Source organism: Manacus candei, unplaced genomic scaffold (genome assembly GCF_025592945.1).
Source record: "Manacus candei isolate 608988 ecotype Guabito, Panama unplaced genomic scaffold, ASM2559294v1 h1tg000005l, whole genome shotgun sequence".
Taxonomy (NCBI): Eukaryota; Metazoa; Chordata; class Aves; order Passeriformes; family Pipridae; genus Manacus; species Manacus candei.
The window spans coordinates 19,261,881-19,406,059 of NW_026138053.1; the positions used below are offsets into that span (position 1 = coordinate 19,261,881).

The 144,179-nt window shown below is 39.3% G+C and overlaps 2 protein-coding genes and 1 long non-coding RNA gene across 6 annotated transcripts; 2 read left to right on the forward strand and 1 right to left on the reverse strand.

Moving 5' to 3' along the window:
• Positions 1–4,783: 4,783 nt before the first annotated feature.
• Positions 4,784–97,061, reverse strand: PTPRC (protein tyrosine phosphatase receptor type C). 4 transcript variants are annotated; one of them, XM_051804287.1, is made up of 31 exons: positions 95,372–97,061; positions 65,323–65,440; positions 32,545–32,571; positions 31,965–32,102; positions 31,114–31,200; positions 29,721–29,750; positions 28,664–28,879; positions 28,057–28,158; positions 27,068–27,235; positions 26,078–26,209; positions 24,584–24,745; positions 21,611–21,810; positions 19,719–19,779; positions 18,846–18,954; positions 17,629–17,660; positions 16,353–16,468; positions 15,734–15,824; positions 15,562–15,638; positions 15,300–15,336; positions 14,771–14,868; positions 13,709–13,834; positions 12,138–12,295; positions 11,531–11,666; positions 10,785–10,934; positions 10,252–10,342; positions 9,803–9,936; positions 8,803–8,937; positions 8,358–8,480; positions 7,612–7,790; positions 6,810–6,945; positions 4,784–6,075 (listed from the first exon to the last, which is right to left on the reverse strand). In XM_051804287.1, the coding sequence occupies exons 2-31, from the start codon at positions 65,387–65,389 to the stop codon at positions 5,803–5,805; spliced, it is 3,591 nt and encodes a 1,196-aa protein (XP_051660247.1). In that variant the 5' UTR covers positions 65,390–65,440; positions 95,372–97,061; the 3' UTR covers positions 4,784–5,802. The 4 variants fall into 4 exon arrangements, with proteins under 4 accessions (XP_051660247.1, XP_051660236.1, XP_051660258.1 ...); XM_051804276.1 differs by lacking the exon at positions 95,372–97,061 and adding an exon at positions 65,526–65,814; XM_051804298.1 differs by lacking the exons at positions 31,114–31,200; positions 95,372–97,061 and adding an exon at positions 65,526–65,813.
• Positions 83,533–100,794, forward strand: ATP6V1G3 (ATPase H+ transporting V1 subunit G3). The gene is made up of 5 exons (XM_051797699.1): positions 83,533–83,640; positions 88,556–88,644; positions 89,437–89,735; positions 97,073–97,173; positions 100,371–100,794. The coding sequence occupies exons 1-5, from the start codon at positions 83,533–83,535 to the stop codon at positions 100,542–100,544; spliced, it is 771 nt and encodes a 256-aa protein (XP_051653659.1). The 3' UTR covers positions 100,545–100,794.
• Positions 100,795–119,188: 18,394 nt separating this feature from the next.
• Positions 119,189–140,820, forward strand: LOC127478635 (uncharacterized). The gene is made up of 3 exons (XR_007907287.1): positions 119,189–119,966; positions 125,273–125,407; positions 140,603–140,820. It is a non-coding gene; the product is annotated as an uncharacterized LOC127478635 (long non-coding RNA).
• Positions 140,821–144,179: the final 3,359 nt, after the last annotated feature.

Consider the following 144,179-nt stretch of genomic DNA (forward strand, 5'->3'; position numbering starts at 1 on the left):
GTGAGCCTTGTCTGCCCTGCACTGTGACTGGACCAGGGCGAGGCCTTATTTGATAGTGGAAATGCCTTGCTCTCTCTGGAAGGAGACATAACTCTTTAAGGAATAATTTATTAATGCCATTTAAGAAATTGAATTCCTGTTCTGTGAGAATTTTATTTATGCTAAATCAATATATGAAGTCAGAATTTCATTTTATTGTTGAATAGAAATTATATTAAGAAAGCAGTATAGAGAAAGGAAACACTTAACGATACTGAACTGTTTTAGTCTCAAAGTGGTTTCAACGACACAATGATATATTAAAAATAATAAGTATTAAGTATTTCAGAAAATAGCAAGAGCAAAAGAAACTACAGTGCTAAACTTAGAGACAGATACTTTTATTCTCAAAATGACATATTAACATTAGTAAAATAGGATTAAAATGATTCATCATTCTTTTCCTCAAGAAAAAAAAAATCAAAATTGACACTTCTTGCCAAATGTCTGCATTTGGCAAAAACATCATTTTCCAGTGGTAACTTTCTATTGTCATTTTTTTACCATTTTTCTCTGCAGTTGAAGAGCATGCACATTGACTTCTATTGCAACATCAGGAGAGCTGACAAATACTTATTTAGTAGCCACTGATGCCAGCAGTGATTTAGTCTGTGACAACATGAGCACTGTGAAGGCATGCAGTCTCCTGTACCTCACCTGTGGCTTATTTTTTGCAAATTCATTTCTGAAAACCACTATTATAAAGCCCATCGGCTGCACTGCCCCACAAAAAAAAGTTAGTACAGGCCCACCATGTCAACCCTATTTTTCTTTCTTGAAGACGAGCAGCTGCCAAATCAACAGCTCATCGGTTTCTGGCTCGGGACATAATCTCCCACTCAGGGCTCTGAACGATGCGTGCGCACACCCACGGAGGCACGTACACACTCTGACTCTGAGCTAGCGCTTGGTCTTGGACAGGCACAATCTCTGCAGTGCTGCATAAACAAATGCCATCTTCATTACCTCAAATGGCTCCATGTTACTGAAAATGGAGCAAGCTGGATGCACTGCAGGAGGCTTGGAAGAGAGTAAAAGGCATTTGAAGAGTTTCAGCACAGCCTGCTGGGAAGCTCTGAAAATACAAATGGTCTGCCCCAAGTATTGATATGTGTGAGCTCTGGCTCTCAGCTAACTGCCAGGCAAGGTCAGGCTATCATGAGGGTTCATCTCCAAAACCAAAAATTTGATTCTGAGTGCTAAAATTGATCCAAAATAAAGTTCCTTTTATTTTTTCCTCTGTATGTCAGACAGTTGCATTTACGACTACATTAGCACTGCCAGCCATGGCACTGTGCAGATGTGGGATTCAAGGGACAGCCCACCTGTAAATAATTATCCACCTATTCCTCTGAAAAAGGTTTGTTATGTTAATTTTAAAAAAATCAGTAACATTATACACTGCTGATGCTGGCAATCCTGAGTCTGAGGACATAATTATTTAAGGTTAAAACAATGAGATTAATATTTTACAATAACTTGTACTAGGTATCCTTCCCAAATAACTTTTTCATACCTAGAAAGATCTCTGAGCATCCACTTGCTCAGTACTTTTGTAGTCATCACCTTTCTTTCACATTGAAAAGACAGATTGACTTAGAAAGCATTGTATAAATTGTTGCTGCACCTTTCAAATGACTGGATTCTATTCTTCAGAAGACTGAAGTTTTTTCTGAAGTAGAGCTGGTGTATAGAGATATGTGCTGTATCCTATAACTGATTTTTTTTCTTCTGTTTTAGTTTTCCCTAGTCTAAAACACAGCATGTTGGTTCTTGGCAAGCAGTTGCTTTACGTATGGAAAAATAACTGTGGTACATCTGTGTAGAGCCCTCAGGGAATTTCTGATATACTTTTAGAGGCAATCTGCAGAATGCACAATGTCAAGAAACCCCTGGGCCTTTGTAAAAGCAAGACATCTTGTCAAAGAGATAAGCATTGCTACTGGAGAGTTTTTCTGAGGAGTGTTAAATAAAGGACACAACTTCCAGCTTAATGAAACACTTGTCTGGAGCCACTACTCTCTACTTTCTGAACTATCTCACACAAACAAACAGCTCATGATGGTAGTATTTTGCTTCCCTTTTTAACTCCTGTCTTCAAAACTGCACGTGGCTCAGACTTGCTATCCAGCTCGGCTTGTGCCTCTCGTCCAAGCTTTAACCCAGGTTTCCCGGTTTGCAGCAGAGCTCAGAACTCACTGCCTGCTTCACTGCAGCAGTGATGTCCTCAGGGTAACAGTGGGAGGTGGGGACCCTCCAGGCCTGGTCCAGCCCCTCGGGCTCCTTCGTGTGGCCACGAGCTCCTCCCCTGCCCATCAGTTCAGAGCAAGGGGACAATGCTCTCCCTTCCCCAGGGGAGGGAGCTCAGTGCCGCTGGAGCTCTCTGCTCCAGCCGGCTGAGAAGTGGGACAGCGAGTTCATGGACACTGCCTGCACGAACGGGTGGGAAAAGGAGCAGGCACAAACATACCCCACGGGACCCTAAATGCAGCAGTGGAAGCTGAGGTGTGGGAAGGCAGCAGGGCTTTTACCACTTCTGGAAGGGCATCCCTGACAAGTAGTGCTCTGTGTGCTGGCCCTGTTTTGTGTTGCATCGTAATGTACACTCTGAAAAAGTTTTAAACTTTAATCTCTTGCTCATTATAGAGCACAAGAAGCAGAAAAACCTAAACAAAACCTAAACTAAACAGAAGCAAACACACACAGTCCTTTTCCAGTGCAGTTATCTGACCGAGCAGAATCTTTTGTAGACATCTTCCCACACCGGACTCCACCGTCACTTTTCCATGCCCTCTTTTATGTCAGCTTCTACCCAGAAAACTGTGGGAGAAATCCAGCCCCTTTGGTCACATAAACACTTGATTACCTTAATTTGTTTCTTAAACTCCTCTCCCAGCTCATCAGCTGCTTAGTTATTTTTATCCTGGATTTCAGATTACAAACTACTCTCCAACAGCAGCTCACTCAGCTTGAGGCAGTGGTTAGCAGTCTTTGTGCGGCTTAGCTCTACTCAGCTCTACTCGAGGAAACCAGTATTTTTCATCTTACTTTGAGTGTTCATTTCTCAGCTTTTAGGCTATGTCATTTCTCCAGTGCGCTACAAAAGTGTTCTTGCCCTGACAGAGCCAGAGCAATTCCTAGCAAAACTTATTAGCTTGGGCTTGATGACTCACCTGTAAAATGCTTCACTGTGTTCCTGGGGAACCTGAAATTAAGCCTAGTGACTATGGAGCATCCAGCACAAGGACCACCTTCTACAAGCTCTGTGTCACCACCTCGTGGATTTTTGGAATCCAAAGGACAATAGCGAAGGCAAAAAAATCATCCCTGACACATACAGAGAGTTCCTAGAAGCAATGAGAACTTCTAAGCTGTGTTAAGACAGGCTCCCTCAGTTGTCACACTGAGATTTAATGAGATTGAATTGCACAAAGTGTTCTTTAATTTGAAAATAATTAAAAGCCAAGAGCTCAGTTTATCTCCTTCTGACTGTAAAGAACTTTACTGCAAAAGTGGTTCACATTAGGCATATTTGAGCACAGTATAAAGCTCTGTTTCTCTGATTAGACTATAATGAAGATAAGCATGAAGCAAAATTTAAGATATTTCAGGACTTTTCTTTCAAAATACCTGCACAAATCAGGAGTTAACTTGGCATTCTTTTTTTTTTTTTTTTTAAATATGCCATCAAAAGAACATCAAAATCATTCTAGAAAGTAATTTAAGAAAACAAAATTCCCAAAATTTTTACAGTCAGGTGGTTCAGGAGCTTAAAAACCACAAGAACCAATTTCTAAGGAATTGAGGTGTATGAGTGCCTCAGATTTAACACAAAATGAAAATTTTGGTTTAATTTTTGGTTTGGGAAACATTTCAGTTATTCCTAAAAGTGTGACTAGTCTCTGTTTCCACACATTTACCATAGGAAGCAGCACTTGCCTCTTTATTTTTCTACCTCAGCTAGCTAGAGAGGTTTTACAGTGGCCAAATCTTAAAAGAAGGAAAATAAATTAATTGTTCTGTGTCATGCAATAAATGCCAGTGAGCCAATCTGCTTCCAAGGCTCTCTATCCATTTGATCTTCAAGTAATGCTAAATTTGCAATTTTGACATGTTCTTCTAAAACTAGCCAACAGATTTTGGGCCTACAATACTTTTCAGATTTTCTTCCCATTTAGTCCACAGATGACCCCCTCAGCTTTGTTGGTTTATCACCTAACACAACTCCAGCTGAAAAGACAGTTCAGCTGACAGCCAAGGGGAATCCCACTGCCTCTGTGTCTGCTTGCTGCCAGTTATTCAAGCAAGACTGCCAGGAAGCACTTGTCTGAGCTCATAATTGTGAATGAAATATTTGATCTAGAGTAACAACACAATTCAATTAGTGTTTTAACCAAGTGTGACTGTACATGTTGTTTAGGCAACTCTCTGAGTATTTTCAATTATGTTTTGTAATGAGAAATTAGGAACAAGCAGTGATAAACTAGGAGCACTGAATTTTTTGCATGACTGTTCCTTTAATGGCTTCAAGCAAAAGGAAAAATAAAGTTTCTTTCCTCTGTTCTGAGAGAGTCATGACACTTACCTGGGCATACACACAGTTTTATAAGAATTAAATGGTGTGTTTTCTTACTGAAATTTGTAAATTTTATCCCTGTATGGGACAGCACAAGATTTTGTGCATTTAGAAGCAAATGATCAGTTTGCAGATATCTAGAGAACAAAATAATTTCCATCTTGTCAAATGTTAACTTTTTTATTTGTTCTAAAAACAGTAGGCTAAAATTCAGCAAGAAATAGTAAAAATATCACAACTATAACATACAAAATCTCATTATGAAAAAAAAAATCCTGTACCAATTAAAATCTACAAAGTTTTGAGGAAAAGTATCAAAGCATTTTCCAATTCCGCAAAGAGTTTGGATGCATACACGAGAGTAGTCTCTTTAAATAAAAGTAAGCATAAGAAATAGATGTGCAAGCACGCAGTATTTTAAGCTCTAGGAGCAAACAGAATGTGCTTTCTATCAGAACTGTTGCAATGATTCAAATGCTGATCCCCAAGCTCTTATAGGAGTCTAACATTGGGATTTCAGATTAATAAAATGTGGAGCAACAAGGACACCTTGAGGACAGTTAGAAAAATGCAAAAATTTCTCTTCTGCATTGATATGGGAGGATTTAGATTCCTTGTAGGTCTAAATTCCTTGGAATTGCCACATGATGTAAACTATAAGCTTCTAAAAGTCTTTGGCAAAGTCCTACAAGTCCCACAAGTCCCACAGAGTATTATTAATGCAGAGCTTGGTCAGCACTCCTGAGATGCTTGAATATATGCTTACCAAGTAGGTTAACTTACTTGCTAAGAGTTTTGAGGACAGACGTGTTCTTGCAACACACTAATCTTGCTGTTCTGAGTTGCTTTTCTCCTTGTTACAGAAGTAAAAAAATTTCCTTCCCGCTGCTCAGCATAGTATTACACTGTACATATTTTTAAAAAGAAAAGTATAAAAATCGTAAAAAGGTTTCTGAGGAAGCATTAAATGAAAATCTACACACAAATTAAACTTCCACAGTTCTTTGTCCCTCTCTACAAGTTTCAAGTATTCCTTTAAATCTGTACCTTTAAAAAAATTATATAACTAAACATTTTCAAATTAAAAAAAAAAAGGTGGGAAGAGGAAGAAATCTTATACTTCTTATTTTGCTTAAGAATTTTTGCACTTGAAAAAGCATTTTTTCTTTTTTTTTTTAAGTATAACTCTAAGTTAGAACTGGAGTTGTGGGGCCATTTGTAGAGCTTTCTGTTCCCTTAGTGCTATCTGCAGCTTTAGAATCATCATGTATTTCAGGTGGCTCATTTTCCTCTGGTGTTGGTGGAGTAAGATCAATAGTGATCAAATCAGTTTCCTGATGTGTTTTTCCTACTTCACTGCAAAATTCAACTTTATCTTCCTGTCGACTGTTCTTCTTTATTTGTCCATTCTGTGCAGGGTAGGTACTGGCAATGGTGTCATACAGAAACTGGTAATGGTCCTTAAAGATAAAGCAAAGAAAGTTAGTGTGAATGGAATGCTCAGAGTCCAAGAATAAACCCATTCTTTCTCTGTTTTCTTGAATTTTAGAAATGTAGCATGTAGTTGGACATGCTAGACTGCATATGAAGCAGCCTACACAGTTTTTGGCATGCAGAGTGTTGCTCCTATGGTTTGTTCCGATTTCATGTGTATGTAACGTCTCTGAAACTACCTGCATTGGACATTCCAAGTTGTCACTCAGTAACCTCCTGGTTGATAAAGCACCAAAAAAATGTTTTTTAGAGTACCTAAGTTGTAAACAACACATATTGTAAGGAATTTAGGAAAGTCACCTAATAAGGTGCCCCATATTAGGTCTGGTTTTTTAGTAAATGCACAGTGTGTGCCACAGAGCCAGTTCCTCTGAAGTGGCTGAAAGAAAACAGTCAGTGCAATGGAGTGAGCCCCCTAACTGCAGAACTCCAGGGACACTGCATGTACATCCCTGAAGCAACTGCAGGAACAGCAATTTATGCAATTTACAATTTCATACTATGGAAACTTTCCCAAAGTTGTTACAGAATTGCAGCTCTGGACATCTCACAGACTCATTCATTCCCATCATTCCCCTGTGAATGCTCTGGTTAGAGTAAGTGTTCTGTATACAGCAATTATGCATGAGGTTGTGAGAACATTCGTGACCATGATAAGTAATCTCATAATTTTTTCTGTTAATTTGTAAGATTTACTTACAAAGGTGGGGACCATTCCCAGCCTGGTGCGACGAAGAGCTTTTACTACTTGGAAAACATCTATTACTTCTTCTGTTTCTGCACTTTCCAGGAGGGTCATTAAAGCACAAAATACACCAGTCTGCTGTGATCCATCACTAGAAGACAATGCAAAATGTACATGTAAATTTACAACATAAAATCAGCAAGTCTTCTGACTTAATATTAGATATATTTCAAAGCCTTCATAAAGAATTACTTTTCCAAGGCATTTTTTACTGGACTGAAATTGTCTCAATTAAGTGTAAGTGTGGGACTTGCACAAGACACAGTTTATCTAGAGGCTACTTGGATCTCAAATGCCACTTAAGGGGAAGACCGAAATTCAAATTTCAGATTTATAGTCTCAACTATTGTTAGCAGGATTATCTTTTGGTTTAGATGTTATGCAACTCTACTCCTGGAAATGGTCCTAAAAAAGCAGACATATATTGGAGCAAGAAATGAACCTAAGAACTCTACTGGATCTTCCTTAGTGTATGCTACAAGTGCACTCTGACATAACATTTCACCAGAAAATAGCAGTGCCAGCCAAGAGCAGCCAGCTCTTAACACCTATTCTGCACCCATGGGAAGTGCGCTTGCTTTTCACCACTATAATCCAAAAGGTCAAACTCGAGCAATTCAAGGAATCTTCTAGGGAGAGCTGAATCTCCAGACACATGGAAAGGCTTGGGGAAAAAGGTAGGCATCCTGGAATTATGGTTACTATGTCTATGCAGAACTTAGAGCTAGTTGAACACGTGTGCTGAATTTAGACCCACCGGCAGTGGACGACGAGTGGGACACTGCGGGTTCTCCTGTTGTCCTCAGTGACTTGTCTGGATGGAATTTTTTGTTTAACTTTCTCAATCATGCTGACTAAATCTTTGGGGGTTTCTGGAACATCAAAGCCACTCCACTTATGATACTGATACTGATACACCTTCTGTGTTTCTTTTGTCTGAAAAACAGCAGTGGAGATGTTGTCAATGTTCAGGTTAAAATAAAGATTCACATAGTACCACTATTGCTGCTGATTTACGAAAGAAGAATTATATTCCTGAGGAACTGCAGAATGATGTGAGTTCTACCTCATGAATATGAGGTAGGTAGACATCCAGGCAGGCTTTGCTCAAAATACAAAACACAGTCTTTAGACTCCACTACCACCATCTCAGCAACTCACTAAATAGGAAACTTGAGCTAATTTATCATTATTAACTTCTGGTCTGGAAGAGAAACTTGAGATTAGCTCAGCTGGTTAGAGCATGGTGCTAATAATGCCAAGGTTGTGGCTTTGATCCCTGTAAGGGCCATTCCTTTAAAAGTTGGACTTGATGATTCTTGTGGGTCCCTTCCAACTCAGAAGATTCTGTGATTCTGTGAAAAATATTTCCATTTCTTAGAGCAGGAGGTAACTGTAGTGGGAACTGCCCCTTCTCTTTCTTTAGGCTAAGTTTGTAAATTTGTTTTCAAATTGAAAAATTCCTTTAAAACTTCCTTTTGGAATTTGCAAAGAAACTCCTACCTTCAGATGTGTAACATCAAATGCCCGTATGGTATAGCTTGGGCAACGGTTGACATCTGTCATTTGAACTTCTATGCCATCATGTGTTTGTTTTTCTTCTCCCCAGTACTGTGCACAGAGTTCCTAAAATGGATAAAAGTACAAGTCAGTGATTACCATTCAGATCTGCTTTTATTTTGCCTTCCACATTCACTTACAGAATGTACTGACTTTAAAGCAGTGGGAGTTTCATTGTATTTTAAAATATTCAAAATATATTTAAAATATAGCATCACGGACTCTTACCTCATTAGAATGTAAACTAAGTAGGTAAATAATAGAAAAAATTATATTGGAAATACAAATTCCTCATCCTATGAAACATGCTTAACTGCAGCAAGGGAATGAGAGAGTGCAGTGCAGTGTTTTCTTTGCATATATGTCAGTGTGCAGACGATGCCCCCACCTGATCTCCTTCTTTCAGCTCTGTCAGCATAACAATGACTTTGACTTTTCTTTGGAACACCATTTGCCAGAAGTCAGAAATAGTTTCCTGCAGTGGTCCCTGTGTTGCAATCATGGCTTTTGAACCCCAGTAACCCTAAAAAAGAATTTTTTTCTCTTGAATTCATTTGAAATGTAATTGTCAAATAATAGAACTTATTGTCATTTAAGGAATACACAGTGAAATAAACTAATGAACCATTTTGTTTAGAGGGAAAATACACCTATCACAGTACACAGTGGTCTTACAGGAATTCTACTGTTCAACTGACATTAAACTCAATCCTCCTAACAAGAATATCACTTCCAGACTGACAACAAGATATATTGATGCTGCAGTGGGTGAGACCTCACCCTGCCATTTTCTGCAAAGCATATTTTTAAGGGCTAAAACATTCAATTCTACACAGCCATTTAATTTTGCCACTAAGATATTGTATTTATACCACACAAAGTTGGTGCACCAGTCAGTTCACTCTGAGCAACCTAAAAATAAAGATACATTTACCCTGAATAGGGATCCTAACTGTGCAGAATTTCAAAGTATTCAGACAAATGGAACTAAGCTAGTAATTCTATTAAAATCCATTACTTCAATAGTGACTGATATCTGCTCTCCTTCTTTGGATGTATAATGATACCAAAAAACTGATGGCTATAATTTTAACTAATAGCATTTTTGGTATATGTGAATAACTATACTCATATTTCACTAGCAGGGAAAATATTAATATGGTTCAACTTGTTGGCAGATGCCCACTAATAGAAATACATGTTATCATGAGGCCAGTCTGAAGACTAGTGGTTTTGAACATAGATGGATTTGCCAATCAGATCTTTCTCCCTTATTCAAGTAATTCCTATTCTATTTTGAAACCAACAAGAGAGTAGGAGCTCAAGCTAGAATATAGTTTTAGCTGAAAGCTTGTGAAATACTTATAGTGGATCCTCTAAATACATACAGTTATGAAGGAAGCATTGATGTATTTGCTTGATTCCTCACAGTCGCTGTCCTCATCTGAGGAATCATCTGAATCATGTTCACCCTCCTTATTGCATTCGTCTTCGTGCCTGATCGGCACTCGGTTAAAGTCATCTGCATGAGACAAAGTGTCACCCTCACAGCACACAGCCCCTCAGGTATGGCATTAGTGGGGCGGGGAAGGCGGGGGGGGGGGGGAAAGGAAAAGGCCAGTCCTTTCACAACAGACTGCAGAACAAAGGCTGCCTTGTTTGAAATAAACACTCCAAATAATTCACAGGTCAAAAACTCGTCTCTCCTTTTTTAAAACACTATGAGAAGTTTCTAATTTTACAGTTTGAGGAAACTAATCAAATACCACAGTGTAAGGTAATTTGTTCTTATAGAAGAAAACAGTTAAAATAAGGAAAGGTTCATGGATATACTTACATGGAATTATGTTGGCATTCCTATTTTTGCTTCTATTTTCCTCACGATTCCCAGTGTTCTGTGTCCGCCACCCCTTATAGGAAGGTAATCGCTAAAAAAAGAGTATGTTTGGTATTATGCTTGAATAAAATAGTTCCTGAGATCATTGCCTCCCCTTGACACTCACACCCTGCCTTCACCTCACAGTGCCTCACTCCTTACTTTGACTCTTTAAACTTTGGTCACATCTCAACCACAGTTTAAAAATACCTGCTACACCGTGTACTATAGCACAGGGCATCATGCACACAGACACAAGTAATCATTCTGTGATCTCCAACTTTGTTAAAAATATCAACACCAAAAGTAGAAATAAAATATTCTTAATGTACAGCTTTTTTTCATGGAGGTAAAGAAACTCTTTCTGTGCTAGAGAAATAAAATAGCACTGAAGTGATCTATTACATACAGTATCTCGATCTCATGACTATTGTGCAAGGTGCCTTCTGACATAAGTGGGAAGTAAGGGCAACTCGAGTGTAATGCTTATTTACCTGAAATTCTGCCTCCAGCAGAGAAGGATCACTCGGATGGTCTTTCCTTTTCAGATTGTTAAGGTAGGAATGCAGCTCTGAGAGACTGACCTCTGTTTCTCCATACTGATTGTATTCCACGAGTGCTTGATGAATAAGGATGTACTGCGACTGGTGTTTCCCATTTGCAGAGTTTAAACATGAAGTTATTAAAGAGTAAAAAAAAAATCAGATCACTTTTTAAAACCACTCTAAGGAACTATTACTCCCATGGTATCATTAGTGTTAATAATATTAAGCACTAACATTAAATAGGCATTAAATTCAAGTATTAAATACAGGTATTAAAACTGCAAAATACTTAAATAAGTAAAAAACATACTTTGCATCAGACCACAACTTCTGGTGTACTCTCAACTCAACTGAAAATTGCACTTAGGCAGACAGTTTTTAGAATTTGAAAATTAAGTCTGATCCTGCAATCCCAATTTTGTGTTTGTGAATTCCATGCCAAAAGAGGGATTATCAAATCTAAGTTGGTTTAGGTGCTCTTTTCTAGACTCTAAACTTTAAAAGTTGAAGTTTCCAAAACTGAAAAGTTATCTTGGAATCTTTTCTCTCTATTAATATTTTCCGTAGCTACATTTTCTACGAACAGCTTCAACTGAACTGTAGCAGCACCCAAGACTGAGCAGCGCACTTCTGAGAAATACTGATGAAGCCCTAGCAATGGAGAGTTCTAAGTGACAGGAATTTTAGTGACATACCTCTACTTGAACCATGAGGCATCGCTGCCGACGCAGCTTCACAACGTAGCCGTAAACATCCACTCTGCCTTCTGCATCCAGCCCCTCCAGCATGGCATCGATTCCTATATATGTCCCAGTGCGCCCAACACCAGCACTGCAAAGCACAAAGGGATCTGTTTATTGAGAGGGAACGGCACCCCCGGTCCCACTCTGAGGGCAGCAGTCCTTGAGAGAGGGAAAGTGAAAAAGTGTAACAACAGAATTCAACCCAACTGAACAACAGTTCTTGCTGTAAATTAACTGGCAACACAAACAGCGATGAGTTTGTATTTCTAGTATCTTTTAATGAAAACAAGGCAAATATTGCCAAATGTGATGCTTATAGCCAGAGCAGCCCAACACTGGCTGTTTTCCAAAAGTCTGTGTATCCTCACGTTTTACCAACCTGAATATCTTTAATATCCTTCAGAAACCAGGCCTCCTTGTGACTCTCTGGCTGCCTCATTTTCAAGTATTCAAACCACAAAATTTGGGATCAGACACTTTTGCCACCTCCCTTTTTTAAATAGCTTCATTTCATTTTTATCTAACATAAAAATTTTTTTAAAGAATAATATGTATTTACCTGCAGTGAACTACTATTGGGCCACTAAAAAAGTTGCTGAGAGCATTAACTCTGCGTCGGAGTTTGAGAAGGAGATGTGGATCCTCAGGGACTCCATGGTCTGGCCAGCTTGTGAACTGAATATGAGTGACATCTCTTCCAGCTGTCCTTTCTCTTCCCTAGAAAAAGTGAAGTGTGGGGGTTTAACATCTCTCTCTATATACATATGTGTGTACATAAATCCAAGTCACTAGAGTAAAGCTTAAAGCGTGTGAAGTCTTGAGTCCTGCTTTGATATGTCACTGCTAGACTAAAAGAGGACATAGATTTTGATAAACATGATTATAAAACAAAATGAGAAAAACATCTCAGTGACATTTTTTTACTGGCTAAGATTTAGTATGGCTATATGAGCATTTCCCCGGTAATGAACCTCCAAATTCTTATTCAAAGTTGAATTACCCAGTTGTGGCAGAGTTATTCATACAATTATTTGCCATTGTTTCAGTAATTATACATCACTATTCTACCAGAACTGCAGAAGTCTCCACTTTCTTGCCAGGTACCACTCTTAAATTCCACAGCAAATATTCATTTTCTCTATATAAATATGATGTCAGTGGAACAAAGGGCAGACAGCTCTAAAAATATCAGCCCTCAACCTGCTGCAGTCTCTCATTTCTAACGTCAGATTGCTCAAGTGATGGAGCAATGTCCTTGTTAATAGTTAATTCTTAACATCCTGATATTCTCACTGACTTCACACTATGTTACAACTTTCTTTCAATCAGACCGCTTCCTGAGTAAATTTCAAAGCAACATGAGACAGCAGAATAGGAATTTCCAGCTGTAATCATGGATAAAGATGGGTGGACTCTGTTCCCTTTGCTGAAGATCTGTCAGCAGATTTACTCTTTGAATCTTAATGCTTTTAGCTATGACTTATGCTCCATTTATCCTCATTGAAACAGTTTTCAAAGGGCCTAAGATTGAGCATTTGGCCTCAGATGGTAAATTTTGTTCTCAATTACACATAGAGCAACTAACATGATTTCAGCTGTATAAAAGGTAGAAATTAACCAGCCTTAATGATTCTACACAGAGATAAATGGTAATTTTAAAATACTTATGCTCATAAATGCACTTGGGAATTTGTGATTGTCCCCCTGTGCAATTATCATGAGGGTAGATAATGGTGATCTGTGAGTCAAATTGATTTTAGTTGCAGAGGGTTATGCTGAGATACACACAAACCAGCAAAATTTCTGTGTTACAGAACAAACTAACGTCTAAGGAAACCACAGTGTGCATATTAATTTTTTTACTACTTCGCATATTAGTAGTTTCATCTTAAATGTAGATTGTAGAAAATTAAGGAAAATACATTTTGAAGTTGGGAAATACATATCTAACTCATATTTCTTGCAAGGAAGGACACTAAGTTTTCTAAGAAGTTTTCTTGGAAGCTATATGTTGCTTGGGAAAATACAGCAGAGTGTCTTCCATAGATATCTGACTCTTGTCTCTTAAAAGTACAAACTCCAAACCGACACTCCAGTTCCAGTCAGTCTCACACTTTTGAATCAACTTACATTTGTGATGTGTAGTTTCTGAATGACATAGTCTGGACATGTTTTACTTTCATTGATCTTCACAATGATGTCCCCAAATGTTGCAGATCCATTCTCCATTGATGGCCAGTACTGGGCACACTTGTTCTATGAAGATATGAAGTTACGTGAGCAGCATGACAGCAAAGCGGCAGAGAGCTGAGAGCTAGAAAAAAGTCTGATTTAAAATAGATGGCAGCTCAGTATAGTTTTTCCAACTTCTCACAGGTCTTGTCCTCTCCTGAAAAGGCTGGCACTGCTTAGGTAAATAATTCCAAATATCCAGCAATTTAGGTCTCTGACCTGAAGTTTATGGTCATTTTGAATTTAATTTCAGATGTAAAGTAGGGAAAAATACATCCTGTACACTAGTTGAAAAAGTGAACAGCAACTGCTGCTGGTGCCTGAAGGCTGTAGAAACATTTTTGCAGCTATTTCCACGGCTTCTTTTTCAGTCTTCAGTCAGGGATGTTGCTCTTGCCTGCCTATAACATCAACTTGGGTGTGCTGTAAATCTGCATGCTGCCAACATCTTTAAAAGCAGTTAAAACAGCAGATCCCCTTCTTCCTGCTGTACCTGGAATAAGGAACAAAAGCAAGCCAGAAGCACCCAACCTTCCAGTTAAATAAGGGGCAAAGACAACAGGTGAAAAATATTCTATTTAGGATTTACGGAGGACATTGCCAGGATGTCAGAATAGACAGAAGAAAAATACTAACCACACCTTTTATGACAGTTCTGTGAGGAGCTAGAGTTCTACCCTGAGCCCTTTTCTGGATTAATTAATTGTAATTTGGAGGCTCACCCTCTGCTACTTACAGATGTGACTAAAGTGATATTTTCTGATAAGACAGGTAATTCATAAGGCAACACTGTTTTGTCATGCTTTCCAATACAGGTTCTGCCACAACAGAACAGCAAAGAATGAAAACAAAGTACTAAGAAGAAAATGTAATTCAGCACAGCACAGCAACCCACTCTGTTTTCAGACAAAAGAAGGACAGAAAGATAGACAGAAGGATAGAAGGATGAATGTTTCTCACCCTCTTTCCTTCCTCACAGCGAGTCACCATGACAATAATTGTTGCCTTCTGTTCCCAGATCATTCTCCAGAAATCATCTGTGGTTTCATCCTTGGGGCCTAGCAGGAGATATTTTACGGGACTTTTTCAGAGTGCAGCCCCATGAAAACACACTTGCCTTCTTGACATGCTTAGCCATGCATTCTGAAAAGCTAAGCAATCACACAAATAAGAGCCACACACTTGATTTCATTATGGCTGCTGCCATGTGGCTACAACACTTTAAACGTCTCATATGTATCTTTAGTGCATAGCTACGAAATTTGAAAACTTTTGGTGTTAAATTATACAATATGAGAAATCTGCCTGTGAAGTAAAATTTATTAATCTTCACAAAATTCCCTAAGCAAAAACTCATTGACAACTATTTCATATCAAATTTCAAAATTTCAGATTTTCATTTTTTCCTTTAAATTTACAAATAGGCTTTTAGTACTCTAAAAGAAATGGGTGAATAAAGAAAGCATATTCTTTTAAGGTTAAAAATTACCTTGTGCAGCAATGTATTTTCTTGGTTCTTTGAAGCCCTAAAAAAGTACATTGTTATCAACCTTTAGAAAGCAAGCATGAACAGTCAGAGATTTTCAACTTTAAAAAACAAATTCAATATACAACAGTTCAATAATACTGAATATATTACAAAGTTGGAAACAAGTCAAATGGAAATCCTTAAAGGTGTTGATGCATTAAATGTACAGACTATAGGATTTCTTCAATAGCGTCTAAAATTTTTTTCAGTAAAAGTCACTCACATCAATATAACTTGCATTGATATAGTCCGATCCTGGATCTCCTGGGATCTCTGAGAGCTCAACACGGTTATGGTCATCTGTTTAAATAATTAAAAAAAATAAATTATATTATCTCAAGGCAGTGAGGAATCAAATATTTATAAAATGCACAAAAATTATAGCAAATACTCACATGGAAGAATATCAATGTAACGGTTTTTGTTCTGATTATGGCTCTTTTTGGCCTCCTTTATAGAAAATTTACTGAAAACTCTAGGAATACTCTGTAAAATACAATTTTTCTTTTATTAAATAAGTGTATATTTTAAATAGCTTCTACTTACAGTCAAATGCATATGGAAATAAGTTGGTATTACTGAATCTGGAAGATAACATTCTACTTTATACAATATTACTTCATATATTTCTTATATCTGAAGTAGAAAAAATTTCTTTCCCTCAATATAGATAATATATATCTCCACAATTATATATTATTTATATCCCCATGGCTATGCAGTAAGAGTATAAAACATATGCATTAAAAGGTACTTTAAAATGAGAAGTATTTAGACTGCTTATTTTATATTTTTGCTGAAAAACACTTTCAGGAAAAAAAAAGTACTGTCATCTTACAATGAGGAGAGATTGGTAGCAAAATTAACTGAGGCCTATTTGACCTTAGATGAGAGTTTGCTCAATTTTCTAGATTATTTATTTATTTCTAACTAGTACTTCAAACACGCTCCCAAATGGAATTTTTCCAACCACCTGGCTAAAAATCTGTGGTATGTTTTGAGCCAAGGACAAACCTGAAATTCATCCAAGAAAAGCCTTCCTTCATCTGCAATCTTCCTCTTGTATGTGTCCAGCAATTGCTCTGAAGGTATTGGTTCTATGTTGAGAAGTTGCCTCTCGTCATCTTTAACTGTGTCAACAAGTTGAACATTTATTGTTACTGATGTTGAAGATGTACATCACATTACTGAAACGTGATTCTTGCATTGTCAGGTGAATTAACAGAAGGACAAGTTTCTTTGTTTTAACGGCGTGTTTATTTTTTTAAAAACTGGTGTTGCCTGAGCCAGCTGTGAGAAGACAGGCCATGGGAATAACAGAACTTTTCCAGCTCTGCTGCCTGACTGGAGACACCTCCGGAGGAGGCCTCATGCAGGGACACTGCACCAACAGTGCTTTTGTACCAAGTGTCAACTGCCACATTCAGGTCACACACACAGCCCCAAGGCCACAGGAGTTACACAGCCTTGCCTTCTACTTCAGTTCTGATCAGTTATTGCCAGTGGTACAGGGAAATACTGTGCAAACAACCTACAAATGCAATGCATTGCCTAATTTTCCAAGTTTCCTCCAATTTATTCTCTGAGTAGCAATTATCTGTTATATCCTCTCAAATGACAAAGTAACAATTGAACAAGTTTTAACACCTCCTATTAGACACTTACAAATTTTTTATTTACATTGAAAAGTTGTATTTTTTAGTAACCGTGTATCTAAGCTAATGGATTTGAATCTCAACACAGTATGTAATATAGTTAGTTTCTGTGCGTTTAAGTGTTCTAAATAGTTTTTTTCTTTAAACTTTCTGGTATTGACTGATCCTGTCTTTCTTTACAGGCTTTGAAATCTTGTGCAAAAAGTTGCATAAAACGTTTGGTTTCACATTTGGGATATGAAAGCCTTCAAAATTTTTCAGTAAAAAACAACTGGCTAATGTTTAATTTCTTGTTTTGAAAAAGGCACACAGAAAAGGGAAATTCTGGTTGAAGCTCTATTTGATTCTGGGCTTAGTCTCAGTGTTAAAAATACCACAAACATTGTCTGGGATAATAAAACTGGGTTTGTAATTAAATACTAACTAAGAATTTTTCAAATACCGACAAACTTCCAGTTCATTAAGGTATAAATACTTGTCCTACAAATTTACTGAAGTATTTTTTCCTCTGTATAAGGTGTTATCATGTTGATATCTGTAATCTACGTATACAACCCGGAATGTCAACAGTCCAAAGGTGGCAGCAAGACCTGAAACTAATTTTATTTCCACTTGTTAAATATATAAAGACTCACCTGCAACAAGGTTCACATCTTCAGAAGAATTGCTGTAAGAAGCAAAAGCATCTGTAAACACTTTGACCAGTAAGACATATATATGATAATGAGTTAAATAAAATCAATTTTGTATGTGAACATCAAGGCTGTTCTTAGCCACCAAACTGCATTACAAGCTCTCTGTGAAACAAGTGCAACAACTGTGACTATGCAGAGTTGTTTAAGATCCTTGTCTTCCTACCCTGAGCACTATTGAGGGGGAGAAACGAGGGGACAATATCAAAAAGCTTTGCCCCTTGCATAATTTTGTCCATATCACCTACTGCAAACTTATCTTTAATTTCTTCACTGGAGTGGCTGCCCACACCATCCTTATTTCTCTTGTTTGCGATAGAAAACCAACTCATGCATAAAACATGATGAAGTTTAAATGCTAAGCAGCCAAAACCAAGTCAGTCTCTTTGGAGCTGTACAAGCAAAAGCAGTTTTGCTTCCCTAAGCATAGAAATTTGCATCTGAGCAAGAGCAGCTCCCTATCCCACTAAGGGGAAGGGCAGGGAAGGGAAAGGGGCTGAAGAGATGAGACACCAAGTTCTGTTGTTGCCAGAGGGCTGAAAGGTTTCAGAAGAAGTTGCCCAAACTCTTCTGTCTCTACCAGCAGCAAATGCCCCCTCACACATTGCACCACCTCCCCTCACAGCAATAGCAGAAGTCAGCCTGGCTCGCCAGGACTCTGGCACAGGCACTGGGGAAGGCAATGGCCACTCCTCCATCACCATGCACTGTCCTACAGAACTGCTGAGTCTCCTGGAGACTACTGTAATAAACGAAGTCTCCCTCAGATATTGTCTGGGGCCAACAAGTGTTTGAAAGAATTCCATGGAAGTGTGTATTATTTTCATTGCTTTTGATTTAAATCATGAAGGAAATATTTTCCAGGTATTTCTGAATATTTTTTCACAAAACTAGGGACAAGACATTTTGTTCTAACAGATCAGTCCTTCTGTGCCTTGAACAAGGGTATAGCAGAAAGATTCTATATCTATTTCATTGTGTTGTCAGACAAACAAAAAAATGAGCTTCTTTTGAAACAATTAAAAGGCAAAAGGATATCTTTTCCCAGTATTAATAAAACATCAAACTTGCAACATTTTTCCACTATCCACTGAGAAATCTTGTGGAAAAAAAACCAGAAAGCTCCTCCCCCACATTTTTGAAAGAAACATGAACCTTACCTAAGCTTTTTTTGGTGAAGATCATAGATTTTGTACAGAACCAGTAGTAAAGCAATTGATGTCACAATGATCAAGAATGCCAAGAATATAATCAGGGCTTTAGAATTGTCTGGCAACAGAAAAAGAATATATTTTTATTATTTTAATTCCTTTTTTTTTATCTGTATACTTCCTAGAACCAGGGCTCATTGATTTTTTTTTTTTTTTGGTTTGGTTTGGTTTGGTTTGGTTTTGATTTTATTTTGAGAAAGGAACTAAACAATTATTTCTATGTGTTTGGTTTAAGTTTACTATTCCAAAATAGAGAAGGGAATTTTATTTCTTCATTTCTTCATTTTATTTCTTCATTAAATTTCTGTTACAATTAAGCCTCTTCATTCTTTATTTCCCTTTAAACTCCCCATGTCCACCTGTTAAAATGCTACAACTCACTAGTTCATTGTTACCACACTTGTCTCCTGCTCTGTGTGACCTGTACACCCGAGTATTGGAGCTCTCACTTGCTCTTGACCTGAACATTGGGAATCTCTGCCAAGCCACAGATGTTCAGCTCTTGAAATGCAGGATCTGAACACGGGAAAGTAATCCTAAACTGAATAATTTAAGCTGGAGAAATTAATTTCTACTTGCATTTGAATGTTTCCTGAAGAAACCACAGCTGCGTAATAATTCTGAATTATGATCAATGACTTGACAACATGATCTGTTATATTAATACTTAATTAAGATAATATTTTTAAATGCAGATCAACTATGAACTATAAAACAGGCAGTTTGGATTTTTAATTATGAGCAATTTAATGGACTTCACAATTTACATTATTTATATTATGCTAAAGTCTAAAGGTAAAAAGGCTGTACACATTTACTTACATCTGGTTTTTATGCTCCCCCGTACTGCCTCCCCTCTATGTACATTGTTAAACACTGAGATCTGTATGCAGTGGGTGAGAATAATAGAGATGTTAAGATACAAAAAGCAAAAATTTCTGCATACAATTTATTTTGAAAATAAAGCACAATGGATATTGAAATTCATCCATCTATTTTCAATTAATCAATCTCATTGACAGCAGCATCTGCTATATCTCTGTATAGCCACTTATAGTGCAGCTCAGGTTTCTACCCAAGTTACAGCAAGATCTAGATCCAAAAATATGGAGATGACAGGAAAAAAAATTAGCAAAACAGGGAACACATCTTACAAAATCAAAATCAGATGCACCTCAAGGAAAAATCAACTTTATCTCTTATCAAGTCTCTCAAATCTAAAAAATAACCATGCAATATATAAAAAACCACTCATTTACTTCAACAGTACATATACAAATAGTCAACTGAATTTGATATTTTTAATACAAATTTCTGTATAGGAAATAATTAATAGAAGTTTAATTCAATAAGCTGGTTTCTTGCATCATTAAATTTGGCTACTTTAATTGGTGTTAAAATACTAACTATGTTTTGCTGGGTTTATGTTTTGTCATATACTTAACATTTATTCAATCTTTTAAATTTCCTTAATAGAAATTCCTATCAGATCTAAAAGGCACTTTGTAGTTTGTACGTCAAATATTTCATGTTGTTTTTTTTTCTTGAGTCTTCTATAACTTGACCCAGGGTCCTTTCCTTACCAGCAAAGGTCATAAGGTTTTCTTTGTTTTTCCAGTAAGAATTGGGCAAAACAAGTGCAAAGCAAAAGCCAGAGTTTAGAGACAGAGAAGCAAATTCCTTCTGTAAGGAACACTGCTCACTGCCTGTGATGTACAGGAAGCTTACAAGAATGCAGAGGTCTTGTGATATTGGGTCAATGCAAGGATCTCTTGCTCCTATGGGACCTCATCTTTATTTTCCAAATATAAAGCTCTCCTAGCAGAATCTGTCAGGAAACTGCTGACAAAATCTTGGAATAAAACCGAGAGTATTCAAGTTCTCTGATACTGCATTTCTTCAGGTAAAAACAGAGACAAGAGGGAAAGATTGTGGGAAATGAGTGAAACTGATTCCTAAGAGTAATAAAACTCCATCATTCTTACTGCTTATTTTCTTGCCTAAACTTTTCTGAGAGGAGCTATCAGGATATAAAAAATATTCCTACTGGACACAATAAGGGAATCACACAAGATCATTGATTTTGCAAGCAACAAACCCCAAAAGAGTGAAATGTCTGACAGAAGAGGAAATAGAAGGAGGCCTTCAGGAAAGCAAAGGGTTTGACACATTTTTGACGTATTTTGTATGGAAACAAGGACTGGCTTGTAAGAGGATGATGTAAGAACATAGGAAACAATCTGGACTGTTTTATGTCAAAAATCTTCACAATGAAAAAATCTGAACAGTTTACTTCTGAGCAATTATCTCAAGACTTAAATCCCACATTTATACTCTGATTGAAATGACAGTCACATATTCATTAAATGAAATATGTTTTAAACACTATGATATCAGTCATACTGAAGAAACTATTTTAAACCTTTAGAAACCTAAAATTTCTCTCTTTTGCAAGTACAAACAATCTATTCAGCTTGTATTTTTCTTGTTGTCAGAACCTATGTGGAATAGCACACAAGGAATTGCTTGATAGGTTAGGCAAACATGCATTTTATTTCCAAAATAATAGCTATTTCTTTACATCTGTAGCCTACAGATCCATAGATTAACTCCTCTAGCACTATATTTGCCTTTTTTTCCTAAAATGAAGTATATGCTTCAACAATGAAAATGCTGCAATATTTTATATATTTTAATATAATAAGCCTACTTACCTTAAATGTATAATTTGTCAAGTATGAAAGATCTCCTATTGTAAACTCACAATTCTCGCTGCTCTTATGGGTTTCTCCATCATTCTCCCAAGTCAATTCAAATATTGTTTGTGGTCCATACACTTTTTGATGTTTGCACTTTATTTGGACAGCATTATCAGCTGTCAACTTTGCTTCAACAGCAGTCACTTTCTCTGGAACTGTACACAAACGAAGTGTTACTGGTACTATTCTCATCATTTCAAACACAACATTTCACACTGTATGTGCTCACATCTGTTTATCTTCTCTCTTAATATAAATGTAATACATTTTCTTCCTTAAAAAATTCAGTCCAAATTTAACAAGATAAGTAAAATCAGTTTTGACTTAACCATAGGCTTATCTGAGCTGGAAAAGGTGTGAAGTGGAACTGAAAAGGCTGGGAAGATCAGAAGCCTACTGACAGTCAGGCTGCAAACACAGTATGATGGCAAATCTCTCTCTTACACCTGACATCACTTTCTCATTTGAAGAACATGGGATGACAGACAAAACAGGAGGACAAAAAGTTTTCCATGTGAGTATTCATTTCAAAACTTCTATAAATGAAATTTCCTGCCAGGAGTTACTGGTGTGTTAAAGCTGGCCTAAAACCACAACAACTTTTTACTTTTTAATGATACAGAATCCGTTAAGTCTAATCTGTGTTTTCTAACTCTAATTTTGTATTTTGCAGCAAACATGTTTCAGACTGAGGGGCACAGCCCAAGGAACCTTTCACTGAGAGCTTATAAAACCTTTCAGAAAGTAAATAACCCTCTCCATAAGGCAGGCCCATTGGCTACATTTCAGGAGAACATCACCATGGAAATTTTCTTCAAAATAACTTCAACTTGCAAACTACTTGCAGCTACTTTTTTCTTCATATAAAGAGCTAAGAGGTGCATGGCTTTACAAGCAGATCAAATATCTCATGTGGGTATTTTACTTGGCTGAGTGTGAGGTTACGACGTATCTGCTCGTTTTTATCCGCAGGGCAGATCTGTTATTCCTGTTATTCCACATACTACTGAGAGAGCTGTGACAAGGAGAAAGTGAACTCTTTTGTAGGTAATGTGTTTGTTGAAGATGAAAACACATTTTATAAAATGTAGGGGTTTCCTGCTTCCAAGGAATTTTGCTCTACTGATACATTGTGCTGTTCAAGAAGCCATAAAACTCTCCCACTATCTGCTTGACCATGTCATAACAGTTGGAGAAGGTCTAATCAATACTATTGATTCATGAAGGAAGCAACTTGTTATTTTCTCAAAAAAAAGAAGGGATATGAGGTTGTTTTGAGACCCATAAACTTATACTGTACACTGTAATCTTCCTGAGTTACTAAAATGTAAGTGGAACCCCAGAAAGTGGGGGCTTCAAAATATACTATGCTCAAACAAGATTTTCATAGAGAAAAGAATCGTGATCATGCTCAAACTAGGGCTGCCTAAAAATTAAAGCCATTTTTAAATAAGTCTCAGATCAAACTGTTTACCTTTATCAATTAATTAATTTATCCGATTTTTATTTTTGTGGAGCTTCAGTTGACAATTTTGATCCCTATATACTTCAAACCATAAACTAAAATTTGTTAGCTCAGTGACCCAGAGAAATCAGGGGATTCTAATCTTTACATGGATTGTCTATAAAACTGGCTGCAAAAGCTCTGCATATTCCACAGAGGGATAGGATTCAAATTCAAAACAATAGTCTGCCAGAAGCCCCTGTATTTCCCAAAGCTCTACAGAAGCACATTTAATAAAAACAGCAGTCAGGTTTAATGTTCTTATATATCCATTTCTACAGACTTTCCAGGAGTGCTAAAAGCAACAAAAGACTTAATTATTCCTGTTATTAGGGGAAAAAAGCAACCGCTACTTTAAACTATCATTATATCACTATCACAAAGATAATATTTTATTTTTCACTAAAAAAAAAATCTTTTGCTTATTCAATGAAATTAAAGGAAATATTAATTTAGTATCTTACAAGGTATAAGCCATCATAGTTTTCCTTTAGCTGTATATCTATATTAGCTAAATCTGGAGGTGGTGCAGCTAGAGCTAAAAAAGTACTGGAAGAAACTAGATAAATATGAGGGTTTGGGTATGTTTGGATTTTGTTTTATTGCTTTTTCCTCAAAGCAGGAACTAAAATAGTATGAGGCTCTTCATCTGAAGATTAAAAGGGGGAAAAACCCCAACAAAGTAAAAAGGACTGCATCCCTATTACGCCTTTTCTGCATCAGGAGAATATCTGTGAAGTCTGTTGGTTTGGGGTTTTTCTAGCTTCTCATCTAGATTTATCAATTGAACATGTATGGCAAACAGAGAACCGGGACCACAGGGCTAAGCTTTTGAAAGCAGAGCCCCAAAAATGTGCACAGACCTTTCTGTCAGCATAAGGGCTGGCACACATTTGTCTTTAACCTAATGTTGAAAGGCAACTGTGTACGGGTACACCCAAACTGATCGACACCCAGTACAGACATCAGTGCTGCTGTAGCCTGGGCAATGCAGGTCTGCCTCAAGCAAACAGGTAACTACAGAGCAGAAGGTACAGTCTGCACAGCTTTGTAGCTTGCAAGCCACAAAATAAAACAAAAATGTTTTTCATTCTATTTTTGTTTAATTTGAATCTTTTCTTTAGATTGGGACATAATGCTTTCTAAAATCTTGACAAAAATTGCAAATGAATGAAGAATTTTTTTTTTTTTGAATCTTATATAAGTAAGAACAATACTAATACCAAGTGCACAATTAAAAATAGATTAACATAAAAAAATTAAAGAAGAGACACTGATGAGTGTCAATACAATTATTTAAATGTTAATCAGTTTCTTGGTTAATAGCAATACCATGTATAAAATATAATGAACTACAAGAGAAGAGTACGTATTCTTTGTGTTATTATCAGCCTCATTCATAATAGTTAGCAAACGAGACTTACCTCCTTCTTGTGTTGTAAAGTTATGCTTTTTGGGTTGACTCTTAAGTTTTCTGTTTTGTTTGGAGTTTGTATATGCAGTCACCCATACAGAAACATTGCTATAGGGTTCAGGTATGTTGAAAGTCCAGTTAGTTGTGTTGATTTCCGTCTCCTTACAAAAAACTGAAAAATTAAATTAATTAATGAAATTAATGAAATCTATTTTATAAGCGTAGGAGCTCTTACACTTTATCAGAGCTACCTAAAACCACTGTCATGTGTATTTCTATATTAATTGCCTTTTACTTGGTTGCTTTGCCTTGCTTACTAATACTAAGTGAAGGCTCAGGAAGAGGAGGAAATATAAAACCACATTCTGCATTCAGCCTGGGAAGGGGTTAGTAGAAAGGTGTCACTGCACACTGAGCAAGTCTGTACTGGTGTGGTGTGAGAGATGTGTGCTTTCAGTGGTGGCAAGCAGGAGAGAAAGGAATTGTAGGAGAAGCAACTTGGGCAAAGCTATTAACCCACACTGCAAATGGGGCTTTGGTGGCCTGGGAAACTGGGGAGCAACAGCCTTCCCATGTTTCCTTCTGGCTGATTCGGATGTGACCTCCCTGCGCCCCCACATTACTACCTCGGTCTCCCACACTGGCCAAGCCAAATCAATCACAGAAACTGGTTCATGGGGCTGCCACCCCTTTGGGTAGTGGTCAAATTCAAGGCATGGAGAATGGGAGAGATTATTTGTATCTGGGGAACACAGGACCACGACAGCCTTTGGCTCCTGTGGCAGTCCAGGTTTACATAACCTGCAGTATGCGAATAGAAAGGATGAATTAAGCCAGAGCTAGCTTAAACCTAACGCATATTTATTATTATCAGGCTCTTCAATTTAAAAACCTCATTTTCCAGTCCTTGTTTTGAAGAGAAGCTCACATCTGGAAAATGTTATCCCAGTGTAATGACTACAAAATTAACCATTTAAATGTAAGATGGCCTAGACCAGCATCTCTGAAAGAGTGGTCATTTAGTAGAAGACAATCCTCTAGCTATACCTGTCTAAACATGTTTATACTAACTGCCATACTCAGGATCCCTTACTTTTACATACATTCTTGTTACTCAGAAGGCAGGTCCTGGTCTTCTCAGAGAATATATTGACCAGCTATAGCAGCATTTTCTGAGACAGAGAGCACCATTCTGCAAACTGATCAGGCAACTGTCAGAACTAATACTTAATACAAGAAAAATGAGAACTGAAGGTGACAGGGTTGTGTCCTGGTGTGGGAAACTGAATAATCTTAACTGAAGGTTCAACTGGAACAACCTCAAAGGAAAGAAATGTAAACGTTTGTTAAAAAAAAAAAAAAAAGGCAGTTTTAAGAGATTCCGATACGGTTTGACAGTGCATCATGCTTGGTGCTCTGTAATTATGTACATGCAATGAAGTATTTAACATACTTTTTAATATTTAAATACTTAAAATACTTTTTAAGTATTTAATATACTTACCTTGGCCATACACAAAGCATTGCACAAGGTAGCCATGTATGGGACCCTTTGAAGTGTCGCTAGGTTTCTTCCATGTAACTTTTACATTTGTCTCATTAAATTTTACATCAAGGTTTTCTGGTGCTTCTGGAGCTGTTGGAAAAGAAAAAGAACAATAATTAGCAACAAATGAAAATGCAAATATTCTTCTTTTTACCTACTTTGATAAGTTAAATTTCATCAGATACTAAAGCAAGATACCAAACAATGTGAAATATTTATTGTACTCTATTTCATTCCAAGAAATGATACATAAGTATAAACTGAGTATATGTAAAAGCATCATATTACAGCAATTTCATAAATTTAATTAATTCTGGATAAGGTGAATACAACAATGTCATATATTACTATAATTGTCCAACATTTCCAAATATTAACCATTGGTTTTGTTCTCTTATAATTTTAACAAACCATGTGTTTGGCCTGCATTTTTACCTGCAGGTTACCTGATATAGGTTGTTTTCTTTTATAATTCAGAAAAATAAAGCTAAGCTATTTCCAAGGACAATGCTTTGTAAAAATGTATCATTTTATATGGAGATATTCTTTGCAATTCTTCTATTATGCCTTTCTTCAAATCAAGAATTTAAGACCTGTTTCTGACTAGGCCTGTACTTTTCCTTATATTTGGCCATGTTCTCAACCTCCAAAACAATAACAACAACAAAAAAAAATCACAATTTCTGATAGGAAGAGAGAAAGGCATCAGACTGGAAGACTGAGACTGGGCCTGGAGAGGGAAATGAAGTCTGTGACTGCAATCACAGAACAAACACAAGGGGAGGAGACCAGGAGGGAGGAGCTGGAGGAGAACTTGAGCGTGGTGGAGCATGTTTCTCAAAATATACCTTCAACCGCAGGAAACACAGACCGCAGGAAACACAGGATTCATTGTAGGGGTTCCCAGAAATGTGTGGAATGTAAAGCAAAAATAAGCATTACACTTACCACCATAATCTGTAGTTATGGAGAAGCTTTGGTTGGCAACCACATTTTTATGAAAATACATGGTTCCATAGCAGTTGTACACACGGTTGGGTGATAAATGGCTCAGACTTTTACATGTCTTTTGATTTGGAGGTATGCAGTCTGGTGAATCTGTAGAGCTTACTGGATCTGTAGACACAAAAAGAGGTTGATCAATATTTTTTCCACAATTCCAAAAGTGCATGGCCCCATTTTAACTGGGATTTTCTCTACCATATTTATTCAGTGCAATTTGCAATAAACTGTCACAATATTCCAAACAGAAAAACATACGGCCTGATCCAATGTACAATCCAGTCCAAGTTTTAGGTTCTTTTGAAAGCTCTTATGATTTGACTTTTTTAGAAAACAGGTTTCCCAGAGAAATCATAATATGTCATCAGAGTCTGGCAGAACCCTGGAATGGCTTCCTATCTCTTCAGTTCCCTGAAAGAGGAAATTTCCAGCCCCAGACATTCATCAGACATTTTCCTGGGACACTTGAGGACAGTCAGCATCCATATCTTCCCTATCACACCAGTTGCCTTTGAGCCAGCATCTCCTCATGCTGGCTGGCTCCAGGAGCAGAGAGCCTGGACTCCGACCATCCAGGAGCCTGCACAGCCAGTTGCCCAGGCAGCCTGCAAGGGATCAGCTCACAGCAGACTCACCAACTGCAGGATTTCCAAAATATTCAGCTCTCCATCAGGCCTCCAAGCAGGACCTCAAAATCTCCAGAAGCCTCCAATCTGTGAAGCTGGTAAACTCAGCAAAAGATCTGTCTGGGTTTGAACTTTCCCCAGATCTGCAGTGCGTGGGGATGGTAGTTCCCAAACTGGTGATACTGGAAATTCTAAACTACACTTCCCTCAAACTGGCACAATTAATTTAAATCTGCCAAAAGACTAAATCTGTCATCAAAATACAACATCAGCATTGCTTTTAAAAATGAATGAATAAAAGTGACTTACCTGTGCAGACAGGAGTCACATCAGCACAGGCGAGTGAGCTACTCCAACATAACAATGCACATGTGCTGTTTTCTTTCTCAACTACAAAAGGTTCACTGTTGACTGAAACAGAATTAATATTATACATCACTGTGACATTGGCTATATTGAGTCTTTAAATAAGTTTACTCTTTATATTTTTTTACTTGTTCTGCAATATAAAGAAACAATTGGCATAGGGTAATATACAAAGAATTTAACTTCCAGTGTAAATAGCAGCTTTGAAGTGGTGGCTGGTTTTGCTATTGCTTACTACACTGCATATGGTCAGGGAAGTTAAAGTTCCCTTTTCCCTTAAAAATGAAAAAATTACATTTTTTATATTATACTTTACGAAAATACTAAGGGGTTTTAATGTGCAACTTCAAAATATCTTGCAAATCAAGCACAAAGTATGAAAACCTTCTGTCTGATTCTCTGAAAAGAGACAAAAATAGATGCTGAAACCCAGGGAAGCTGAATGACTACATATAAAAAAAAACCCACCAAAATGACAAAAAAACCCCACAAAACAAAACCAACTAAAAACACCACCAAAAAACCCCTGCTAAATCCCTTGTATATCTACCTGGTGGAACAGTAAGATAATTGTCTGGACAGGATTTAACTTGAACTGTGTATCTCATGCATTTCTGAAGATTTACTGTATAGGTGGTGGAATCCGCAGTTATTCTTTTGTTTTCCTCCACAATTAAATATTCTCTGGATATTGTGAGATTTCTCAGCTCAACGTCAGCCGTGTTATTGCTGTATTCTTCAATTATGCTGCTATCAATACCATCACCTAAAAGAAAAATAGCAAACAATGATTTTATGACAATTTTTAAAAAAGCATTAAATGTTTTATGGCACTCCCATGTGTTTTAAGAATCAGAAAATACTGAAAATTAGCTGCTCCTCATTCTTTATTTTTGTTTTTTATTTATCTTTTACTTAAGAAAAATGTTTAGTAAAAACAGAAAATTTCCTTAATAAAATATTCTTTCCAATAATTCTCTAGTTAAGAAAACTAAAAATTAAAAATATGTACATTCCAGAAATAGATTTACTTTCATTTAAAATGTTAGATCAAAGTGAAATACTTTGTTTTGAAATGTTAGATCATTTGTTTTTGAAACATTGTTTCATTTGACAGATATTTCACATTTTCCTATTCAAAGCATTTCAGAACCATCTAGTAAATAATGGCTATAGTCTATTCTTGAAAATTAGAGAGGCCTGTAATTCTGAAGAGAGATAAATCAATGCCTAAACTTTAGTTCTACATGACTTACGAATTGCAGTTTGCACCATGTGATTATCACATGATGGGGAAAAACTAGAGAGGGCCTAGTGGGATGAAGTAGATCAATTCTGCAGCCCTGATATAAACAGCTTAATGCAGGGCAATTCGACAGAACTGTAAGTGGAAGTGAGAAGACTAGAACTGTTAATAACTTTATTCCTACTTCTTCCAGAACTGGAAGACATTTTATAAAATAACCCGAGATGCTAACTGATTAGTTTTTTGTTTTCTTTGCCTTTTTTTTTTTTACTGCTTTATCAGCTTTACCAATTTTCTGCATTTGACTTTACTATTTGGTCACATTTCAAGACTGAGGGAGAATAAGAAGTTTGATTCTTACCACAAGGTAATGAAGTTGTCACTGTGGTTCCTATAAGAAAAGAAAACAAAATGAAGGTCTATCTTACCAGGTTTGTTTTTTTCCACAGAGCACTGGAAAAGGGTGACCAATACTGTCCCAAACTCTTCATTAAATATATTCAATGCAAGCAAACTTATTTAGCACTCCTCTCGCATTTGAAATAGGGAAGAGATTGTCAGCTATACATAACCCCATTTTTTAACTAGTTATTTTAGAGATCATGTGTCTTTCACAATTTTCCAATGACATCACCGAACTAGAAATCAAACTGTTTTTATTAATATTTCTGAATACAAAGTTACACATGAATATTCCAAAATCACACATTCTCATAGCAGTATGATAAGTTATAGCAGTTTTCCAGGATATGTATGGTATGGAATAGGTAACTGAACAGTATAAAATGTCACTAAAGAACCAAAATTTGCCTTCTTTTTGCACTGCCACTCTTGCCTTTGGAAAGAAATTTATACAACAGTACAGATCATTTTACAATAATTGTTACACTAAGGTATCCAAAAGAAATGATGAGCTTTATGGTATTTAGAAAACCTGTACAGAATATCTTCATCCTGAAAACAGTGGTTTAAAATATCCTAAGGTATAAATATTACCAAAAGAGACTGATATCTAATTTTTTTTTGTAGAAGATAGGCCCTATATTTGCCTCCCCCAGGCTGGGACTCACCTGGCTGAATAGTGACCCTCATGAGAGGGCAAACTGAGAGGATCCATTGTAGACTTACCAAGATTGTTAGGGGCAGAACACCCACAAATAAAAGCTAAGCTCAGTTTGTGAAAGAGCAGACAGCAGCCTACAGCTGCTCGAAGGGCAGTTAAATGTGATGGTAAGAGTCCAACTCCTGGATGTACTTTCCTCAAGAACACACACATATTTTACTGACCTGAGTAATTCCTTACAGCCCAAATGCAATTATAATGGGTGTAAGTGCTTGCATCATTAGATCCCAAGAAAATACTACTGCTGTGTGAAACAAAAGGGAAGCCACCAGAAAACAGAAGCACAGAGATCTTGGATGTATTCACACTTTTTTGCTGCTTGGGCAAATTTCTGTGAATAACAAGAGGAGTACTGACACAGTAATTGACAGATTTACCCCCCTACTACGTGCCACTGTGTGTAAATGATTTCTATTTTGCACTCGCTTGACAAGTAGCAAATCTGATATCTTTAATATTACTCATTAACTATTAATAAGATTCCTAAAAACACCCTTAAGTTTAATGCAGCTGTATGCCTAATTTATATGTTTAGGTTTGATAACAGAAATCCAAAATGAATTGCCTCATTCTAGCACATTTTCTGTGCTTCAAGCATCATAGTTGTGGTAACTGTGTGCAAGTTTGTCACCTATTGTGTGAGTGGGGGTGATTCCAGTGTTTGCTGGCGTGCTGACTGGTGAGGTGGTGCTGTGCAAGGATGTTGAATTGTAATCATCTGTAAGGAAATAAACAACATATCAGCATCAAAAGTGAAATGCATTCTTTCATATGGCTATGTCATCAGAAATGTCTTATACCACAGCCCTTCCCCGCTTTTTTTCATAGGGAATTTTTGTAACTTGGAGAAGAGTCTGAAAGAAAAGTGACGTTAGCATAGCAAATAAAACAGAAAATGAGTATTTTAAAAGGAAGCAAATTTTTAGGAGTATACCACTTACAAATGAATTTTCTGATGTACAAGAACCATTTTTGTTTTTTCATTATTTAGTCATAATCCAGGATGGAGTCAACATAAAAAATGGTGTTACAATTTGTCAACTGGGAAAAACTAAAACATTTTGCTATATTCTTATAGTAAAACACATTATGAATAGTGCTTGTGTTCTTTCAGAAACAAGAACCTTTCGCCAGATCATACATCTTGCTCACTATATTACTTACTATATTTCAATATTTATCCCCCTGCTTATAAACCAGACACAGGTTTCTGTATTCTTTTTCAGGTCCATTCCTATTGCTCTTGCATTGGCAGCAGCCTTCTTGACAGCAGCTGGCATTTTGATACTGCTGTGATGACTGCAAGACTTGGCCCTCAGATACCAGATCCTGGAAATAATCCTGGTATTGTCACTGTGCCAAATGGCAGACATCTTTTCTATCTGCTGAACCGTAAGCTGAAAAAGGCTACCTTGATGTTGAACTAAGTTTTCCCCTACAATTCTGAGAGCAGGGAGTGGCATCTAAAGGAAGACGGCAAACCTGATGAAGGACTCTCGGAGGCAATGGGAGTGCGTGTGGTGAGGGCAGCAGTGCTGTCGTGTGGTGGATTGCTGAGTTCCGTGGCAGGGGTGGAGCCTGCATGCGTGGACAAGTATGTGCTGTCTGCAGGAGAGACACCTGTGGTGAGAGGGACAGCAGTTTCGTTAATGCTTCGAGTCTGCCCGGCCAAGGAGGAACACAAAGCTGTCCACGACACAGGGCACAGTGCTGGAGCACTCGCACACTGGGAATTTGTTAATAAGCAAAGGCACACTGAACACTCAAAGTGTTAAGGGGTCCAACAGGTGTCAGATGAACATCCAGTGAGTACAACCCTTTTTGGCGCTGACTGTACCTCCTTCATGCGAAATGCTGTGTTTTAAAATATATTCAAATGCATTACTCAAAACCAGACTTATCTGTTATTCTTGCCTATGCAGACCGCATATTTCATCTCATGAAGTGAATGAAAATGCGTTATATGCCCTGTGAAGTAACCATGTGTGGGCAAAGGAATGAAGAAATTATCAGAAAAAAAAAAAATCAATGCAGTTCTGTCCATGTAAATAAGGTTTCTTACCAGGTGTGGTCATTGTTGTGTCTTCTCCTGAAAAAGAGAAAAAGAGAGAGAAAGTGTAAATTAAACTTTCAAGGAATTAAACATAGTCATATGCCAAAAATATGAAAAGACACATTCCTTCCTCCCAACTATCAGCTGATCTTTCCCTAGGGAATTACGCATTCTTAAGTAATATTTATTGGATGTAGCAACAACCAGACCCCCTAAAATATCAAGCATATGGTCATAGAATCACAGAATGGCCTGGGCTGGAAGAGATCTCAAAGATCACTTAGTTCAAACACCCCTGCCATGGGCAGAGATGCCACACAGTAGATCAGGTTGCTCAGGGTCCCATCCAACCTGTTCTTGAGCAATTCCAGGGACAGGGCATCCACAACTTCTCTGGGCAACCTGTTCCAGTGCCTCAGCACCCTCATAGTAAAGAATTTCCTCCTAACATCTAATCTAAATCCTTCATCTTTTAGTTTGAAACCATTCTCCCTTGTCCTATCACTATCTGTCCACACAATAAATCATTCTCCCTCTTTTTTATAAGACCCCTTTAAGTACTGGAAGGCTACAGTCTTTTACTAATTTTGGGGATTATAAAATTCCACTTTGACACAAGAATCCTGAAATCCATCCCCAAAGTTCCCTCCAGACATATCCCTTTAAAACAGCCTGCTGTGCTTTCAGCAAGGAACAAACCCACTTGTTCATACACTCCTTGCTAGGACTGTTCCATAAACTTTCAGCCACCTGTTTGTCTCTTCCTTTCTCCTCTCTTTTTCTACTAGTTCTTTCCCACTATATTCGTATCTTGGATTTTTTTTTTTTTTTGTGGCACGTGTTTTTCAGATTGTGCACTCTGTGTGGACAGTTCAGAAGATCAACAACAGCCACTAAAAAATCCCACAACCATGGGACAAAGTCACCTGCCAACAGTCAGCGATTTCTTTGTGCTCAGAACTGTCATGAAGCGTGTATAAGCCATGATATGAGTATGAATGTAAACAAAACCTAATGTCTTGTAAATATTTTTCTAGTGAGCAGTTGAATTTCCTGTGGACTGCATGTTATTCAGGACCTCTTACTACAAGTTAAAATTTGGAAAAAGCTGGTAGCCTGATATCCTACAGAAAAAGTAGCAACAGAAGTCAAATGAAGCTCAGCTAAAAACAGTGATGAAGAGCCAGCTATTTCTTTCTTTACAGAAGTGGGGAGAGGTGTTGCCTAAAATTTGATCCATGACATGAGGACATGGTCTGCCTACATTTTGCCTGGAATCATATGAAACTGTCAAAATAAAATTGCTCTTAATTGTAAGAGTATAATATCTAAAGAAGCAGTAGACAGACAACAGACTGAATAACGTCGGTTTAGAAGCCACTGTATTAGCAGGTCTAGTATGTAAATTCATTCTCCATATATTCTCCATTGAAACACAGACCACACATACTTTTTAAAGCTACAGAATGTTAGCAGATCTCCTAACATGAGAGATGTTACAGATAAGAAACAAAAACATAGTTGATCTTTTGAACTATCAATGTACCTTCAGCATTTGAAATCCCCCGTCTGGAACATTTCTTTACAACAATTGCATAATCTAACTATATATATTAAAATGCCAAGGAACCTTGTAAAAGCTAGCATTTATATAAACTCATATTTGTTCTGGGCAATTAATTTTCAATGCATTTTCACTTTTTTTTCTAAAATTCAGTGTTTGAAAACTGGCAGTTTTTCACTCTAAATTCCATAATGAGTCTGTTTTCAAAGTTGAAGAATCAATTATTCCCCCTCCTTCCCAAATCTTATTCTGGTTCAGCACATCAAATATACCTCAAACCAAAACTTAACTTTCTGTGAGCATCTACATAGATCAACTTTCACTTTAAAAACTTTTCCAGGAACAGAATACAAGAAGTTTCAGAAAAAGTCCTAAATTAAACTCTGCTCAGAGATTAGTGAAACATTCAGAAATACTTTTCGAGCTATTTGCTGATCTCTGATGCAAACATAATGGAAACAAAAATACCCATACATCAAAGTTCCCTCTTCCAAGTAGTGGGCTCATAAGCTTGTCACAGTGTTGTTTCTGGATGCCTCATTCACTTCCTTAAGATTTCCGTGAAAGTAATTCTCCCCATCCTCTCCCTTGTAAAGTTAAGATTAATGCTACTAGCTTAAATTTAGTCACTCACAGTGACAGATGCTAAATGTTATACATAATCATGGAACTCGAGGTTAGAAGTGACCTCGAGATTGTTTAGTCCACCTGCCTTGGTCAGACCAGGGTCTTAAAACAGTTTGGAACAGTCCTAGATTACCCTTTTCCCTCCTCCAACTAAGCACTGGTGTTTTTAGCAGAATTTCATGGCAGTTTTACATCCATCTAAGCATTTTAAGTGTCTCCCGCTCATCTGTGATTCTATTCTCTGACATGCTTTATTATAGCAATGGAATAGGATGCAGTTGAAAAGAATTCAATAGGTGGCACCAGAACACTAAAAAATCCTCTCAAGCAGCAAAGCAGATACATTTCTCTGTGTAACCTTATTGAGACATACTGGGTAAAATGAAGGAAAATAAAGAAGGATCCCAATACAGCAGACTCTGCTACTCCAAGATTAGAAGGTATATTGCTACAATTAATTTATTTTTTAAAAAATGTCCCACAGCACAGACAAATATGTCTGAGCTAAAAAAGTTAAACTCGAAGACAAAACCGTCTGCTCATGTTTATGTTCTAAAACATAACTCTGGAAGACTGAAGGCTGCAATCTAAAAATATCTTTTTAAATTTAATAATAATATCCAACCCTGCAAAAAACATGCTGTGCACTATGAAAGCCTGATGATTACCAAACTAATGAAGTTTGTATGAGTTTAAACAGGATGCTTTTCTCAAAATTTAAACTGCATCCAGCCATAAGACCTTTTGAAAATAATATGTGTAGATAATCCAAGGGGAAGAATTAGAGCATATACAAAGTTCCTACTACTGAAGGAACTTTTCTAAACTTCCCTTTCCCTCCTCCTGATTTGGCCACTGGTTGGTTCCTGCTGACTTGACTGAAAGATTTGCAACCCATCAGTAACGTTTGAGCAGATCTGGCCGTAAGCAGGTGCCCTGGAAAAAGATATAATCAGAATATCCCACAGGCAGATGGGAACGAGGCTAATGGCTTTCATTCCCTTTCCTCTCTGGCTACCAGTTGGCAGACAGAATGCAGCTGCTGGAAGAAAGAGAGGTTTTAGATGGAATGACAGGCTGCCAGCAAAATACACCTAAAAATGAATGAGCTGACCACTCTCCGCTGAAAGCTCAAAGACACACAGGCCCTGTGAGAGAAACATGGGACTACTGCATTATGAAGAAACCTTTCAATGTTCAACAAGAACAGAAAATGGAAAAACTGTGAAAGGAACCAGGCCACCAAAAAAAAAAAAAAAAGTCTATCACTTCAAAGCCCTGGGACAGCAGGCTGTCTGGGTCATATTTGGGAGTACAGGAGCTGCTACATCACCTCTGCAGTATTGACTGCACCCACTGCACTGAACTTATGTGTGGTCACACATAAGTCCAATCATATAAAGAGACAACCTGTTGCTGCCCTCTCAGGAAAATGCTTTCCACTTGGCAGGACCAAGCAACTCAGCAGGATACAACTCAGCCCTAGAATGTGTTAAAAGACACTGTATTTCAAGTAAGTCCAGGGTCTGATCTTCTCAAGGAGAAGGAAATGCCAGCACACATTTCCTGTGTGTGATGTTATTAATAACTCAAACTCCAGCTGATAAAATGGAAATACTGTTGAATTGGCATTAAGAGCCTAAAAATGTTATCATGTTTATAGGTGCAAAAATACATTAGCTGATGACAGGAAACATGCCTTTTAATTCCATTCTGCTGCTTAATTTGCACAGTGAGTAAAATGGACCCAGTTTTGTATTTCCTGCTGGGCTGGGCAGGGGACTGCGCTCGCATGATGATAGCTCAGGCTGTCCCCTCTGAGCACAGGATTGCTTCAGGATTGCATTCCTTGGTACACACAGCATAGAGAAGTCTGGAACGGAGGATGCCTCTTCTAATAGTGCATTTGGTGTTTTATCTAGTGTGGTACCATACCAGCTGGCTCTTCACATCCAGCTGTACTCCTCATGTCTTTGCCAGAGCTGGGAGGGGGCAGAGGAAGTAATCCTTCCTCTCAGCCTCCTGTCTGTAAAACAGTTGGCAGCTGGGTTTTGCTGCCAGAAAAAATGCTTAGTGATTCTGCAGAGCTGCTTCCCTTTTCCCAGGATCTCTCCAGCCTTTGGCATATTGGACAGACCCCAGCAACCCCCACCAGGCAGCATTTTGCACCAACAGCTTGTGTAGGTCCAGATTCTGTCTTCCCTCTTTTTACAGCTGAACAGCGCTGTTTCAGCGGGGTCAGGGCTCTTCACATCTGCACAGAACGCAACAGGATGTGGTCTACTTGTTCAGATGGAGTAAAGCTCTTTGAGGGGGTCTTCTAGCAAACAGCATAGACATTGCAGCTCCACTGCAAGCCAACACTAAATCGCAAAAAAAGAACAGTTCCTGGTGGGAGGTGAAGGGGTGAGTAAGGCAAGGAGCCTTACAAACTGCTGCCAGCTGCCCTTCTTTGATTTATTTTTAAACTTCAAGTGGGATAGGATGTAATTCACACCTACTTTAAGGCTCCCTTGCGTTGCCAGAACCAGCTAAAGAGACGTTAAAGTAAATGAGCATCAGGGCCAGAAATGTTACTGCTTCTTTTTGCTGCAAACACAGAATAAAGGGATCCATTGCTACTTTATAAACAAATCTAGGCAGACCTAAGAATAGATTAGCAAACACTTAAACATCTGAGTAATTCTACACCACAGAGGACCCCTCAAATTTTATACGTGGGATCATGTGTGCTGAAGTGCTTTCATAATCACAGACTGCAGAATTACACTTTATTCTTTATCACTGTCTCAGGGCAGCAGGGGTGGGGGGAACCCAAATCTGTTCCCAGTTTCTGGACAAAATGCTGCTTCTTGAAAATCGATTTTAAAAATGCCATATAAAATTCATATTAAAAATATGTGAAATTTTGCATGCTCTGAGTCAAAAAAATAAACTACTCATTTGAGTTTACGGGGTAGAATTTTCTCATGTAACTGGGAGAGCCCTAAAAAAAACCCCACTCTTGTGGTCATTGAAGCTGCAGCCATCAAATCACTTCAAAGTTATCCATAATCTAATTGGTAAAAGTCTTCATAGCCCTGCAGTAATCATAGGAATTAGAACTAAATAAATATTATAATATCTTTCCCACAGGCAATATTTACAATATTTATTTTCACCAGAAATTAAGGATATAATCTTGGAACAGTAAATTTTAATTTAACAAAACTCAGAAATGATCTGATTGAGAAATGCCAATTGTTTCCTTTTGGCACCAGGATGTAACATCCATTCTGACTCTTCACAATGATAATTAAAATAGTTTCCATTTGATTTCTCAAAATATTTCCTTTTGTACAAGTTCATTAATAATTGCCTCCCATAGCAACTCCTTAACACAACTGTCCTGTTGCCTCAGAGCCTGATCCTGACATTCTTTCCTACCACCTTTAATCTTTGGTTAAAACATGTGTCTGGGGAGTCAAAGGCCTTATTGTTCCCAAGACACGTGCCAGGGCTCAGACCTGATTTGCACTGAGGAAGCCTTGGCTCATCCTGCAGAGCACAGCTCAGGAATAGGTGCAGGCCTACACTACAGCTAATGTGATATTACGGTTTTGTGAAAACTGACTTCCGAAATTCATGCTTGCTCTATGACCCTCTCCTTGCTGCCCACCTTCCAGGACTGGAATTATCTCTATCCTTCTCTATTTCAGAGTCGCCTATAAGCACTAATCAGCATTTACAGCAGTGGAGAAGGTGAAAAATTCAAATTAACCAGCAATCAAGTACAAGGGCAGCAGCCAGAAGAAAGAGATGGAATTAAGAATTTATAGCTGACAGATACAAGGAGGAACATAACACTACAAGCTCAGGAGAGAGGAGGAAATACAAACATCAAAGTTTGTCAGCATTCATCAGCTAAAACAAATTAATACCAGGTATAACTTCTGCTAACATACTGAGCCTGTCTTAAGAAAAGGGTGACGAAAAAAGCACAAGAAAAATCCTGAAATAATATTTTTTCTCAATTAAACTGAAATCAAATGAAATATTTCTAGTCACTTACAAAAAGTAATTTTCTGGTTCTGATTATGCCAAATAAACAGAAGAGTTTAATTTTTCCAAAGAAAAATAAAAACACAGACCAAAACAGACATTTCCATCAAGAAATATTTACTTCATGGAAACAACAGTTGTTACCAACGATACGTAGAATTTCTCAAAACCATAAACCTGAAGTAGAATAAACCCCAAAAGCAGCAAATCAAGTCCTTTCTCTCATGTACACAGTTCTTGCAAACCTAAAATAAACATGCAGGAATATTGTGTACTTAGCAGGTAGAAGGAAGGCTTTCCTATCAATTGCACTATACTTTAAATGACATCCTTAGTCTTCATAGGACGACTTTAACTGCAGTAATCCACTTGTAGAACTATAGCTAACGACACCTTTGCTACTCTGTGGTTTCTCTCATGCTGCTTTACTTCTGCCTTTCTTATACAGAACCCTACTCAAAAGGAAGAGGGTGCAGCTTACTGCGGTTTAGAGCTTAAGTGCTTCCAAATGGTGAAACTGAGTTACCATAGCACCCACATGCTCAAGCAATCAGACCTATGTTAGGGCTAAACCACTTCTCTAGTGCACTCATGAAATTTCCCTATTAACCTCCTTTTCACCACATTTGCATGTGTAATTATTTTTAGTTGTACAAGTTCATTAATATGACGCGAGGGGGGGGGGGGGGGGGGCAGAATCTTTGGGATAAAGTCCAGGCTGCTTTGCAGGGAATACTTGTCACCATGCAAATTATCTGCAAGAAAGGAGAATATCAAACCCTGATGCAACAATTACTTCCACTATGAAACACTGGCTACTATCCCCAGTCATTAAGAAACACCTGTACATGAGGAATGTGATATTTGCTTGGCAATTTTGTGCTACTCACAAAAGAATATATAAATGTGTTAATATTTGCTTTGCCCTTTATATATTTTTAGTATTTGTGCACACACAAAGTCATGAACCAGATGCACATTGTTACCATGCTAAATTGTCTGCTCCCCAGTTCCTAATTTTAGTCATGATTTTTCTAGCTCTGTTGTACCTTTCTTGATCTTCCTTTCCCACATCTACCATGAGCAGAAAGAAACACTTGCTCCACAGTGTTCTTCTTAGTTATACAGACAGGCTGCTTCTAGATTTGCTGAATGGATATTGTTTATGGCAAGCAGAAGGAGGAAAGATCTTACAACTATTACATTGTCCTCGCAATTCCTGCTCCCATGTTTTTGCAATTACCAACTCTATTAGTCCTGGGGAGCTATGGAGGACAGCTGAAGGCAGCTCAGTTCTCAAGAGTTTTGATCAGAAAAAGAGGCTACAGCTGAGAAATGACTGTGATAAAGTGAGTGTGAGGTAGGGTTAAACTACTTCATCTCAGAATTTTTCATTGCACCATGGCTTATTTAAATATCTGACTTGCTTCTCTGCATCTCAGAGGCAGATATCTCTGAGCTCTTTCAAGATTAAAGCATTATCTGATTTCGTAGATCTTCCTGATTGCATATTGCTTTTTATGTAATTTTGCCAGCAATAGAAAATGGGTCCCTTGCTCTAAAAAACAGAAACAACTTGAAAATATCTCTCTAAATTACCTTTAATCAGCTCAAACTTCAAACCATGAACAGTTTAGTACCATATCAAGAGTGAGGGATGGAACTAGATGATCTTTAAGGTTCCTTCCAACCCAAGCCTTTCGATGAGTCTATGATTCTAGGATCAACATTTCAGCCACTGACAACATAAAGCCTGTTGAAACCAGAAATATCTTCTGTTTGCTAGAGACCTATTAGCATGAAGTCTTTGCTTCAACAGCTCTGTGCTTACTGGGAGCATTATGTCAGTGAGGACTCTAATCAGTGATTTTCAAAAAGATTCAGCCAGTGCTTTTTAAAAAGAAAAGAACATTTCTTTCAAGAAATGACATCTGCCTGTGAGTTATTCCTTTTTGTAACAGTATTTTTCTCTGATCCTCTGCTATGTTTAAAAACCCAAACAAAAATAGCTAACTGGCCTGGAGGAGCTGAGGGAGGAGGGTAAACAGTTGATATTCAGCTGCTCTGAACATCTTTATCTCCAGTTGACAATACCTGGATTTGCAAATACTTAGCTGTCCTACAAAATGGGATCAAAACACAATCAAAAATGGAAAGAAAACACATAGACGACTGAAAAGACACCTTAATGATTCATTTAAGCTTTTTTTTTTTTTTCTGGTAACCTTAGATACACATTGCATTCTGAGCCAGTAAAAATTTTAGATGAAAGTCTGAATTTCAAGGTCAGGTTGCTTATATTCATTTCATATTATTTATAATGAAAAATTATCAGTATTCTTCAATGTTTGAGTCAGAAAAAGTAGAAAAAAGGGAAAAGAAACATTTCCAATGCTACAAAATAAAGATTAAAACAAAAACAACCAAGCAAAAATTCTTAGAGAAAGCCTAAGGATCCAAACAGGATCCTCAAACAACATTCTAGTGCTGTGCAAATTCATAAATCCATCCTTTTAATAGCCTCTAAAACCTTCTTTGATTGCTATGTATTGCATATTTTTTAACGATAAAGGACATATGAAGCAGTGCCATGGCTTCACCTTGGCCGAGGGCTGAGGGCAGGGCAAGCAGGGCTGAGTGCTGGCAAACAGTCTCATTCCAGCAGCACCAGAGTGTGATGAACGATGGAGCAACAACCCACCAGAGAGCAACACTCAGTGTTGCTGCAAAGCCATAGTGGGGTCTTCCTGAGGGCTGCTCTGACAGCCCCTGACTATCAAGACCCTCAGCAGGGCACTGTTCCCACAGTTGTTCTGCTCACAAAGGTGAAGCTCCCAGTAATTCAGCACTGCTGCAAAAATTATGCTTTTCAGACAGCGCTGTGAATATAAAATTCCTGATACTCCTAGAAGACGGCAAATGGCTCAAAGGAGTGTTGCTCTGAGGACTGCAGTGACATTTGGTGCTACTGAGCCAAATGCTGGGGCTGGAGTCAGCTGCTGTCTTTGATGAGAACAGGTTCAAATGAGAATGCTGGAGTCAGAGTTAAGATCTGAGTGAGGATCTGACTTTTTCTACTCACAAATTTAAGTTTTAATTGCATTCTCTGATGATTGTTCAGTTCAGGGTTAAAGAAAACTAGCTGCTTTATTCCACAGCAGAGTAATGCATGTGCCATTGCTCTGTACCTCCAGTGCACAGTGCTGGGTTCTACTGTGCTCAGTTACTCTGCCTGCACAGCCCCAGCCTTTGAAAGATTCTTAACTGCCACAGAAAGGCACAAATCAGAATAAAGATATGGCACAAAAATTTCCTTTTCCAGTGATCTGTCATTTTTATTTCTACAACTTCTTGCTCCGAGCTTAACAGGACCCTCAGCAGTCCCTTTGCTCCCTGAGCTGAAGTCCCAGCCTCACATCTCCAAGCAGCAATGCTCTAAACTATCCTGCTAGTCTCAGTCATCTCCTATGACCCAGATTTCTTCCAGCATGAAGAGAAGATCCTAACCAGCACTGGCTGATAGACAACTAGCTTCTGTTTCTTGAAAGGATAGAGTACAGAGGGAAAAAAATCACGCAGCTCAGTGGAGAACTGTTCCTATACCAACTCTGCCTGCTGGGCAGCTTCCTCGCCCTCCCGGGGCTGCCAGCTGCACCCAGCAAACTCTCTTTGTTTCAAGGGAGAGTGATTTTACTTGGCTACTATCCCCACTTTTTTTATTTTCCTCCAGACATTCAGGCCAAACATGATCAGAACCGAATGTCCTTCATCAAATATGCTACTGAAAAACATTTTTGTTATTCATAAAATATTGTGACAAACAGTATTCACTGACCAACAGCTAAATCAACTGCATGCTTGTTAGGGTACAATTTAAAATGTGGTAATATATACGTACAAAATGTTGACGGGAAGCATCACATAAGAGTCAGATTCTACCACCATTACTAATTCAAAAATCATATGAAAAGTAAATCATTCAGTGAAGCATCTTTTAGAAAACTGCCTGTTAAAATTTATCAATAATTTTTTATTGAAAATCAGAAATTACCACTATTTAATTAAAATTTCTTGTTCTCAGCCAGAATGAGAAAAGGTGGGACTGTGACCAAGTCCTTCTCAGGGATTCCACTTTTTAGTTACATACTGCATGAGTGGTTGGATGTACCCTTCATTTCTGTGCCTGTGTAACATCCCATGCAAAGTGGAGATAGTGGCATATTGCAATTAGAAATCCATTTAAAATTATGAAGTTTGCAGACAAGGGATCTGAAAGTGACATAAAGAAATATGCTCACATCTGTCTGATTGCATAAAAAGGAACAGTCATAGGGCTACAGCGAGAGAAACTCCTAGAACTGGAGCTCCCCAGAGGGCCGTGCACACACAAACCAAAGCCTCCCACTATCTCCAAATCTTTGCAAAACCTGAGCTCTGTCCCTTCAGGGAAGTTGAGCCAGCACTATCAAGAAGGGGCCTGTACTTCATGTCACATCAGAAGCAATGATGAACAGATTTCAGAAGAGAGCTGAGTACACACAACTTCTCCTGAATTCAATAAAAAATGTTAAGTGAAAGTGATTTCTTGAACCCCATTCCTTTTTTATTTTTCTTTTGAAATCAGATCAGCAATTTTGGTGCCCAACTCTGGGCTGTTCACTGCGTTTTAAATACGTGCTTTTTTTCTCTTTCTCTATTTGCTATTTTCATTATAACAAATGTGAGGTGTGAGCTCCAGCTTTAACTAACAAACCATCTGATAATCATAAGCAAAAAGAGGTGAAAATAGTTCATCTGATTTTGCTTTAAATCCTGTGTTGACTGTCCTTTCCTAAAAGATAGAGTATGCTGAATGTTTCAGGAAATGAAAATAAAGGCTTGGAATGGAAGGATTCTGCTCTGTTCACAGGGATTGTGGTGCCCCATATTCCAGCAAAGAACCTGTGAAATCTAAAGCTCATGTTTCTTGGGATTTGAACAAGACTAATTTCTGTACCACTTAAAATAATTCAAGGCAAAAGGAACATAAACATTCTATGCTTCCATCTTTTGTATGTGGCAAGCAATTTTCATTAGCATTTCATAGTTTCCTTTTTTCATTATAATTTTTTATTTTAAAAATATTAAGTGATGGTCTGGGAAAGAAAAGTAAAATCAAAGACACTAGATAAAGATGCGAGATAAGAATTTATGTAGGAAAAGGATTTTATGGACCTTTCAATGTATAGGGACCCAGGGAAAGCCCTGAGGCCAAAGTTAAGAGAACATTGAATTTCATGCTCCAAATAATTTTACACTCTTTATGTAGGCACAGCTATGCACAAGCAGGAAATTCCACAGACCTGTAAACATTTCTGATGTCTAATAATAGGAAATATGTATATAGTAGCATTACACATCTTATGACAATAACAAGAACAACTACTACTTGGAAGTGGGAGGTCAGAAACCCAATTTGATCTGTAAAACAAGTATCAGTTTGTACACACACATACACATAGATGGAGCAGTTTGGAAGTAGCATGTGTACTGTCTTCTGGGAGGACAGATGGAAAAGCTGAAGCAGAGCGACACAGAATGTGCAAAATGTGGGTAAGATTTGTCTCTCTCAAAGCCTACATTTTACAGCATTTGGTTGAAATCCTGATGAGTATATGACCAAACGACCTCATAAAATTAACTGCTCTTTCATTTTTAACTAAGGAAATATGTACAAAATTTCTCAGTTGTGTGGATTAAGGCACTTGAAGACATTATTTATCACGTATTTAGCATTTCAAAAGTATGCCCCACAAATTTGCTAATATGAAAAAACTACAAAAGAGAAAAAGTTTTGGTAGTTGTTCAAGAAAGTACTTCTGCACACAAATTCATCGTTGACTTAAGTAAGAATTAAGCCCACAGTTTGAATAAAGATGACGTGAATATAGACTGCTACAGAGTCTGGCATGTTAGCAGATAACGCATAAGCACATAAGAACTCCAATAACCCCCCAGCAACAAACACAAATAGGAAGTGGGGACTGACAGTGCTTAATTCAACCTTCAGCTCTGCTGGCTCAGGAAGGCAGAGAGCTTTTTCTGTACCTTCATTTGGGGCACATAGACCAACTCCAGTATGGAATTACCTGGATTTCCACGGGCTCCTCTGAACCAGTGTGTATACTGTTAGTACTTGGATAAACTGAACTATGATCAAAACCCTGCACAGTCTACAGAACCCACACCCAAACTCTTTGTCAATTTGTCTGTTTTGGTAATACTTGATGCCGCAAACTGAAACTTTCAAGGCAGTTTAATTCATGTCAAAATTATGAAAGACAATTTATAATGGTGCCCAACAGTGCCCAAGGCAATTGAAACTACAATACTGAAAGACAAACGAGCTGCAACATTTTAGTTAGGATTATCAAGAATATCCTCACATCTAGAAACTCTGAAAAATCTATAAAAAAGTAAAATTCTTAGCTCCTGGATTTCCATTTTTCTGCACAAGATTGTTTTGTAGGAAATTGTGGGAAAATCCAAGGTCAAGAATGCATGATGCTCTGCCCATAATGTCTGCTGCAAACCCAATCAATTCTGCATTGTTAACACAATAGGATCTTTCTTTCCTTTTGGAAATAAATTATATTCTTTATGTACACTTACATAGCCAAGACCCAAAGAAATTAAGGACAGACCAATGGCATCTGCAGTGATGACAGGATAAAGTCTTCTTTAGGTTGACGAGGACAAAGAAAATATTTACAAATATTATTAAACTTCCAAGAAAATAAGGAATGCAGTGATCAGAGATGAATAGCCAATCCTCCAGGGCCACAGCAGATAATGTAAAAGAAAATTGAATTAAAGGCTGTCAACATATTTTGGCACATATATGGGGCAGACAGCTACCCCAGAGGAACACAGTTCTCTGATGAATGGAAATGGAACTTTTGAGGTGAGTGGCTGATGGCTGAGTGGGATCCCACTGTGCTTGGTATCACAGGTATCAAATTAGAACAGTTGCAATATATTTGACCTGTGAACAAGAGTCTACATTACATGAGGAATGTGGGCCTCTTGCCAGAGCATTTGCTCTCTAGCCAGGAGTGCAGGTGCTTTTACTTGTGCAAAGGTACACAATGCTAAAATGGCTTAATTGCCAAACTTGATTTGTCTTTCAGTTTTAACTTACTGGCAGTTGCTAATGAAAGTTATCTTGTACCACATCAACATTAATGAGCTTTGGCACTACACTCCCAAATGTGATTGTAAAAATCCTGCTTCTGCCACTTGTTGTGTTACTGCTTGTTCAGGGGCCTCTCTGTCTTGCTTTGCTGTACCATGTAGTCATGTCCTTTTTGACTATGAGTCATTACAGTTAGTCAGGCATTTGGTCAAACTCCCATTTCAGTTTAAATCAACTTCAGTTTAGATTTGAGTAGCTTCATCATGGGAGGGTTCCCATTATCTTGTTAAATTTCTGACTTCAGATCTTAGGGGACAAAGCTGAGAGATCAACACTGGTGTTTACCCATTAGTCAGCTTGAAGTTTTGCTCACTCTTCATACGCAGGTTTGGCAGAGATATAGAGACACCACACAAAGAAGATAAAACCCACTGCAATCCTCCACCTCACTAGGGGGAGGCAAAAGAATTATTTGAACACTTAAAAGTAAAAAAAACTGCTAAATGTGTTTGGTCTCTAGCAGTAAGTTTGATCAACAAAATGTCTTCATGTGTTCCTTTCCCAGGCTCTGTGTTAATGCTGACACTGACAACAGCTTGTGATGAATGGGCTCGGAGGGGGGATTGGGGATAGCTGCAGGTCCTGCAGGGCTCCTCTGCCCTCTGTACATCCACTACCCAACAACGCTATACTCTTTGCTGGGAAGCCTAAAATTGCAAAAGCCATCTGTGATTGGCTACTTTTTGGGTTCGATTTTTTTGCCTCCTGCCCCCTCTACCATCCAATGCTTAGAAGCTCCTGATTCCCTCCTTCTGAAGCAGCTTCCACAGATTACCTCTAAACTGGAGTGGTCTTGTGTTCAGGGGGCTGGTCCTTTCCTGCCTGACCCTTCATTATCTCACCATCGTGCACCTGCTTATGTCACACTCCAGGAAACTGGCCCACGACTACGGTGATGCCTCCACATCACAAATATCTCCATGTAAAAGATGTGTTCAGTCTTCACAGCCTAAACAGTGACCTGTTCTTACACCAGGGTTTCACTAGGAACTTAGAGCTGCTTCAGAATTGTCATCTAGATTGCCTGTTTAGGGATGCCTTGACAGCTTGCTATGGCTCTGCTAACTTGATCAGAAATTCTGAAATTCAGAGGAGATAAGATCAAAAGATCAGTGCAGTCTACTACAGAGACAGTAATTTAGGTTTGCTTGCCCAGCAAGCCTGTGACATATAACCATGGCACTAAGTTTATCTTCCTAGTCTTGACCAGATTTCAATGGGATAGTAATGTTTGACTTCAGGTAAACTAGAAAGCTTAATTAAAATCTATGTTTCTCTTCAGATGATAACATATTCATTTCCAAATGAGTACTTCGAAAACCCCGTCAGCCCTGTTTAAGTTTATGGCTAAAGAGAAATAAAATTTAAGTTCCTAACATTATAAAATAATAAAAATAAAACGTCAATTTCCCCAGTCTATAATTTCATCTGAAATGTATAGGTATTTCAAAAATAAAATACATTTGAATTTTTCAATAATTTTAAGCTGTGTATTTAACATGTTTTGTGCAAGGATAAAAACAGACATGGGAACTGACAGCAAATAATGATTACAGATGTGCAAGAAAAGTTGCATTAGCTACAAATTATGGGAATGTACTCATGTTCACCTGCAAACCTGATATGGCTGACAAGTAGCCAGAGCTGGTTTTGCTCCTTCTCTGACGCCACCAGGAAGAGACTGGTGGTGTCAGAGACCCAGCAGAAGGTCTAGCTCACAGGGCTCGCTTTCACCTCCACACAGTATAAGGGAAATCAAGCCCTTTGCTGCTTTAACAGTGTTTGGAGCTAATGGACTTCTTTCAATTTCCTGGTAAATGGCAGCCTGCAAGAACTATATGGTGTGACAGGATGTGGGTGCCTTAGTTTTATCTCCATTTTGCAGAGCACTGGTCTATAAGTAGCAAAAACAGCTCTCAGCTTGCATTGTGAGCAAGCACCTTCCCAGTCCCAGGAAGGCTGCCTATCAACCCGCAAATGAGTGAACTTCCTCACTAAGGTGAACTGCAGCAATGTACAAAAACATTAACACTTCAGCCTACATTGTTAGAAGACACAGAATTTTGCAAAAGTGAAGTACCAGAAAGTGTAGCTGCCCTAATGACTCATTTTTCATTTTTAGCGTGCTGTTTTAACTACAAAGCACTACACAGGCAACCACCACAATGGCACAAACCTCACGGTGCATTACACTATGAGACAGCTAATATCTAAGAAATAAGACTGTAGTTTACCTTCTATGAGCATTACACAGAATATCCAGTGACTGTCCTGGACTAGGATGATCCAACTTGCCTAGCACAAACATCCAAAGTACTTTTTCCTTTTATGATTCTGCTATGACTATTTCAAGTATTCTTTAATTACTGAAGTTTCATTGATCTAAGGTCCAAAGATGACTTCTATAGTACACTGAGTACCTCCACCATAGCAACTGATCCTTAGGCAGCTGTTTTTTATTTCTATTGAAAGTTCATATTCATAAGTCCTTCAAGAAACGTTGTGTGAATTGCACAACATTCAGCTCTGAAGCTTACTTTATAAGGACAACACTTATAAGCTTTATGAAGAGTTCTTTCCTAAAAGAAATCTTATGTTAGCATCACTTCAGGTGGATTTCCAGCTTCAGAATACCTCTGGTTCCTGTACAACTCATAACCCAGCTTTTTTTTTCTTCTGCCTTTACTGCTCCCTCTTCATTTGGGCTCAGGCACACACTTGCACAGTGTGTTGTCACAATGTCCTTGCAGGTTCTAGGAGTTCAGTTTATGTTTGCATATTTTCTTCCCAGACATTCTAAAATCCCTTCTCCTAGAGCTAACTTTTAAACACTTGTCCAAGAGAAGACTAGTGCTGATATTCCACAGAAATAGCTCTGGGGATTTCAGAAATGTAACTTATACTGCTTAAATTATACCCAGAAGATAGCATATATATTTGAAATACATCACATTTATGCAACATACTTGCATCTTTCATTCTCTAATACCAAGTGTGCATATATTTTTATAAGACTGGTTTCAAGTACCTATTTTTAAGGTAAAGCTCTTCATGGTACATCTCTGCCAAGGTCTTAAACTGTGCAAGAAGTCCTTTTGTTAGGTATACTGGGAGCTTGATACTACTGAATAAATTAACTCTGTTTCTTTGCATGCCCTTTTTCCAGTCTAACTTAATGGTATTTGCAGAGAGATTCTACATATGTGTTTCTTTTCTACCTTATAATTCTTATGAATTTTTTTATTTCATAGTTTGCACTATTAAGCTTTTGAAAAATATTCCTATTAATACAATTTCTCTAATTTACATAAAAATCCCAAATAATTCTTTCTGTCTGATTAACAGAATTACAAAAATTTAAAAAGAGCAAAAAAAATTAGCTGACTTCAGTAAAGTTGGCCTGATAGACAGATAGTAAATGACATTTAAAAGAAATACAGAAAAGTAATTCTGTTTAATGATTAATCTGCTGACAGTACAAAGGTAGTGCAATGGACCTGGACATGTCCTTGAAATGCCTCTGGCCTTTGTAAGTCAAGAAAGTGGTCACAATTGGTTTTTGCAGAAGGTGAACAAGCCCTGCATGTCCAGAGAATCCTTTGAACCCCCAGACCTGGAGAATCTGTCCTGTATGATGTTTAAAACTTTTTTTTTTTCTGTAACATGCAGATGACAACTGTCTGAGTTGAGAAACTAAGGAATCTTTTCAACTTCCTCTATTTTCCTCATAGCAAGGTTTCACCTACAAAGAAGGCACAAGTTGGGATAGTGCTCACCAATTGGGTCATTACATTAATAAATTCATCAAAAGTAATATTAAAAATATGCACCAGTAAGATTGCAAACACTGGACGCTTAAATAATATAAAATCTAATTATTTTTAGCAAAGAGTCATCAAATGAAAGGCAAATGTTCCATAAAGATAGTGAGCAGAGAGACCAAGACAGGATCTGTTTGAAATCAAACTGGTTTCTCCTCCAGCAACTGCATTGTGAAGCATCTAGATGGAATCTGTGGTCAAGAAACATTCAACATTTCAAATACTCAGCATCACACACTGTCAGTCATTCCCAGCTTTCCTTATTACAAGTGAAATCTCCTGTCCCTGTATGAAAAGGAGTCACAGGGATTTGGTTTTGAGCTAAAAGCTTTGAAGCACTGTTTGTTCTGAAATGTGGCATCACAATGAATTTTGTGACAGATCATTTCCCTAATGATAACATTTCCTATAGTGAGACTTCTCATCTGCCTTTATGACTGCACCAACACTGCAACCACATGCACTCTGCAACACCTTCCACCTCTGGTGAAAACACTATTGTATGTCCACAGATTGAAACAGGACTGTGTCACTCTGACCTAAGACATGGGGTTAGGACTTTGCACCACCAGCACAGCTGATCTGTTTTGATTTGGGGGTTGTATTTCTTTTACAAAAGTTACAGATGGTAACTTTTATAACAATCTGCCTCACTAAAACCTATCATGATGATCATGTTAATTCTCATTTGCATTTGCCTCCTGCAAGTGCCACAATAATTCCAGATCATAAAATTAAATGCAGCTGTTAAACATACTGAGCCCTGTTGCAAAATTATTAGTGCATTATTGTAATTTCTCTGTTCTTGATTTACTCTTGCTTATGCTCCAGAGCATTTGAAAAGTGCCACCCTCTGATCTGACCCAGCTCTCCAAGAAATCCTTTTTATCTGTGCTTCAATTTGATATCCCTGCCAGGAAGTAGGCAGAAAGTATCTTTTGAAGCTGACAGCAATCCTCTCCCAGGAAGAAGGGTTAATGCCCTTGAGTCTTCCTGCAATAGTCTTTGCTGAATAGATTAAGTTCTTGTGTCCATCCTTTGGTTGGATGACAAATACTTTATGCAGAATGTTAGCCCAGGATTTCTGCAACTAGCTCAGGTGATATACAGGCCTCCTACTGCTTTGCTAATTGACTAACAAGGTTCATTAAATGAATACTTTATTATGTACAATAATCAACATTATACTCTTGGGTTGGGTTGTTCAGTATGACTTTTTGCTGAGTTTGCTACGAAGTATGTGACTTCCTTTATGAAATAACAGTCACAACCAACCAACTTAAATGGTTCTCCTTCTTTTGTCTTCATTTCCCCTCCTTTTTTTGCTTCTTACTCAGAAAAAGGCCCAGAGTATTTCTTTTTGTTCAACAGCTTTTCAAGTGACCTTTTAGAAATCGGTTATCTGGATCTGTTTCCATTTAACATGGATATAATAACTTTTCTTTGCTAAAGTATTCTAAGCTCTGCGGAACAGTAAGATATTTATGAAGGTGCATTGAAATGCATTTGTGAAGTAGAAATACGTTATATCAGCTCTACGAGGTGACAATCTGTTATGATGAACAGGTGTCCCAAGGGTCTTTTCTTTTGCATTTCCTTTAATAACTAATGTTTACCAGCACTTACTAAAACAAATATGTGGTCTGATTTCTGCAAATACTTACTTTTCCCTCTAATGACACAAATATTTTTCAGGGTAATACTGTAATAAAAAATGGTTTATTGGTCTTTTAAGGAGATTACATTTCTTTACCTAAAAAATGAAAATTACTGTCTCTGACATTATGTTTCACACACATATGTGTGTGAAATAATCAAGGTTCAGGTACATTCCTGAAAGCAGAAATCTACTTCAAGCCCTTCAGAATAACTGTATGTCTACTAATATACATAAAACCACATGCTATAAGAACTGGCATCTTGTTAATAATTTGGGAATCCTGAATGGTGGCTATGGAGTGGCTTGTGTGTCTAGTCCAATAATTATGTATTTTACTATAAAAAATCCCATTGAAATAGGCTCAAATTTAAAGTAGTGAGTAACTCTTCTCTCTCAATGGTACAGATTTAAATAAATAAAATAGTCAAATCTTAGTAACACTGATTTTGAAGACAAGCTATATTATCGCAAACATAGTTTAAAAGTTTCTCCAGGTAAGAATTTTCAGAAGGGACACTACAATCATTTCAGTAGTGCAGCTCTAACCATTATTAAGATATGAATGAGATGCCTTCCTGACTGGAAAAATAATACATTTTTCATAATTAGATATTGCTTCTTCCTCTCTGTATTCATTCTGCACAATACCCTCACTCTCTAGAGAAGAGAGACATTCTCAGCTACTTTTCTGAACAAGAATTCCCCCCCCACACCCTTAAGAATTGCCTGTAATCTTTCTTAGAGTGGAAGAATGACAGTATTCTGCCTACACTTCCTGGAGACTCTGCCTAGGCCTCTCTGTCTGCTTTTATCAAAATATCCATCAAAGGTCAGGTAACGTTCCATACTCATCTAAAGATGCTACCTATCTCGATTAATCAATTCAAGACTGTTAGTGCTTCTCCCTCAAAATGAATCAGATATAATCACTAAGAAAATGAAGTGCATTATTTCCATTACTGTTTCCAAGTGGGCTCAGAATTACAATCCTAGCAGATTCTACAGCTTCTTCCACTGTGGCACACCAATCCAGCTCTTCCCTGGCTTTGGAGCTGGTGACAGGAGACAAGGGACTAGCAGTAAATCAGAGCTACTTTAAAAAAAAAAAGGGTAAAAATAAAATAAAAAAATAGGAAAGAGAATAAAAAAGAGAAAAGAGGAAAAAATGCTATCACTGAAGAAATAAGGGTTATAAGCCATTAGGTTTTCATCCTCTTTAGACTAACATGAAATGGTGATCATGCCTTCAATACTTGGTTACTCCTTACATGAGAAAAATCCTCTGATTTTTTGGAGGAACAAATTTTCCTTTTGTTTTAGCATCCAGACCACAGTTGCTACTAAAAGTTATCAATATGTCAGCACTTTCATTATAAGCCATTGTCAAAATGTCAAAAACCCCTCAGTGACATTGGTTGCTATCTCAGGCCTTGCAGTATGACATAGAGGCTTCCTATCACTGTTCTGTGTCTTTGTCTCTCTGCCTCCTTCCAGCTGTTCCCCACTTCCACATCAGCCCCAGCATCCAACCTCTTCTCTTAAAGAAACAGCTTCATCATCCTTTCTCTGATGCTTTGGGGCAGCAATACTTGTACCATCACATCCTGAGTTCCTGCCCCACAACATCAATCTCCCCTCATTTGGCTTCACAATCTGACCAGAACTACTTTCTGAAGTTCTGAAGAACTTCCTTCCATGAAGACACTGGTTGCATCCACCAACACTCTACAGATCTGGCATCAGCCGTAGATGAGACTTATTACTCTACCAATCATTGCAATGCTTTTCAAAGATTATCTTAAAGATCTGAAGTGATTTTGAAAAAGGATGTAGGGTTACAGTACCTGCTTCCTGCTACCTATGGTTGCTCATTATCACAAGAACAAGCTGCCATAACACACAGAGCTCAGATTTTACATGAAGATGATACTATTAAACAGTTATTACACACATATTACACAATACAGCTCCATTCAAGGTTCTACTTATAGCTGTATCTTATGATCAACTACTGCATTAGCAAACAGAGCCATTCCAAACCCTTAGCACTTCACAAAAAAACCTTTTCACTCAAACTTGCAGCCATCTACAACCCAAATGTCATTATGACCCTGAAATCCAACAAAGCAAATAAAAAATAATCAATTTCACAAAAAAAACACCCCAAAAACCAAAACAAACAAACAAAAAACCCCAAAACAAACAAAAAAAAAACCCCAACCAAACCTCTGTAGTACTCGATATTTTTAAAAATATTCTATACTGTAGTATGGATTCACGTCACACTTGAATTAGTTGCAGGCAATCCCTAGAGTCTATAGAGTGCACCATCTGATATTCAGGAAATGTGATTTTTTTTTTTTCAGTTTAAATAAATCTCTTAGGTCAATTACAGGTCAAAATTAATTGATTATTATTATTACTATTTATGAGCATTTAGATATGAAAATGCTGAGTGCAACCTAATTTTTTTTTTAACTGAACTGAACAGAATGTGGTCCCTCTTTTTCATATCCAGATGCTGTTCATGTTATTTCATCTCCTGCAAGTGAGTAGCTGCTACAAGGATTGAGAATCAGAAGGGTGAGATTACATTCTCTCCCACACAGGACAGAGAACATGTGTATGTGTGTTGGTAACACATCATCTACACATTCTGTTGTTTGTTTACTGTATTTCAGTCACTGGTGAGAAAATGCAACATGTTAATGAAAGGATTAAACAGCTAGAGAAAATAACCATTGCAAATAAATTTAGTGCCTTTGTATGGGACCTGATTTTTTATTCTTTCTATATAGCAAGAGAGGAGCTTTTGAAGAGTGTAAATTTTTACCTGCAGCAATTTTATCATTAAATGTTGTTTTTCAGGAATACTTGTACCAGTTGTCATGTAAAAAAGTCATAAGAGCACAATGTGATACCTATAATACATGGACCTATGTAGGAGAGTGTATTTTAGATCCTGGGAATAATCTATCCAGTTGCATGATGCTTTGAAGAAGATGTATGACCCTTTCTCAGAAAAGGAAATAAATAGCACAGGGGATTATGCAAGTTCTTTGGCTGGGTACATATGCTACTATTACTTTTTCCATTATCTGTCTTTCCTTGTGCCTCTGTACTACTTTTTAAGAAATATCCATGCTGTCCAGAACCAGATCAGAAGTCCTTTGACGACAAGATCATGTTTGATCCTAGGTTTCTATAGCACCTGGCCCAATAAGAACACTTGATCATGACTGTGCCATTTGCCCTAATGTAGACACATGTCAGACAGTCAGTCACACACACACAGAGGAGCAGCTCCTTCCTGACTTTCCAAGCATTCAGTATTCACAACTTCATAAAAAGTTTCAGAAAATATTAACATGCAGCTGTACACTACAATTTTTTCATGTTCTCAGCGACCAACACATGGAAGTCTTCTGAAAATCTGATCATTTTCTTCTATGTAAAAACAGTTCCCAAGTGTTTTGGAGCTTATAGTCAAAACCAGGGATGTCTCCCCCAAACAGTTTTCTCTGGGCAGCTAATAGGAAATCAGAACTTGGAGTTTGAAGACCCTCAGTAGGTTAAAAAAAAAAAAAAATCCTGTAAGACAATTGGAAGCCTTTTCAGAATTTCCACTCATGTCACTGCTAGGTGAAACTCAGGTAAGCAGTAATTCTGTTGTGAAGAGAAACAGAGAGCATCAGCTGCAGAGAGAGAAGTCAAAAATGGCATCTCTGACATGGTCTATGTTAAATATCTTCATTGCTCAGTGAAGAGTGTGTTTTTTAGAAGCTGTGGTTTGCAAGCAATCCTTCCCTTGCCATTTAAGGCACCCTCCTGCAATGATGACACACTTGTTGACATCTCTGAGGCTGAATCACTTCCATGTTGTAAATGGTTCTCTTCCCAATATTAATACAAAAACTTCAACCAGCTATGGCACCAAACACTTGCCTGTTTATTCAGGGCAGTGCAAAACTGCATCTTAGCAGGCCCTTAAGCACGGCATTAATTACAGCAGGAAGACAAATGCAGCTGTCACTTTTTTATTAGCTTTTGGAATAATCTGATCCACAAATTTTGGAATTTTTGGGTGACCTTTTCTTCTGAATTCTTGTATGATTCCTAATTAACTTAATACATCCCGTGTTGATTCAAAAGGCATCTGTAGGTGAGTTCCATAAATCATATGCCTCTATAAATAATATCTTACTACATATTTCATCACTTCAAAGGCCTCATGGTCAAACTGACCAATCTTCAGAAAAGCATAAAGTGCTAAACTTGGAACTCCAAAGATCACTGGATTTAATGCAAGTTTCACCTCTGAGTATTACAAAACCTTGATCCATTACTGTCAAGGATAAATTACTCTTTATAGATTTCACATTCATTTCCTTGAACTGTCTCCCTTGTATTCAGCACAATTCCTCTGTAAGCTTTCTAAACTGTAGGTATGGAAGTTGACAGTGCGTTAAGCTATTATTATTCCTAACTTTTTCTAAGAGTAAGAGTAATGAATGTCTCTCAGAAACATATAATTTTAAGTCATTTTATCAGCAGACTTGGAGAGCAAAATCAGAAATGCTACTAATGTCTACTAATGCATATTTCTTTCTGCTCTTTCACATCTTTCCCTCCAACTTCAACCACATTTCTTACTTCAGACTAACACACTAGACTGCAGGTGTGTGGAGGATGTAGAAAGGTCTTTCACTTCTGTTGAGGCAGCACAGTTGAGCACAGAAGCACTAATGAAGCTGCAAGCAAAGTCAAGCTTTTTTGTGTACTTAGTAGGCAGTCTGGAGCATCACAAATGTTATACTTCCACTCACTCAGATACATTGCACAAGCCTGCACATTCACACATGGTGTTTTGGGATGAGGGAGGTTGTATACTGCACACAAGAGATGCAGGGCAGTAATATCTTACTGCCATCAGGGACCAAGGAAAAAAAATCCACGTAATTTTAAATATATATGTTTCATCATTTAAATCCTTCCAAGAATGTGTGAAATGAATAAAGAAATCCTCAAGATACTTTATCCAAAACTCATTAAAAACGAAAGATTTCTCTAAGGTGTACGCACAAGTGATTCTGCATTCATTTTAGACATCAAAGGTCTATCTAGAGAAGATTACCTGAACTGCTGCAGAAGCAACATTGGTCATCTTTCCTTTGATTATGTGAGTGTACGATTTTAAATCATCTGCTAACAGGCCTACTGTTAAATTTACCCTTAAGTGTGGAGGATACTTTATAACATGAAGCCTTTTGCAGCTATGGTCTGCTAAGCACACCTTGTCGTCTCATCCACAGACACAGGAAGTAAAAAACTCGCAGTCCTGTTCTTGTGTGCAGTCCTGTTCCTGTGTCTCACAAGATCTCGTTAAACAACTTCAGCTATTTCATCCAATATTGGCTAAAATAGAGACTACAGTTGATGTGATGATGTTTTACAGAATTTCAGATTTGCTGAAGTTAAGCACAGTATGGGTTGTTCTTACTCAGCGCTAAAGTATCAGCTCCCCATTGACAACACCTGTGCTTTAGGACTGAGAACAAGGTAGAACTTTATGCACAAATCATTTGCTTCATACTTTTGTTTTCTTTGCTCAGATACACTATCCTAAATACTCTAATGCACAGTCAGGTTCTTCAGATTAATTGGTGGTAGTTTACATGTTGCAAGACAGGCATAGCTGTAAATATTTGAGGAATTAGGACTCCACACTTTTTAACAAGGTAAGTCTTACTATCTTCAACTGACAGATGACGAAACTGAGGTCTGGAGAAATGAAAACACCTTAAAACTTCACACCAGGAGTTTCTGACACAGGCTAGACTGCAGCTGACTTCTGTCTCTTAAATCTTATTCTAGAAACCGGACTATGCTTTGCCATTTATCATACCTTATTTTCCATATTCATAGTCTTAACTCACAAGCCTATAGAAACAGTTCAAGGCCTAATACTACCTTAAATATTCCATTCACGTGTTCTGCAATGTATATGATTACCTGGAAAGGCATCACTAGCCCTATATTTTTAATACCATCTGAGCCGAGGTTCTGTGTTATACTATATTTCCCTGAGTGTAAAATCTTTCAACTCATATAGGACATATATGCTTCATTTAATGAACTACTATTTCCTTATATATTGTACAAAAAGCTTCATTGTATGGCTTCATTTTTCTATTAGACAGCTAACTTGATTATTTCTCTTACTGTCAGGAAAAGAATCTATTTCAAAAGGCAATTAAAAATATTGCTCCATGGAGCCCACATTTTTGCAATAACAAAAAAGTCATTCATGCACTACAAAAGATACCTCTAGAGCTCTGTGCAGGGCACTGGGATTATGAATGAAGAACAGATAGATTGTAAGAGAAGTCTTTGAAACTAGAGAATAGAAACCTAAGCAAGCAGGCTAGCCGAGAAGGCACTGACACAGAGGGAATAACTGGAAGAACAGTACTGCAAAGTAGTGGTATGAAAGAAAAGAAGTGGATCCTGTTAGCTATACAACACTATGGATAATATAAGCTAGCACTGAAGTGCTCACAGCTAGTTTCTGAAATCTTGGCATTGAAGGCCCCAAACTGCTTTACTTGAAAGGGAAAAAAGTCAGGAAATAGATAAAATGCTGTAACAGTTACTGAAACACCAGTGAAAAAGATCTGTTTGCAAGTGTATGGATAGGCTGGAAATACATCAGGACGCACAGTCTGAAAGAACAGTCAAGTTGCAGTGAAATAAACAACTTTCGTAACTGTATCTGTTATTTTAATCTTGATATTTACAGGAGGAAGTCAGAGTTTTGCCACTCTTCAGACTTTTTATCATTTTTTTGCACAGAAGTGCCTCAGGGCCTAAACTGAACTTTGAAGAAAGCCAACTACTTCCTCCAAAACATATTGGATGTATTTCATAAGTTTGTCTGAAAGAAATAACTGCATGATTTCTAGTTATATATGATCAAAGATAAATCAACGTGAGCAACAGACATCTCTGCATGATGCAGAAAGCAGCGGAGCTCAGAGACACTCGCTGTCTCCCAGGCAGGACTGGCAGTCACAACCCCAGCAGCCACCTCAAAAGGCCTGTCTGTTCCGAGCAGGGCACAAATACACAGCCCAGCTCTAAGCCATTACACTCCTGTAACACACGTGCTCTTGCTAGGCTTTCAAAGGAACTCACAGCCACAAAGAGCTGAACTCACACTAGCCAGCCTTGCCCAGCACATCACGCCTTCCTGCAGCGCCTCTCATTACTTTGCTGGCTCGTGTTGCAGCTCTGCATCTGCAGAGAGCCACCCCCGTGCTGTGCTCTCACCCCCATGGCTCTCACCCCCGGCACTGACAGCACAGTGGTAACAGCACCCAAAGGAAGGGCAGTGACAGTGGCAAGACTTGGGGCAAGTCTGCACTGCACGGGACAATGCAGAGACATTTGAGCCAGCTAAAGGAGGTGGTTGACTGAGCACGAAGAGAAGTCAAGCCATGACAGCAGAGAATTCACTGTGGGTTAATTTGCTCTGCCTTCCTGGTGGGCCAGATGTATGCTTATGAATATTAACTCTTAAAACTAGATCAAGAATGTAAACAGAGGACAGAACATTTTCGTGGCCTGCTGTTCTCCTTTCCTGGCTCCCAGCATGGTACAGTGTATACCACGAGGCAGCTACACAGCAAAAGAAAACAGAAGAATTTTTAGGCAGCATATACAATGCATTCACAATTTCACTGTGGAAACTGCTACTTGTTCGATGCATACACATGCTCCCAGGCTGGCAGGCAGTTCTGCAGATAGGTTATGAAAGTCAGAAAGACAGAGCTTGATTCCTGATAGTAGATAAACTTTGAAAAGTCATTTCATCCTGTTTCCTCCTCCCACTTCTTCTGTCTTATCTCACCATGTAGTGTTTCTAACACTCTTTCTGTTGATTTGTTCTTCAGAACCAAAATATATAAACATAAGTTCACCATATTGAAACTAAAGGAAGTGTTTCCAAATACCATGCCACCAAGAGCTGGATTTTCTTTAGAACTGGTCTCTGCATGGCAGTTTTTTATTTGTAAAAGTTTCTTAGTATATGAATATAGAGGTGTGAGTGGACACAAAATGACTAGAAAATGTCTTTTCCATACTATGTAAGAAAGACCCATTAGTCCAGAACCAATGTCTGCATCAACAGATATACCTATACCACACTAACAACCCAGCAATCTGCTTGTTATATTTGTGCAGGTCTAGGTAAACGGATAAAGAAAATCACATGTTTAGTCCAGAAACCACGTAGCTCAGCTAGAGTGCTGCTGAGCTCCGATGAACTTGTGTCCTGCCCACGGCTTAGGTATGACACCATAATGAAACTAAACAGCTTCCAGTTTAGAAGTCGCTTGTGTCTGGCCAGCCCAGGAAGCAAAAGGAACTGCTGCCATCTGTGCGTGCACAAACGCTGTCACAGCTGATTGTGAATAAAGTTTTGGAACAGTGCAAGATGTGTAAAGCAGGCAATTTGTTCCAAATGATTAAGAGGTCCCTGAGTGCAGGACTCTGGGGTTTGCATTTTAAAAGCCCCTAAATGCACCACTACAAAAAAAAAGAACAGTCCTAAACAGAACCTGCAGTGGGGCATCCGTAAGAGGACAATATAAGAGCTGATGCTCTAAAGTTTTCACTTCATTTCCTTCTATCTTAATATACATCTTCCTGCTAGAGCAATTTCCCTTATCCTTTATACTGCACATAAAATGAACCTGTATTACTAAGTTTCTCTTCTTAAAAATTAGGTCTGCCAAACTCTTTCCAAGGGTATAGACCAATCTGTGAGAAAGACTTTCGCAGAAAATCAAGGCCATAGGATGAGCTATGCTGATGTCTGTGCAAAGAAAACATAACACTTCCAACTGGAAACCTCCACAGCTGTTGGGCATGGAGACTGTAAAACCAGATTTCACTTGTAAGCTGGTTTTGGCTGGGGTAGAGTTAATTTTCTTCACATTATCTAGCATGGGGCTGTTTTGGATTTGTGATGAAAAACAGGGTTAATAATCCAGGGAAGTTTTCCATATTGCTGAGAGGCACTTACACATTCAAGGCCTTTTCTGCTTCTCACACCACCCCACAAGAGAGGAGGGTGCACAACGATCTGGGAGAGGAAACAGATGGGACAGGTGACCCCAACTGACCAAAGTACCATACCATATGACATCATACTCAGTATATAGAGCCAGGGAAAGAAAGAAAGAGGAAGTGGGGACATTTGGAGTGATGGCTTTTGTGTTCCCAAGTAACCATTACGCATGATGAGCCCTGCTTTCCTGGAGATGGTTGAACACCTGCCTGCCCAGGGGAAGCAGTGAAATAATTTCTTCATTTTCTTCCCCTATTAAATGGTCTTTAACTCAACCCATGAATTTTCTCACTTTTAGCCTTCTGATTCTTTCCCCCATCCCACTGGGGCAGGGGAGTGAGCAAGAGGCTGTGTGGGGTTTAGTTGCCAGCTGGGGCCGAACCACAACAGCCCTCTTTGGCCCCCAGTATGGGTCTCAAAGGGTTTGAGATAATGATAGATTTGATTGGAATGTGTTAGATGGAATTTATAGCCATTATTGCTGTTTGGCTGCTTTGGGTAGGGTTCTTGCTCTTGCCCTGGGCTTGACTGTATGAGAGTCTGAGCTCATTAGTGGCTGCCTTTTGCTTGTTGTGCTGCTGATCACCTCGCCCTGCTCTTCCTGGGAACATTCCGATAGCAGCAGTGGTGATGCACAGGGACTGGCAGATGGCTGGGCCATGGCTGCTGTTTGTGCTGCTGCACTGGTCATGCTCCAGTGTGAACTCGAGTTGAAGGGACTGCAACTTGTGGATGAGTCCATGTGGGAGCAGGACATCCTGAAGATTCTGAGGGCCATGAATAAGTCCACGTACCAGAGCAGGTACATCTCAAAGCATTTGTGGCTATAAGTGTGCCACAGGAGGTCCACCTCTGAAGGCACTGTGGCCCAAGGATTTGCCCATGCTGCAGCAGACACACCTTGAAGCATGCTGTGCGTGAGGTCACACTGAGAGCACCTCAAACCACGTGGCCATGGATAAGCCCACAACAGAGCAGGAACATCCGTGGAGGTGCTGCAGCCAGGGCTAAGACCGTGTTGGGCACATTTACTTCTGAAGAGAGGGTGGCTGTGAGTAAGGCCACACTGGAGCAGGTCTATCTCTGAAGGCACTGTGGCCCGTGGATTGGGCCATGGTGGAACAGGTGCCCCCCCAAAGCAGCTGTGGATAAATCCATGCAACAGCAGCTGTCCCCCTGAAAAGACTGTGGATCATATACAGGGCTACATTTGGAGCAGGTACAACCCTGAGGGACTGTTTATTCAACAGATAAGTTGAAGCTGGACTGAGGGCAAGGGGAGGAGTTCATTGCAATGCTAAACCTGGTAGGGAGTGGGGTAGAGATTGTAATAGAAATACACTTAAATTGTTGTAACCCCTGATTCAAGTTGCATATTATAGGAATTGTATATATATATATATATAAAATATATATCAAATATATGTAATATAAGAGAAACTACCCAAATCAGTGGAGGAGAAGCCTTACAAGAAGCAGAGCAAGTGCAGCAGGGACCAGACCAAAACTGACTTTGGCACCCAATAACCATGCAACAAACCACCTCTCCTGTCCTGAGTGACCACCACAACATGGAGCCCAAAGTCATGGACTAAATGAACTCGATGGACATGTTGTTGACATTTTATGAACATTTGGCAGGGGTAGCCAATAGACTAAGTGAATAATATCTGTGTATTATATCAAAGGGTGGGAAGTCAGGTGGTTGTTAATGTGGTTGTACTGGATAGTGCGGGACATAAATGGTACAGAATAAAGAAGAAATCTCTGTATTACCAACACAGTTTTGAGCACAAATCCAAATCAAAGTCCCATAGTAGCTACTACGACAAAAATTAATGCTATCCCAGACAAAAGCAGCACAGTCTGACTGCTGGAGCTTAGTACTTTTAACTTGGAAAATAAAAAAGTCACACTCAAAACTATCAAGCAATTATTTAGTTTCCTGACATAAAGGAAGTGGCTCAGGGGTTGGGTGAAGGCTTTTGAAAGCTGTCAAATTGCTAACACTTTTGTGGAGGAGGGTGGGAACCTGAAATAATGATCTAATGGAAAAAGTGCTTGTCCAGCAAGTATTTCTTTTTTCTGAATGGAAACTAAAGTGTTTTCAAGCTTTTGTTGGTTTGGGTTGGGGTTTTTTGGTTTATTTTTTGTTGCTTTTGGATTTTTTGGAGGGAGAGGTTATTGACATTGGTCATTTCTTGGGGTATTGGGGGTTTTTTAATTGAATTGGCTAAGGGTTTTTTGTTGTTTTGAGGTTTTTTTGCATAAACAGGCATTGACGAATTGTATCAGGTATGTTAGGATAACTTTCTCAATTGGGAAGTCATCCTAGATACTATAAAGTGTTATATTATCAAGCTTACACTAAAGATTTTAAGAACTACACATCTGGCAACTAAAGATTTTGATAAAGCTAGCTATTCCATGTAGACAGAAAGACTAACAGTGCACAAAACACTGATTAATTTAATGGGATGTTTCAGCAATGCAAATGTTTACAAGGACAGACTGAACTCCAAGTTTGGTGTTTATTAGTACCATATATTGGTATATATAGGTACATCCACAAGTAGCACTACACATCTGTTTCTTACCAGGATAATCAGTTGGATACTTAGTTTTTATTTGAGGGATTTACACAGTGAAAAGGCCTTTGTGCAGGCTATAGCTTAATTTGTTTGGTTTGGTTTAATGTAGTTTGATGCTCTTAAAAGTGGTTTGGTAATTACAAGAAATAAGAGATGTTTTATAGGATGTCTGAACTTGGGGAGGAAGTTGAACAATCTTAAAATTTCCCCTGCTAAGTTTTCAAAATCACTAGGTACAATAGGCCCTTGGAAAATAATTACTGTAATAACAAAAGAAGTCCTGATGCCCATCCTACACTTACAATCAAGTGCCTGAAAAGTGATTGCCATAAAACCAAAGACTATGCCACCGTTTCAAAATGCTGCTCCCCCATTAACAAACCCCTCCCCAGGAGACTGCCCAGCGTCCCACAGCTACAAGGCAAAGTAATCTGCACAGCAAATGAAGTACAATCTTTCTGTCACTCTGACAGGAGAAGCAACCTCTGTGCCAAACTACATGGTAAAAACAAGGTCTGTGATGTTGAGTACTTGATATTACTGCGGGAGTCTTAATTGCTTCAAGTGTAGAAGAGAGGACTTAAAACTTAGCATTTCTTTGAGGCTCTTCTGTTTAGTAAATGTAGAGAGGAACTGGCTCTAGTTAGACTACTGTGTATGGACAGAAAAAATAACTATTACTTGAAATAAAATACTATTACCTGTCTATCCACCTTCCTGCCCTCTCTGTTAGCTGATATGTTGACTGACTGTGAAGGTGGCTGAGAGGGCAGACAGTAACCTGCCTTTTCTGGAGAAAAGGGAGCAGCAGGAAGTCTCAGAAAGACTTATAAAATGGAAAGTAGGACAGCAGATAAAAAAAAAAAGACAGGAAAAGAAAGAGATTTTGTTCTTTTCCTCTACAGTTCAGCATTCACTTGTTTTCTTATAATATCCAGCAGCTATCAACTAGATTTATTCAGTGTTGCCTCTCTTCAGAGACTTTGAAGGACAAGAGAGCTAATGCTCAGGCTTCAAATGCTCTTCTTAGCTGGTTATCAACTAAAGACAGATCATTTTGTTGCTTACATCAGTATAAACCTGGAGTTACTATAGTGACATGAGGATAGAAGGATGCATAAATTCAATGTATATGAAAAGAGATTTCAGCCCTGCATATAATTTACTGCCATTTCAGAAAATATATTTCAAACCACTTTTTAGGGTCAACATTACCCTAGAGAAAAGCCTTTGTGTCTGCCATCACCCATCCCCAATTACATCACTAGCTAAACTGATGGAAGTAAGAATGGAAGTAAGAACTGATATACGTAAGAATGCTGCATTTTCTTCAGAAGAAAATATTTTCTTAAACATAGATAAGTTTTTGTCTTTATATGAAGTATTACCTCAAGATTAATTGCTTTTCTTGCTACTAATATTATCTGTTGCATCTATCATGTTTTGCAAGATCATCCTCTTGGGCTCTATCTTTCTCTCATAAAAGTAAAAAAAGTGAAGCAACAAATTCACCTAGAGTGGGGAAATCAAACATTCTGAAGACTCTTTAAGGTGCAGTTTTTATAAAATAAATAAATAAATAAATGATGTCTATTTTACAAAATAAGTGATTTACCAATTGTAGAGATTAATTTACAACATTTAGATTTTTTTTACTAACCCCACTGCAGTAAAAAAAAAAAAAAATCAAAATTTGAGGAACTATAAGCAGATTCTGAGATCAGGGAGTGGCTAACACTGATGGGAAGATTTTTTTCATGAAGGATTTAAGCACAGAAAACAAAGTCCTGCACCAGGAGATGAAACCAAACAAAGACTGTAATGAACAGGTTCACATAAGAGATCTAAATGCATTCTTTTTCAAATACAGCTACAAATTGGGGGATTTTTTTTAATGGTGCTAACTCTCACATATGACCACGCGGAAGACATTTTAGCCTAGCACATTATGCATTAACCTTCCTGATCTAGGTTCTGATACCATTGCATACAATTGTATTCTAATTTCTGAACCAAGATCTTATTTCTCCACTTTGCAAAGCTTTCCGTTGGTTTTACATCTACAGAGGATACTCAGGGTTCAAAATGAGAGAAAGAAATATCAGTTGCTACCTACCTTTGAGAAAAGCATCCTGTCTCAGAAGTGCAACACCAAATGCTAAGAGTTTAAGCCACAAAAACATGGTTATTTCTGGAAATCAGGCGTATCCTTATGAAACAGCATGTGTCTCTCTCTGCAAAGCAAAATAAATGTTATCTGTCCGCAAAAGAATTTCTCCGCAAAACTTGAACCAAAAAGGAGAATAAGTAGGCACATACATTGCCTGCTTATCTGTGAAGGAGTTGCTTCCTTCTCTTACCCCAAACTAACCACCCGCAAACTCGCTGTGCAGTTTAGTGATGTCAGAGACAATTACTTCTTCAAAAAAACTTCTTTCAGTTTCCAGGAAGTCAAAAGGGTTTTTCTTAAGTTCCTGCAGTAATACTCAGCTTCCTTAATTCAAATTAAATAGATTGTTTTTAGCTATTTCTTCCTTTCTACTGAGGAGCTACACAAGACCTAATTTTTCAAAGGACTGGATTTAACAAAGTCATACTTTGTCTTCATATTGCACACATTCACTGAGTCCCTTCTGTGTTATGGATGTTTCTTGAGATTTTTGTTGAGAGAAGGAGAAACTCAAACCATCAGGAAACAGAACATTTAAACTGACAACAAGGCCTTCATAAAAAGGTGCATCCTCAAGTGAAGTAACTGATGATTAAATGAAAATCCTTTAAAAATGGAGTTGGACTAGACCATCTCCAGAGGTCCTTCCAACATTAACTATTTTCTGATTCTATGGGATATACTTCTGAATCTTTCTACAAGGATGACATTTTAGGTATGACAGTAATATATAAAAAATGGATAGGGACAGTCTAATTCTGTTTTCTGTAATGTTCAGTACCTGATTAGGTAGCTCAATGCAATTCTTTGCCACGATAGTGCCAGAGGATTGTTGTCCTTCTCATGGAGGTCGTGCAAGGTACACCAGTGACATTTTCCCTCACTGGATACACTGAGGTAGTTCTCAACAACTTGATAACAAATGCCCATTATATAGTAGATTACAAAAGGAATTAATGTTAGGATTGCTTGTCTTTTTGAAGGTTTCAAAGGTTTTAAAAGAAACAGCAGAACCCTGTCGTGAGGCAGATAAGGGAAGAGAATTCTTTTGTGCTGCCTCTTCATAAGTCCTCCAGAGACTTCCTAAGCATCTCACAGGAAAAAGTTGCACAAATTCAAATAATAATTCACAAATGAAATTAGTGAATTGAACTCATAAGATTAAACCCATCTTCTACAGCTTTGAGACAAGTCTTACAACACAGGCCAAAACCTTAACTTCCATTAAGTAGTACTTCTCTTTACAAACTTGCTGCAATAATAATTATACTGTAAATGTGCTCAGAACAAAATTGATACAGTGATAACACCCTGATACTCCAGAGACTTTGATTTTGATAAACAATAACTTCATCATCCTAGAGTTGTCACAAATTAAATTTGGACTATAGTCATACATTGTCTGCAGCACTGACATCTTAGTCCCTTTTATCCTACCCAAAACCAGGATAACAGCCTGGCTGAAGTGTGCTATCTAATGAATAGAGTGCATGACATCCTCTGGAGAATTTCTCATAAAGGTTCTCAAAAAGAACCAGGCTCCATTCCCACCTGACCTTCCCCAGCAGTTTTATACAACCTCCACTCAACTCTTCAAGCTTTTCTGGTGTCCCCAAGACAAATTCCTGCACAGCAGACCTTTTCTGGCTGTGTGGTATTTCTGTTAGAGCATATGAAGTCTGTTCCCAAACATAAACTGCAATCTTCTTCCAGAGGTTAAATACAAAATCCTCCTTTCAAGGGAATGGGAGAGGATTAATTTATTCTACCTGCACATTAAAGAATGGGTTATTAAAATAAATCCTTTCTCAGGACAAAGCCTTAATTTTTCATTGGCCAAATGATTATGTCAGTACATTACTAGAGCAGTTACTTCCCCTGTGCTGGAAAGAATCAAAGACAGAAACATCAATTTGTATTAATAAGGATTTCTAAAATTACATTAAAAATGTGCAGATGCTCAAGCTACCCATCTCTTTGGAAGTCTCTCTCTTTTGTAAGTTACGAAAAGAACCACAATAGCCCCCAAACAAACAAACAACAAAACTGTGTAAGAGGTAAATATTACTCTATCCTTAAAACAGATTTCTGAAACAGATGATTTAAGGAGAGAGAAAAATCAAATTATTCCATGAGAAGATTCAATGAAAGTTCACCTTGGGGTTTTTTTGTGTTGATTTACACAACTCACATGTCCCAGATAGGACTAGTAAATGATGACTAAGGAGATGATGATAAACGTAGCATCAATGCTTATTCCAAATTCTTTTTCTCTCTCACTTCTGAGTCAGTCCTAGGGCTATTCAATCATCCCCCTGGGTAACCCAGAGTGGGGGGTTTGGTTCTCTCACTGCTAATGAGACCACAGCACTGGAGCAAACAGCTGTGAACCTCAAAACACTACACACGCCCATCTTCCTGCACAACCTCTCATAACACATCAGAAAAAAATGCTGTAGTTACTCAGTGACTGATGTTAGACAGTGCAAAAGCTCTACCCAGAACCCAAACAATCTTAGAGCTTGCTGAGAGACACCAAGATCTCTAATAGCCCCCACAGTCACTGCCAACTTGCTTTCTACCAGGAGGTGTTTCTGTAACTCTGTTTTGTGAGTTGTGCTGAACAAAGGAATGAGATTACAGAGTGCACTGGGCATGGTGTGATCTTCAGATACTACTACACAAAGCATTTCACTTTTTTGCTTCTGAAGGTTTAGTGATGGTCCTGCCTGGCCTTCTTATCACACTGTGTAGGCAACAGCAAAGCCAAGAAAAATTCAGCTGTACATGCCTGATTCTGTGGTAAAGCACATTTCCTTTCCCAGAGTATTTCATCAACTTTTGAACAAAACCAAAAGGATAGCCTTGGATGTACCTGCTCGTGCAGAAGCTCACAGGGAATGAAATCACCAATAAAGGTAACTACACAAGTGGGAAACCTGCAAAAAGGGGCCACAGCATTTTCAGTGCATCTAAGAAAGGGGAAGGATGAGCAGTAACTGAAGACTAAAAAGGTACCTATGTAGGTCTGACAAATATAAGCACTTCTCCATAGTTCCCTGTTCTACAATAGCTTTACTAGTGGGCAGTTCAGGGCATATGGCATCTTGCTCATTTCAGCACAGGTTCTGGCCTTATTTCCTCCCTCCAGGTAACAGTGACTCTGTGTGATAGAGAGAAAGGAAGGGAACAAGCAGGTATGCATGACAGTTCTGCCCCAGAACAATTTACCTAATGCAGCTAAAAAAAGGCCTTACTATTCTTTGGGAAGAAGCTAAGGAGCTGGTTCCTATTCCAATGGAGGGTAGAGGAAAGCAGAGAACAGCCATAAAACCCATCACTATTTACCGTAGAGGCAGGGAGAACATGAACTCTTCATCCATGTAGGACTATTTTGACACTTTCCTTTTCTACCCCACAAAGCACTCCCCAGACCAGTCCCTATCTCTGCCTGGTACCACAGGACCAGGAGGAAACAGACTGGAAAGATGAAAGGAAGGCAGGAGTAGCAATAACCAGGGTACAAACAGCATTTTCGTACAGCCACAAGTCAGAAAAAATTGTCTCAGGTTGGATTATGGCAGGTTGTCCTCAAAGATTGGCTCACCCTGTATCTGTCATCAGGTATCAACAGCCACACTTACCCTGCACACTAACACCTACAAGGCCTGTGCCACCCAAAAGTGATCATTTCTGGTGCTCACTGTGTTCAATGCATAGGAACTGTGACTTAAGGATGCCAGAGAAACCCCACTCTTTGTTCTCTCTCCTTACAACTTCATGGAGCTCGGTTTAACCTTGTGTTCGTTTCCCTAAGAGTTTAGCTTGATAACACTGGGGCATTCATCTTCCTCACACAACACAACTTCCAAGCCCAGATTATCAAAGTCAATATGGTGTCACACTGGCATTCATCACAGAGGATTTTAATTGGGTTGCATTTGTTTGTTTGAGGGTTTACTGGGGAGGAGGGTGAGGGTTAATTTAGGCAATGGTGTTCTCCACTAGTAGTACCTAAACCTAATGCTGTTTTGTGTTTATGTGTTTACAAAATGTAGTATGAATTAGTTTTCTCAAGAAATGTGTTCTTGAGAACCCACCTGTGTTTTCTTTTTCTTCAGAGGTCTTGAAAGAGTAAAGTACAGAGCAATAAAAATTAAATTCTCTGCAGACTCCACACATCACTTGGATTTAAAGCATAAGTTACTTGGATTTAAAGTTATGCAGACTTTTTTTGCTTTGTATAATTTCCCTTGCATTGAAGTCATCTCATATGGCTCAGCTCAGTTACATTGATATTCTGCATATCAGAATTAAACTGTTCCACAGAAACTGAAGGCACACCTTTGCAAACACTAATAGATAAATTCATCCCAAGGACAACTCTGTTTAAATCAAGGGGAGTTACCTGCATAATGCATTTCATCCAGCAAAATTAATTTGACAGCGTTACTGTGAAAACATTGTTCTTGCTAGAGATTATGTGTTATAATACTCTTAATTTTTCATTGAATATTTGCTAAGGAGTTGATTTTGTACATACTTTTTCAGGCTTGTTTGCAATTGCCAAGAACTATTTCCTGAAGAAAGAAAACATTTTTACTTAATATGTCGTATTGGATCAAATTATTTTAAGGTCAAGAGTAAACAATACAGCTCTTTGTGCAAGCATACTGCTGTGCTGCTACCAACCCTCAGGCAATGATGATTTGACATCTTCACTTCATATGGTGCCTGCATGATCTGTGCTGTACCTGCTCAGGACAGAGAATGAATTCTGGTATCCCTGAGGCACTATCCACAATCTGGTCCAAAATGAGCAATAAGTCTACGATAAGCTCTCAGAAGTGCCAGGCACCTACTTCTTGCTTACACATAAAATTGTTCCAGGATAACACTGTGATATTTCTTGAATAGCTCCTTTCAACATGTCGGTTTAGAATTTGCCACCCACAAACAGTGGTAGCATACCTGTAAGCACCAACTGAGATTTGTGCTGGACATCCTGGTTTTGAATGAGTGCTGGACACTGAGAACAGCTCAGGATTTAGCTTTGTATATGGTGTTCAGATATTGCAGAGTGAACAAGTTCATTTCCCATTATGAAACATCAAATAAATATTTTTACCCACGATATCTTTTCTTTGTGTTCTTCCATCACCCAGTTTGAAGGGGAAAAGGAAAAGGAGGCACAACATTTATTTGAATATTTGCTATCCATGGACCACTCCTTGTTGAACTCTCATTCAGAAGAGCTCTTCAACACTGGCAGATTTTTCCTTCTCTTAGTCTGATTCTTCTTTATTCCTCCAGTTTCATTTCTCCTAGTACTAACTTCTTAGATTCTTATAGACACTCATATGACTGTGTCTCAGCAAATGAACAACCACAGCTTTAAAAAGCAGTGAGCTGAATGCCAGACAGGGAGCTGTGCTCTGTGCAATCACACAAACTCAGAGTATCACCACAGCTGGAGGGACTGAACAAGCTCCCTCTGTTCATGGTCTCCCCTATTATCTTCACCAAATCCACCCTGCCTTCAGCAAAACTTGCTTGCTGATTGCTTCTTATGAGCCAAATCTGTGTCTGCTAGATAATTTTCCCAAATTATAAGCAAACTTATACACTATTATATGACACTCTGCAGTAAATGCTGTCTTACCTGCAGGAGGTCTGAGAGAACATGAGTCAAAGCAATAGTAACACCTGCAAACCCAAAAGAGCCCCACACAGAAAAAGAAGAAAATGCTTACAGAACAATCCTTCCCAAAGTATTTCCATTCTGGTTTCAAAATAGCACTCACATACTTCACTGTAGTTCACTGGACATTCCCTTATCTCTTGAACATTGTTTCCTGTGTGCTCTGTAGAAAACTTAAAGACATGCCTGTTTATTCTAAAGCTAATGCTTGAAATAACCAAACAGGGTAGGTTTTCATTTTTTAATCTTTTTTTAAAGCTCAAATTTAGCTGAAGCAATCCAGAACCGGTGTCAGGGTAGGCTACTGAACCTGTGTTTTGGACTATCTTTCTACAATAGGATACTTCTGAGCTAACTGGTGGTTAGTCCGTGTTGTAAAAGAGCAAACCAGCTTGTTTTCTTTGAGTTCTCTGTCCATTTTTCTGTTTTTCCCAAGTAGGTATCTTCTGTGATATTAACTTCTGTATTCTTTGCTTCTAGCCTTGTATCCTGCTTCCCACCTAGGATGCCAGATTCATTGTCACACACTATTAGCTGTGGTCTGCAAGTCCTCCCAGTGTTTTATTATCTGTCAGATTACGGTGCTTATATCCAAGAGTATTTGTGTTCATTTTTCCAATAAAACACAGGATGACTTTATACCAAATATTTTTCTAACATCTCAGCTATGTTTATTTTTTGGATGGAAATGTAGTCCCACAGCTGATTGTAGTTATTATTATGGTACAGAAGCACAAAAATGCCTCTGAGCAAGGTATTTATAAACATAAACTACAAATATTTACCTAGAAGGCTGGTCTGCTTACAGTGACGCTGTCGGTCGTCTTCTGATAGCCCATCTCTTACCCTTCTTCATATTTTGACATGATTTTTCTCTCTGGGGCTGTCCAAATGGGTTAGATAGATATTTCCAAAGATAAACATGTGGCAGGCATTACTTCTTCCTCAGTGGCTTGTCAAGAAACTACTGTTATACAGCTAAAAGAGTCTAGAAGATTTCTATAATCTAAACTCATAATAACCATCTTTGAATCTGAAACAGTTAGGAAACCAAACTGATCCCATAGATTTACCTTGCACATCAGGGTTTATGTCACATAAAACTCCCTTAGTTTCCATGCCTCTAAGCCATTCAATTTATATGTTTCACACACACACTGTAAGCTAACTTAAAATGTGGCAAGTTCATAATGTTGATACTCAGAAAAAAAAAAACCAGTCTGTCTAAAGATACACTGGCTGTCTTTGTTTATTCTCACACTATAAAAACAAAAAAAATATTTAGCACAGGGAGTAAATTCAAAGCTTCTTTAAAGCAAAAGAGTCATCAAAACTAGAAGGAAACATTGAAAAATAATTGACTATAAGGGCAGAAAAATTTTTCTGAGAAGTTTTTGTAGCATAAAACAACTTCTGTAATGTGGAAAGTCCCTTGAAGCTACATCCTAGGCCATACATCTTTAAAATACATTTTTAAAGTATTTTCCCACAATAACTTTCTATTCAATCTTGTGAAAGTCCATGTACCTTGGTTGTTTGCTCCTTTAGTAGAAGTGCTAAAAAATCTGATATTACCATCCATTTTCCCAGACTGACATAAAATGGGTCAGCGCTTAAAAAAAACCCAACAAAACCAAAGGTAAGAAATAAAAACAGAGTTGGGGTAACAGAAGTAAAAAATCTGTGAGAAAAAATTTTGGTAGAGACTCAAAAAAATACTCCAGTGATTTACAGACAGGTAAAAGAAAAGACAGCACTGAGAAATCAAACACTCTGAAATAATTTTTTTTTTGTTATTTTGGTTTTATAGCTTATTTCTCTTTCTCTGTAGAATATTTTGTAATAAACACTTAAAGACTTTTAGCACAAATTGGCTATTTTAACTGTGTCAGAAAAGCTCAAGAAACATTTTGTGAGGCCCTATAAACACATACAACCTTTTTACTGCACACAACACAATGAAAGAGCCAAAAATAGCCAAAAGAAGATGGTGGAAGGGGAGTAAGGAAAGCTGGTAATCTATCATGTTGAAACAGTCCCTGCTATGGTATTCCCAAGACACCTGGAATTCTCAGAGTATGTAAAAAAATTGAATCACTACAGCTTTAGAACTGTATCATATTCCTTTAGTTCAAGAAAAAAACCCTTTCATGTGTTTCATAAAACAGGTCTCAAAGAAATACCACAATTTCACAGCAACTATTTTTATAATATATGCTCATGTGTACACTGCCAAAAATCTAGTCTTTGTCATTAAAAAAAAAAAAACAAAAAAACAAAAGAACAAAAAAGGCCTGGTATTGCTATTGTTTCTTCATTTCTTTTCTAAAAAGTGATAAAATGTTAACAGTATAAATTCTGCTATAGCAAGAACAGCTCATTTTTCCCATACCAAGCTCAAGCTAACATACTAAGTAAGTAATGTTCTTTCCCTCCCAATATCAGCATAAAATATTTGCACATCCTCTTTCTACCCTTTAGCAAGTGTTACTTCCTATACTTTGTAAGTTAGGAAATATCACAGATGAAACTTCATGCAACAATTATTTAGCAAGAGGCTCTGTCTGTTTTTGTCTTCTTCTAGTAAGATCCTCTTTAGAGTTTGTGAAATTCTGTGTTAAAATACAGAGGTGTTATTTGAAACTGATTTTGATGCAAAACAAGAAAAAATTGTCGGCTTAACATTGCCAGTTCCTAGAGCAAAGTCAGTCTGTGAAGGCTGTAAACTGGTAAACAAAAATTAAGTTTTTTTTCCTTCAGACAAAGGTATACTGAGAAATATCAATGTCATTTCAGTTTAACATCCCAGCTTTATTTTCAGTTTACTGATGTTCATAAAGTTGGCCAACACTTATCAATGGAGACACATTCTGGAGAGGTGAAGTTTGAGGGACTTTACCCCTTCCACCAGCACACTGTCATTTTAGGTGGAAGAGACCAACCACCATGTAAAAATATAGATTCACAAAGAAGATTTTCTAAGAAAAGCCAATAACTTGCTCATTTTCCTTTCCTTCTTCTACTGTAAACAGGAACATAATTTAGAGACAGAAGATAGTAAACAAAACGAGGCCAACCTGCCCTCACAGTCTCTGACCTGAAAAATCCGTTGTGCTATTCCTTACTCTCAGAGTAATCCTTTCTCCAAATTTCCCACATTAGCCTGAAAAAAATATCTGAACTACCTCACTACTCTTCACAGATAGCTCACCTTCTTGAATCATAAGCCTGGCAGGTCAGACTTACGTACACTCCATTCTAGCTGGAAATAATACCCGTCACATAGTACTGCAATATCCGTGCAGTGAGAGCACCAAATACCAGTCCTGAGGAAAACAAGCTCCAATCAAACCTTCGAACTCTGGGGAGTTTGGGGTGAGGTGGGGTGTTCAGTCTTCATTCACTTTTGTTTGTGTGAAGAACACAAGGAGGGTGAGAAAAGAGAAGTCTGAAAAGGAGGTGGGAAGAGCTTTTCTCTGCTGTTTCCACAGTGGCCTCTGCTCTACTTCAAGGGGTAACGGGAAGTTTAAAAAGTGTTTTTGAGACAGTCTGGTTTTTATACATGTCTTTGCTCAGTATTAGAAAGATGACCAGGTTGAAAATGTACATATTTGTTGTACAACCATACAACCATGTGAACTCCCTGAACATCATGCATCTTTACTTATTTACCTATTTTAATGAGTGTTATACTTTCATTAACATTGAGATTAATTATGAGGGAAAATAGTTTGGTTTGCATGATCTAAAATAGTTTAATTACGTGAAACCAGTTTTATAAAGTATATACATCCGTTTTCAAAACCTCCCAAAATTGTTTATTGAACAAGTAAAAGCTCAAAAGGAAAAACAAAACCCCAAAATCCTGTCAAACAGATTATTTATCTTGAATCCAATAAATACCCACTTAAACTACTTTGCTACTGACACTATTTTTTATGCTGTAATTATCAATAGTTTATATATTGGAAGCAAGTTTTGTTTAACAGCAACATTAGATACATATAATGCCTTTACTGTCTAATACATCATGAAAGATCATCAGCAGTGTTTTTCAGGACTGTCAGATGAAGACTATTAGGCCAAATACAGCTAAAACTGAAAAGAAATAAAACCACCTGACTGCTGCTTCCTTCTCTTGCTTCAGCTTGGCCTGCAAAGCAATGCTGCTCTCAGCTTTCCAAGCTGTTTTTACATTCTGGTGCCTGTATGATAATTACCAAGGCCCTGCAATGGTGCAGAGCTGCCAAATTAATAACTGACAGCCCAAATATAACCTCCTTTCTAGGTAAGTGAAATGCAAGTTGCACCAGTGAAGCCACAATTTCACTTATGTTGTCTCCGGTAGAAGTCTCTAAAGATGGACTTCCTGGAGACCAGCAGCCCACTGCTGGTCCCTGAAGTAAGAGATACTCTGGGAGATGAAAACAGCAGAGCTGATATCCTGGCCCTTGATCCCCAATCTCAGTTTAACATATTGAAACACTTTAGGTCAGTGCATGCCTTCTTACCTTTGGAATGAAAAGACTGGTCCTTTGGGGACAACCTAATTAATATCTCAGATTTCATTCTGTACATCAGAGGTACCAAGCTCCTTTTCACCAGCCTGGCTTTGTATCTGAATTCCCACAGGTGCTAGCACTTCCTTACTGAAAGCAGAGAAGTACAGAGACAGATAAATACCATCCATATTTTCATCTAAGAACTACACTAAAGATTCAGCAAAACTTTTTCAGTCAGATGCCTCAGGTATTTCTAAATTGATAAGCTGGTTTCTTAGCTCTTGTCATGATACATTGGATGATTTGAAGCTTGCACTGAACTAAAGCACACACGACACTGACTCCCAGGTCCCGCAGGACCATCAAACCCTGCCCGGGGGCAGTGGAGAGGTTGCAGAAGTGTGCAGACATTTGAAGTTCTGTCCAGTCCAAGTGCTGAGCACACATCTCTCACTCTCCCTGGCCCCTGGCTGCCTTCAGCCTGTCGATGGCTCCCATTTGACAAGATAGGACTTGAACACATTGTACAGAATGAAATGATCCATTACATAGCCCTCCCAATAACACTTTTGGGCAGTACATTCGATGGGATGCATTTGTATCTCAGTGTGTCTTGGCTTGTAGTTTAACCATGTATTTTAAGCTACCTATGGTATACACAGTTACTAGAATCTCCTCCTCTTACCTGCTGATGAAGCCTGAAGTTGGTTATTCTACATTTAAAAAGACAAAGCTGTTGCTTTATGGTTGCTTCTGAACGATTATTTGGAATAATTCAAACATTTTCATTTTTGGAAGACATACATTACTACTGCAGAGATCGATGTTGTCCTCCTCCTAAGAAAGGGACCAGCACTGACAGTGTCTATCTTTTTTCACCAGATGTTCCCTGACCACACCACTGTTCAGGGAAATGCATGCTTTGATTCATCAGCTCTGTGCAGCACAAGTGTTCTGGACAAGCAGTGCAACTGTGTGTGGGAGGGAAGTGGGAGGAGGAGATGAACAGATCCTGAAGCAAGAAGAGGTGATCACTCAGAGCTCTGCATATGCAAGGAAGACGATGGTAATAATCTCAGTAGAGAAAGCATGAACACTGGTACAACACAATGTGCTTTACTACATCCAACTCCATCTAGATGTTAGGTTGCTGTGCTCTACCCTCAGCTCTACAGGCATTTGGGAAGTCCCAAGGAGTGTTCACAAGGGGCAATAATACACAGGATTCTCAGTGTATCCGTAGGTATATACAGGAACACGTACATGAGTATGTAAGCATGTATGAAGCTGTAAAAAAGTCATCACTTTCAGATGAAAGGGTTATCAGGCTAAGAGGATCCTTTACCTGCTTTGTGCTCCATGTTACACAGAAACCTTTGAGCATCTACTTGTTTTAAGTAACTCATACTGCCCAGCTCAGCAAGACTAATGTTCAAATTTGCTGCTAAAACTAATGTTGATAGCATTTAAAGGGTCACTTGGAAGCTTTAAGCCCTAAGAATCAGAGAAAATACATATTTAGCAAGAGACATGGTACCTTAGATTTATAGCTTGACCTTGAATTATGGGAAAGTATTTTATAACATTCCAGATTTATGATTCTATTTCCTGGAGACCCTGACTGTAAAAATGAGGCTGGACTTAGAGAAGCAAGTTCACTTCTGGTTTTCTTAACAAGAAGGTGTCCTTGAGCTGTAGGAATCTTGTAACAATTCAACATGAACCAGACAAGCTTTCAAGTAATCTATGTGCTTCCCTAATTGTCTTATAGCTAAAGGCTTTAAATCCAAGATGAGGTATGTACTTCCTCATGTCCACAATTGCATAGAGACACTAAGCAAAAATTCTAGCTTTTATCATGAAGATTTATTGAAATTATGATATTATTTTTCTCCGTATCCAAATTTTAAAAGTACCTTTTCTCTTTTTTTATTTGTAGCCTACAAAACCTTTGCATTGTAGCATATTGGAATTTTCAAAATTAAATCAAAAAATAGTCATTCCTAGCCACAAAAAGAAATTCAGAGGTAAATGCCTTAAAGCCTTATATCCTTACTCCTGCATAATGTGTAAAACAGACCACCTGTCCTTCAATCACTAAAATCTGCTAGAACAGGACTTCACTATAGAAAACTCAAATACAACTGTTATTCATTTGGCAGCTTAAACTGATAATGATTCACATGCTTATAATTAATTAATTTCCTCTGTTTAGAAGTCAAGGCAAAAACCTACCGATATGTTATTGCATTATTTTCTGTTACAGAGTTTTGAACTTCTCACTCATCTTATTTATAAAAATACAGGAAATGGGAGCACAAGATGAAGAAGCAGAGAAAGCAGCTCCTAAATTAGAAGTTTACAGTTACTTTCTCTTTCTTGGTTGCCAGGAGTAACTATCAAAAACTCAGATTTTATTTTTATTCTTCAAAGGGTTGCTAGGAACAGAATTTAAGTTATGAGAGGTTTCCTTTCTTTTTTAGGGCCACTGACTGACCATAAGAAAAATATATTGAGGCATTTAGATGTATTTGTTTGAAATACCTGATATTGAAATTCAAACAGTTCTTCAAGCAGAATTCCTAACAAGAAGGATTTGTGACAGGGAGTCTACAAGATTTACTTTGAAGAAAAAAATATGCGTTTAAGAGACCCTCGAACCTTCAAAAGAATACCTCCTTCAAAAGGCCCCACCTCACAGCTACAAGGGGATTTTCAGAAGTTAATGTATTTACATAAAGTGCAAAGACTTGCAAACTGTACAAGGCAATTACTGGAAACAGTGGTATAGTACCGAACAAAATGGTCCTGATTTTCCTTAGTTTTTTCAAAGAAATCCATTATTTCTTTCATCTACACTAAAACTATAGGCCAAATCCTATAGTTCTCACTGAAAAAAAAGTCATTTTACAGACCCCCTGCTGTCTTCTGTGCAAAGAAATTGAATACTCCAATGAGGTGAAGGACAGAAAGAAAAGGAGCTTGAAAATGCAGTCCATATGAAAGAAAAAGTGTATTTAAAATGCACCCAATAAACACTAAAGATTTATTACCGTGTATTTGAGCAGCTTTTGTTGACATGTATGTAAGTATTTGTATGTGTCTATACAGACACATATATGCACATGTGTACACACACACACACTTCATTCCATATAAAGCTATCCACATTAAAAGCCTGCCCCTTTTTATTTTCAGTCATAATGCACTGAAACCAGTATACTCTTTGGAATCATCAGCTAATAGTTCCCTGAGATAGGACTTCACAGTGTCTTATTGCTGCATGTTTCAAATCAGCTTTGTGAACTTATTAAAACTGTATTTCAGGAAGAGAGGGGTATACAAGCTAAAAGATACACATAAGCAGCAGGTAATTCAAAGTGATTAATGCATTTATTTTCTTGGGCTTGCAATCAATCAATGCATTTATTTTGTTGGGCTTTTTTTTTAATTTTAAAAACAATTTTTTCTCCCCTTCTTGTTTATGCATAATTATTTTTGCCTTCTGAATCCCACCTTTATGTTTCTCCTTATCCCTGGAATCAGCCTGAAGATGTTTCGGAGAGAGGGGGAGAGACTTTAAAATTATTTTTGCAACAGAGTAGAACCGGTAGAGCTTTTCATCAGCATGTGTGCGCACATGCACACACAAGCACATGTACATACCAACCACTAAACTTCCACTGAAGATTCTTCCCTGGTCCACAACTGCCAGGGACTGTCTTGACTAAAAAAAATTTCACACTGCAAAACACAGTAGAATGACTGTCTGGTATTTTTGTATGGAAGCTCTCTAGATTTCATCAAAGGAATCTCTTCCCAAAACTGTAAACACAGTAGTATCACTCAGCCTACACACAATAATATATTTTAATCTGGCAATACTTTCTCATGTGGTAAGAACACCTAACAAGCAAGATAAAGCTACACAATATCTGAATCTATCTCCTTTAGTAATCAGGAATCTTTATTTAATTAAAAATCTGATTCATTTTTAAAACGATCTTAAAAAATTTAGAAATATTACTAAGCACAAATCAGCTCCCACTAAATCAATCACTGGCTAAATGCCTGAGACTGCTTAAAATCATGTTGCATATTTGAAGAGCAAAAGTATATAAAAGTTCTTTTTTCTACATTTCTTGCCCAGCATACAAAAGGTATGAAAAAATCAAAATCCACATAGCTGACCAAGAAGATTATAGACACAAGCATCTCCTAATTAGTCCCTGCATAATTAACAAGATAGCTCTGAAATTCTAGAACTCTGAAGTGACATTGCATTGAATTCTGAAATTTACTTTATAATTTCAATAGTGAAGAAAAAGGTTTCCATTTATGCCACTCTGGAGTGGCCCTAACTGCTTTTTTCCCATTCTTGTGGGAATCTGTGAAACACTCTTTTTGATATGAGGGTTTCCTCCAAACACAGAGCCTACTGCCACTCACCTGCTAATAAAACTCTGAACTTTAAAGAGTCTGTGTAATCACTGCAGTAAATGCAATGAAATCTTCAAGCCATCTCCCAATACTCAGACTTGCTCAAATTTTAAGTCTTCCACTCTACAGTTGCTATGCAGAGGGTGTGATTTAGTAACATAACTGAACACCATAGGCCTGAAAACCTTTAACTGAGCTCTTGGTGATTACATGGGAAGAAATACAGCCTCTAAGGCCTCTCCAATTTCCCACGTGGATATTAGAACACTAACTCTAGGAAGCAGTTAGAAGCTAGATGTATGCAGCAGTTTTCCCTCTTTATATGCCTTGAACAAACCTTAGAAATGAAATTTTACTGCTTTTTCCCCACTGCTGCCTGCAACAGTTTAGACAACCTGAAAGACATCATGTGGTACAGGAAAGGACTGGGTCATCTCTGCATCCTCTCTAGATCAGGACACAGACAGCCCATAGACTGTGCAATAGAGGCCCTGTCATGCCATAGCACTCATAGTTCTTGACCCTGGAGGCTGAGGATGCCTCTTTGCTGTCCCATTAATCTGCTGCTTCAGACCTCAAGCAAACTGCTGGTAGATGTGGAATTAAAACATTTTCATCCTCAAATGCTGGCAGGAGTCAATGTGCTCAAATCACGTTCCTGCAGAGAACTCTGGATGTTTCCCTTGCAAAATAATTTTTCAGGTCAGTTTTCTAAAATAAGCAGATGCAAAGCTGCTATAGAGATTTGTAAGCCCAATAACAGCACAACACCTAACCACAGACATAAGCATATTTTCACACAAATCTTTGATGTGTTGGTAACAAGCTTATCAGATACTGTCTGGGGAAGGGGAAAGTTCCCATACCCAAGTCATCCCTTTATAAATTTAACCTGCAAACTTCAAAACAGCAAAAATTTGTGTAGAGGAAGTCAAAGTTACTGTAAAGAGTCAGGTTTCTGAACCTCTTACCGTCAGCTCCCCTCCTACCCTTTAATTCACGCACCTATTGACACAACTTTCTATGCTGTAGAGCCTTGTTATTTCTTCAGTATCATCAATACTTGTAATAACAAGCATTTCACATACTGCAGAACTGCAAAAACAGAAATGAGAGAGGATCAGAAGAAAACATTGATATCAAAGAGATATGAGAGGAGGCAATTTATACTGGGAAATTTCAGGGAAGTGATAGCGCTGTACCTGTAATGCTTCAAAGCAGTCCCCAGTGTAATCACACATATTCCTGTTGTATTTTTTCTGGACTATATGGGACATGATATGCACATTATAAAATATATATCAACCTGTTGTTATTAGAGTCAGTTTACACAACATCCAAAAAGCCTGATACTGTAAGACAACAGTTATTCAATATGTGCAGATGAGTGCTTCCCTACTTCCCCCTGTACCTCGCTGAAGCTCACAAGGAGATAGCCCTGTCTTTTCATCACCACTTCTATCCCTCTTCTTCCCATGTGGGATTCACTAAAAACACATCTGTAGGAGCCAGCAAAAGGTCTGGCAATGTTACACCTGCAGGTGGGTACAAAAGCCTGACTGAAGGTTGGACTCAACACGAGGCTCTGGACAGCCTGGACACTGAGAGGGAGCTGCTGGCAGCTGCAAAATGAGGGCACTGCTCTTCACACTGTCACAGGTTATTTTATAAAAGGAGAGTTGTTTTTGTTCTGAAGGCAAGGAGGAGTCAAGTGGCCAGAAAGAGGTAGTAAAAGAGTAATTTCTGAGATTCTCAGTACTTTGCATAAGGTGTCACCCCTGCCTAGAAAAGGGGGAGAAGTGAAATGAACAGATGAACTGCTGTAATATCCTGAATTCTAGGACACATATCTACAATCATCTCTGCTGTTAAGAGGAGGATCTCAGGTGGCTTGGAAGGGAAAGATCCAGTAGAGCACACTGACAGAATAAAAGCTATTACTTGTTAGGCCTTTACTGAAGAATTTCAATGGATTTAATTTAATTTCAAGAGGGTTTTGAGAGCCAATATTGTGTAGTCTTTTATCAAGGGTTATGTTACCATAAGCATGAAGCTTCTTTTTTTAATGTATCTTTTGAGGTTTTTCAAAGAAATGATTTTTTCTTTTGAGAGGCTTCTATTATAGCCTCTACCATACTCCATGAGAGAAGGTTTAATCCATGCTGCTTTGGCTGTTACCTATAGTGTCAAAAAAGAGCAACGCAAATATTCACAATATCCTTAGACAGAAATACAGAGAATTACTTTGTGCTTTCATGGTAGACTAATTCCAATTCTTTCTCTGAAAAAAAAAAAAAAGAAATCTTTCCAGGCATTTATTTCAAAGATAAAATAGGCAGCTGCTCAGAATAGCCAAATTGATAATAATTTGCTTTATTTTTGATTCCAGCACCTCCTGTCAGACCATATATTTAGTAGAGCAAACTTTTCATATTAACATTAACTGCATACAAATGAAGTTCCATTTCATTTTTTTTTAAGTCATCCACCTTGTTTGTGTGATGACTTTAGAAAAGCATAGATGGCAGTCGGGCTCCCTTTGTTAAATGCCGTGTGACACCAGAAACCTTGTGGCTCTCTGCAGGGCCCGAAAATACTCCCTGTGGGTAGACAAGGAACTTCCAAAATGTTCCTGCTGTACAATACTTTGTTCCTCTTTGTTCTCCCAGAAAAAGCTTGACCCCTAGAACTTCTGTGGAATAACCATAGAATTACAGAGCCAACATCCCCACACAGGAACTGTGAGGGAAGCCTATGAGGAGCTATCCCATGGTGGACCACGCCACAAGATCCACCATTAAAAGCACAATTCCTGCCAGAAATGCATCTTTTCAGTCTTTTACACTTCCAGGACAATGACACACATCATTTCTGAACTATCTGTGGATCACCACTCCTGTTGTCTTCCATCCCACACAAACGACAATTTGAAACAACTCCGGGCCAAAAGCACAGTTTGGAGCCAAGGTTCACCCTTCCTTTGGGAAGGTGTTATGAGGGCTCAGCTTCTGCAGCCGGCTCCCACCAGCTTCACCTTCCATCCCAATCCCGCTACCTCAAACCAGGCCCATAACACACCACTGGCTCCCTTCCCTCCCCTCTCCTCCTCCTCCCCACCAGGTCAGCCAGAATCCCCACAACAGGGCTCGGGCAGCACCAGACAAGGGGAGCTCTGTGGGACTCCACACCTGTCTGGGAGATGGATCATCTCCTGTGTTTCACCAGGAGCAGATCACTAACGTGGTGGCCTGCGGAGCCAGGAGCCAGCTCTCATCCACATGGCAGACCTTGTTCCCTGCATGTGCTGCTGCTCTGACAGCCACAAGCACTGCTGAGCTCTGACTCGCCCATGTTTCCCTTCACAAGTTCAGCCACAGTATTTGCACCTTAAAAATGACTACACATATAAGGTAACAGTTTAAAAATGACATGATTAGAAATACTGACCAGTTGATGACACATCATGCCATTGTCCAAAATATTCACCAGGGCTGCCTTAGGCAGAATACCGTGATGCCAATTTTTGAGGTGGCAATCTATCAGGAAACCTATCAGGAAGGTCTGAGATACAGTTCCTTGCTGGATAAAGCAGAAAGATTCCCCAGGATAGAAGAAGGTGAGGTGCGTGGGCGCAGCTACCGCCCTGCACGCAGCACAGTGGACAGCCCACTCCTGCAAGGGCCTGGCGCCAGAACTCAGCACATATTCGACACACCATAATGGTGTTTAGTTTCACTAAGCTCTGAAGTTACTTGCAAGTGAAGTGTTTGAAAGAAAAGCAAAACTAATAGTGGATTTTGACCTTTTTTCCAAGCCCATAAGAGGCACAAATGCTCTACATTAAAACACACAGAGATCCTCGTCAGCAGAACTACCTTCTGCAAAGCAAAACTCAAGCCCCAATGAGTTACCAACAGAACAAAAAACAAAAAAAAAAAAAAAAGAAAAAAAAGGTGTTTACACTGCATGAAGGCTTGACAAGAAAAATCCTTCCCCCTCTAAGATGAGGAACTGCCTGACACAAGACTCACTACTCTCACAGCCACATGATGAGCAAGAGAAACAGAGAACAGAAATACCAGAGATGCGATGTAAAGCGGTGAACAGGCTAAAATTGGTTAATGTTCTGATTTATTTTATGAAGGGAGGGTGAATTCTATTTTTATTTTTTTAATTATAGCAAATATCCTAGAGGGCACTAGGAAGTGGTGGAAAAGAGATTTTTAAATCTCAACACAAAAACACATCCTTGTGTACACACACGGTACTAACATAAGCACGTGTACGCATTTCTCGTTTCAGAAACACTAATTCAAAAGCAGATATTACGAAATAAGGAGAAAAACACCCCCTTTACATTCATAGTTGTATCAGAATAATAGGAAATTTTACAAGGACTATTTTAGCTAAGGCAACATCTACTCTGGTCTTAAAGGACAGATTGCCAGTATGCATCATTTTTTCCACTCCAGGTTTTGTGTCTTACCTTTCCAAATAAAGCTTCCCTTCTTCCTATTAAAGTATTAATATTTTCACTACAAGAAAGGAAATTCTTATTCCTTTTTTCACTTTCAGTTTAAGCTGGTGTTCCTCAGGGGTGGAATGAAATACAACGAAATGACTGAGTAGAAAATTAAGATTTTGTCAAAGGTCAGAGAACTGGTTAAATGACAAAGCAGTGGCACATAAGTACAGTACAGAGCACTAGAGATTCAGCTTCTCTAGGCTGCAAAGTTGAACTATTGTCTTTGTGGTATATTTGTTGATCTTGACAAATCTAATTTGAGACAGCACTGAAATTTTCTGGTATACTACACTCAGTTTTCTTCAAGTGAATGTTGAACTGTGACACGGATGCGAGTTGTTGGCTAGCCTACACAGTTCAAAATATACTTACATGACTCCCCACTTCCCCTCCCTTCCGTGCCTGACTGCACAAACACACTGGTGAAGTTGCAAACTTCTTTTGGGAAAGGCAGCTATGCTAAAAATCATAGAGAGGATGTAATAAGTGAAGAGGCATGATTGTAGTGCAGAACAGTAGGAAAGAAAAGAGCAAATAGCTGCACTGGGAAAAGATAAAAGGAGAAAACTACTTGAAATGAAACACTGGGTGCTGGGTCTGGTTGCGATGGAGTTAATTGCTTCATTGCAGCCTGCACGTTTTCGGCTTGCGACTAAAATTGTGTTGATAGCACACCAATGTTTTAGATGTTGCTGAACAGGGCTTGCAGGTCAAGGTTTTCTCTGTTCCTCAGCTCTGTCCCCCACAAAAGCAGGCTGGGGCATGCAGGAGGCTGGGAGTGGTCAGAGCCAGGACAGCAAACCGGAGTGACCAAAGAGATACTGCAGATAATGTTATGCCAAACTCAGAAACATGAATGGAGATTTGGCCTTTCCACAGTAGCCTCTATTTGGAGGCTGACTAGGCATTGGTCTGCTTGTGGGAGGTGATAAGTGACTTTGCATCACTTTGTCTCCTTCTATCCTTTCCCCTCATTTTTAAAACTGTTTTGACCTTGACTCAGAAGTTTTCTCACTCTTGCTGTTTTGATTCTCTCCCCCACGCCACCACAGGGGAGTAAACGATCTGCTGGGTGGGGGCTTGCTGGCTGGCGTGAATACACCATATACTAAAACCAGGAAATAATCTCAATCATACTGATGGTCAAGTTATAAATTAACCTGGAAGTTAATCACAGAGACTACGCCTTTTTTTCCCTTTTTGTTTTGCACATTTTTTAAATTATTACTATTTACTCTGCCCAAATTTTCACATGCATATTAAAAAAAAAATAAATCCTAATTTTTCTCCTGGAAGTTGAAGAGCTTTTCAGAAAAAATAAGTACATACACAGCTCACACTGGCTTTCTCTGAATGCTAAACTCACTATAGTTGCAAACATAATTACTCATATTAAGACACAGGCCAAATTTAGGAAAAAATATGAGTTGGTTTAAAGTAGGTGTTCAATATAGGGTCGTCAGACTGCTATGGCAGCTGAAGCTGGAGCTGTGTTGCAGACTTGGCCAGCAGTCAATAAGCTCACCCAGACAGTATGGCAGCAAGCTGCCTCTAGCAATATTATAATATTTATTCATCTTTGCATACCTATTTGTTCCCATATTTTTCTGGCCTATGGGTGAAATTCAGGCTGCTGAGATGAACTGTGCTGATGACAACAGAGTGAGAATGTCAGTGTCAGAAAACACTGCAGCAAGAATCTTAGCTTGCAGACATAATTACAACTTCAGTACAAAGTTCATAACTTTTTCTTCTAATATAAGCAAACATGGTTGTTGAATTCAGAAGAAAAGGCCAGGATTTTCAGTTACGTGTGATGGGTTTCACTGCATACTTTTTAATTTGTGCAAAAAGACTTTTTGATATGAATGCTAACAGGAGCCCATTACTCTTCCTCAGCATGATAGGTCTTACTCTGTTTGAAGGTGCTCCATTTTCATCAGAAAAGCAGTCCCCATCGTGCTGCAGGAAGCCATGCAGGTGTGCACCCTGCTTTTCCTTACTTAGGCCTTTCTAGAGCAACAAAACAAAAGGTGCACAGAGTCACAAAAGCACCCGCAGCAGCTGCCCTGCCTTACATGCTGCTATCATTGAATCAGTGTCGCTGCTTTGAAGCTGTATTCTGAACAAAGGTTGCTACTTAGAAGTCCTTGCAGCTCATTTGGAAAGGATTTGTTTTATAATTTAAAGAAGCAATTAAAAAAAAAAAAAAAGTGTGTGCTTTGGGAAATACAGCCACAGAGGTAATGGGAGACCTTCTACGAGACCTTCTACTTAAACACATTTCAGCAGAAACTCTGCCTGCTGCCCTCCTACATACCAGAGAGTCTGTGCACACTTAAACCACAATAAAAGGGTGTCACAGCACTGCCTTTACTGCACAGCAGTAGGTGGACTGACAAGTTAGTACACTCATGCTAGGTAAGACTCAATCTGAGTTACAGCAAGCAGATTTTTTTCCAAATAAAATAATCTGAATTACCTGGGGTGAACTTAGCCACCGTCCCTGACCTTCCCTCTGCAGAGATAAAACAGCAGCTGCACAGCCTCCACCTAAGCTAGAAATACCTGATTTAGAGTGTTTCTGCTGTACAAGCTGTGAGTGAGCAGGGAGAGCTCAGCAGGGTCTCTCATCCCTTGTAAGACTCTTCGTTTCCTTGCTGTACAGCTTTGCTTTGAGGGAGTGAGAATGACAGACCTGAGCCCATTTTTCCCATTCTGTCATTGGGGATAGTCAGAAAAGGCTCAGGAAATTCTGGAGACTGAGATAGGTAGGCCAAATGCTGAGAAGAAAAAGAGTGTTAAACAAAACTAAAAACACTTCTCTCTGCCTTCTCTCACTCTGCTAACACCTCTCCTTCCCCCATCACCAATCACCACATTGGTTTCTCTTCTCTAATTTAATGAGTCTGGAGCTGGCTTGGAAAGAAAGGCAGCAACTACGACACAAAGAAGTTTCTTATGAGCTTGTGTGATGAAGTAGGAGCCTGTTTGGTCAGTCATTGGCTTAACCTACTTTATTTTAATGAATTATCCATGAAGTGGGATTCACAGAGGTGCCATGTCAACATAGTCTGAGATCATCACCTAAATCATCGGACAAGTTTGAAATTAGTTCCAAGTGGCAGTACTTTGTGTGGAGTCTAACAAAACCTATATATAAGCACCAGCCAAATAAATTATCATCTTCTCCCCTGCAGAGGTGTACTAGGTGCCTGATGCCATGAGGAGTGCCAGCATGGCATGCCACCAAGCTGTATGTGAACCAATCACAAGGAAAATTATAAACTGGGATTTTTTTTTTTTAATTCAGAGAAATATTGAATTGTGTGAACTGTGACATACACAGCTCAAATGATCTACTGAAGGACTATATTAATTTTTTTCTCAATAGAAAAGTTTCATAGTCTGTTGAAGGGTGGATTTTTTTCCCATAAAAATTCATTATATAGAACTATTTTCTGTGAAATATTAATTAACAGATTGTAAATATAAAAATTCAGGCTGTTATTGAGGCTCACATAACATAATTATGGCATTGAGAACTGCTCTGAAAATTTAAAAGGTTTGACCCATGATGCTTTCAACCAAGTCCAAAGCTCTGAAACAGTTTAATTTCCTAGCAGTTTTGTAACATTCCTTGTAGCAATGAGATTTGCCTGACAAGACCCTTTGCCTGGAATATACTTTTGATGTCTGAGACAAGCCTGACATTTCCACTTCCTATTTAATTTTTAAGTAACTACTGCTTTAAAGTTTCCTGCCCCAAGTAAACCAAATCTCTTCATTTTTTACTTTCATTTTCCACTTCTGCTTTTCTTTGCCAGTAATATCACTTGTAGCTGAGTCGCAGTGGCACAACAGGCTTTCTAACCTTACAGTTTCCACATTTTCTGTAGAACTGATCCAGAAGAACTCAGAAGAACTTCGTCTTCTGAGTCTGAATAAAATAAACTTCAAGGCTATGCATTAAAATCTTCTAAAAATAGTGCCATGTCTCTTCTCCTGCAGGTACAGCGAACCCCTGATTTCAGTGCTGGAGATGAGAAAGCATCTCACACAGTTTCTGGACGAAGAAAAAAAATCATTTACATCAGAAGGTGATCTCTGATTCTGGCAGAGCTCTATCTTGAATAAATTTATAGTAAATATACTTGACTAGTGCTATGACATACTTTTTTACAAAAGTAAATCTATTTTAATTATGCAACTTGACAGGTCCCTCTCCTATGCAATGGCAAGAGTACCTTTGAGAGTGGGATTTGTTTCTTCTAATAAGGATTGAGAATATGAACATGCTGCTTGTTCATGTAGTAGCTCACAAAACACTATCCTTCTGTAGGGAGTGGGATGTGCACCTACAGCCACCTCAGATGTTCATTTGACCATTGTGTGTGTTATGACTTAAACCTAGGCCACCATTCATACCTTCCAAGAGTCTGGATCTTATACCTAATCCCACAGTTTTCCACCCCAGCACTCATCTCCATCGTGGCAGATTACAAGGCAGAGTGTACCTCAACCACCACTGCTTTTTTAAATTTTAGTCATAATAAATTCTTTTCTATTGAAGATTTTTTTAAGTGAAAACCCTAACGTATAGTGTTAAGAAGTAATACCAAAGAGAATTCTACAAGCAGATCATGGTGTTCAACCAAAATTAATTGTTGACTGAGTCTGATTCTTCACATTGGGGGAAAGTTCAATTAAAAGAAAAATCCAATAAACAATTTTTTTCTCCTCAGTTCCTCTGACAAGATCACCTATACTTCAGCAAGAAGAGATTAAAAAAGAAAAAAATCCCCATTAAAATACAGGCTAATTGAAATGTTCCTTTTTTTTTTTCCTCCAGTGTGTTAATTGGACACTTCAACATCTCTGTGACCCTGAAGAGGAGACAACATTCAGCCTTGCTGCTGTGTTTTTCCAATTGCACTAACAGGCCTTTTTGCCCAGCAGCAATCCAGGCAGAGCCAGCTGGTTTGGTGCAATCTGGAAGCTTGTTGTAATAAGAGGCAGAACAAAAAACACAAGGAAGAGCCTGGCAGCTGCATAAAACTCCCTCCCAGCTCTGTTCTCCACAGAAGTTCAGCAGCCTCAGCAATCAGCATGACCAGCCAGTCTCAGGGAATCCAGCAGCTTTTGCAGGCAGAAAAACGTGCCAAGGACAAACTGGAGGAAGCCAAAAAAAGTAAGTAGCTGGCCTGGTTTTACTGTACTTCTCAAGTGCAAGCTCTTCAGAATTACAGTAGATCACAGAAAAACATTATTTCATCTGTATCCATGCATTAACGCTGTGCCTTGACTGCAACCAGGCATTTAACCAGACCTGAACATTCAGAGTTTGCTTAAAATTCTCTGTTTGTGTGTGTATGCACATGTGCCTTATTATGTTAAAAAGGTTTTCTTTTTTATATTTGTCCTGTCAGCCAGATTTATTCTTGTTTTATCTAAATGCCAATAATGTCATTACTGCCTTCCCTAGCTATTTAAACTAGAATTCTACATGCTTGTGGCTTCCAGCTCTGGAGGACCAGACTCCAAACACTATTTTTCTCCATAAGTCCTATTAAAATGTTCCTCTTTATTTGCAAAATCTAGTAACTTGTCTCCTAATCTCAGCTGGACTTCAAAAAATTATATGAAAACAAAAGAGAGACTTCAGCACCATGACAGTAATCAGTAAAATCACAAGCACTCTCAGTACTGTACTGGATCATTCATAGAAGTTTTATTACATGGTGCAAGTAATTATTCTCCTGAGTGTAAGCACCAACCACTTGAGTCACTGACCTGCATTAGCACTGAAACACTGATACTGTTTCAGGGAGTTACCCTGCTTTGGAAACCAGCAGCAGGAAACAAGACTATGCTGCAGAACTCAACTAAAATGCATGACGATGTCATGTGGAGCAAGAGTGTGATAAAGGAATATATTTTGTTTTCCAGGGAGAAATGGAAGCCAAACAGAAATAATTTCTGTAGTTTCCGTATCCCTTCTACACATGAATCAGAATTGCTGTGTGTTCATTAACTGTTAGTGTGACATCTCAATTTGTACAGCAGCACACAAAAAAACCATGTAGAAAGGCAAGTCCCCTTCCCTGAGCACCCAACCACTGCCTGTGCCTTGCAGAAGCAAGAGAGAAAAAAAAAAATTCTCTCATCTTCATAAAACAGAACTCTCCCAAACGCAAGCCTGAAAGCAAAGGATAACGAAGAAATGATTTAATCCTTACATAGTCAAAACAGGTGCGCTGGGAGGGGTGTGTTTTCCCTTCTTATGTAAGGCAGAGGAAACACACTGTACCCTAAAGCAAGAAAGCATATGACCTGGAAAGACACAGCTCCAGTGGAGGGAGGGGGAGTTTGGCCTGAACACAGACTGCCTTTAACTATGATAGCTTGAAGTTGATTACCCCTTACTTTTGGTTTGAGGTTTTTTTGTTGCTTTAATTTCATTTGGTTTTGTTTTTAAAACTGGATGAGTCAGTTTAGCTTTTTCTAAAACAGACTGTTAAAAAAGAGCCTTCAAACCTTAAGGAACTTCAAAAATGAAAATTATCATTATAACATAAAAGTAATGACTGAAGATGAATGTCTTGCAGAATCCAGACACAGTTGCAGGTGCATTTACTCTACTCTGTAAAAGACACACTCCCTTGTTATCATCTCAGCCTTACTTGGAGTGCTTGTGATAATCACAGGGTTTCTTACAGATAAAGTATCTTCAAGATCCCTCTGAGTCAGAAACTTCAATTAAACCACTACCTACGCTTACCTCAACACTAATACAGTGGTAGGAGTTAATAACCAGCTACAGAAAAATAGCTATTTAAAATTTTTCTATCAGTAAAAATGTTTAGAGTGAAAATAATTCATCAGTATGACTTTCTTCTCTATTCCTTTTAAGGCCATACTTTTCTTGCATTTACAAAAATTATTAAGAAAAATAAAAGATTCAATAAACAAATTTAAATGTAAGAAAACAGATCAATAACTGTGAGGGAGGAACAGGCTGTCCAGAGAGCCTGTGGAGTCTCCAGTCTCAGAGATGTTAAAAACCTGCTAGATATGGTCCTGGTCAAGCTGCCCTTTCTCCAAGCAGGGCTTTGGAGCATACCCTGTAGATTCCTTCCAGCCTCAGCAGCTCCATATGATCCCATGAAAAACTTCAGGAATTTCCAAAAGATTTTATTCCTGGGTATAGCAGATCAAGGGCAAACAGTTTCAATAAATCCACCCTGCATTTTGTGCCAAACCAAGCATTATAGCTAAACTAGCAGAATAATTATACCTAGACAATCATTGCATTCAACATTACAAGAGGTTTGCAGTGAAGCTACAAAATAAAATTAAAAAGTCCTATGTTGTCATAATTTCAGTATTTTCATAACAATGTCACTACACCACCTTAGATACCTAACAATACCACCATAATTTAAATCCTATGGGACAAGGACAAAAGGGATTCTTTTAGAGGCAAATCTGGCTATGCCAAACTGGAATTACTTCAACAGTCTCTTCCTTGGAGTGATTCTGCAGTTAGATCAGATTGCAGAGTTTGTCTCTAAGAATAAAAGCTAAGATGAAAGGAAGTATATGAAATGCAACTGATATATCCAGCACAAGTGGTTAACCTGGGCACAGAGTTCGGTGAAACAAGGCAAGGACGTGTTGCTTCACCCCAGAAATTGCCAGCCCAGATCCACCCTGTACCAGTTCAGATCAGCAGCTTCTGCTCAGGGCCTGGGCTCAGCAGGTCTGGGCTGCAAGTGAAAGCAATGAACCCGTCCAGGCAGTGCCAATGCAGTCCTGTCCCTGCTAAACTGTACCTGTGACCTCCTCTGTCACCACAAACAGGCACTGCACAACACCCCTGTCCCAATGAGTCTGGCTGTCCTGTTTACACTGGAATGTCAGAAGAACGAATGGCAGGTTGCTCATGGGACACAACCAGGAAAAGGCATTTTCAAGGAAATGTGAATAGCAAAACTACCCTTCAGTGTTTACAGTTGATACATAACCAGATCAAAATGTAGTGTGAACACACGTAATGTTGTATATAAACAGATAATATGCCTGGTTTTTGCTGACATATGTGCAGTTGTTTGTAATTCAAACCCCACTTGAAATAACTGAAAAAACAGTAAATAAAATTATATTGATAGACATGAAACAAAGCAAAAATAAAGCTAAAGCTCCTCTATACATGCTTTTTCATACTTCTAGCTCAATACCCTTTATCCAGGCTTGCAATATCTTTACTGTATCATTAGCCCATATCCCTTATACCTGACAAATTACTAATAGTTGAATTAATTAGTTAGTAAATGCACATGTGCAAGACTGCAACTATTAAATTGATTAAACACAAACCAATCCAGTCTGCACTTCTTTGGCCTTTAGAATGCGGCTCTGCTTTATCTATCATTTTTACTTAAAGCATAATTTGGATCCCAGAAATAACTGAGCATTGTCAGAGCCAAGACATCAATTCCCGAAAATCCTTTTGGTTAAAACAAAGGAAACAAATGTGTCATGAAGACTGGGCTTAGCAACATTTGTTTTCCTATAGATTTTTATGGCTTGGCTTGAATTTCTCGTGCCTAATAAAATGAAAACTGAGATGAAAGATTTCAGGAAATCAGATTAAAACCAAATGTTAATCAAAATAAGATATAATAAGCAGAACTATATCCATGGCACTCTCTTGGATAATATCCAAGACCTATTTTATCTACTGAAAAAAACCCTATATATACTGATCAGCTGCTTCTATTGTATTTTATTAAAAGTACAAAAGAGTCTTCACAAAAGGAGCATCCCCAAATCCCAATTTGCAGACAATTTAGCACTCTTGAAGACAACTGAAGCTGTTCTATTTTAAGAAAATATGATTAATTTTTCGCAACTTCTTCAAATGATTTGATTTCTATGCAGAAATTCAGCTAGAAGCCTAGATGATATGTTTGAAAACAAAAAAGCCAATTTTAGCATTGCAGTTTTTGGAAAGTAAGATAACTTAGTGTTTTGAACAAATTAGAATGCAACATTTTTGCCTCCTACTGTCTTTTTCTTGCAAGATCTAAAAAACCCCAATAATCTAAAATACACCAGTTCTTTTGGATCTAACCAGAGCCAGGTATTTCATTACCATCACAGAAACACCTAGAAAGAAGAGCACAGCCTTTCTCCATGCTGATAATACCTTCCCACGTTAGGCAAGAAAATCTAACACAGGGCTGGCTTTTACAGCAAGTTAAGATTTGGCCAATTTTACATGATGCCTAAAAATTTATAGGCTATCAGCTACCATAATCATGGACAAGAGTGTACAAGGAAACCAAGCATAGCACAGCTGCTTTGCTGCTCCCTGTCTTCAAGGATGGAAGGAGGTACAGAAGGACAGTAGCAAACCGAAGGGGCAGGGCCCCCACGGCACACCCTTTGCGGCAAAATCTCTTCAAACTTGGAGCTTTATGTACCTCACCTGTATGATCATAGAGGTTGGTTTGTCCATCTTCCTGTATTTCTTGTCCTCTTTTTGCATGATCTTGGCTGAATTTCAATGCTTTGCCACCCTTCAGTGGGTAAGGGTTGATTTCAGCTTGGCTGTGCTCTGCACAGGACCCAACGCAGCAGATCAGTAAGGCTTTGAAAAGGCAGTCCCATACTGCACAACTAAGGTAGCAGACAAGTGGTTAACAACAGACTGATTAATTAATTTTGGTTTGTCTCTAGTGGAACAGCAGGTTAAGCTCTAGTTTCTGCTTAACTTAATCAGGTGCAGCATATGCACTGTCGCATATGTTGGCAGTTGCCGATTCTGTCCACAACGTTGTTGAACTAGCAGTAATTTACTCACAGCTTTTCCACTTAATTAAATAGGAAGCAGCAGGTTCCTGCTGTGCCAATCCTAAAGGCATCATGGTAAAATGAAATGGCTGTTGCTCCACAGTGACACCCTATGTATTGTGCTTACTCCAGTGCACTGTCAAGAGCTGACACGTAGGTGTATATATATACTTTGGTTCACTACCTACATTGTCAGAGGCAAGTGAACTGCTGTTTTACAGTAAATCTCTTTCCATTTTGTGCATTTTAAAAGGATATATTTATCTATCTGGTGGCCAAATATGCAACATATTTACTACAGATGGCCCCCCAGATGGAATTTGAAATTAAAATCCCACTGATTTTGAAATAATTTAATTTGATATAGAGATCCAGTTCCTCAGCTGGTGAAATTGGCAGAGCTTCATCATAGTCACTTCCCCCCGAATGCCAGCTCCAGAGAATCACCCTCCGGCTCCACTGCTAGAGGAAAACTCTACAAAAGGCTGATCAGCTCCAAATTTGGAGAGGAGAATAAGGGAAACTTCAAAATATAGACCTAAACCTGGTTCCAAATTTTGTTGTCCAGACTGATGTCAGGCTCTTACACAAATCTGTCTGTTCACCCAACACTTCACACAGTGAGTGGCAGAAGATGGTGGAATCAGCCTTTATCCAACACATACAAATTCTGGGAAAATACCCACTAAGTTTTAAACTGTCTCTCTCCCCTTCATGCATAGGCACAGTGGCTCAACGGTAGAAGGACTCTGAGAAATGTCATTTACTACACAAGAGAGCCCTGCACTCATGAACTGAGAGTCAATAAAGCTATCTAGTTCCTCAGTAGTTTGCTCCTTCCTGTAAAAAGCCTGTATACAGCCACACACCCAAGGGTCCATAATAAGCATGGCCACAAAAGCAAACAGTCCAGGAATCAAGACTTGAAAAGGTAATTCACATTTCAGGTATCTCTCCACTTCTACTCACCCATCTGCAGGTGATGACTTTGGAAGAAGCCATCAACTGGGCAAGTAGTTTCCTGCTGGATCAGGCATTTTACCCAGGCTTTTGCTGAGTCTCAAATGTATTAAAACCAACAGCCTTCCTCTCGAGCTTCCTCATTGTGCCATGCTCAGTGGAAGCAGGTTGCTATATGCCACACCTGATAAGGTTTTAGAAGCCCAGCTCAGGTGTAACCAATTCAGTATAATAGCCTAGAGAAAACAAATCAGAAATATTCATGGTCTTCTTCCTAGCCTAGGTGGAGAACATTCCTTAGGACTTCAGAAAAGGTACCTTTCACCTTCTATGCTTGAATTGGTTACAATAAGTAAATTAACTGATGTCTCACACATGAAATCAAGTTGCCTAGGATGCCCCTTTCATCCTTGTGATATCCTAATTTAAGCAACTAAGCAGTTTTTCAGACATCAAAGATATTTCTCCTGTTAAGAAAAGGGAGCAAGCTTATTCCCCCCCACTCCTAAAATTGTAGCCATACAGAAAGAGACTCCAAAAATCAGCATCAGCACAGGTGTTTCAAGTATAACATATCAACATTCAATGCAAGAGGTTTACAGTCCCATCAGTCAGAAAATGACTTTTTCCTCACAAAGTAGTGTAGCGGAGTCCATGCAACTTTACCAATTTCATACAAAACAGGCAGACAGAGAAGTCCATAGGGGTTTTTATGACATTTTCACCAGCCCCTTCATGTAAAACCTTAAACATCACATTCCCATCAAACCTTTTATCCTTTCCATAACATACTTGCTAGACCCAGGAACTACCTTATACCCAGTCCTGCAATGACTTATGTGCACTTGATTTGACAAATCCATAGTGTTTTACCTAAAACAAAGTAACTATTCTCAGCAAACAAAATTAAGTATGTAAACACACCTGGTCAGGAGGAAGGCTCTTGTTTCCACTACACCCTAAAATGTCACCTTAAAGATCACCTTCTTCTTTAAAATGAAAAGGAAAAAAAAAGTTTTTTTGAATCGCTTTCATATTTTCTGTGCACTGGTAGAGGATACCATTGACCTCCTCTTAATCACTCACCTCTGCATTGGACAAAGGTTAGGTAGGAAAAAGGTGGGGGAAGAAAAGGACAAAGCCTGAAGGTTGCAACTCAGATTGGTAATGGTTAAGACGTATCTTGCAGCATTCTGGAAATTTGCCAGCTCCAAGCAGAATCCAGTTGGTGTGGGATGAAGGGATGCTGGCAACCAATCGATACAGCAAATCTTACAGAATAACGTCTTTTCCCATCAGTGACAACTAAAATCTGTTATCTGGCTGCTACTATTGCTGATAAAGAAAAGATAGATATTTATTTAAACACCAAGCTGTGATTAAAAAAAATGCATTTGTGTTACGAGAAAATGTGTGGTTGCAAAAAGACTTCTGTTGTTAGCAAACCCACAAACTTTTCATTTGATGTGTGCTTCTGCACTGGAAGTTGGTCTCAGAAGATGGGTCCTTGCATGACTGGCTGTCAATCAAAAAGTACTCTACATAAATCACTTCGGCTGTTCTGACCACTCTTGTGTAAATAAAGCTGATGGACAAAGTTTTCAGCAAAGTCAACATTTTATTATGCCATCTAAAATCCCCTGTTTTAGAGAAATTCATCTTTTGGGATGCAGTGATAGCATGAAATAAATCGGTTTCTTCCCCCACTAGGAAAGGGGAAAAGGCTGAAGCAGGCCAAGGAAGAAGCCACAGCCGAGATAGACCACTACAGGTTACAGAGGGAGAAGGAATTTAGGAGCAAGCAAACAAATGTAAGTAAGAAACATGCAAATGTCCTCTTGTAGTGTCAATCTGCTCAATGGTAAACCAAATTGCTTCCAACAATATTACACAGATACTTCTGCAAATCAATGTGATCATACTTATTAAACACAGAGATATCACCCTATGGTGTGCATATGCCTAATTTTTACTTTTTCACAGGCTTTGAATGCATATGTAGAAGAAATTATGGACTCATCACTAAAATTGTCCAGATTCCATATTTGGTTCATGCTTGTACTTTGAAGACATATCTTCCTTAAGGAAAAATACCTTAGGGTGCTCTTTCTATAACTGCAGACAGACCTCATTCCTGTCCTGAAACTGGAGGTTTCAGTAAGGTGGATGTCAGTAAAAGCAAAGGTTTAAAATGTTTCTTTCTATTTCTGTTCCACTTCAGCTGTCTGATACAAGACCGCATCTTTTATCAACTCAAATCACCAAAATTTTAGAGTTTTTCCACTATGTTTCTATAGTAGAAGTGGTCTGGCTGATATTTTGATATCTGAATTAAAGCCATTTAATGCATTTATGGCACCTTGCATTTTTGTCTAGTATTTTCATGAAAGTTCACAAACCATTCTCTTTTTACCTGGTGACCTTCCTCTTATAAATTTACTCTTGTTTTTTCCCCCAGCTTCTACCGTGCAAAGGCAGGGAAAGTACTTGTGGAAACAAGTAGTTTGGCTTTTTTTGCCAACAAAAAAAAGCCAAAGAGGTCGAATAAAAACTGCTTTACAAACCTGTCATAAACCATTTTCCAGCAGGGATCACAAGCCTTAGGAACATATATAGACACAAAGTCTCTAACATACACTGCCAGCACACACTGTCACACAAGCAGGCCAGGTAGAACCATCTCATATGTACAATTTCAGATGTTTACTGACACTGAAATAAAGTAAAAACACCTCTAAAATTTGTTCACCTTTTCAGTTGAGCCAGATTTCTTGTTTTAGGTCTTAAATAGCAAAAGAGTACAGATCCTTTGCTGTGAACTCAATTTTTTCATCCCAAACAAAATTAAAGCTGCAGGGAAAGGCCACTATTTGTCGACTGAACATTTCACAGAAGCAGGACGGAAGACATATTGCTCCTCGAATGACAGCATGTTGTACAAGATCATCACAGTCCTCCTTCACGTTCCCTGACCCCATTATGTCGAACATTTATCTACCCAGACAAATGTCATCATTATTAACCTGTGTCTGGAAGGCACTCAGGAGATTCAGCAAAGCCAGTGCAGGGGGAGATCTGATGCCCAGTTCAGTTTACTTGCTTGGGTATTTGGACACAGGTATTTTTAATTCTTTGTCACAGTCTCATTTAATGCTATTCCTTCTCTTACTTTGTGTTACTTGTATCCAAACTGGGGTAAGTTTCCTCATACTGTGAGATGTTCCATATCCATCCAGAATTAAAAACAGCAACAGAAAATAACAAGTAACTTGAGGTTAGAATGACAATATGGATGACACTTTCTCAAAACATGCAAAATTTTTAGCCTGTATCTCAAACCAAGTTTGCTGGTGTTCATGGTGTTTGTACTCAGGGTCTGAGATCAGTGAATTCTGGAGATGTGCAGCCTAGTTCTGAATTTTGTGGCTTCCAAGTCAATGTAATATTTTAGCAACTTTGGAATGACACTGGCATAAAACCTCTATAGGCAAAACAAGGGACAGACCCTCAAGGTCAGCAGGAATCATAAACTAAGCAGAGCATTGTCTGCATTCTGAAAAGAAAAGGGTCTCCATATTCAGAAGCAGAAAAAAAAGGGGGGAAACACATAGAAGAGTAAGAATTTACTATCTCAAGTTACAATGTTAGCATGAGCTAAGAAGAGCCTCTGCAGACCTGTTCTCTCAAAATTATAATACTTTTCTTGAGGTTTTTCAAAAGTATTTAGTAGCTGGATAACATGCAACCATCTGGGATCTCTACAAAGTTATTTTTCCCAGTGGAAAAAATCAGCTTCATAAATCTGGCCTAAGCTGTACAGCCTTTCCCATATGTGACCCTTGCAACTTGTCTAAAAGCTAAAATAAAATGTCAGCTAAAAATAGTTACTACAGAAAACTATAATCTTTTCCCAGTACTTACTATAATGTCTACAACTTACATTTCTTCCAAACTGAAGTATTTTACATGTGAGTTACAGACCAATGTCTTACTACACTGTCAGGTACTGATAAATGGAACTGCGAGGGTGAGCTGAGCAAAAGATCTTAACTCAGTTGCTTTCCTTCTTTTAAGCACTAGGTTGGGCTGAAACCACATGGAAAATAAAGCTCATGACCTTGTTTCTGGTCATCCTCTAGGAATCCCACTAATGTATCACAGGTTAGCTTCACCTGCTAGTAAACCCCGGAGAACCATGGCAGGAACAAGAATATGTTACTTATTCCCTTCTTATTCTACCAGCACGCAGAAAAGTCTCCTGCTTTCCCCCATGGAATTCTTTAGGTGAAAAACAATTTCTCTGCTGGTATCTGAAGGACTTTTCCATAAGGGAAAAATTCAAGGGATGTTGGGGCAGTGGGGGAGGAGGGAGCAAAGTCACAGATTTGGAACGTGTACATCTGTTTATAACATAACCTTGCTAAAATGTTCAGTGAGTCTAGAGTCAATTAAATTCTAAGCGAATGTCCTGATATTATCTGTGCCAGAAGCTGTCTGGTATTTCGCCAGATAAGAAAATGTAACATTAAAAGACCTTGTCTGAGGCCTGTTGAGGGTTATACATCACTAACTGCTGAAGACATTTCAAGTACTCTGAAACTGTAATTATGCATTGTCAGGAAGGCTTTCCCATGTTTTCCTCCCTAGCTGTGCTCATGTGCATTCTCAGTGAGGCCAATGAAGCACACGGGTGATAGAACTCAGTTGACTAGTCATTAAAATAGAAAACAAATTAAAAAGAGCGATATAAAAGACAAAACATTACGATGTTGTTCGCACACTGAGCTGGGAAACTTTCATTACATGGGGAGATTCCCATTGCTTGTGAGCATATGAAAGAGTTGCCTTTAATCCTGTTTTTGTGCATACAGTTCAGCCTAGATCATACCCTTACTGTTAGGAAGCACTGTGACGTGTTTGTGTTATGCTTATGCTAGATGATGAAAAATAGTACAGTAAACAGTCATATATTACCTTTTATTTTGCTCAGAAGCCTTCTGCTTTTCAGGTAACAGGCTCCCAAGGTAACCTCTCAGCTAAAATAGAAGAGCAAACAACAGAAACCATCCGAAACCTCACGAGCAGCTACCATAAGAACATGGAGAGCATGATGAAAAAGCTCTTGAGCACAATATGTGACATCAGCCCCGAAATTCACCCAAACTTCAGACATGCAGTTTAAGATGTGCTATGTTCATAAAAAGTGGCCTTCTTTCTTGATAAGCATAAATACTTCCTCATGTATTGTTTCTGCATGTGTGAGAAAAAAAAAAAGCCAAAAGCACACAATTCACACGGGCTTTTGATGTGACAGGAATTCTACAGGGTTTTGCAAGCATTTGTTGTAATATTGTTTCCTGTGGGTAGCTAAACCCCTGTCATTTAGACTGGGGCAGGTCGACAACAGTAGAATAAATGATTATTTGACACCACCAGCTTTTCAGTGGGAGTCTTTATTCCTTTTCCTTTATAAAATGTTCTGTACTGGGATGTTGTGTTTCATAAAGTCTGTTTATCCCAATCTTTACTGTACTTCAAGTCACATGAAATAGAATATCACAAAAACTTAAAAAAGAGCATTTCTGTTTTCCTTATGACACGTGGAGTGATCAGGTTATGGACCATAGAGGAACCCTTTAGATTTTGGTCAGAAAGGGTCAAAACATTTTCAATCTTTCTATGCTAATTTAAAGCAAAATACAGTTGACTTGTACAAAATTTTGCTAAAAGCCATACTCAAAATATTGTCCTGTTGCTTAACTACACCACAAATTTTATATAGCTTTGTTAAGTGTGAAAAATGAGGTATAATCATTATTTATGAAACTGCTTTGGAGCAACGGGCAGACTAGCACATCCATCATTATACAGTTACCCTGAAAGTACAGAAATCCATGGGCTCAAACTCTACACAAGTTATGCTAAATGGTACCTGAATCCACAGGTTGTTTACAGAAATCACATCAGTTATTCTGTTATTCTAAGTCACCTTGAGTAATACTTCTCTCTGCAATGGCACAGGTTTTCCCTGGAATAAATTCTATTGAAGTTACAAAAATATAATATGATCTGTGCTTTCAAAGTGAAGCCCATTCAGTCTGATGGGAGGCACTGATGAAGTGGGGATCTGACACACACCTGGTACCATGAGCCCCTTTAATGCCTCGTCTCCACTACAAAATTATACTGAACTAGAAAAAAAGCTTGAGAAATTGCAGCAACTGGCAAACAATAGCCATGATTTTCAGTCCACATAGACACAGAGAAATCATTTCAATTTCACAGCAGCTAGTCATAGACAATCTCCTGTTCCAGCGAGGTTTACACAGCTGACATGCTGTCATGTGTAAAATGACTGTAAAGCTGTAGTCAACCTAATGTCAACAAACATGACTCCTCAAGGCTGTGCCTGGATGCTACATAATCCCCAAACCCTGATTGTTACAGTCTCCTGTGCTTGATTATATTCTCTGGGGACCCAAGGATGCTGAGGAGTAGGAAAGAGACTAGAAATCCTATTGACATCAGCTGGAAGGCTCATTTATTTAAGGGCACTTTGAATCAAGCTGTGATAGCCTTTGATTTGCTGAGGGGATGAAGGAACTCAAGTCCCAGGCTATGTGCAGGACCTAATGCAGGCACCCTCCTGCATAGCTTGGGGCACTCAGGGTTGCCTCATTGCCCAGGCACATGTGCTTTGGGTCACGGCTGCAGTCCCAGTGCGGAGCTCAGCTGTGAGATGCATTCTCTGTGAACCTAAGCATTCACCAAAGTGGACACTAACACCTGACAGGATCTCACTGCAGTGCTCAGGAGGACTGCTCCACTTTCCCTCTGGGCTACCTCAGCACCCTTTTCTCTAGCTATAACTCCTAAACCTACAGAAATGTTGCAGATTCAGCTGCAGAACTAAAGCAATGTGGGTTCCATCATCAGCTGCATGGGATAAAAACACACATCCCTGCACAGCAAGAGCAGAATTGCCACATCCTGGTGGGCAGCAAACTAGAGTGGCAGCTTTTCAGGAGGCAGCAACCCAGGTTACATGAAATAACGCTTTGTCTTCCTCATTTCTCTGCTTCTTTTTATGGCATTCCCCCTTTCCCACGTTCTTTCCAAAATCTGTCTTCTGCCACCAACTTCTTTTCTTGCAAAGCTTCTGTCCTCCTTTCCAGGCTCTCTCTACACGTCTGGTCCTAACGGCCACACACACATCTCTTATTTTAGTATCTTCTTTAAAATACACTATCCCATGAATACCCCTTCCTTGACAAAAACACAAGCACATGGTGGGGGACAGCAGAAGCCACTAGTAGCAAGGATGAGCACTGTCTGGAGGGGATTGTGCAGCTGTGCCACTTCCCATGCAGCGACACTGCACTGCAGTCACAGCCACGACCTGCCCATAGCCCTGCTATCACCTGTGTACCTGAGATACACATGGAGTCAAGTACTCAAGCCTTCTGAACATGATTATGTTCTCCAGCTGCGGCTGGCTCATGGTTATCTCTCATGAAGGAGGAGTGAATTTGATATTATTAGGTCTTTGATCTTGAGAGAGATAAATCTGAGAGCTTTAAGCGCTCTGCGCATTTCCTCTCTTCTGCATTCATTCCTTCTTCTGGACAGGGAATGGGTGGTCATACCACCACTTTTAGCTGTACAGAGGTAAAGGTCAAATTAGACTTCGTATAACTTGGCAAGATACTAGGTTTTTCAAATGAAGAGTGTAAAGTATCAGCTACATCCATGGAATATTGAGGTGCCAAGAAAACGCATGCTGAATTTACAAGTGCACAAAATACCTTGTATGTGACAGTCATATACTCATGATAACAACAAATAATCATTCCATACAAAAGAAAAAGAAGAAGCAGATTTAATTTCTAAATGTTTTTAAATGCATAAAAGAAAGGTAAAAATGTTCAGCAGTCACCTACCAGGGATGAATACAAATGCGCTGCCATCTTCCAGGAACATCCTTGGACTCCAGGGATCCTCCAGCCTTCGCAGTGTCCTGACACTCTATTACCTAATATGCCCCAATGCAGTTGCCAAATAAAATGGCAACCTATCATATATCAAAACACAAACAGATTTTGAGAAATAGAAAGCCACATATAGGTAGCACTCATGCCTGTATAAATCCTTCTCTCATAATCGCCCCTGAAATCGTGGTCTTGGCAAACACCTGGAGAGCTCCTGTAAAAGCTTCCATCTCTCCAGCCACGTTTTTCCCTTGGAAATGGTGGTTACCTGACCATGACACCACTTCAGACACGGGGATTTTCCCCATGTCATTGGGAGCCAACTCTGTAAGGAGTAACTAAATGTACATAATGACAGTGATTAGCACTTTCAGTATTTCAATTAGTAGCTTCTAATTGTGAATAAATAAGCAAGCAATAAAATAAGTGAAGCTGTTCCCATCAAAATCAACCGCAAAACTCCCACAGTGTGAAATTTTAGGGTTGAAACAACAAACTTGAGAAGTTTCCTAGATCAGTCTAATTCTTCACTGACTTAAAGAGGGGCTTAACAAGGCTTTTGCTGTTTGGAAATGAAGACCTGTATTATACGATAAATTCAAAATCCACTGATTAAAGTGTCTCAAACAACAACTGGTGGAAAAGTTCATACCAGTGGAAAGTACAAGAACTGTTCTATACAACTCATGACATGGACTATGCTGAATTTCTCTGGCTGTTCTCCCTCAATGTTCTCTTTTGAATTATAACATATGAGGATGTAGTGATGTGGTTCCCATTCGTGGGTGATGAGGGAAGATCTCTGAACTCATGCCAGTAGGGCAGAATATCTTTCAAGTCTAAATAAAGTAAAATGAAACAGACACAAAGAATTAATACTACGTTCTATGTAGAAGGCTCTCTACCAACTTTCCCATTAATTTCTGAAGAGTTTGGAAGCAGAGGTTTGGGAAATCAGAACCAGATGTTAATCTATTACATGGATTATGATATTAACTGAAATTTTTCCATATTAAAATATATTTGGAAGTTCATACAATCTGTAAAACATAAGTTGTTCTTGTAAATGATCATATGTAGGATATAAGTGTATGCATGAAATTTTTATGGAACAAAATATTTCAGTCCTTGAATTAAAAGGTTTTGTAGCTCCAGGACTGTGAGCAATGTCTCCCTGTAAGTTGGGACAGGATGACCTGCTGGTTTAGAGCTCAGGAGCCACCACAGGGCAGGTGAAAACAGACTGCTATGTCATAAAATTACAGGAGATGTTTACCTGCAGATCCATACTTTCACACACAGCCTTGCCCAGAAGCATCCTTAACTACAGACAAAGCAGGAAAGACGTCTGTGTATAAGGATACACTGAGCAGCCCTGCAACAAGGGGCTGTGTCAAACTTTGGGTACAAATCTTCATGTATGCAATGAATATACTTCAAAGCAATTTCCTCCAGTTCATCATAGAAATAGGGGGACTGCCTGTTACACAATACACAAGTGTCATATATTCCTGCCAGTTTCCCAGTGGCCTGTCCTTCACAGATTTGATTATCTCGCATTTTATGGCAGCATAAGGCACTTCATACCCCGAGTCTTCCCTGAGGAATGTTAACGCTTGTTAGAAGTACATGACCCAACCAGTATTACTACGAAACACTTGGAAAATGTTACATTGGAGTACTATTAATAGATTCTATTGCACTTACAGGACATGACTGCATGTGGAAAATCTGATGACTTGCAAGCTTATTAATTTACTGAAATTCCTCATTGCTTTTATGAAAGATATGCCACAACTGAATTACCTGACTCTGGGTGATTCCTGAAAGTCCCTCTTGCCCCAGATATCTGATTTATTTCCAGGTACATGAAACTCCAATATGCTAACAAATTTCCATATCACTTTTGGAAATACAGGATTTTTGAGTAAAGCTGTGCTCCAAAAACAAGCTTTGCATAAAATATGCCAGAAAAATGACCTCAAAACTTGTTATTAAGTAGACTTTGCTTTAAGAAACACAGTATTTATAATTCAATTCACTTGTAACAAACCAAATAGCATAAATATTAATATAAAACAGATCATCAATGTCAATATAACCTAATTCGTAAAACTTCCTCTATATATGTCATGTAAATATTTATTTTATAATTCTGTGGCATTGATTTATTGTAGAAAAGAGAAAGCTAAAAATAGATATATAACATAAATGTAATCTAACCATGTATATGTCACTTCAGAAAATAAATCTAGCATTTTCTGTCAGTCTTCTTTCCTTTCAGACTTACTTGTGGGAAATGAGCAAACCCATTGCTGGCAGCGGGATGATTCATACCTGTGTTTAAAATTAAGTAAAGGTGAAGTGTGGTGGCAGCTCAGAGTGTAGAAGTGAGACCTACCAACAAAGACAGGTGGCCAGGGCACGGCAGGTGCTCAGAATTTCTCCTGCCATGAATTCTGATCCACGTCTCCTCTCTGAGGGTCGCTGCTCTCCACCTCACACTGCCACCACTGCTCTACCAGCACAGGAACATATACCCTTGACTCTCCAAAAACCTGCTTTATCAACCTGGCTCCCCAAACATCAGGAGGATACATTTTACCTCATGGTTTCCCAGCTGTTAGCAGTAGTGAAGAACATTTAATAAATGAAATAATTGTGCTTTATAACAGATTAACACTTCTTAACAACATATCTACTAATATCAGTTTCAAGGGGAAAAAAAAGGTATTGTTTCCTATTGACACTTAACTGCTCTGTCTGCATATGCTATGGGAAGTGTTTCTTATGGCACTGGCTGCCAAACCCGTTCAGAGTATTTTCCCTAATGGCTTTTCCATTCAGCTCTGGAGTAAGCAAATTAACATTCAACACTTAGCTCTTTTTTTTTTTAACCATTTTTCTTCCATATCCTTTGGAGTCACCCATAAAGTGACATTGAGACAATAATTTACTCCAAGATGAAAAGTCTGCAGAATCTTCACACATTTCTTAAATACTCCAGTTCCTACTAACTTACACAGTTTTAACTTTTTGATACTTATATATATGAGTACAAATATGTCCCACATGTATCCTCTGTATTAAAGAAGTTAAAGTAATTTTCATTACTCAGTCAGTTTCTGGTTTTGACTATAATTATTTACCTTCCCTGGAAAAATAAGCAAGAACTACTTTCCTACTTGTTCATGTCAAATTCAAGCCTGAATGGTTCATCACTTTCCACTTAATCACTGCTAAAACCAGCCAATATTCACCATAAAGGATTTTAGACCTGACCTAGGAGAATGTTCTCCAAAGCAATTACAAGTTTCCTGGAAATATTCCTTCCAAACTTCTGGTTATGTAGAACTGTTGTGAGAAAAACACCTAAGACTTGATTGACAGCCGCTGGAAATCACTGTAAGTCAGATGACACCAATGCAGTAGCAATCAACTCAGTTTTGTGAAAATCTCTGAACTCTACATCTACCTCTGGCATTTACTGTGCTGTGCTCTTCCACAATGTCCCAGCATGCCTGCTGCTCTGCTGATGCTATTGTTTCTATCTGAAACCAGACTCGGCAAGAAAAACTCCTTGTGATGGGGGGAGTTCCTGGACTAACAAGGCACAAGAATAAAATTATGTGCATGGTCAGAGTTTGTGCTAGGTCTGTGTGCAGTCACTTTGCCACCCAAAATAGCCCACTGTCAATGACATAGGCCGCAGGACACACCAGAGAACTAAACAGAATTTCAAAGTGCGAGTGTTTCAGGAAAATTGGTACATTCTGAGAGAATTTTCCGTGAAAAGTTTTTCCATTGGCTCAAGCTTTAAATTGTGACGCTTCCTTATTTTCAATGAGACTAACTTTAATAAAGAGAACTCATTCTGAAGCACACTGCAATACCCTCTGGACTACAGTCTGCATGAACAGAACAGCCATGTTCAGTGAAACGAAGATTTGTTGCAGCTTTGATCTGTATAGAAATTCAGTAATTCCACAGTATAGCATGGTGTTTTAAAATGATTCACTTGTTTGAGATGTGACTCGTTCAAGCACTAAGACCAATATTTATACTCTTTGGTGGTTAAGAAAGATGCCATAATCAGAAGAAAATATGTTCTACACAGAAGCATGTGGACTTGTCAGCAAACACTGAATGCAGTCATATATACTAATATGTTATTAATTGCTTTGTGGATGGTAAAATAAAGTCCCTGATGTGCTTCAGAGTGAAAATATCTTTCCTCTCCTTGAAATGGTGAGCAAGCTTCTATCCTACATACAAACATGGATGCCAACGTTCCTCAAAATCTTGCACAGCTTTTAAATTAAACTTGAGATTCATTTTCTAATACCAGCTGGAAAAAGGTAAGATTAGATGTGTACTAGTTAAGGCAGCATGCAATTAAAATTCAAAGCATTAACAAAAATGGCACTATGCAGTTTACAGTTGAGTTGCAGACATAAAGTTTAATGAGCCTCTTTGTTTTCTCACCCCCTTGTGACTGGTTCCAACTCTTTTAACTGTTCTTTTGCCTTGTAAACTTCAGGTCCATGAGAGGTGAAGATCCGTTTGAAGGGGCATGTAACCTAACAAGCACTTCTGAGTTTGCATGTCAGTGCCTTGCTTCCACTCAGCTGCTCTTGTGAGACTGGAGCCTTGCAGAGTACTAACAGCACACGAGTACAGAAGTCAGCCCATAAACTGGCACTGAAGTACTCACAAATGTTTGTGTAGACAAAACGTTAGTAGTACATGCACAAGCATTTGCTGACCTTATAGGCCACTACTTGAGCTCAGACTTCAGCATGTCTATGAAAGAGCTGGGAATTGACAGAGCAACCTGAACAGAGACCTGTGAACGAGAGGAAGCACGCTCAAACAACATGGGTTTGTCAGAGGTCCAGTTCTTGACTTTAAGCCTCAGGCTGATGCCCTAAGAAAATTGCTAAAAGTGCAAGATCCTGCTCCTCTGCACTGAAGTGGCTTTCACCAACCACTGGGGTGCCCTATATTTTTTGTGCACTTGTTCTAATACAAATGAGGCAGAGAAGGCCTATTTCCAAAGATCACACTGCTGATGTGACTGAAAGAGTTCTCTCTCCATAATTCTAGATACTGAATTCACCTCCCTTCCATAGGATTCTTGCTCAAATTAAACATATTTACCAAGGGAGACCAGATGTAGCAATTGGTTTGTTGGTTAGTCTTTTTCTCATAGCCATAACTTTCATTATGAAAAAAAAAAAAAAAAAAAAATAAGACCTCCCCAGATTTTCCTGGCTTTTTACTTTCATCAGACCAATGTTTTCTTTCTCATGAAATGTAACCTGCTTTTCTTTACTTCTAATGTGTATCCTAATTTATTCCCACCAGCACCTCCTTAATTTCTGCTTACCTTATGCATCCAGCTTCCATTATCCTCTAATTACTTTTTCAAATCAGTATCTTCATGCTTTCTCCTTCTCTAGCAGGAATTCATCATAGACACACATCACATTGCTTTATTTTCTTCCTCCACACTTCTAATAATTCTACCAAAAGAGCAGGACAACCATAAAACAAATTGTGTTAAGAGGTTACTGACTATCATATTACTCAACAGCATCTCAATAATTTCTTTGTTTTCTAATAGCCCTATTCTTCTGCTGCCATGTTGTGCTACAAACTCCTGAAGAGAGAAACCATCCTCCCCTCCAACCTCAGCTCCAAGTCCCACCCTCACTGCAGTCCTGGTCTGTGACTGTGGTACCTGGGAGTATCAAGCACAAATTATTATTATTAAACAACGGAGTTTATATAGGGTTTAATACAACAGAATAACTGAGGACAGTGATCCCTGCCTTGAGCTGGTCTGCAACTCTGCTGCACGTGTGGGCATTGATGAACTCACGCAGAGTATCACTCACTCCCTGTGGCACATGTGAACCTGACTGTCCTGAAGTGCCATGCAACAATTCTTTTACAGACTGCTTACATTGACATATCTGTACCAAAATTCCTACAACTCGAAAAAAAAATTTGCTAAAATCAGCTTAGACCGCAAAGTGGGACAGGCATTGGCCTTTTTTAAATTGAGAAGCAGTAGGTAGTTCTAGTCCATCCCTCTTACACTTGGTGGAAAGCACAAATATTCTGTATGTTTATCCCTAAGGTGGAATCAAAAAAGCAAATTATTAAAAAAAATCCCATTTGCATTGCTTTACTGAAATACTTTAATTTAACAGGTCTGACCTGGATTAAAAATGATGAACTTTCAAACTTTCTTTCTGTAAATACTGGCTATCCATTTGTAGCATAATTGGAGCCAGTTCTTAACTTGTAGCTGGCTCCCCACCACCCACCATTAACAGCTTGTGCAAAGCTGAACCTAATTGTACAAGGAGAGGAGGAAACCATCAAAGTTATTTCTTTACCAATCTATCATCTTTCATGCCCATCTCTAAGCATGCCACTGCACTGCTGGTAGGCAGCCTAATCTGTCAGATATATAAAGAAGGGAAGGGTCTACCGTTTTGCCATTACTGCTGGCTAATCTTATTAAAATAACAATATCTGTACAATAATTAGATGTCAGAAATAATGGGTACTGCTCTAGTTCTGCCCTCTTCTTTCTTTATTTGACTCCATATTTCAAGAGAAAGTGATACGGTGGCCTCTAGTTCTGACCTTTATCAAGTATTCCTGAGATCTGCAGCTCAGCTTTTCTAATCTTACTTTGACTCCCCTCCAGTGACCCCCCGTTCCCCATTACAGACTTCCCCAATTACCTCAATATTCACAGTATTCCCTAAAGCACCGCTACATGGAACACTATTATCTCTTATCTATTTTATCTATTAACCTTAGGAACACCAGCAAGCTATTATGGGCAATCACTGTGCTTACAGAACAAGGACAGAAAAGGGGCTGTGCTTTAAAAGTGTACATGGAAAATGTTTGCCATTTTGGATACATTTTGTGTTTTCTTCTAAAGGAAAAAGAACTAGATATTTTAGAAGCAAAGGCAATGTATCTCAATTAAGCCTCTTGGCTCTTTTGCATTCAGTGAAGTGCTCATATATTTTTTAAAGATGTTTCTCCTTGCTTCCCACACATTTTCTACTGCTCACTCTTCAGAAAAAGCCCATCAAAAGGCAAGAGCCACCTGGGAATGGAGGTGTCCTGGATCTCTAAATCTTGCCCCGCACCCTGTTTTCCAGGTTTACTGCCAGGCTATTAGGTTGGTGACACCGTGCATCTGCCTGGGGATGGGAAACAAGCTCCTGAAGAGCAGACTGCCTCAGGAGAAATAGGCAGTTCAGGAGAGAAGGAGCAGTCAACAGAGGAGAGACAATAATAGCGTGAGACAGCTAGAGGAGAGATCTGCAGGAGCAAAGCTCATCCCTGTTCACATACCATCAGCAGAACCAGCAAATTATTTACCTGTTTTCCAGTCAAAAGGTTTGGAACTTTTGGAAATCTGAAATTTAGAAATATCATCCACAAAGACAGCTGAAATCAACTTTTCCCCACTCCCTGGTGGTCTGTTAGGTTTTTCTTTAAGTTGCGGATTTGGCCATGTGATCATATTGTGTATATATTTCTGATTATGAATAAAAGGGGGAAAAAATTGTCTGCTTCACAAACTCAAAACATAACATTTTGATCTGGTTTTGGCTGCTGCTGGTTTGTTTTTTTAAGAAAAGGAAAACCCGCCATAATCTTCCTGTTTTCCAAAAAGCTCAGAATGCTTTTGAAAGCTATTCCTCAATCTGAGGGGAAGAGCAGGGGAAGAGGTGTACAAATGCTCTGAGCACAAGGGCAAGGAGAAAACCTTCAGACTCCACTGTACTTTTGGGGTGATACTTTGGAGGTACAGATCTATATGACAAAGTAGTCAAGGTGATTTAGAGGTACTGAGCTTTTCTGGTGGGGAAAAAAATCCAAGTATTTGGTGCTTTCTGTGTAAAGATGTTGTTTAATCACCACATAATTAAATTTTATTTTGAAATAGATAGTGCAGAATGCTATTCTCGACTACGACTCAGTGATAATTCCATCTCTAATCAGCAGATGGCACCATGAATTCGTCAAACAGGATGCAGACCAGAAAGAAGTAAAAATTTATATTCAAAAAAAAAGAGGGGTAAAAAGAAAAGGAAAAAAGCATACACCCAACTTGACACACATAAATCAAGAATTAAATTCAGAGGGTGTAACTTTCCCCTCATGCCACCCTTCCAAAAATAAAACTGACTGTGTGACACCCTTATACACAAAGAGCAGCTACACCTAAAATGCCCTCAGCCTTGCCCTGTCACTGACCTACATTGTCTCATGGCCTCCTGTAAGACTGAAAAAAAAAAAAAAAACAACAAAAAAAAACACACACAAAAAAAAAACACACAAAAAAAAAAAAACCAAAAAAAACAACAAAAAAAACCCAAAACCCAACCAAAACTGAAAAGATTTAAATAAAAAAAAAATAATAAAACCCCCCCAACTTTCCTTCTATCCTCCCCTTGCTCTGAACAATGGCACCTCTGGAGGAGAAGGCCTCCCCCTGGGAGCAATCCCCCAGGAAACTCCAAGGAGAAGCTGCAGGCAGAGTTGCAGATGCAGCTTGAGCTGGCATTTGGAAAGCCTCACCTGTGTCTTCTGTTCTACTGCAGCATGAAGAAGGGGTGTGGAGTCCACCCAGCTAACCACAGGCTGAGTGCAGACAAGTGGAGAGGAGTTTACTTTTTTCCTACACCCAAACAGCAGAATTTCCACTTGGAATTCAAAGGCTGGTAGATGCAGCCTCACTCTCCCTCACCAGTGTCCTCTGTCCCTGTTGGAGCACCGCGTGAGCCCGCAGCTCCACAGCAGAGCCAGGAACTCCTGTCCAAAGGAGCAGTTTGGTGTGTCTGGGTTTCTGCTCTTCCCTTGGTCCAGCCGCGCTCATCCCAACCCACGCTGGTACAATAACTATCTTGACAGGCACGGAGCTGGCACCCATCTGGCACCTCTTCTCACCCACCAGGCTCCCACAGGGCTTCACTGGTGGGCTCCAAGTGCCATGAGAAGGTGTATTCCTGTGCACACGCCAAGTGATGTGCAAGATGTGCTCACCCTCAGCAAGAATCTGCTGCCTTAAATATGGGCTCTCCATGCTCTTACATAGGAACAGTGAGTGTGAAAATCCTGCCTGTCCATCTGTTCCTTAGAGGTTTCTTTCTTTTGCTGCGTGTTAGAATTTCTCCCAAAATCTTCTTCAGTGGCACAAATCACATCAGTGACATTTGTAGGTTAAGCAAAGAGTATGTTGCTGACATCATCTAAGCAGAGTAACAGGCACAGTTAGGTTGTCTGTGGTTAGCTTTAATGCTATGGACTTCAAGCTCCATTTATCTTGTTCTCTAAGAGTGGTAATTAAAATCTGCAGTAACAGAAGTATTGCTCTGAGAAGCAATAGCTCTACCATGTGAAGCACAGAAATTTTGCCAACAGAAGAGAGCATTCAATCAACAGTTTCAACCATGGCACAGAAGTGAAAACTTAGACGTTTAAGATTTAGAGAGGAAAGCAGCACAACAGTAAAAAGATGAGCTTACCTTGCATTGCATGGAGTCATCTTGTCTCAGGCCCAAGGAGGAGATGCTGTAAATTTTTGCCACCTCAGACTCTGCACGTCTGGTTGTTGCAAAGTGATTTTTCTTCCTGGTCATTTCTTACTATTTTCCCAGCCTGCCTAGCAGACACAACTCAGGAATTACCAATACCTCAGCGGTGACACAATTGATTAAGCATGAGCAATACCAGCTTGGGTTTTGCATTCAGTCAGAGCTCTGTAATGGCAGCACAAGGGGCCTCGCTTGTTGAGCAAGAAGGGCTTTATGTCACTCGTCCCTAGAGCAAGGCACAAGTGAGCCTGACGGAGAAGGCAGCAAACATAATGTCAGAAGCCATATTCGAAGGGAAAAGACAGAACAATGGAGATTAAATGACAGGACAGAATCAAGGAATTAAATCATCCCTGAGGCTCAGATATTCCAGGCTTCCCCACGACACCTGCTAGAGGCACAGGGGAAGACCTGGAGCAAATCCCTGCTGAGGTCTTGCCGTCTGTACCAACACTGATGGAAAACCTGCAAAATCGCTTGTGGCTCTTCTAAAAATCATGGGCCATTCAACCTTGTGTTCAGCTGCACGCTCACTTTTCAGCTGGTTTCCAGTCTGAAAACTGGACTGGAAAACAACTGTAAGATTGCTTCAAATACAACTCTTTTTTTGCTCTTTCTCTCTGTTCAGAAGCATAATTCCTGCCGAGCCTCCTGCTGTACTAGTGTAGTTCGCTTCCAAGTGGTTTTTATAAGAAAGGAAAATAATTGTTTGCTATAAATCGAAGGAGGTTATGTAGGCTACTTATGCACTTCTGGCTTGGTACTAGCACCATTCTCCAGAGGGACAGGAGGGACCCTGAACCCACACCTGCCCTTTCAACAGCGTGACCAAACCACCCTGGCAGGGTACTCTGCACCTGAGCATCTTTTCCTCTGGATGTTCTTCCAGTTTAAATAGACCAGTAAAAGATTTTTTGGCTGGGAAGATGGTAATGAGAGATTTAGGATTGTAATCTGAGAGACAGAACCTCAGCTCCAGCCCTAGTGCCAGGGAAGAGCTAAGTTTTCAACAGACAATGAAAAAGCTGTGGGGAAAAGGGAAAATGAAAGGGACTGGCTCTGTCTGTAGCAGCCTGACAGACACCCCATCCTCCCAGGCCAACATGAAAACACTTTTGCTTCATACATGAAGACAAACCCCTGGTCTGAGTCAGATGGAAAATTTAAACTTTGATATTGTCTTTCCCAGATTTGTGCAGGGAACAGTTTATATACCTGTGCAAGAGTGAACAGCAACATTTCAAAGTCCTGGTAAATAAGCTCAAGATCCAAGTACAGCAACTTACTCCTTCACTATATTGAATAAGAAACACTTACTTCTGGGGAGCAATGCTTCAGCCTGGCTGTAGATTTGTGAAGTTCCTTGTTCCTTTTGATGCAGTAATACATGGGGATGATGGACACTGCTCACTTTACAGCTCTGTATGCCTCTTCCTGTTGGTGTGCAGCCACCACCACCCTGCCTTTGCGCATCATCCCTCAGGTTGGTACAAGATCAGAAATCCTGTATCTGCTCTCAGTTGTCAGAGACATTGCAATTTTAATCTTTAATTTTTACGTAGCTTTTCCATCTCTTGCCTGTAAAGTGGGAGTGACAATTGTAATTACTTAACACCAGAAAATTGACTGTATTCATAGGCAGATTCTCTGTGTCCTGTTTTCCAAAGAGTTTCAGATGTTAATCCATTCAGGCATGAACCCGTTCCCCTCTTTCTCCTTGCTATTTATTTAGATTCAAAACATCAGGGCAGGAAAGTCTGCAAACAATCAGCACAGTCCTGTTGCCAGTGTCCAATTGCCAAGCCTCTGAGCTTGCAAGGAAGCTCCTCCATACTGATGCTCTTGATGTTTACAGGGCTGTGCCCCTGTAGCAGCTTGGGTTTTATGTGATATCAAGGACTGGGGGAATCTTAATTAAAACCTGGGGTCTCTAATCCCCAACAGTATGAGACATAATCCTCAACTGGTGCCAAAGTGTCTGTAGGCCATTCTCAATGTCTACATTCAACCAGCCTCTTCTGCCTGCTTTTAGCAGTTACAAAACAGGAGCCATCACCTGCTTGGTAGTCAGTCTGAAATACAGGAGCTGTGGCTGTTGCTCTGCTCTGCTCAAACAAAAGAAGGGACTTGATGTTACACAATTCAATAGCAAGGAGAAAGTGTGCAGCAGCACCATTAACAAATTTACACCATGCATTCACACTTCTTCTCAATATGGGACTGTTTCCCATTTACTTTTTCCTGACCAAACAGGTTTTCTATGCAATTTTCTCCCAGTTTCAAGTTGGATACAATCTTTGTAAAACTATCTGCTTAAAAGGAGAGAATCAATCTCTTGGCAAGGCTTTGGAAAGTTAACATCGTTTGCATCATGGTGTATTAGTAGGATATCATGGGGGATTTTGTTTAGCCAGAAAGGCAATGTTTAGGCTAGTGACCAAAACACATCTTTGAGATACCCAGTGTGCACATACCTCTGCATGGTCTGCTGCTTCCCATGGGAGATCCTTGAGGCTGGTACACCCCTGCTGCCACCCCTGTACCTCAGCAGAAGGGGACATGCCTTTAGCACCAGCCTATGGTTTCCACAACCGCTGATATTTCCAGTTTTCCTGTAGCTGCAGCTGGTTGTTGTTTAGACAGTTTCTACAATATGAGAGAGTAGCAATGACTGATCTCAAGCCTGAAGCAGTATTTTCACTGCAAGCACTGTTGTTCAGCCCTTAGAAGCAGAGGTAAGTAATTCAGGGAGAATTTTATCTGACAAATGTAAGTGTGGTATGTGTGAATTTTCATTAATATTTCACAGGAAGAAAACAAAGCCAAATTAATGAGATATGTATTGCAATTTAGCCACTATCTCTGTTGATAAGCAACCTCACCAAACCCACAACTCTCTTCAGTTCACTCAGTTTAAAATTATCAAGGATATTTCTTTGTGAACAGCTTTTTGCTCACCAGATCTGTTCTCAAGAGCTTACTTACATATTTTGGTTTATAGCAAAAGTACCAAAAAGTTTTCTTTTAAGTTCTCTGTCTCACATTCCCTACTCTGAAACAGACAATCCCTCCAGGGCCCTTCTCAGACCATGCTCCCCTTCACTGCTGCAGCTGCCCTTGCTTTACTGGACCTCCCCTTGCAGGGTTGCACATGGCATAGGAGAAAGGAAGTCAGCTGGCAGCAAATACAGTGATAACTGCAACCCACCAGCCACAGAAGATGATGGAAACAAATCCCACCAGCCTCAACAGGCTTCTATCTGCTAGTAATAGAAAAACAATCATCAGAGGGTACCTGGCCTGTGGAGAAGCCAGAGGTCTGAAGTAAAGTTGTAGGAGCTCTCCCACAGGTTAGTACCAACTTGAGAGGCCCAGACAGCTTCCAACTATGCAACCACTAAGCTGTGGACAATCTGCCTAAATTCTGCGTTTCATTGCAAAGAAGCACCTAACTCCTCAAATGTAATATTGAGCTAATGTAAACATTAATCTAGAAAACATATATCTGTAAAACAGCAATTTGAACTCAGATTTCAGAGGCAAGTAGAAAGTATTATACTAACAAAGTGCACTTTATGACATAGTCCACACCTAGTTTTAGACACCTCAGAGACCCTTAATGGTTTGGGGCTTTTTTCTTAGTTGGGGGTTGTTTTCTGGGTTTGGTAATATTTCATTTACAGGAAGGTTGAATACTGTATGCCAATATATGCACTTGCACCATATTTCTTTAAATATGTACCAGGAAATGCCATACTCATGAACTGCTCTGTAATGTAATCCTTCAGACTGGAGCAATTCATAAGATCCCAAGAATAAAAAAAGCTTTTTCAGCAGGTATAGTTAATCAGGAAGTGAGTACATGCCACATTAGAATCCCTGCAGGGTTTCTAGTTCTCAACCAGAGCATGGCCAGATTGTTGTTTTGCTGGGAAAGCTGTCACAGGACAGACATCCTCATCAGAGCTCCATTTCCAGATTCTCTGGGGTTTGGAGCAGAAGCTTTGCCATCTCCGTTCTGAGACCTTCATTGGTTGTAAACCAGCATGGACTTGAAGGAAAATTCTCAGCCCTACAGTCCAAAAAGTTCACAGTGTAAGAAGCAATTCACACTAAGGATAAACTGTGAAATGCATTCTTAAAAGTGTTTTATTATCATTTTTTCTTCGAGTCTGGTGCAGGAGGTGGATATATTTCTTTGACACAAAGCCCTTTGTCCCACTATCAGTGTAAGAGCTCCAGGGACAAAACTGCAAATTGGTTTCCAAGTCTATTTTAGGAATGATTTAACAATCAGAAGAGGAAACGTGATATTCAAATCAAATGGCTAAATTTTTCAGTATTAAAGGTGCTGGGGTGAGCTCTGCTCTAATAGCACAGAATGAAGAACAAAATGCAAATATTCTAGCGCAGAGCAGCTGTGCATGGGCCAGTGCCCTCTGAAGTCATGCATTTCTACCTGCTGACTTTGGTAGGGGATAGGGGATAAGGCTGTAGGGGAGCCCCTGGGGGACAGAAAATCTGGGGGCTGGGGCTTGTATCCCTCTCCTGGCACAGCATAGCAGTCGATGCTGAGGAGCTCTCTCGCTGCAGCATGCAACCCACAGTACACCACAATAAAGCCCAACAGCCTCCAGCAAATCATCCACCAGGGAACACTTATACTCTCCCATGAACACCCCAAGAAGCAGTAGTTTGAGGGACACAACAGCTTCTCACTGCTGGAGCAGACCCAATTAGAACAGGATAACGAATTACATCAGGCTGGCACATAAGGCAATAACCCTCCCAGCACAAAGTTACATGCCTCTCTGGAGCCTGGCAGGTGTCAGCAGGATGTGGCCTGTACAGACATTCTCATTTCAAACTCTTTCCAAAAACTCCACTGAAAAGAGAATACAAATATACACGAAAGTAAACCTAGGTTTGTTTACAATTAGCAGAGAAAGGTTTCTTAGTGTTCATATTAAGCTTTTTTTTGATTGGTATGGTTACTTAGTGCTCACTTGCAAAAGCAGAAGGCTTTTATAGCATTTTGCCAGAGAAATAAAACAAATATTATCAGGTGATAACAGCATAACTCAACTGCCCCAAAGAGAATGGAGCAACACTAATTTACATAGGCAAAGGACCCAGCCTCCAGCATCCTCTGTGTATTCATATTAAATGGACACACTGCAACCTTTTGTCTGGTATAAAAAGTTCTGAAAAAATCGTTGCAGGTTCAAAACCAGCTTTGCCTTTGTACTGGCTTTTCCTGTAGAGCACATGGTACGCATTTTCGTGGCCTGATTCACAAAACAAGGCACCCAACCATACACTGCACAGCAGGTATGAAATCCAGCTACTGTGCTGCTTTAAGCGTATCTGCATATACCATTGCTCAAAAATTTAATTCTTGGTATTATTGGCACTGGGGTCAAGTTGGTGCTCTGAAACATGTCCACTTACGGGAAATGGATACTACTCATCTAAGGGTTTGTCAACATAGGGGAGATTTACTGAAGCAATTATACTGCTGTAACTGAGCAGTGACCCACTGCAGTCACACTGATGCAACTCCCTAGTACTGAAGTACTTATTTGCAGTTCATGTTAAATTGCTTTGAATGCAATTATATTACACTGACATAATCATAAGAGCAAATATCCCTTTGCAGACAACTTTAAGGAGCGAAAGGCTTTTCTGCACTGGAAAAAATTACACAGTAACAACCTATGTATCATCAGATTTTTTTTCTTTCCCCGATTATCCATGTCTCTGTTAACAGTCTACATGTCAGGCAGCTTGGGCTAACAAACTGGGCATGGGTTTAAGACACTGAGCATCTCATCTCTGGTTTTCACATGTTGAGTGACAGCAGGTAAGTCACCTGTGCTTTTTGCCTTTGGGTTTGTTAGTAGCACCAATATTTTTTCTGGCAAGTCAATAGAGGAAAAAAATGCCAATTTAGTAGTCACTATCTAATTTTGCCAATTCAAATACTTTTTCTTAACACTAATTAAAATAAACCAAGACATCTATTGTTCCAGCGTTCCATGTCACAACATTCCCCACACAAATATGCCTCCTCTGTTCAGTGCATCTGGTGCTGACAGTTACAAATGATTTGCACATTTAGAAACTATTTGAGCTCAAAACTGAGGTCCTCTGTGTGAATCTGATGTAACTCTCCAGAGACAGGTGAGGAAGAGCAAAGACACATTTGAATACTGTTCCTCTTAAGTCACAGAGGAAGAAGTTCTTTGTTTCACTACATGTTTTACCTGTAGTGCTGCAGAGATGCACGTGGTGACTGCCCAGATCTCCAAAACCAGGTCTTACTACACTATCGTGCCCTGCTAGATGAATGGGATTCTCAGTAAGTCCACCATCTGAATTAGATGACCATAAACTCTATTTGCTGATAGGTCAGTGTTGGTCTAGTCTCAAAAACCACTCAAAAAGCCTCACCACAACCCAGGAGTGGTGCTGTGTCACTGCTCCAGAGCATGATGGGCCACTGCAGAAACAGCAGCACCTCCCAGCCAGGCACTGGGTCACAGGAGCCCATGGACCTCTGGAGACTCTGACACAGCATCTCCCTGATTCCTTTGTCAGCCTCTGCCACGGCTCCCTATTCCCAGTAAAGGCTTTATGTGGTCTCCATAGGCACCAGTCTATGCTATAACTAGGGGGCTTTCAAAATTAAGGGATCAATAATGTCACATATTTGAGGGCTAGATGCCTGGACTGTCAAAATGACTTCAGGCTTCCTTTGGGGTAGCTAAGTCAGAGCATCCTTTTCTGAGATTGATTTTCTTTGTTTGCTTAACTGACAGGTGGGAGCTAGGGGCAATCTTCCTTCTTATTTTCAGGTGCCTGCCAGCACACAGGGATGTGGGCACAGCTGCCAGATACTCCAGCAGCTTCCCAGTCACAGTGAGAAGCAGCGAAGCCAGCACCCCTGCCTCTCCACAGCATCATGAGGCATGCCAGGTAGGGAGTTCCACAGTGGGGACTGGTCAGCCTGACATCAGAACTGGGGGAACCACACCATGCTGCAAAATGCCCTGTCAAGAGCTCGGCTGCCCTGTGCCCCTCACATCGTGTCTGGACCCTGCGCGATGCCCTAACCTGAATATACACTGCACCCTGCCCATGTTTCACAGGGGTCCTGGCATGCATGAAGCATTTCAGATACAAAGAGTCACAAGCAACATGAAGGCTAAACAGGTAACAGCTTGACACGCATGACAGAAAGACAGTACCCCCTTCAAACCCAACCTGCAAATAAGTGAAAAAAGCCAGTGCTCCCAAGGCAACAGTCTGAGACGATTCAGATTAAAAGCCAGTGATGTGCCATTATACTCCTGAGCACACCTTGGGATATACATTTTCCCCCTTGTATTGTTGAATAGCAAAGTGTAAATCGTGTGAAAAGGTATGTGTGTCCTTCTCCATCCAGCTGCTACAGGCCACAGTTAGCAGGCTAGAAGAGATGATGTATCCTGTGAAAGGCCTGTGAGAAAAAAACATGGTGAATGTGCCAGCACATCCCAATAGGAAGAATGGAGCAAGGCAAGAACATGATGGCACACAGTCCTTAAGGTCAGTGAGGAACATGAAAATATCAACCTCTTTTTTTTTTTCCTCATAACATGGAAAATGTCCATCCATACTGTTCTTCACAAAGCAGCAAAATGAAAAAAACTGGGAACATCTCACACAGGAACAGTTTTGGATAAATAAACACAAAGGTGGGAATACATAAAGATAACACCTGCATGCTACCCATCTAACAGTCTTGCACACCAAAATGTCTGCGTGAAGTCCTAGACTCACTGAGATTCGGAGTCAGTTTCACCCATTGAGAATAGGTAGGAACTTACATTTAGGAGAAAAGGGTTTTCAAGTCACCAGTGAGGGTAACACCTGGAAACTTTCTGCATTATCACATATTTGCTTTTTAACACAAAAGTATCCTGAAATGCTTAAGTTAGCATCTCTGAAATATTCACAGCTTAGTAAAGTGAAGCTGTCATATGCTGCAGATATTTGCTTTACACAATCAAATGATCAATTCATGATCTTGCATGTACTAAAATGTGCACACATTTATCTGATATATTTTAACAGAAGAAAACCAATTTCATCTATGTGGACAATGCTCTCAGGCACATGGTGTGATTCTTGGGGCAGGAGTTGTATTTCGATGATCCTTGTTGGTCCCTTCCAACTCACGATATGCTGATTCTATGATTCTATTAGCTGAATGAAACATTTTAAAAACAGTATTCATTATTCTCAAAGCATCTAAATGTAGGAGTCATGTAAGTGTTGCATCACAATCTAAAGACCAAGGTAACCATATGACTTCATACTTCTGAATGTTTAGTTTAGCAAATATAAACAATCTCAAACATTTAACTCTCTGAAGGCATGGAAAATAGTTTGAGACATTAAGTTGTACAATGGAAAAAGACAAAGAGATTGCACAAGCAAAGAGATCACAAAGACATGTTAGATCAGCATGACATGGCTACCTCACTTCTGCAGTACTTTAAAGTATTAGATCTTCAAGAGAAAAAACAAGCCCATCTGAAGGTGCCAGACAACCAGTCTGCCCTTGTGATAGAGGTCTCAGGTTTCACTTCCACTGCACCAAGAGACATTCCGCTTCACCTCAGCAAACCCCTAAAAAATCTTGTAAAAACTACGATGGAAGGTGCATTATTCCAGGACAAATGGACATCACGGCACTGGGAGTCAAATAAATATCTGGAAAAGAGTCATCAACCACAGCGTGAAGACTAGTTTCCTTCAGGATTTTTCTTCAGCTTGTTTTCAGTTTGGTGCTTCCTTAATTTTCAATCTCTTGCTTGGAAACCCAGCACTGAGTGGGGAGCAGTGTGGGTCATCCTGGGCAGCATCTCGAGCTCCACCGCTACGAGCGGCTGCTCCAGGCAACAAGAAAAGGAAGAGATGAAGGGCATTGTGCACTTTTTAGGCGTAGGTTGTCAGCGAAGTTGCTACGGATGACACTTTTTTGGTACGGGCACTCGTTTCTAGGAAACACTTTGGTAAACAACTTTGAAGTCAAAATGAAAAATTACAGCCTGAGTGCTTTTTTCGCTTTTATCCACCGTACCTTCATGACTGTACTAGTCCATTTAAATGGCAAAGCAGTGCTGAATGCAAACAGCCTCCTTCTGCAGGCTGTCTCCACAGTTCAATTACCAGTGCTTTAACAGTGCTAATTAGCATTCCTCAGAGCTAGATCTCTTTGAGTGACAGGTAACCATGGAGAGTCACAATCCTGTAGGTGATCAGCAAGAGTCTGACTTTTCTTTTTAATTAAAAATTAGAAATGCCTTAAACAAAAATAATAATTCACTGATTTATGCTATTATCCCAGGGTTGCCAAGCTGGTGAGAATAACATTAGTGTTGCAAAAATGAAACAATTTTTAAATGAATAGACTAGGGCAACAGAAAGGAGAGCAGGTTTATTATCTGTAACAAGAGAATGTACTCGTAATGATGGTACAAAATAGTAGACACTTCTCCAGAGAGTTGGCATGGAGACCAAAAATAGGACACTCTCCTGAATGTTAGATGGGATTGCCACAATTTATTTTAGATTTTAACATGATAGATAGTATTTATCTATCTATCTATCTATCTATCTAAGTCTGTTGCACAAATAGGAATTTCATAGGGATATCGTTTCAGTAAAATTTAACCATGAGGTATATTGGGAGATAATATTGCATCTGGCCCAAGTGAGAGCCAAGACTGGGAATTGAATCAGCCGGATAATCAATTAGTGCAAATTGTTTTCAAACGTAACTATGCCATTTCCCGCCAGCTAATGATCCAGTTCTCTTTCCAGAAAAGGACTCCAGCAGCAAAAAATCCAGAGTTGTACTTCTGAAAACTGCAGTGGGTCTAAATCAGCAGGGTTGACCCAACCTAATCTGAAGGTTATTCATCAACAAATAATAAGGAAAATTTTTAAGGTGAACTTGCCAAAAATAGGAGGATGGATATATGCATATTTGTAATTACAAAATATTTTCGAAGACCAAGTCATCTCAACTCAGCAAACTCTTTAATTGGAGATGCTAATGAAAATAATTACATGTAGACAATAAAAGGAAACAGATGATTGAGCAAAAATTATTCTAATAACCAACAATCATAATGCAGAATTCTAACCATTGCTCACAGGCAAAATCATGGCTGTTAATTGTGAAGCATCTCTTCAACATGGGTTTTTTGAACCTTCCCCGTATGATTTCTTTCCTATATGCAAAACACTCCCCAAAACTCCATGGTTAAATCTATACGGTTCTCTTTGATATAGAGATATTTACATCTTTAAAGTAAATGAGAGTAAAATTTAACTGTATATGGGAAGAAAGAAACTAAAGATAACTGCATCCCTATCAAAATTTCTGTTGGACTGCCTAGTACTATTTCAAATTAAAATTAGAATGTCAACCAAAAAGTTAATTTCTACAAGTACAGGGAGCAACTTTCCTAAAAACACAAGTAGCTTTCCAAGATAGCTTTCCAACCTACCAATTATAAATGTATAGTAGGCACTAGTAAAATAAATACCCAATTTTCAGCTCATTTATTTAATATTTTAAGCTTACAAATGAATAACAAAAATGTCTATCTATAGCTGTCAAGACATGTAAACAGCCAGGACTAATGACAGTTTTACCAAAGTTGATAATACAGTCAAATAAAGAAAAAAAAAAAAAAGATGAAACGGGTCTCTGAGTGTAATGTTATCTTTTAAGTTTTTTGTGTATTTACAATAATATTGTTCACTGACGGAATTTTAACTCCACTGAAAGCTCTGAACTTTTTCTTTTGTAAGGAAAAGTTTTAAAAGCAAACAAATCCGAGAACTGGCTTTGTGCCGTCAAGAGACTTAAGCAGTACCCAACCCTGCAGGCTCTTACCCAAAGAGCAGATCTCAGCAGACCCGGCAGCACAGACCTGACTCAGCCTCAGCCAATCCCGATGACTCCCAGTAAATTCAGTTTGACTCCTTACTAGTTATCCACACACACGTGAACATCTCCAAATATTTTAGGTCCTGTAATCTTCTTCTTACTCTGATATTGCAAGGATATAATAAATCAAGTTTTATAACAAAGCCTAACTTCAGTCTGCTTATGTATCCATGTAGAACAGTTCATTCGAATGCTGCAAACTTCAGTCACCAGCACTGACAGAAAATTCTTAATAAAAGGCAACTAATTGGTGGAAAATAACTCTCAGAATAAAGGCAGCCTGCTCTGGAGACCACGTTCATCAGTTGTTTTTAAAAGCTGTTCTGCTTTCCTTGCAATGCAAGGGGAGCGAGACAGCTTATGCAGGAACAAGGGAGGAAAATAAACCCACCACTCTGTCTGGCCACAAGTGCTTTTATCCTTGCTCTTGGAAAGTAACTCTCTCTTATCTGCGAAACTATCACCTACTTAAACGGAAAGTAGATTTGGGCAACTTCAAAAATCACAAAGATTCCTGTCAGTAAGTTCCGAACTTAAAGAGGTAACAGAAATAATCATCATCTCAAACGCTAAAGAATTTTAAAAAAAATTAATGCGTTTGGTTCAGGGTTTAATTAAAAACATTGAAAATTAAACCTTCTGTAATATTTCTATTTTGTTTAACCATTTATATGCCGCTTGCTTCACTTGTCTAAATAATCACATCCTGGCAAGTTTAGGGTTTCAAAGATTAATTATCCTACCCAAAGAAGATTCATTTGCCTCAAGAACACTTTCCCTTCATGTTGGTAAATTCATAAACTATCAACATGCTTATTTCCTACTAGTAGGCTATAAGCCAGTCTCTGCAGCACCAAATACCATTTGAAATATGAAACAAGCTCTCTGCTAGCTCTTAGCTGAGGGATGAAGTTCACTGACAAAGGAAGCTGCTTAATTCCCCCCCAAAATGGCTATCAGAAATTCTTAGCTACACCTCTCAATATCACAGCCTCCATGCCTTGCCCCGTGGCTGTGAAGTTGGAAGGGCTGCTAGCTGGAATCTCTTGGTTTCTTTTGCAAGATCTTTAACAAAATCTCCATTGCTCTCATCCTTCCCCCCAAAAAATCAATGCAAGCAATCAGACTGCCTTCAGTAGAATTTGTGCCAAGACTTAAATGTGCTTCTGTTACTGATTCTGTGATTGATTCTGGTGGATATTTTGGTATTTGTAAATATTTATAAAACTTCAGAATTTTTTTATAAGCTATTATTTCTCCTTTTCCCTGACAGAAACCCTCTGGCTATGAAAATTGACTGGCATTTTTCTGAAACCATACTCTGCTTCTCGTCTTTCAACTCTTGCCTCAGATATCTTACAAACAAAAAGAACCTCAACCCAGTCCAGTCTTCCCATTAATCGACTAGGTAGGTATCATAGGGCAATATCAACAATATTTTCTTTTTTTTTTTAAGGGGTCCGTAACTGTTCACCAACCTTTGACTGTGGAAATACCTCCCCAAAGCAGGAGCCTTTACAGGTGATGATTCAACACACTGTCTCTGTCCCTGCTGTGATAACCTCATCGTGCTTTCATGATTTCTTTACACTTTGAAATGTTTACAATTTGATACAATCCAATTTCTGAATAACATTACTGGGAGTACATAAATCTGCTGTTTAGAAGTCCCTCTGGATGGGGGAATAATTCTATAGCTGAAAATACTTCCTTCAAGATAAGAAACAAAACATACTGAAAATATTAAATTATTAAAGTGAAAAAATTGCTTTCCTGAAAAATAGAATGCAATTCTATAATTAGTGGGTTTTTGCTACAAAGTCAACCTTGACCTGAGCTCTGTCCCCCTCCTCGGGGTTAAGGCTTACACTGGGAGCTGGGCCCTGCTGCAAGCCCTCAAAAGTCCCTGAGCCACAGAGCAGGGGTGTCATCTTCTCCTAATCTAAATTACACTCAACTGTATTTCTGTCAGCTTTGGAAGAGCCCTCAGGAGTGTTCTGCAGCCTGAGATCAGAAGCAGGTACACTGCCAGTGGTCAACAATGAATCCACCTTGCTCCTGACTAGCACAGCCTGAGAGGTCAAAAGTTGAGTGTGGCAGTCACTGCTATTTTTTTTCCCTATTATATTTTTTTGTTGGGTCTGTTTTGGGATCATTTTATAAAGGTGGCACACACAGGAGTGTTGTTGTTTTCAGGTGGTTAAACTTTGCTTAAATACACATGACACGAGGAAAGAGATGTCAGACATTCAAGAAAATAACTCTAGCATCTCTCTTTTCAAGAGGCTGTTGGAAAAGCTGCTGGCAGCTGCAGAAGCCCTGCCTAGACTTGGTGTCAAAATGGAAAATTTCAGTGCCGTCCAACATAGATGCTGCATTTTGTCTTTCCCAGGAACAGAATAGGAATTGGACACCAATGAAAGTGTACTCTACTTTTTCCTTTGGCACAAAGAGGCTGAAACACATCTGAAAGCCTAGAAAGAAAAAGAGTAGGATACATCTTATTTCAAATAAGAGGAATTAATTGCAAAGTAAGCAAATATCACAAGTTCACATATTGAGTTGAAAATTTACATACAGAGGTAGCTGTGCATGTTACAAAAATTCCAAATTCATAAGGGATAAATTTAAGTTTCCGCAATGTTAAAAAGCTGTTTGCTAGTTATTTCATCAGGTCATAAGTGATTTTTATATTCAGACAGAATGTATTTCTTTTAGGTACAGCAAACTGAGTATCTTGCAATGAAAGGCTGCATTGTTTTGTTCAAACTAAGGAGAAATAGTTGATGAGTGAATAAGAGCATGATCTAAAGCCTATTGAAATCAATGGAAAGATTCTCATTGACTTCTCCAGGCTTTGGATCAAGCCTCAAAAGAGCAGCTATTTCTCTCTGATACAGCGAGGAATCAATTCCCTCTCCCAGCGGTACTCTAAATAATTCAATATTTTGTCTCAGATCATTTCCTAAGAAAAATGATGAGGATGTTGTTTAAGTGGGCGATACCCTGAAGTGACAGAGTTTACAATGCACTCAGCCATGTAAAATGTGCTCTGTGCTGCACGCCTGCACAAAGGCAGGGCAGACTCGGAGCAGCCCTCAGACGCCCAGGAGTGCTCCCCGCCCACCGGCTGACGGGCAACACACAGTCGTGCTTCCCCTCTCGCTGCCCAGAAAGAGCTGTAGGAATTTTGCTCAACCTTGGAGGAATGCCTGCTCTGTGACAGTTATTTAAAGAAGCAACATTATTTTTCTCTTTGCGGTAAAATCACCCTCTCTTTGTGCAATTTGTTTTGATGTCCACAGAAAGGCAAAAATTGCCATGCTGATCATGTTATTATTTACCAAAAAAAAAAAAAAAAATAAGTCGAAGCTCTCACCATTCTCCAATGCTTTTGCCTTATAGAGCAAAACACTATATGGAAGTGATAATCTTCTTTTCAAGCTCTTTTGTTCCACAAGAAAAATTAATCTGTGCAAAGCAAACCAGCATTAGATTAAGGAACTCTGCCCCAAACCACAGCAAAACCTTGCTAATTTTTACTTCCCTGCCATAGTCAGGTGGCCTTCTGCACACTATTCACTTTCTTCTGTAAATTGGAGAAGGCTGTTACAAGTTGTTTACGGACAGGTCGGGACGAGCCGCAGCATCCCTGCTGTCTCCCAGGCAGGCTCCCAGGCAGGAGCAGAGCCTTGCTCTCAGTCATGCTTCCCTTCAGCCGGTGGCAGAGCAGCACTGGGATGTGTTCTCCCCATTTGCACAGAAGGACAGCAATTTGCAATACACCGTTTTAAGGGGGGGGGGGGGGGTGGAAATCCCACTTCTCCACTCCCACCAGGCAGCTACCTAGCAACAGTTGACAAATGGGCAGGATGAAATTGGTACTGAGGTACAACTAGAGTGATTATCCTCCTTCCCAATCACTTCTGATTGAGTTACACCTGTGGGAAGCAACTTGCCAGCAGCCCCTTTGATGACTGCAGACATGGTAGCTCTGGCACATTTGCTCTCTTCGTTTCCAACACAAAGCATAGCCCAGTCTTCCATCATCGTTTGTGGAGAAATACTTATCAGCATGTGTCCAAGTATGTTGCTGTTTCGCTCCCAACCTCCTTGCTGTATATGTACATGCGCACTCACAACTTGCTCACTGTGCATTTCAACTGCTTACAGCACTGGGCACTACCTCAGGTGCACTGTGGTGCCAGTCCTACAGGCTTGTCCTGACTCCTATGCAAAGCCTAGAAATCCTCATGCAGAGAGAAACCCACTGCCAAGGCCAGCTTCCCCTGCCAGCTCTTCCATAAAAGCAGGAAAAGACACAGGCTCTTCCCCTCATCAGTGCTGCTCAGTGACAGGTTTTGGAGATCAGCTGGGTATTTGTGCCAAAGCCCACCCAGCTGCTGCTCACCACTGGCACAGCTGGGACAGCCATAGGGCGTGGCTGACTGCCCAAAAACACTCATGAAATCCTCCTCACGGGTGGTAGAAAACATACGTGCTCTCCTCTCAGACACCAGGAAGCATGTGGTCTTGGCAAGGCCAGAGAAGGGGATCCTCAGCACCCTTCCTCTGCCATTTGCCTAACAATGCCACATACAGCTCAGCTTCTCATCCACCCTCCAAGTATTTCTGCTCCAGCTTCAGAAGACTATATTTGCTAAATTGAGCTGTTACTCAAAAAGAGAGACTCAGAATATTTCTGACACATCCTTCAACTTTGTCAGAAAGTGCCCTTTTGGTTTCTTATGGCATCGAGACATTTAAGAATGATGAATTCCAAAGACATGATAATAATCAGACACTGAAAAACAAACTCTGTCTACACTTCTAGTCAGAGAATAAACTTCTCTGTAGATAGATGAATGCATTCTAGCAATTTTGATTTTGCTTTTATACTAGGGTCACCACATCACCTACTTCTCAAGAAAAGGCTTTAATATAGTGCAGCAATAAGCCATTAGTTTTATATAATCTCATTTAAACAGCATTCCTAAACCTTTCAAATCAGAGTCTTCCTCCCACATCAATTTCTTCATTCAACAATTTGTTACAATACTGATGGGATTTGGCAAAATACCATAGTTAGAACTCATTATACAAAAAATATGAACTATCTCTATGATTTGCTGTGTATACCTACAAAGATGAGTTAATATCAACATCATTCAGCCATTTGAATTGCCATAAAAATGCTTTGTGAGCAAACTGTAAGACTAAAAACAACAATTTGAATTCCTTGTTTTAACTGACATTTTGAGTTGGGTTTTAAAGAGAGCATAAACACCTTTTTTATGAGGAAATGGGAATAAATATTATAGTTAGAAGCTTTCTTCAAGCTCAAAACATTTAATCTGTTTTATATATGAAGCATTTCACCTTTTTGCATGGAAATTTAGGCACCACACACATAAGACACGTTTCTTCCTCCCTTACCACAAAAGAGAACCAAACTGAGTATTCACCCCCTTTCATTGTGCCTTAGACCCCACAGCTTGACTGTTGCACTGAAAAGACCACAATACTCACCGGTGTATTGTATATAATACAGCCTCATCAACAAGGGGCAGAGTAATGTCTACGTGTACCTCACCGGTGTATACTGTATATAATACTCACCGGTGTATACTGTATATAATACAGCCTCATCAACAAGGGGCAGAGTAATGTCTACGTGTACCTCTGCCCTGCACCTCCAACCATTTCAAAGAATAAGACGAGAGTTTCACAGTCCCACAAGCAAAAGGGAAAGACAGCACAAGAGTTTAAGGGTTATAGTCATCTAACCACAAAAAGAAATTAGCTGCTAAAACACCACTTCCTTTTCTAATGAGCAATTTTACACAGCAATGTATAAAACAAATTTGAGAGCTGCTATTTATTGCAAGGAAATTTAAAATGCTCAGAGCACACAGAAAGCACATTTATTGGGGAAGACACTGCATCCAGTTCTCAAATGTATTAGCCCCTAACTCAGTCAAGGGAGAAATGTTCAGCTTTTTCTTGAACCAACCCTAGTTCATGTTATTAAACACTCCCCCCGCTGTTGATAAAAACCAACAGCGCAGGAGACCCCACACTAGCTGTCTTGCCTCTTTTCCACCCCAAGCATAGCTCTGCCTTTGGGAGGCTCCCAGCCGGATCCCACACTGCCAGGAGCATGTGTACACCGGCTCTGCTGCCAGACACACAAAACCTCATTGTAGCCCCTTTGATTCTGTACTTTCTGTCCCTGCCTAGATAACTTTTCAGAAGCTGACAGAGCCTTTACAATTTAATTGGTGTTGACACCTTTTGAAGCAATGCCTTGAGGCACTGAGGGTCATTGTCTACTTTATCCTGCTTTTCTGCCGCTGCCTCCATTTGGCTACCTTGCAGCCTGTGGTGCTCTGGTGGCCCCTGCACTCTTCATTCATGTTTGTACTTGTACTGGGTCCCGTTACAAGGACCCTTGTTAAACGCCCAGCAGGCAGCACTGAATAGAGATTTTGACTATCTGGGATTTGAAGGCCTCTAGCAATAAGGGAGAAAGGCCTGTAAACACAAAAGTATCCCAGTAGCAGTGGGGTGTTAACGTAATCACGCATTTATGCCACAGGACCTCAGGACCAAGCTCCTTACTGTCGATTCACTGGCTATTAAGCCTTGGTAATTAGGTGGTTTCCCGTGACTTTTCTTTCCTGGGATCCACCAACTATCATTTTCCATATGTCCCTTTTTCCCAGAGCAGCTATACACCCTCACACATTCAATAAGCCAGGCAGATGGTACCACATTACCAGGCTCCAAGCAGCCAAAGCCAATTCAAAACAAGTAAAAAGATTTGGCGTGGCATTCCCAAAGCTGCCCAGGAAACCTGGATCCAAAAATCACAGAGGTCACACAGCCTCATGAGAGCAAACACATCTCTCCAGGTTCAGCCCTGCAGTGCCTTGTAACAAGCGAGACACTTCTGGGCAGTCACATCCCCACAGAAGGCGAGCAGGAGAGAGCACTTTGAGAACCATCTTTCACTTCATAAACAACTTTTAATATGGATTTCTCTGATGTTTTCCAGGTTTAAATAATTAAGGCTCTCAAATTTCCTACTGAAAATGCAAAGGACTCGCTCACTTCATTTGGTCCTAAGCGCCAGTCAGCTTGGGGCCACATCTCAGTAAAACCCAGCCTGTAATAAGACAGTGAATAAATGAGAGCATAACCAACTAAAATGGAAAATAACATTTCAGTTAGGTAAATCCAAGATATTAAAGCGTGGCCAGAATGACCTCAGTGGCAATTTCCTATTTGAAAAATTCCCTGCCCTCCCAAAAAAACAGTCTTGCTAGTGAAACGTAGTGGCTGGGTTTTGCATTTTCCAGCACTCTCTGTGCCACATTTCAGAGTCTGCTTTTCCACAGTCATTCTGAATTCCAGCAGTTCACCTACAGAGCTCTGACAAAGGAGACTGGTAATTCCACTATGATGCTGCCAACTCCTCCCACATTCAGTATCTCTTGGTCCTTTGCCATCTGGGGGACACTTGTCCCTGTATCCATGATCCTATTGACCCCTTGCTTCTACTGTGGAAAAAAGCAATCAAAACCAGGCCTCTGTGCATGCCTGCATCCCATGGAAACAGGGATACAACTCCAGATCTTTACTCCTTGTTGCCTCTCTCCCCTGCAGTCATGCCTGCAAGCCTCTTGTTCACAGCCAACTGCAGCCATTCTCCTTCCCTCTGTCCCCAGCCTTCCTGAAAGGCGGTTGCACCTCTGGGCTCTGCATCTGAACCAGTGCCATAATGATACATGTCCATTACCACTATTAACCTGCAATCATGAGCTACCAAGGTTCAGAATAAAAACAACTTTCCACACACTGACAAAGTTGCACTCAACTGTGACAAAGGACATACCTTTCTTATGCTTTACGAAACCTCTTTGCATCTTTCCATATGCCTCTCTGCCATGGACACAGGGTTTTCTGGAAGTACATCAACGTCCAACAAACAGGGGGGAAAAAAAATGTGTAGGCACAGTGTAAGAAAGCAGCAGTTCTGGAGAGGCCAGGCCAGCCTGGTGATGAAAACACATGCTAGAGAGTTCCACAGAAACCACCCCCAATGACAGATATGCTGTTTCAATGAGCTAAATGTAAATAATGCCAAGAACAGCTTCCAGCTGCAACACGCTTCAGGCAGTTCTGCTAGGAGAAGTTTCCTTTGGCTGACAGAGGCAGAGGTCACCTGCAAAGCACAAGTGTCCCACAAACAGCATCCGTGGTAACAGTTTGCTGCGCTGGCAGCAAAGAAAGTCACGGGATGAGAGTTGATTAAGTCCGCCTTGGCATCTGCTTCCTTGAAGACTAAAGTCAATCCAAAGGTCACTACAGCTGAGCTAAGAGCACGTGTTTGTGCAGAACTTTGCTTTTCTTCTATTTTCATCATCTCATCCGGAGTCTGCAGGTTGGGATGCCAGCTAGGAAATAAAAAGTAAAGAAGCTCCTCTAGACTGGTCACTCTCTATGGTGTAGAGTTCAGCTCAAGCTGTTCCTTGCAACAATTAAACCAAAAACATAACTCTTTCCTCACGGAGGCAAAGGCTTAACAGAGTCCATTGCATGGTACAGGATATTATCCTTGTATATGAACAACCACCATATCTGCTCAGATGAGAGGCTGACCTTCCTTTTTCTGTAAATGGCCTTTGTGCACTTTTATTTATTAATTTTATTTATGCCTTTACAGTGAAGCTTTCCTTTCATTATGTGCCCAGCTTCTTTCCAAGTCCATGCAAACTTTTGATACCCACCACCAGATACCCATCCATTCCATAATCATGATGCTCATTTAGAATATTTGCTGTTTTCCTAACAAATAATACAAAACAGCACAAAGTTCAGGAACTGTTCTCTCAGCTAGAACAATTTTCTCATCTTGCACACTTGTCTTATTACCAGAAGGCTACGAAGAAAATGTAGCCTTGAAAACTACGAAGTGTTCAATATCCCTCTTTTGTTGTTTTTTCTGGTTGGTTGATTGGTTTTGGTGGTGTTTTTCTAAGGCAGGACTGTACTCTACTCAAGGACTTCCACATACAGAATATGCTGAGCCCAAAGAATCCCCATGTCCGCCCTTCCTCTGACACACTTTATGTGGGAGATCTCTGTCACCCATCTTTCCTGCCCTACACACAGGCAGGCAAGAAAGGATATCCCTGTTCTTTTAAGAGCTAGCAGTGGTAGGTTATGTTGAGGTACAGCCTGTGTCCAGCAAACCACAAAGGCTTCCCCAGCATCTGCTACTCAGACCTGTATCCTTGGGGCTAAATAGTCATGCTGATTACAATGTGCTCCAAAATCTGCTCATTTTAGGGAGGAAAGAACTAAAAAAGCCTAACTACATTTACAAAGGATTTTGCTCTCCTTTGGGTTGGATTTATCTCTGTTCTGGTGGTCTTCTGGGAATTTACCTCTGATCTACAGCACACTGAGGATGAAGTTGTCCATCTGACTCTAGTTACCAAAAAAAGCAATACTGATCCTACCAGGCATCCAAGGGGAGATTATAAATGAGGGAAGGAGCCACCCCAACTGATTAGACATACTTCTAAATCCTTTCCTTTCCGCATCCTGCATTTGCTATTTATTAAAGCACAAAATAATAATGCGGTGTTTACTTAGTGCACAGGGTAGCCGTAAAATTTAATTAGTCATTGTAGCTTAGCTTGCTGAGATTTTTTTCAATGAAAACACCAATAAAAATATAATGCCTGCTATAAAGAAAACCCCTCAAAATTTCCTGACTTCCTGCTTTGGTATTGTACCTTATGGGACCCGAGATAGAACATTACCTACAATTCTGATTCAGCAAATTACTTGAAAGTAAGCACATACCTAAGCCAGTGGACACCAAGGCTTGCACTGATACAGTTGACTTGGGATGGACTTAAATTGGTGCCCTATAGACTGTTTGCTTCCACATTTCCCATCCCCTTCCAAGGGAGTCCAATTACTGATGAATCCTTCCTTTCTCACTCCCAGATTTCCAAACACAGAGTCAAAGTATGAGCCCCTGTTTAATAGTACCTTACTTCATGAATATGCCTACGGGTCTGAATGAGTGGGTACTGCTCATTGTGATCAACAATTTATTGTGAACAACAATTACATCTAGGATTGCTGGCCTAGGAAAAGCAAGATCTCCCTTCCCACACCTGCCTCTGCCCCCCCCTTCCCCCTAAACTTGCCTGTGATTTGCCCCAAGGCAAATGTACCCCATGAATGCACATGGTGGTACAAAAGATGAATGCTGTATCTCAAGTGTTTCTTTTGTCTTCTGGGTAATTCAGTTTTATCATATGAATATATACTGTTACAAGCTGATAATCCCTACAGACCTCCTTTCCTCTCAATCAGATATGCTAGAAGACAGCAAATACTGTCTTTTCCCCCTAATTTACAGCCTTAAATAAAGATTAGGACATAGGGATGGGATGAGCACAGAACATTTCCTCCCCTTACAGATATTATTTTCCCTGCTCCAACTTGAACAAAAAAAACCTCACGGGTTAATTTTTTTTTCAGTTACAGGGAAAAGCAGAAAAGAAGAGGGCCCTTAGTGAGGTACAATAACATGTGCAGGTTTTCTTGGATCAATTGCCAGCATTGACACTGTATCCTTCAGCTAGCAGTCTGTGATGAATGGTACCCTGTAGCATTGGAGAGAGCAACAGCAGCCAGGCAGCATGGGTGACTGCATGCCCTCCTAACTGGCTGATGAATCAGGAAACTCAAGAGAGACTCTGAGTGTGGGAGCTGGAGTGGTAAATGTTTTCATCTTTCTCTTTTATGATCTTCCCTTCTCCATTTATATAGGACATTTTAGAGATTGAGCTTTGTTACAAACTATTAGCCCAAGGCAGTGGGTTGAGGACGTGAGATCTCATGGAAAGACAGAGCACAAGAAAGAGTGAACAACTGGAACTACATGTGATATTATTGGTTTGTTGTTGAAGGAATTTCTGTTTGGATTGTAGTTCAGACAGTTGCCTTGATGTACTGGAATGAAAATCAGCACCCAATGTGCCTAGAGACAAACCACAGAACTGTCAAAAAATACTTGCCTTTTTATCTCCCAGAATCTTGAATTCAAAATGAAAAGTCCCCATTCACCCACAGCACAAAAACCACAGCTCATCACTCACAGCACTGCACAGCACCATGCTACAGAAAACAAGAAAAAGCAGCTCCCCCACAAGAGCACCACAGTAAGACACTGGTGTATCCAATTGCCCAGATATACTCTGTCACTCCATGACACTGGAGAGCCTAACTTCAAGCAATCCCACCTCTGGTAACAGCCAGGAGCCTGGGAAGTACCCACTCATATTGACCAGATATCAGTTTGGGACAATTTTCAATTCAGTCTTCATTCCACATTTTCTTCCACACAATAGAGAAGAAAATGGTATTTGCTAAGTATATCATGACCCATGTGTGAGTAAGGTTTTAACCTGTGCCTGATCAGTTTGTTCATCTGTGTCGCAGCTTCAGCTCAGTCTGTAAGCTCTCTATCCCCCAGGAGCCACAGATCCACACAGGCCAAGAGTACAGGCTAGTGCTTGCACACCACCATGAGCTGGAAGCAACATCATTCTTTGTCATGTATTTAAAACACTCAGTTGCAGCAGAGCTTGTGCATGGAGGTTATGCAATGGCTTCCCAGAAAACAACAAGAAACTGCACACACAGGTCCTCATTTAAATGGCAGTAGGCAGTCTACAAGTGCCAGGAATTTCTCTGGTCTCTTAACTAGCTACAGCTCTTAACTAGCAAGATGAGAAAGCTGGCGCATTGAAAACAATGTCTTTCCCAGCACTGATGGCAATATGAGAGGCTCCTAAAGAACACATACATAAAAATCCACAAGGGGAGTCCATAGATGGAAAGGGATACCTGGGGACAACCCAGAAACATTTGATTTCTCTGATGGAATGGCAACCTCACTCAAAAATTTTAATTCAACTGAGAATCACAGTGATGCAATGCTATGAGGTCCTGCATGATATTTGCTTGAGTTTACTACCACAAGTCAGGAACCACTGCGTCGCTGAATCCATTCCATGGGCACATCACAGAACTGTGTTAGATGGCTGAATAGTCTTGGAGGAGCTCTGCAACTGACCAAAATCAAAAATATTGTCTACAGCTTGTTAAAATAGTCTGTTTTGTTCCTTTAATTGTGAGAAGACTAGCTGTGATTAGTTTCCTTCCTGTCAAACAGTTTGTTTTCCACCTGAGGCAAACCAAACTGCCTACTGGGAGAGCCCTCCAATGGAAAAGGCTGAGGAATGCAACTCCCAGTTGTGAGGAACTGAGGGCTTTGACCAAAGGGAAATGTTTGTTTCCTTATTACATTAATCAGTTTACAAAATATGAGATCATAAAGGAAAAGGGGAGTTCCCCTTGTTAAATATTTCCCACTAAATCTCTGCAGGGACTCCTACCATAAGTCAGAGAAGAAAAGTAATTTATTTCCTGCATCATGGTATACATGATGCCTGCAGGATGGGACAAAAATCTTAACACTGAAGGAAGCATTGAAGATCGAACTGTCTTCTCCTTCTGAGTACACCTTTGAAGGGTTTAGTTTACTCTCCTCTTTTGCTCTCTTTCACTAATTTCTATTAAATTACTTCATAGGAAAACTTTAGATCCCTGCACAAAACTTTTAACGACAGGAAACTGAACGAATCAAGGCCAGGCTGGATGGGGCTTTGAGAAATCTGGTCTAGTGGAAGATGTCCCTGCCCACAGCAGGGGAACTGGAACTAGATGATCGGTAAGATCCCTTTCAACACAAATCTTTCCATTATTCTGTGAATGTTCACATTTAAATACAGTGATTTTCAAAAGCATATGCTACAATTAATGAATTTACGAACCCAGGCTTTATTTTCTATTAAAGTTATTTTTGCAATGCTTTTTAGTTTGTTTTCAGAGTATTTTTTAGAACAATTCTGTATTTTGTCTGCCCTTGCTTATGGGAGTGGGAAATTTTTAGTTAACAAAACAAAAGTAACTTCTAGGTCCTTCAAGCAGATGGAATGGAACATGCATGTTCTACCAAAAAAAAAAAAAACAACCACCCCAAACCACCAAACTAAGCCACAAAACCACAAGGAAAACCACCATTTTCACACTTAGGTAGAAAAGCATTTGAAAAATTATAACAGTAAATCCCCAGCTAGAAAGCAGGGTTGTTACCAACCTGGGAGACATTCAGTGACAGACAATTGAGTGAGAACATCCCACATTAGAGGTGATTTCACCTACACAGTCAAAAACAAAAAAATTATCCAGGCAATTCTTGATGTCCACGAGTATTAATGACATACCTTTCTATTTTACCTCAACAAGAAAAAAATAACAACAAAAAGGCTTCCTTGGTCTACCACACCCATCAGAACATGTTCCCATCACCTTCCAAACATTCCAAGCAAAGAACCCATTGACCAACTGTGTTCAGCCAGGGGAGCAGCAACAAGGAGAAGGAACTAAAACATCAGTGAAGACAACATAGGATGACTAAGAAACCCAATGGCTTGACTTGACAAACTGCATGTTAAGCTGTCTTCGACAAGTCAATATTCTGTCTGGTGAGGGTCACCCTAAGTAAAGGTCACATTTTGTTTATTTCTACTGGAATATAATAGAAAGAAGGAAGAAGTGTCTGAGGAGGCTGACAAGAGGAGCCCAGCGAGAGTGATAAATGTTTTGGTTACAGCTGCAAGTTGCTCTAGCAACCATGTGAGATTCCAGGAATGCTTTCACCCAGCTCTTGCCCATAACAAAGCCTAAACTTGCCTGGAATATGTTTAAGTTTCATATAGTTCAGACACACCTCATTTGTAAATAGTCTGTGTCACTTTTAATAGAAATACTAGAAACACTTGTTATCAAAACAAGACCAAATAAAGTTGCCAGAATTACTTCAGACAGGAAAACCAAACTTTCCTGTAATTCCAGTAGATGGTAAAGTTCTGCTGCCATCAGCCCTCAAAGTCTGATCCCAAAAGATGTCGCAGTACTGATGGAAGTAGCTGTCAGTGGCCGAGTCCTGAACTACTCCAACAGCCACAATGTGTTGTACATAATGTGAGCATAAGAATCAGTGCCAGACTTGACCCATCTCCTTTAGCCTGACTTTGTCTGGTGGCCTCCTATCTACTGGTTCAGTCTGGGAACCAGACAGAGTCCATGTCTCCATTAACTAACAAGAGGGTGCCACAGGGAGGGAAGAGGGGAAAACATTTGCACTGACCTCGTGGATCTCTGTTACTGTGGCACAAATCCTGGAGAGAACAGGGTCAAAACACACCACTGAAAAAAATATGATTTCCAGCCTTGAACTTCATCCATGCAAAGGCCACCTTTTCACCTCCAGCTCTCTACAGTTTCAGGCCAGAGCAGCCTGTTATTGCCACTTGGGTGCTAAATGGAGTGGACAGAAATTCGTTTTGAGCAAAGCTCTTATGCAGAATAACCAGTTGTCCTCCTGGCCTAGACACTCAACACTGGATGCAGAAAATGCAAAAATGGGCACCCTTAAACAGCCTCAAAGGCTCGTTCATCCAAAGCAAAGATGAAGCACAGTGAAAAATGAGCACTCACTATACTTATTTTAACAAGCAAAAGATATCTGACTTGGCCTGGTTGGTGCTGAATCTTTTTGAAACACTTAGAGCTTGATTTTTTTCTGCTATATGTCAATAAGGTCAAACTTCCAGAATTAACCCCTCAATTTGCATGGCAATGAAACTCGGAGAAAGACATACATTTATCAATATAACTTAGAAAAGGTAAGATGACATAATAAAGAATTATTTCTCATTGAAAGTAAAACAGAAGGGCTAAATAAAAGGACTCCACCTGCTTTTAATTTGAACCCACAACACAAGGGACAAGTTAAAACTCAAATAGGTACATACATTCCTTTGAAAAGCTAGATCTGTGCCTGAACAAAAGAAAGAGGCTTTTCACCTACCTCCTGTGGTATCAAAGAGCCCATTAAAAACCAATAAAATATTATGAAGCTTTTTCCCTTTATGAAAAAGTGCAATTAATATCCTTCAGCAGATGATTATTGATTTTTATAAAGCAATTTACAGGCTTCTAAAGTCATGATTATTCAACCCTCTGGAGGCCAGAAAGGAAGAGTTTTCAGAAGCAGGAATCGTATTCTCATTTCCACATCAGCACAGCCAGAATTTACAGACTTCTGATTATTTTTTTTTTTTTTTTCCCCCAGGATATTTTTGTTGTTGTTGATGTTGCAGTGCTCCAGCACAGGATTAACCCTTTTATTCTCTCCCACCTGAGACAGATTTTTTTCGTGATCTGTTCTTGAAGTATATCGCCTGTCAGATATTTATCCGCTGCTCACGGCTGGTAGGTTGGATGCTCAGCAGAGTAGACTTTGTGTCAGAAAATCAGCAGCTGCTCATATATCACGGTGGTCATTAGTAGAAGATCATTCTGGACCTTTGCCCACAGCACCTTGCTATGGCAAGAGAAAGGCTATAAAACCCTAGGCCCTGTCAGCTGTTGTCATTTAGGTGAGAATTTATCAGGTCTCAGAGTGCCCTCTGACTGGATTATTATGAATAATGAATGAAGCTTTATGCCACACTGAGGCATTAATAAGACTGGGATGACTGGGAGAAATTCAGTGCAACATCATAGCAGTAACTTTCTGTGAGCAAGTACACAGCTGGTGGGCTCGCTGGATTCAGCTTATGTTAGATACTGCGACTGAAATGAGGAGCTCATTTAATTATTAAGCAAGTAGCACAGTGCTTTTGGTTTAGCCTATGGGTAGTATTACTGGCCTACTCACAGAAAGCTCACAACAAAAGCCTTTCTACCCTCTAACCAAACTCATTTGCTGCTCTTAAGAAGCTGAATCAGGGAACCCTCCCCAAAAAAGAAACAGTGAACGTCAATCTTCATATTTACCAACTTAAAAAAAAAACAAAAAAAAAAGGATACATAAGAGCAACCAGTCAACAATAACTCCCTAAAATCTTCTGACACCAAAGTCATCTAACCTGTTGGTGAGATCTCTGGAGATATTAGCCAGGATTACCAGTTTTCTTCCTTATTTTTCCTCAGTTCATTCAATATGTATCCCTATGGCGCACAAATGAGTAACAGAGAAGGAAGGAGACAAAAAGACAGCCACTGATCTAACTTGGAGAAAAAAAAAGCAACAACAACAAAAAAAGCAGATGCACAGCAGAGACTATTGGCAATAATCAACCTCCTGGTGCGGCAGTTCCAGCTGCACTCCAGAGGACTGAGCCCACAGAGCTGACAAGTACTGGAGGCTGTCATTTATCTTGGTACCAGCTCCACTAGGAAAATTATTTTATAGGGCTGGACACACTTTTACAGACTCCTTAGTACCTTAGGTGCATAATATCATTAAAACCTTAGGCTCTCAGTATCTCATATTACCATGCTCTCAGCAAAAACAAAACCAGCATGGTCTCTTTCAAATAAACGTGTTCTCCCTAAACTAATTTTCTTTTTCTTTTTTTCCCTTTAATTTGGCATGCAGTCTCCAGCAAATCCTTGCTAATATTAGGCCAGATCTTCGTTCTTCCAACCAGCCCTTTTTAAGAAGTCAGTGAAGCAGGAGCCAGCCTGAAGAGCACCAACTGGAGGCACCATGTCTCAGAAACACAACCCTCTCAGACAGAAACACGTAATTCAGGAAGAATATTGCAACTCATTACTCATGCACGGGCAGGCAGTGCTAGGACTTGGCCTAGCTCTCACATCAGTCTCTCCATTAATTGTTTTTACAGCAGAGCCACTGATGCACAGCCAAATTATGAACAGAGAGAAACTTTATCTATTTTTTAAAAAGGGAAAATGCCTTTTTGGCAGGGGCTGGACATAGGAAACACCCATGTGAAAAGGTTCAGTTTCCATTCTCCTCACACAGTCACAACTGAAGAACAGAAGAGCGTCAAGAACCACAGGGAAAGGCAGACTGGGGGCACAGCACTGATGGTGGGCAGCCTTCCAGAGCCCCTCCTGCCACGAGGGACAAACTTGGGCACACACTCACGGCCCAACCAGAACTTCACAAGCAATTGGGTCAGAGAGGTTTATGAAGCTTTCCTCTGAAACATTAATCAACTTACCAACTTGCATACAACATTAATGCTGCAAGTCTCAAAATGCACTCACACTGCAGCAGTTCTCAAAGCAAACATCAGGCACATTAAAAGGCCTTGACTAGTCCCAAATCAGTTTTTTGTGTGTTGATCCAAACTGTTTGGACCTCCCTGACCCTCACACAGGACTCATTTTCCAGTACAATATTCAAGATGTGGTTATTTAAGAAAAATCTAACCAGGAATAAGAGAGAAGTACACACATACACATTTAATTTTTTTTTTAACAGAACCTAAGAACAGACAGTAAAGTTCATTGTAATAGAGAAAGCCCAGTACAATCTCTGATTTGCAGTGACAACATGGCTCTTTTTCCACACTTCTATTACATTTTTGAGAAAAGCAAATCGTAAAAAGATGACAACCCTTTCATTCCTTTACTACACAGAAATAATGTTAAATGGTTCATTTTCATTATTTCAGTGCAAGACACATTTAATTAAAGGAAAATTTGGTGTAATCTGGAACACTGAAACCCCACTGTACAACTCCTACTGAAATAGCAAGATTCCTATAGATTTTTCCTTTCATTGGATTTAAAATATTTATCATTACTATAATTCACTGTATATTTCTTGGATAATAATATCTTCATATTTTTACTGCTTTGATCTAGAATGCCTCATATTTGCATCCTGCCACTTTTGTTATGTATAGAGAATTTAAAGATGACAGTGCAATTGTGTATGGTTTCTTAACTTGTGGATATTTTCATTTATCAGTCTTTCTCTCAGTGAGTCAAGAATGTAAATAATCTATGCTTGATTCATATTGGTGAAATAAGCTTTGAAAAGCTGTTTAAAAAACTAGGAAAAAAAAAAACCCTGAGTTTTCTCTCTCTTTTTTTATTTAGTAATCTTTATGTCTCAAGATGGTTTCCATGAGAGTAAAAAGTTTCCTCTGTAAGCCCTGGGCACTAGCACTGCCCACCCAGCACAAGGACTGTTTTGAAGGGAGGATGTGGAATTCCACTTTGCTGAGGGGAAAGGCATTGGCTGGGGCACCAACCTCACACCCTGATTTTCTGAGCATGTTAAAAGACAAAAGGAAAAGCGGCACTTTGGATACCAAGCATTTGCTTAAAGCATACTTATAAATGGGGTTACATATCCTTAAAAGACATCGTCCTTTCAATGGTGGAATAGGGCCAGGAGAATCCCACCCAGCCTTAGCAATGTCAATCCTCCCTATCTCAGAAGAAATACACCAGTGGCAAACATGTTTGTAGAACTAGCAAGAAATTAATTTTAGTTTCTTTTGTGATCTTTAAGCAATCATTTGATATTACAGATGTCTTGCTGCAAAGTAACATTGCCAGTGCCACCTAAAATGTGAGAAACCGATGAAACATAACTACACTTCTTTTTTTTTTTTCTTTTTAAAGTCATTGCACTGTGGTAGGTGAAGGTTTACCCATGCAGTTACTCCTGAGTGATCATAATGTTTCAAGCTGTTCTCATGTTTAACAAATGATTACCACAATTCACTAGAAAATTATATTTAGAGGCAAACCTGATCCCCCTCCCCCTCTGGGGGTCTCTCCAGAACTTACACAAAGCAGAACAGTGATTCTTGAGGAAAGAATGGAAGAAAGTCTGTAATATGTGAATAATTGCCAAAAATTCAGCCATGGAGGACCTGAAATAATTTGTGAATTCAGTTGCATTTTGACTACTGAAAATAACTAAACACATACATAAGAGTTTAAGTTGTCTCCTCTGTGCAATGTTAAATCTCCACTCATCATCCCTCCTACCTTTTTTCTGGTGTGCCATTCTAATGGAGAAAGTATCTTAGGGAGAAAAACATCCACTCAACTGAAAACCCCTAGCTCAGATCCCACACTCACAGTCCTGGCTTCACAGTCACACATGCATCAGCCCTTTGGAAAAAAGTATCCACTAGTGAAATTGGGACAGATTCAGGAAACAAATCCTCCTCCTCACCCCTCCTCCCTCCACACAAATCATCCAGCACCTTATGGCAGAGTCGCTGCAGCTTCTGGATCACCCCAGGCTAGTTTTTGTTGTCAGTAGGGTTCTGCATTGTTCCATGGATAGCTCTCTGAATCTCCTTCCCTAATTTGGGCCAAAAGAAGTAACAGAGACGAGTCCAGCTGAGTTTCACAGAATAACAGTCACAGAATGGGTAAGGTAGAAGGCACCCCAGTGGGTCATCCAGTACAACCTCCCTGATCAAGCAGGGTCAACCCAAGGCACATGGCACAGACAACTCCTGAATATTTCCCATGAGGGAGACTCCACAATCTCTAGGGGCAATTTGTTCACACAGGAAAGTTCTTCCTCTACATCAGTTTCTGCCCATTACCTCTTGTCCTATTGCTTGGCACCACTGGATCCATCCTCTTGACACCGTCCCTTCAGAGACTGACAGACTTTGATGAGGTTCCCTCTCAGTCATCTCTTCTCGAGGCTGAACAGTCCCAGCTCCCTCAGCCTTTCCTCATAAGAGAGATGCTCCAGTCTCTTAATCCTCTTTGTGACCCTCTGCTGGACCTGCTCTAGGAGCTCCCTGTCTGTTGCACTGAGGAGCCCAGAACTGGACACAGCACTCCAGGTGTGCCTCAGCAGGGCTGAGTAAAGGGGCAGGATCATCTCCCTGGAACTGCTGGCAGTGGTCTTCCTAATGCCCTCGGTGATACTATTTGCCTTCTTGGCAGAGGGGAACACTACTGGTCATGGACACCTTGTTGTCCATCAGAACCCCCAGGTTCTTTCCCACAGAGCTGCTTTCCAGCAGGTTGGCCCCAGCAGGTACTGGTGCCTGGAGTTTCCCATTAAATGTGCCTTCCAAGTCATTACAGCAGAAAGCACAACTACAACCTCTTACTTACAAATCCCTATAGTTCTGCTACTGTAGAGAAGCTAAAAATCTGCATTTATTTTATTTTTTGACCATGTGGAACTTTCATGTATTTTTCCTGCATGTTGG

Excerpts from the sequence above, each read along its gene's own strand:
- ATP6V1G3 (XM_051797699.1), top strand. The coding sequence starts at position 83,533 with ATGCCAATTTTTGAGGTGGCAATCTATCAGGAAACCTATCAGGAAGGT. Across the intron at positions 83,641-88,555 it reads CCAGGATAGAAGAAGGTGAG|GTACAGCGAACCCCTGATTT; the intron begins GTGCGTGGGCGC and ends CTTCTCCTGCAG. Across the intron at positions 97,174-100,370 it reads TTAGGAGCAAGCAAACAAAT|GTAACAGGCTCCCAAGGTAA; the intron begins GTAAGTAAGAAA and ends TCTGCTTTTCAG.
- PTPRC (XM_051804287.1), bottom strand. The coding sequence starts at position 65,389 with ATGTTTTTGTGGCTTAAACTCTTAGCATTTGGTGTTGCACTTCTGAGA. Across the intron at positions 26,210-27,067 it reads CATAACTACAGATTATGGTG|CTCCAGAAGCACCAGAAAAC; the intron begins GTAAGTGTAATG and ends CTTTTCCAACAG. Across the intron at positions 10,935-11,530 it reads GCCTCATGGTTCAAGTAGAG|TCGCAGTACATCCTTATTCA; the intron begins GTATGTCACTAA and ends GGGAAACACCAG.